The following is a 144,179-nucleotide window of genomic DNA, read 5'->3' on the forward strand; positions in this document are numbered from 1 at the left end:
GAGAACAACCATCTGTTTGACGATCTCCAGGGGCTATCTAGTGCAAGTCCAGTTTAAAGATGAAGAACTGTAAGAAGAGAGAGCAGGGACTTTGAAGTGTCCGGCAAGTGATGGCACCTTGAGAGCAGATTGAGGAGAAATATAGGTTACCGTCTGGCCACATGTACTGTATTTCTAGTTAAGATGCAATAACTACTTCAAAATGTGTATCTATATATAAAAATTAGCATATGCATTTTTTGTGCAAATCCCCTCCCCTCCAACATTTCCCTTGTGAAAATAGGAAAGTCCTGTTGCATCTCCTCCATTTCTCTTTTTTATTAATATTTTTATTGATTTTTCAAATAATTTCAAAAATTCATATAGCATACTTTCTTATCTTATACAATGTTTTGGACTTCCATCAACTGCATCTGAAGATTTTCCAGTCTTTATCACTTAATCTACATTTCATTATTTTCAGTATTACATTTAGTACTCCTTCACTAATAATTCTTATCATAGTTTTCTCCGCAATTTCGCATAATCCTCCTTCCAAAACTTCTTGCAAGCCAACTAGTGTAATCTGTTGATTACAATTGCTTTTCAGATAATTCATATATTTACTCTAGTCCTCTGAGAATCTTTGATCCCGCAGGTTTCGAATCCTTCCTGTCATCTTATCCAATTCTGCATAGTCCATTAATTTTGTCTGCCATTCTTCTTTCGTTGGTAGTTCTTCTTGTTTCAATTTCTGTGCCAACAATACTCTTACTGCTGTTGTTGCATGTAAAAACAATTTATTGTCCGGTCTATTAATGTCCTCACTTACAATGCCAAGTAAAAATGAAATGTATAGTTCAACATCTTTTTCATCTCATTATATATCATTTCCCAAAAGCTTTTCACTTTCTTACATTCCCACCACATGTGATAAAAATATCCTTCTTTTTCTTTCTTTATCCATTTCTTTGCTGAAAAGAAGGACATCTTATTTCATCCCCTCCAACATTTCCCTGCTGAAAACAGGAACATCCAAAGGTAAAGCAAGACTGCTCCTATAACTTTGGGATTGTCCCTGGGAAATCGGGACACTTGGAGGGTCTGAAATCCTTTGCAAGGATGCATTTCCTCTTTCCTATCAATCTTTTCTAGCAAAGTGGCTTAAATATATTTATATAAATATATAAATCATTCAAATGGGGGGACACGGCTGAAGCAGTGACCTATTTAAAGTTAGCTGATGTATCAGAGAGGCAAGGTTTAAAGGTAAAGGTAAAGGTACCCCTGCCCATACGGGCCAGTCTTGACAGACTCTGGGGTTGTGCGCCCATCTCACTTAAGAGGCCAGGGGCCAGCGCTGTCCGGAGACACTTCCGGGTCACGTGGCCAGCGTGACATCGCTGCTCTGGCAAGCCAGAGCCGCACACGGAAACGCCGTTTACCTTCCCGCTGGTAAGCGGTCCCTATTTATCTACTTGCACCCGGAGGTGCTTTCGAACTGCTAGGTTGACAGGCGCTAGGACCGAGCAGCGGGAGCGCACCCCGCCGCAGGGATTCGAACCGCCGACCTTTCGATCGGCAAGTCCTAGGCGCTGAGGCTTTAACCCACAGCGCCACCTGCGTCCCTGGAGGCAAGGTTTAAACCAGTCCATTTATCATTGCCATCTATAATATCAAACTGGCTTGGTTACTTGTACATTACATGCACTAATTTGGTATAACCAGTGCCTGGCCGTTGGGTCATCTATCCATCCTGGTGTGCTTCATGTCTGCACAGCAACTGGGGGCAACAGTACAGCTAAGCACAAGATCCAAGGTGGAATGTTGACATAAGGATTGCCTTGCTGGCTCAGACCAAGGTCCAGCATTCCATTTCCAACTAGTGGCCAACCTGATGCAGGAGATTTCCTATGCCAAGTTGTACCACACCTTATTTTCTTGATTTACAAAGTTTATGTAGCACGTTTTAGCCACACTTCCACAACAGTCTACATAAAAAAAAAAAAGAATAAGGAATGCATATTACAAATATAGTTTAATAAGAAGAAGAGGAGTTTGGATTTGATATCCCGCCTTTCACTCCCCTTCAGGAGTCTCAAAGCGGCTAACAATCTCCTTTCCCTTCCTCCCCCACAGCAAACACTCTGTGAGGTGAGTGGGGCTGAGAGACTTCAGAGAAGTGTGACTGGCCCAAGGTCACCCAGCAGCTGCATGTGGAGGAGCGGAGACGCGAACCCGGTTCCCCAGATTACGTGACTACCGCTCTTAACCACTACACCACCAAAAAAAGAATATTTTTATTTATTTATTTATATGCTGCTCATCTGACTGGCTTGTCCCAGCCACTCTGGGCAGCTCCCAACAGAATATTAAAAACACAATAAAACATCAAACATTAGAAACTTCCCTATATAGGGCTGCCTTCAGATATTAACTGCCCCCCCCAAAAAAAAGCTTATTAAAACCACAGCAGCTGGAAAGCAATGTAAGCTTTAAAAGCATTTTTGCCTGATGCCAAAAATAAAATAAGATAAATAGCAGTGCCAGAAGTGTTCTGAACCACAGGCCCAAGGGAGTTCTCATAGGAGTGGTTGGGTGCAGGGATATCAAAGAAGGGTGCCAAAAACATCAGCATGGCCAATTCTAGTGCTTTATTAAGAAGGTGCAGACTTGCAGCAAAGCAGCCTTTGCAAACACACAACAACACTGCACCAAGAAGATGGCTTGTCCACACCCAAGCAAACATGAAAATATACTTTATACAGAAAACAGCATATGTCATTTCACCTGCCTAGGTGAGGGCATAGGTGGCAAATACCCAAATCTTACAGATAGTTCCCATTTCTGGGCTCAGAGCCCAGCACCCCCACCTCAGATAAGGATAACACCAAAGCAAGCCAATTAGCTTAGTACATCAAAGAAAGTGAATATAAACATCTGCGAGCTCATTGCTGCAAAAACTAACAGTTAATTGTGGGGTTATCTTGACTACCAAGATGGTTGTTAGCAAAGCTTCTGAAACAGTTCACCTTTCGCTCAGCACAAGTAGTGAGTATTCCTTGAGAGGGAATTCCATAGAGTTCCTTCTCCAGGGAATTCTGGGGAGCACAACGACCACAAAGAAGGCTCTCTCTCCTGTTCACCACTTGCCAGACTTCTGAGGGCAGTGACATTCATAGGGCAGTCTCCAAACATGACCTCAATACATGGACATTCTTTTGGTCCACCAGGCTTTAAGAGAAGCAGCAGCACCATTAAGTTTCTTGTGTGTGGCTCTCTCTCCAACACTTTCAGCCTGGTTGTTAAAGCATGAGTCTTTCCTATCAGCCACGCCATTGGCACCTTTCACTTTTATTTCCTATTCTATCCTTACAATAGGGACACAGGTGGCGCTGTGGGTTAAAGCCTCAGCGCCTAGGACTTGCTGATCGAAAGGTCGGCGGTTCGAATCCCTGCTGCGGGGTGCGCTCCCGCTGCTCGGTCCCAGCGCCTGCCAACCTAGCAGTTCGAAAGCACCTCCGGGTGCAAGTAGATAAATAGGGACCGCTTACCAGCGGGAAGGTAAACGGCGTTTCCGTGTGCAGCTCTGGCTCGCCAGAGCAGCGATGTCACACTGGCCATGTGACCCGGAAGTGTCTCCGGACAGCGCTGGCCCCTGGCCTCTTAAGTGAGATGGGCGCACAACCCCAAAGTCTGTCAAGACTGGCCCGTACGGGCAGGGGTACCTTTACCTTTACCTTATCCTTACAATACCTAACATGCATTTGTCTATTTTAACTGCTGTTGCACATATCTGATACTTTCATAGAGCTATCAACCATTACCCAAAGATCTCTTTCCATTATTTACCAGCACTTCAGATCCCCATTTATACAGTATGTAGATTGGGGGGGGGGGGGCTTGTTTAAGTGCACATCACTTAATATTGTTAGGCGTTGGAGAGGGGCTATTTGCAGAGACTCTTAAAATTCCAGGTTTCAGCAAGTGTTGGAATCTAAGCAAGGAGTAAAATTCCTGCAATAGCCAGGGCTAGCTTCCTTGTGAGGTTATGGGCCATTAAGGTAACAAAGGAAGTGGCTTGGCGCCAGAGAACAAATAGGTGGACCCCACTCCCTCAACTTGCTGGTGGTTAGAAAGACAAAGGCCAGAATGGGGAGTATGAGTTATGTGATCTAGAAGGTAGCAGCTGGAAGCAGCTGCCTGGGAAGCCAGAGACACAGAGTGATGCTTGATTTCTGTTAGAATCCAATATTGCAGTTATGAGAGAAGCAATACCCTTGGGCATAGCTGTCAACTTCCAGATTTGAAAATAAGGGATCAGCAGCCTCACCTGTCTGGAATAGCAGTGGGAAGCAGTGGGAAACGGTGCTGGAGTAAGGGAATTTCCCACAAAAAAGGGAAGGTTGACAGCTATGCCCTTGGGGTGCTTATGCTGTGAACCCCTCCATTGTCGGTTCAGGTTGTATATATGTGTAGCTAGCCTTATATCACAAAGACACCAGTCTCTGCTGTCCCTCATTCCAAAGGAAACAGTAACCCTGGGCAAGCACTTGGAACCCCTGGAAACTAGCACTGCTCAGAGATTGGGGTGGTGTGGCACAACATGTATTTGTACTGAACATTATTTGCCGTCTTGTTGCCCATTCACCTTGTTTGCGTAGATCACGCTGAAGTTCTTTTCAGTCTGCTTGAATTTTCACCCAGATGAATAATTGGGTGTAGTCTCAAACCTGGCTAACTCACGGCTAATCTGTGATTCCAAATAATTTATGAATAAGCTAAGAATCACCAGTACCAGATCCACTGTTTGCTTCCTTCCACGATGAGAACTGCATGCTTACTCCTATCCTCTGTTTCCCTTTATTTAACCAGTAATAGATCCATATGAGGCCCCACACGCTTATCCCATGATGTTTACTCAGGAAGACCCTTTGTGGAGAGAGAGACTGTTAAAAAATTTTTTTAGAAATCCAAAATATAGTACCTTTCAGATCACCCCCATTTATTTGTGGACACAAGGCATTCTAAAAAGTTGGTGCGGCAAATCAGCACCGTGTGTGTGTGTGTGTGTGTGTGTGTGTGTGTTATAGAGGGAAATAAGACAATTGTCATTGTTCAGAACCAGCTAAATAATGCATTTTCGATGACTGAAAACAAAGCTATGTATAATATTGCACTCTTATAGTGCAATCCTATGTGTGCTTACTCCAAAATAAGTCCTACTTTAAATGTGTATAGGTTTGCCATTTTAGACTCCTTGTGTGACCTGATTTGGGAGAGCTCTTACTACCTGCTTTCTTATGCAATGCTCTTTGGAAGTGGACCACATATTAACGTCAAGTTGACGTTTTTCGCAATCACCGTTTTTCAGAAAAATTGCGGCTGGCTTCAGGAAGGGCATTCTACAGGTTGCTGTATGCCATATGCTCTCGTCCAGAAGATATAGAAAACATTGGACCTTTTTTGCGGGGGAGGGGGTTGGAGCTGGAATAACATCCCACCCCCCTTTATATAGGGCAATCCCCTCTCTTCTCCCTAATCTATGCTGCGCTGGGCCTCTCTAGAGGACTCTTCTCTCTTCACAACCGGCTCCTGCCGCGTCGTCCCGCTGTCACTTAACGTCGTTTCTCCGCCATTCGCCCCCTTAGCCAGGATGCGAGAGACGGAGGAAGAAACTCCCTGTCAAACTTCAGCAATAGGCTCGGGGGTTGCTGTCAGCTGCTTGTGCTTGAAGGGAACTGGGGTGGGGGGAGAGGAAATATCCCCCTTTCGTACCCCCGAACATATTGGACGCTCCTGTCAGGACACTGAGGGAAAATTGGGGGAAGAGTTTTGACAGGATGGGAAGGACCGCGCTGGCTTCCACAACCTGCGCTTCCGCCGCCGCCACCTTCCCCACATCAACCAGCCCGCCCGGCTAAGCAGGCAGCCTCGCCTCCCTCCCTCTCCGGCCGGCTCCAGCCCCAGTCCCGGCCGGGCTGCCATTGGCTTAGCGGCCCCATCCGGGCACTTGGCGCATCGCTGCTGCTCAGCCCGAGCGCTCCCAATATGGCGGAGGTGAGCGGGGAAAGCGGGTAGGGGCGCTGGGGTCCGGCGGGCTCCTGGCGGGGCTCCGCTGGCGGGGCTCCCCCTCCGGCCCCCTGGGCGGCCCCGTGACTCCCTTACGGGGGTCGCCGGCCCGCCTCGGGGGCTTCGGGGGCCGCCGGGCTGCTGCTGGAGCCGCCTGCCCCGGCGGAGCGCAGCCTGCGCGAGTAGGCCGCGGCTAGCTGCCGTCCGTCTCCCGATGGCTGTCTGCGGAGCTGCCCGGCCGGTCTCCACCCACAGTCCCGCGGCTGGGCGCGGAGGTGGAGGGCGCTCGGGCCAAGCCCTTGCTCCGCGGGGCTCCCGAGGAGGGCCAAGGCCGCGGGATGGAGGGGGTCTGGTGGGGCTGAGCGAGTTTTGTGGGGTGTGAGTGTTTTTCCGACGGGCGGTCCGGCTGCCTTCGCCGCTGCTTTCCGGACAGCCCCTGTCAGCGCCCGGGCGGGCCCGGCCGAGGTGGGGACGCGGGTGTCTCGGGGCCCTCGGGATCGCGACAGTGGGTCGGTGGGGAGGGGGAAAGCGAAAGGGGCTTGGAGGGCTAGAGGCGACGCTCGAAGGGCAGGGCGGAGAAGCTACGGCGAAAGGGATGGGCGGCCGGACGAGGGATGGAGGCTCCGGAGTTGCGGGTGGGGAAAGGGAGGAAGGGATGCTGAGAGACAAAAAGGGAAGGCGAAGTTGGGGGGGGGCGCGGAGAGAAGTGTGTGCGAGAAACTTGAAATGTGTTCCATTAACAACAAACCCACCCACCCCTTTTCGCCTCCTTTTCCCTTTCCAGCTCCTCTCTAACCACTTCTTTCTCCCGTTGCTTGTTTCCAGGCTTCCTTTGGGAGTTCGAGCCCAGGTTTGTCCTGTTCAGTTCCTTCTTCTGTGATTCCGGCAGTGGGAAGCTTTTGGGTACGGTTAAGGGCCAGGTTACAGGCGCATCTGTCAAAAGATGCTTTGTGTATTTTCTCTGTTTACAGTGATTCCCCCACCCCACCCCACCTCCTCCATCTTTCCTATTTTGTTTCTTGGTTTTTTCATGTTAAAAGTCACTTGTTTGGTTCTAGAAGGGCCGAGCCCTGTAGAGCTGTTCTCTCTTGTACAATCTGTAGTGACGGGTTGCAAAGCTGTTGTGGGTGTTGTAAAAGCCAGGCATTTAACTTTCTAAATAAAATCTATGGTACATGCGAGGCAACTTGCCTTAAAATGTAAGTCAGTAAAATCCCTAATGCTAGTTGTTTGCTGCTTTCGGGAGTCACTCCTTCAGCAATCCTCAAACCATTTTCTGCTTTGCTAAATGTATGCTTGTGCAGAAGTGTGTCCCCCTGAATTGAGAAGAACTTTCTTATTGAGAAATGAACTTAAAGTTGCAGCCTTGAAATCTGAGATCTTCAGAATTGAATAATGTTGATTTAAATGGAAGTTAATTATTCTTTTATTTTTAAAAAAGTTACCCTGGCTCTTGGTGGCTCACAACAGTAAGAACAGCAAAGTACAGCCAAGCCAAAGTACATCAGACAGAATTCATTTTTAAAAATAAGAAATGCAAGTTATTCCTAAGTAAGATTGTGCCCACATGAAAGTTGCTTATAAATCTCATTGAACTTAATGAAACTTTGTTCTAGCCATGGCTAGAATTAGGCTGTGAATGTAGGTAGGATCCTTTTTATGTAGGATGTAGGCTTGGTCTTATTGCTTTAATTGCTTTTGTAGTCATTATTGTTGCTGTGTATGTAGAACTTACATAACTTCAATGAATAGAAGCAGATGTGGAACTATTTGTCAATGAAATTGAAGTGTAGTGAATGTTAATCTTAATTTGTCTTCTAATGAAATCAAATGCAAAATCCTGTATCCTACATATTTTCAAAAGTTGCCAAATTACCTAAACCTATTAATAGAGTAATTGAGAAAGATTACTTAGTTTATGTAAGAAAGCTTAAGTGAATTGAGTATAGGATTCTGTTATTAAATATGCAGCCTTCTTTGGAGCATCTCCTTTAACTCTATATACAAAATAAAACAAGCTACAAGAGTACTCAACAAACAGACTCATGCAAAGGGGCTCCTTTATCCCCATGCAGCCTCCCTGTGCTCTCCATAGCTGCTCTGCATGGTTGGGGAACCCTTTAACAGGTTTTTGTTACTTTAGATTAAATAAGTATATTTTATACTTATAAATAAGTATATTTTTCAGTATATTTTAGCATCAAAGAGAGGAAACTTTATTAAAAAAAATGAAATTGGAAGATCTGTGTGAAGTTTTTATTTACATTTATTGTCTGAGAACAAGCTTATAGCATTTCTCTATTTCATCAACTTCAGGTAAATTAGATTTAATTGAAGTATCATCTGTATGCATTTAAATTGTCCTGATTCAGATACTTCACAGTTACTTGGAAATGTGCAGTTGGTCCAAAGATCTTGGGTTTCTTTAAATCAAGAAGATCTTCTGATATCCAAGCTTATGCAGTCCAAGGAAGTGGGCATTCACCACTCAGATATGTTACCATTAATTTGCAACACAAGTTATACTGTCTTGGTGTGTTTATAACAAGCATGTTGCATATCTGGGGCTGTTTTACACAGCTTTTTAATAGTATAACTTCTCTTGCTAGTTTAAAATTACTTGTCAACGCTTAATGTTGACTTGTTTAGATGGTGTTTCCCTTTCCTCCAAACTGTTTTTAACCATATTTTCAAGTGAGTCAGCTTCTAATCAGCGACATTTTTTCCTGTTCAGTAGGTGTTTGTCTACTGACACTACATTTCTGAAATCTGGGATCCAATTTTTTTTATGTTTCCTACAAATCAAGAACTGTGCTTACATTTGAGCTCATACATGCATAGTTAATATTCATGCAAATAATTAACATACAATACTTGCAACAAAGGCTGTAATTAAGTGTCACTAGGACTTTTCTTCCAGAGCAGTCTCTTCACTTGCCTGGTAGAGCTATTCTAGAATAAGAGGCATGAGGCTCATTCTCTTTTTGATTTAATTGCAGTCCATACAAGTGTGTGTACAACTTGTGCATAATAAAAATGGATGTTGATGCTTCTTTGTTTGGAACATTAACTTTGGAACTTAAATGAATTTTTACCATTGCTTTTTAGTGTTGATATCATTTTGTGTGTTCCTAAAGTGATTTAAATTGTCTTTTATAGTTGGCTCTTTGTCTTCTGAGGATCATGACTTTGACCCTACAGCTGAAATGTTGGTACATGACTATGATGATGAAAGAACTCTTGAAGAGGAGGAAATGATGGATGAGGGCAAAAATTTCGGTTCTGAGATTGAAGACTTAGAAAAGGTAAGGAATTCTTCCCTTAGGCATGCTGGATCTTTAGTATAACTTTGGTCAAATTGTGCATTCATTCTTAAACACCAAAGAAATTCTGGGGAGAATTTTTGTAGAATACCACTGATCTGACTCAATCAGTTAAAAAAATTATGGGAACAAATACTTAAAGAACAGCAGCAGAAAAACTTAACTATTGATATGACAACAATGCAAGATGATAGAAAACCACTCCCGCACAGCATCCCCTTAAGCTCTGTCACCTTAAATACCAATTCTAGATTCAGAAAATATCATATTTTTTTAAAAAAAGCAAATTTGTTTACTATGCAGCCATCAGTACTGCCAGCACCATAAGGAGATCAAAGGGTAGTATAGCTGTACAGCTGTACCTTGGATTCGGGACGCCTTGGTACTCAGATGTTTTGGCTTCCGAACGCCGCAAACCTGAAAGTGAGTGTTCTAGTTTGCGAACTTTATTCGGAACCCGAAAGTCCGACAGGGCTTCTGCGGCTTCCAATTGGCTGCAGGAGGTTCCTGCAGCCAATCAGAAGCCTTGCTTTGGTTTCTGAAAGTTTTGGAAGGTATGACCGTACTGTGTACAAGGCTCTTCAGGAGCTATTGCAGAACCATATGATAGGATGCCCAAGTGATAGAATGTTTGTCCGTTGCAGGTAAAGTGACAGCACAGGATCAGATTGCAAATGTCATCTCTGTTAATTTATATTGCATATTTAAATCTCTCTTCTATTTTATTTATTTGTAAAATTTATATCCTGTCCTGCCTCATAAAATGATCGCAGGACAGGTCATAGCAATCAAAAATCTAAAATTTAGAACCTAGTTTTTTATATAACATCTTTCAATACAAGGCCAATCCTGAGAATTCAAAAAGCTTGAAGGAAGAGGAATGTTTTTACTTGGGCTGAAAACTTAACTTAGGAAAAGAGTATTTAAATTAGATTTCCTTATATCTTGGATTTGGATAATGTTTTTTGTAGTTGTTAAAACCATTTTGTTTGTTTTTGTATATTTAAAAATACATTGTTGTTTTTACAAATGGCAATGCATCTTTTTTTCCTTTGAAAAAAAACCCAGGAAGGAAGCATGCCCTTAGAAGACTTATTGGCATTCTATGGCTATGAACCGACAATTCCAGTTATAGCAAGTTCCAGTGCAGATAGTTCCCCAAGTGAACTTGCAGATGAACTGCCAGACATGACTTTGGATAAAGTAAGTCGTAAACATATTTCTTTGTTACAATGTGAGGCAGGAGATTAATGGGTTCTATGGTTACCATGAAATCCCCTCATTGCACTGAACATTGAGGCCCAAATGTTCTGCATTTATGCAAAAATCTTTGAAATCTGACAACAATTTTCCTTTAACTTGTAGATAATTAGTTTCAATTCAACACATGCTTTCCTGGAAGTAATTTTTTGTGATGAAAAATGGTTAGGATTGGGCTATAAGTTGAATAACTGAGTTGTATTCAATGGTGCCACTCACTTGAGAGTAAATACTTCCAGTAGCAAAAATGGGAAGCAATTTTCCCTCTTTCCACTACAGCCCCTCACCCTTATGACGGGCAATGATTTCATAATAACTGAAAATTGCCTGCCTTACCATCAGCTAAATAACAGTGTTGGATATAACTCATGTAATTCAAAATGAAAGAAAATGAGATATTTATAATGTTAAAGACATTTTTAAAAAGTAAATAGAAAAAGTAAAAGTGATTTCAAATAAATAGTATGCATTACATCTACATATACCTCCCTTATCAAATGTTACTTTGTAGTTTCTTTTGAACACCCTTTTCTTTCAATTGGTCACATTGTCAGTATTGAGTTGCTAGCGACAGGTTGTAATTTTTCATATATACAAAGCTCAGGTGCTTTATGTAATTACTGAAACCTAAAACGACTGGATGTTTTAATTGTTTCCCTTTATCTCTTGCATTTTCTTAACTCTGACTCTAACTGAGTCTGATATAAGCAGTAAATGAAATTATAATGCAAAGGCCCCTCTTCTCCAGGCTTCCACATAAGGAATATTATGAATTTCAGGATACAGTTACTTCTTCCAGAGTGGAATGATACTAATGATTGACTCTTCTGATTACAGGAGGAAATAGCCAAAGACCTATTGTCAGGAGATGATGAAGAAACACAGTCTTCTGCTGATGATTTGACACCATCGGTTACTTCACATGAAACTACAGACTTTTTCCCTCGGCCTTTAAGATGTAGGGAAAATAATATTAATATGTTGTGTTTCAGAAGATTGTGTCAGAAGTAGAAGTATTAGGACTGTGAGATTGATTCGGTCATGCATTTTGCTCTCTAACTGAAGGAACACATTCTGTCTCAGCTTGTTGCACTCAATTATTTCAAATGCAGCCAAGGCAGGATAGGCTTTTGGTCTACACATGGTCCATTTTGTACAAGTAAATCACATGGTTGTGAGACAAAAGTGTGAAATTTAATGTTGCAGCAGTGCAAAAGTACTAACCACACCACCTAGTAGACTTTCAACAAACTGCATAACTTTAATTTATCTAAAAAATGGGTGCCATGGCAGAGTTGGTGAACAAGTGTACATCTGTGACCATGCTAAAATTTCAGGAAGAATAATTCTTAGTATGTTAGGAATAATCACAAATCCTTTTTGACACGTATGCTCTAGAGGAGGGATATTGGTAACCAAAATTCATAAAACTATCCTGAAACTCTTTATTCATCTGTTTTGAACTTGCAAAACTCCAGATAGTGAAAGAAACTATAGTGTGGAAATTACTGAAGATCATTTAATAGGGTCATTTTACATATGTCTCCCCCTCTCTTATTATTCTTTTGTGGTGCCTTGCTGGAGAAAAAATTGACACAGGAATTTGTTGCAGTTCCTTTTATCAGCCACTTACTGTGCATTCTAACTTATCTAAATAAATACTTCTTCGTGTGCAAATTGGGAGCAGCAGGCACAGAAAACATTAGAGCAATCCAATTTTCAGTTAATCACTGGCATACTTTGTATTGGTTTAAATTGAAATGTGGTGATATTTCTAATAAACCTATGTAAACAAAGCACTGTACATAAAGCAGTGTAAAATGCAGGGCCCTGCCCTCCGCTTTACAATTTAAGTAAGACGAGAAACACAATGAAAGAGAGCAATCGGAAATGTAATTTTGGTTTACAGAGTTTTGTAGAGGCTGGTGTACATGCATTTGGTAATTGATCATCTGAAAGCGCTGATGTTCTCAGCCTTCTGAATCATGGTTCTGGACTTAGGCTTCATTCCTGTATCCCAGCTTTGACTACCCTGTGGCTGTCTGAATGTTGCTGGATGTTACCTCTCATCAACCCTAACTACTGGCCCTGCTGACTGGAAGACCACACTGGCTAGCTTTCCTAGACATGTTTAACCTGGGAGTAAATTCTACATTACTCAGTAGGACTAACACCAGAGTAGACATTGGGTGGTATTCAGTGCTAATCCTTCTCATAGTATACCCGTTGAAGTGAATGGACAGGACTAATTTAAGTCCATTCATTTCAGTGAGTCTACTTTGAGTAGGACTTTGTTTAATACAATCCAGAAGATTACCCTGTCAGACTGATGCCTACCCTTTTTGTGCAGCGGACTGTAACTGATAATTTTGCTGTCTAGTGCTCAAAACAAAACTATAAAAAACTCTTCTCAGAACTACTTATGTTGCAGTATGTGAAATTCAAGTTGTTAAATATGCCTGAATTAAGATTTATTCGTTTTCCATTATAAAAAGCAAATACTACATGTGATGGTGATAAAGAATCTGATGGTGAAGATGTGGAAGTGGATGCGGGGAATTCATCTGAAGATTTGCGGAAGGTAACCCTTAGAATGACCCACACTAGTAGATTTAAACATACTTAAATAACTAAACTGAGCCACATATCTTGGATACATAAAGACTGTGAAATTAAAATATATGAAATATGCATTTCCCTGGACTTACATTTGATGCCGCTTTGGGGCATCCTGGGCAGTGTTCTGCTTGTCTGTGTAAGCTTTTAGCTACCCTCCCAGTAGCAGGCCCTGTGAAGGCTCCTGCAGAAGTCAAGGGGATTGGCAGCTCTCAAAAGAAATATTTTTGCTTCCCCTTTGTATTCTTAGAAGTGAGAAAGTTGGATGTTGTGCAAGGAGAGAAGATGGTGTTCAGATAATCACCATTTAGGTTACAATTGTTTTTTATGAGAGCTATATGTGAATAAATGTATAATTAAATACTTTGAAAAAATGTTTCTTCAGGAAATAATGATTGGTGCACAGTACCAAGCGGAAATTCCACCTTATTTGGGCAAGAGCAGCAGCGATGATGAAAAGGGTGAGTTCCCATTATTTTTCTTGATTAATGATTATATTGTTCAAACTTGTACACTGCCTTGTGACTGTTGTATCAAGATTTGAAAATTGCATTTTGGAAAGTTGTAGTTGCAATACTCTCAGGGTAGAATGTCAAAGGGCCATGGCAGTGCAGGGAATGGAGTAATGCATTTGGATCCTGGACATCCAGTTTCTAAAGTATCACTCATCCATGGAGCTCACCAGCTGTGTTTTACTATCTCAGCCTTATCTCTAATTCACAGGGTTGTTTTGAGTCTTACTGGTGTGTTATGAAGCACTTTTGTTTTCTGAAAAGCAGTACAGAAGCGGTTGCAATCATCTCATTATAAATTCTTAGATACATGAAAGCTAGACTCAAGGCTGCCTTCCATAAACTTGTAAACATAGGGCAAAGAATTCAAAAATATTTGTAGAACACAGGAAAACTTCCCATGGGAAAAAACCACTTTGAATGTAACAGCTAGCACATCCTTTACTGCCAGCCGACACTGAAGATTGTATTTGTAACAATACAGTATTTGTAACAGCATTTAGGTCGGGCAAAGATATGTGGAAGATGGCTAACACAGATTTTCTGGGCTGTTGATTTAGTAACATAGGATGAGGTGCTAGCATTTTGGCACCAGTGCAGTTCTGCCATGCAGCAACAGTTCCTTGTTAGTCCCAACAACGGGGAGAGAGGGTTGTTGGCAGCCTTGCGGCATGGCATCTTTTTTGAATGGGTACTAGGAAAACATCAAGTGAGAGTAGTCCTTGTTACCTAAAGGTAGTCTGGTGGAATTTTTGAGGCATCCCTCCCCTTGAAGTGACAGTTCATTTTCCTGTCTTGCTTAAATAAGCAGACTTGTATGTTGCACCTGCTCTTCTGGCCTGATTTAATTGCTGAATAGCTTGTGCGTCTTGCGTGTCGGATGTGTATGTGAGTGGTGTGCCTCCATGCTCAGCTTGCTTCAAGTGTTTCCTGTGTGTGTTTAAAGGTCTTGTGGTTTATTTCCCCTCAGGGTGTGTGGCCACTAGTCTTCTGCCTGTCATCGTACCCCTGCCCCCCCCCCGCCATTTGCTACATCATGTTCTGTCAGGCTTCTCCAATAAGGAGAAGATTAGTAGCACATTAATGAAAGTTGTGTTCCTCTCCGATTCAGTACCACGTAGGGTATGTGGTACACGTCTTCCCAATAGGAGGCATCTCGGGGTGCTCCCTAATGTTTTGTGGGTTTCAGGCTTATTGGGACTATGTTTTTTTAAAAAATGTATTTTATTTTATTAAAGATTTCTTGGTTTACAGAAGTATGTGCAATGCAATGCCTCTTTTTTCAAGTTACATTTTCTACAGATCAGTTTCATTTGTTGAGACGTTAGTGTTACATTAGGAAGAAAAGGGGGGAAGAGGTGGAGGGGGCCATGGTGTGGGGGGGTCGGGTGGCGATTTTTTTTTACTACTACTACTACTACTACTACTACTACAGTGGTACCTCGGGTTACAGACGCTTCAGGTCACAGACTCTGCTAACCCAGAAATAGTACCTCGGGTTAAGAACTTCGCTTCAGGGTGAGAACAGAAATCATGCTCCGGCGGCGCTGCAGCAGCAGCAGGCCCCATTAGGTAAAGTGGTGCTTCAGGTTAAGAACAGTTTCAGGATAAGAATGGACCTCCAGAACGAATTAAGTTCTTAACCCGAGGTACCACTGTACTAATACTAATAATAATTTATTATTTATACCCCACCCATCTGGCTGGATTTCCCCAGCCACTCTGGACGGCTTCCAACAGAATATTAAAATACAATAACCTATTAAACATTAAAAGTTTCCCTAAACAGGGCTGCCTTCAGATGTCTTCTAAAAGTCTGGTAGTTGTTTTTCTCTGTGACATCTGGTGGGAGGGCATTCCATTTAATGTATGTGTGGGGTTTTGTGTCAGCATTGCTTGTGCAGGTTTTCTTTGCTATTCGCTTGTGTTCCTTTGGTGGTGAGTGAGGTTGGGGTTGGCCCAGGGTGTGGTTGTTTGTTTGTGATTGGCTGCGGTGAAATTTGTTTTCATGTGTGAGTTTGGGATGTGTGTTTTTGGATCAGGTTAGCCATATTCATTCATATGCTGTTGGTGGATTCTTCTTGTTGTCTTGTTGGCCTGTGTGTGTGATAAAGGGGAGCCATACCGGGGTGAAGGCTTCTTGGGATTATGTTGATTAAAGCTATGGCCTTGAATTGTGCCCGGAAAGCAATGAATCATCAGAGCTTCTGTTCAGAATTAGATTTTATCTTCATAAAACTAAGTGCTAAGCTTAAGTGAGATTAGTAAACACAGTTTTATAAAGAGTACACAATATTCCTTTTATGTGAAACCTGAGAAGTTTTTTCAATAACCGAAAGTGGTTGAACGGAAATATTTATTATTTTTTTTAAATTTTGATTTATAGTTAAAATCTTTAAAGTGTGGCTTAAATGTTACATTTAAACAAATTCAAACTTTAACTTTGACATTGTTTTTACTCGACTGCGTGTAAATGCATCTTAAATATGATTGCTCAGTCTTAATGCTGATGTATATTATTCAGATGTTAAGGAAAAAGGCATAGAAACCACTTAGGTAAGAACTCAACACAGCACTATAGCAATCATTTCATTAGTACAAACATTTCAACTTGTGAGACAGAATGATCACCCCTTTCCTCTCTATGCATGCTGTTTTGGGGGTTCTCCTGGCACACACCCCAAGGCAATTTAGCAGGGGTACCTGGGAGGAGGAGAGGGGGGAAATCACTGTCCATGTGTGGGCTTACACTAGTGGGAGTAATTAGTTAAATCTGGCCTTTAATATTCTAATTTTAGCATGCCTGAAGTTCTGCATGTGTTTCTTGGTGAGAGTCACCTGAAAAAGTTAATTGCAACTTTTGATTATTAGGTTTGACAAGTATTATACCCATTTCATTTGCCCCATTTGACATTTTGTGGAGGATGATTACTCACCAATAGTTTTAAAGGATGTTTGCTTTTCATTAGCTCTCTTTTACACGATCTGTCTAATGGCTAAGTCTCTTACATCTTTATTTTTGTGGCCAATATGCTCTTATTTTCACAATATTTTGCTTGTATGTTACTGAAGAGTATTTCCTATCATTTGTGTTCCAATGGTTTTTCTTCACAGCATATAAAAATGAAGACCAGCTACTTTGGCAGCCTGATATGATTTCAGAAAATAAAGTTAGAGAGTACCTTTTTGAGACCTCTTTAAGAACTGGAAATGAAAAAACGATTGGCAGAATTCCTGAGGGAATGCATACAAGGGATAATGAACAGGTATGTTTCTTACCTGAACATATATTGCCTGCCTAGGGCTTTTCTCTGCTTATGTTACAAGAAAAGACCACTCAAATATTTTTGCTTTCATTTGATTTGAACCTACATTTTGATACATTTATATTAATAAACAATTGTAAGAATGGCTTATTTTCATCACACTTAAATTTATGCTATGACATGTCAGAATATTTCAAAAAGTTTTTATAAACGAAATATCCTTACCCTCTTCCCCTCCCCCCAAGGATCCTTATTCTTGGGTGATGAAAATCTTACTGTCATTTAAAAATAAATAGGTTTTGAAAGGGGCTCAGAGTAAATTTATCAAAAGCTCAAACTGGTTTGTTTCCGTAATGTATTGTCATAATTTGAATTCAGATCCATCCCTATATACACAGCAAATCTGTGGTGGCAGGTACAGCCAGTCAGGGCTCCCCAGCACTCCTCCTCTCCAAGTGCTTTGAGGCAACGGTCCTTCATACTTTTATGTGTGTTTACTGTTTTCCATATCTTAAAATCCCTAGTTTGAGCTTTTAGGAAACTTCTTCAGATGTAACCAGCAGCAACCACCATTCTTTATGGCTTTGTAATTCTCACAAGGCACAATATCTTTGGACACTGGGTTGTCTCCAATGTAGTTACGAGTTGTGTAGAGGTACACTTGTTGGCAAAATGTTTTGTGCCAGCAGGACATTGTTGTGCAAGATAACATACAAACATGTTGCTGGTAACTTCGTTGCACAGTAGATTGGGAAATCTGTTGCACAAGTGAGTTTCCGCTAGCCTAACTATTGCATTGGATTCCTCTTGCACAATTTTCAAACACACCTGTCTGCCAGTGCAAGAGCCCTTGTTCTGGCAGAGAGAAACCACTGGACACAGCCCTGTTCTGGTGTTCATATAATCTTTATATTAATGATAAATATTTTGAGTAATTGCACTATAATAAAGTAAACAATTTTTGGCTGGCGTGGGAGTATAACCATTCTACTGTATACTTTTGACTTCTTTTAACAATAAATATTTTAATCTCACCTAGGCACTCTATGAACTTTTCAAATGTAACCACAACGTAAAAGAAGCAATTGAGAGATATTGCTCCAATGGAAAGGCATCTCAAGGTAAGAAATCTCTGCAAAGAGTTTGAGGCTACAAACCTTTACTCACTTAAGTGGGAGTAAGTCCATTGAACTCTGTGGAGCTTACTTCAGAGTAAACAAGCATAGGATTGTGCTATAAGAATGGTTTAAATTGTTTTAAGTTGAAAAGTGTAGAAATGAGTTGAGGTGGCAAGTCATCTACTCCAGTTCCTCAACAGTTTGTAACAGTAGAACAGGGGCGGAGCTCGGGCTCCCGCCCACAACCACTCCCCTCTCTTCCAGGGAGGAGAGTCTTTGGAAGACCATTCTTGGGCAGCAGAGGAGTGAAGCATACAGACATGACTTAACTCCTTGTGGCATTCTTGAAATTTTCTGTGGCCAGGTTGTTCTGATTCTATCTTCAATGAGTTAACAGAGTCAGGCACCTTGCTCCTTTATTTCCATCCTGTATCCTCAACTCTCCAAAACAGCTTTTCAGTAAGTGTGAAAGGAAGAATTGGCAAAAATTGCCTTCTCCTTTTCATACAGCAGGAGCATCCTGTGAGTGGAATATGACTCGTAGGAGCTCTAGGTCTTAAGCTCTATTTTTCAGGTAATGCAAATTAGCATTATTATTATTTGACTTGAGCTTGGACTAAAATAGCCATAAATATGATTGTCATTGGTTGCACAAAAGTAGTACAATAGAGCTAATAGCTGAGCACCCCATAAGAATGAGTATGTTGAACTTTTTTTAAAAAAGAAGAAGCAAAAACTGTGTAGTCCGGAATAAGCTTGCTTCCCATGAACCCAAATGAAGTAACATATGTAGTTCTGCATCTATGGTCTTCTTATTGCTAGGTGTGAGCTTTCCACTTGTGGATTGCTATTACCGGGTGGGTGAAGTTTTCTTTGCTGTCCAAGTGCTGGAGGGTGGAATGGCTATTAATTTGAACAGACCGTCAATCTTAATTGTCCTTTCTGTCCTTAAGAGATGACAGCCTGGACAGAAGAAGAATGTAGAAACTTTGAACATGCACTTCTGATTTATGGAAAAGATTTTCATCTCATACAAAAAAATAAGGTATGTTGATATACAAATAAATGAAACAAATGGTGCTTGAGTTTTTAAAATTGGAGACGTAGAGACAGCATATTGTTACCGACTGGCCATTGGCATGTTAAATGTATTACAAACGTTGTAAATCTGTTAATGTAGTAAATGAGTCAGCCTCTATGTATGAAGCAGTCTGTTGTGGAATGTCATTACTGTGAATGTTTATACTTTTAAAAAAAGCAAACAAACTTGATGCTGTATTCATTTACTCTACTGCTATTGCATTATCTTCTACAAGAACTAAATTATTGTTTGTGGTGAAAGAAGGAAAAATATCTAGTTTACTACAGCTGTTCTGCATCACTAGTAACTACTTCTGCTTTTGTTCTGAAATCAGAAAGTTGATATTTGTTGATGACCAAGTTAGATGCATTTGACAAAGTGGGCTCTGGCTCATAAATGCTTATTCCACAACAAATTTGTTAATGCACAATAACAACTCTTTGTTGATATTTTCTATGGACTCATGGATGACATAACATTATAAAAGCAGCAAGTAAAATATGAGACATAATGAGATAACATTCTAACCCTCAGGTGGATTGTGGCCCTTCTTTACCACAGAAGCATTGTTGGGTCTGATGGACTCAGCAATTTATTAGCTAGCTAAGAGCCATTTCCTGGGTTTCCTGATTTGCTGGGTTCTGTGTCTTGGTCATGGCTAGATTTTTGAAATTGTGTATCCTCTTTTTCTCTATTCAATTGATCCCTCATTTCCTCTCCAGGGTTGCTGGCCCATTACTGTTAATGGAGGGACCAATTCATTCATATTCTTATCCCAGCAGCTGGCTGGAAGATGTCTCAGTGGTGCACAAAGTCAACTTAGTGCCACTACCTTTTTTGTTCCCCAGATAGCATCTGCCAATCTGGAAACAGGAGAAGGCAGGCCACATGGAGCAATAAGACAGTCTCTTCATCCAAATGGGAAGGATGCTTGTCTACCAAGCTCAGAGTTGTGTTTACAGACATGTTCCTTTTTCTAAATCTATTCCTGCCATTTCTCCATCCCAAGACTCAGGAGAGGAAGGTTTTCAGAAAGTGTGTCATAACTTTTTCCTTTATCCAAGATTCCAGGTGCTTTCAGTGGTTTTTAATAAGAAACCTTTGTGACAGGGAAGGGGAACCTGTGGCTCTCCATATGTTGATGAACTGTAACTCCCATCATTCCTGGCAATTGGCTATCCTATCAGAGGGTGATGGGAGTTAAAGTTCAACATGATCTGGAGGGCCACATGTGACATCCTTCTCTGAAGAAGGCATGGCCGGAAAACTACATATGACTTGATTTTTTTTACCAGAAAAGCTTTTATGGAACTAGAGCAGAATCTGGACGATTCAGACCTCTAGTTGCAGGGGCGTACTTTCTTGTTTCTGTAGCAATGAACCAGCCTATGAATTCTGCACCCAGTCAAAATGAGCCAGAATTTGGCATCCTTATCCTCCCTGTTCCCTCTCAGCATGCTAATAGCCAACCACAAGTTTTTTGTATTATGTAGTAAGTATCTTCTTACTACATCATACAAGCAAGTCTCTCCAATTTAAGAATCCTTAGAATATTGTTGGCTTTCACAATGTGAATTTGGGCACGATTCTATGATTCAACACTATGAGTCCCTCAGGATTATATTAATTTATTGGGGGAGTCAGGTCCTTCTTTGCCAGCTCTTTCAGAAGGAAGTTGGCATTTCCATGTACGGATTTATGATGGATATCAATATCAAGACTTGAATGTGCCAATTCTTTTTAGGTGAGAACAAGAACAGTTGCTGAATGTGTAGCATTTTACTACATGTGGAAGAAATCTGAACGATACGATTACTTTGCACAGCAAACTAGATTTGGAAAAAAGAGATACAACCACCATCCTGGAGTCACGTAAGTTCAAAGACCTTGAAAGGCTTTATTTTTGTGTTTTGTGATTTTCTCGTCTAGAACATCACATCCATGTTATAATATTGCATTGATGCTGTTCTGAAGATGCATATCCTCTGATTATAGTCAGTTAAATTACTTGCCTTAAGATGATCATTGTCGTTCCAGGGACTATATGGACCGGTTGGTAGATGAAGCAGAAGCTCTTGGTGGAGCTGTACATTCTTCAGCCATAACGTCAAACAGCAGATCGGAGCCCACGCCTGACCAACAGCTAAGCATTCTGAGCTCTATCACTGCCAATGATTTGACAGGTAAATTAAAGGGTGCACGGATGATGTCTTGGAATAGCTTATTGCTGCTGTATGTCAGGATAATGGTGACATTTTGGCTAATATTGCTTTTCTTTCTTCTAGCACTGACCAACAGTGTAGCCACAGTCTGCCACTCTACAGATGTGAACTGCTTAGATGATGCCTTCCCACCTCTGGACAGCTTGCCTCGGACAGCAGTTAATCATGTGCCTGTTGTAACAGAAGATTTGCTTAACTTGCCTAGTAATGGTGAAAGTGATTGTTTTAATTTATTTGAGACTGGATTTTATCACTCCGAGTTAAACCCAATGAACATGTGCAACGAGGAGTCTGAAAGGCCTGCCAAGAGACTAAAAATGGGAATTGCAGTCCCAGAATCATATATGAATGATGTTTCTGTGAATAACTTGGGTGTTGATTTTGAGAATCACACGCATCACATTACCAGTGCCAAAATGGCAGTCTCAGTGGCTGACTTTAGCAGTCTATCTGCAAACGAGACAAATGGCTTTATTAGTGCTCATGCATTACACCAGCACACTGCCCTCCACTCAGAATGAATTTTATCAGCAAACTGAAGAGACAGTGGACACTGTTGGTGGTTTATGGTAAACTTGATGGGAACGATCAGGTTTGCTTAGTCTTTCACTGGAAGTTTGAACTATGTGACATCAGTGATGTCTTTATGTACAGAACTATATCTTGATTTATCAAGAGTATTTTCACTTTTTTCCAATCCATAAATGTGGAAACTTCATACGACGTTTAGCAGAGTTTGGGGACTAAGAGAACTCTGTGGTGCAGCTTTAAGCTCTGCTTCCTCTTTCTTTTTTAAACCTGTAAACAGAGACTGATGTCTCTAAACCAGCACAGAAATTCTGAACTGATTGGAGTGGCTTTTTTAGTCTAAGTTGCTTCTGCCGTAATGGATGCAGTGGAAAAGCGATTGTTTACAGGTACCAGTCCTGATCCCTGTTCAATGTAGCATTAAAATTAATGAAAAGCAGGGAAAGGTTTCTTTAATTTAAACTGCACAAACATACAATGATATTTTTAAGCGGAACCTTCTCTCATACTAAACCAGAGCACTTCAGTTTACAGAACAACAGGTTCATCTTGATGGATACTAGCACAAAGGACTGTAGGAGCACTGTCTAAAAAACGTGTTTGGATGCTCTTACCAAATTATAGGCCATGGCTACCTTACACAGAAACAATTACACAGATTTCTGTATGTAAACCTATTGGCTGAAATGATACAGTATACTGTTGGGGTGGGGTGGGGAAGTTGTCCACACTTCTGAGGAGTGTAATGTGAAAACATCAAATGTTATGTAATTTTTCTTAAGGCCACTGAGAGGTGAGGGTACAGCTTAGGATTTCCCACTAATGGTTTACATCTTAGGACTTGCCTTAAGTTCAGAGCACTGCAGTTCAATGTGTTAAACTTATGAGGGACTCTAGATTCATAGATGATACACAACTTTGAAGCATCTTCAAGCATGGATGTATATTTTTTTTTCTTGGATTGCATTTCATGTTCTGGAGAGGAATCTTTGTTATAGCTGTTTTATGTTTATTGCTTAACCTTTCATTCTAGCTTTGCCTGTCATTTATAATATTAATCAAAAGGTGTTAGCTATGTGTCCCGAACGACACAAAAATGTTGAATTTTCCAACAATACAATTGACATGCAGTAAAACATGTCTATTTTTGCACTGGCCACTATGTATATTTAATTTCCTTTTTAAAATATTGCATTTTTTTTAAAAGAAAAGAGTAAACTTTTCAGTGTTGGTAGTAATGATTTCATGGTTGCACTGCATAAATAGAGAAAGCAGATGCCTTAGTTAATACTTCAAAGGGAGGGTATTTATTCTACATACTGTGAACTGCATTGACATCCTGAGTTTGAGATGCAGCAAAGTGCTGTGTGTTCTTCATGGCATTGTAACAAAGATGGCTTCAAAGAGTTAATATAGCACATGTAACATTTTAGCAAATTAATTTAGCACAGTGGACAAAGTTGCTGTTGGTGATCTGTTCTGAAATATACATCTAAAAGCTGTCATTCTAATAAGTACACAGTCAATAATGGGGTAGCCTTGGCCCTGTGTTGTATTCTGACGCTTTTAGCCAAATTGTCGGCTTCTTGTTGCTGTGATTTGTGCTGAACTCTGTATCTTTGTTCATTTTTGTTTTTGAATCGACTCATCACAGATAATTTTGTAAAGTAACTGGCCATATTCTTTTTGTGTTACACATTCAAGTTTATGGGTTTACAGTGGCTGGTCTGTATAAAAATCATTACACCATGTCTGAATGCTTATACCAGTTGCACTTAAATGACAACACCCATTCTCATTAGCTGATGCAGTACTACGTTCAGTTTATCTATGCATTGCTGGGGTCTTAATGAAGACCGAGAGTCTAGTTTCTCGTCTAAAGTTTTGATTGTCAGCAAGTTGAATGGACACTTTAGTTATTTAATAAAGACTTTTGACCAAAATTCTGAAATGGTATGAAAGAACAATGAATTCCAGCTAGTTTTAATAGATTTTAATTGCTAATCTAATTTAGCCTGTTGGCTGGCTAGCTGGTAATGTTTACTTTTAATTCCTTGTTAAAATGAGGCAATAATTTGCAAGATTATGTAAATATGTACATTCTGCATATCTTTTTAGATATCTATTTCAATATTTTCTGACTACTTCTGTGTATAGTAACATTTTGTGCATGCTTGATGTGACATTCATAAATTTGTACCACTATGACTTTATTCATGTAAAATAGCTATTTATTGAATTTTTCTTTTAAAAGCTGGACTTAACCTGTTTTTCTCTGTGTTAAACATTTTAAATGGAGAACTTGTTACCGTTTATTAAAAGAATTGCGTTTGAGGGAGAGCATGAAGATGGCAGAATTGCAACCATATGAAGAAATCTACATTGCCTTGATTCAATGTGGGTAAAGCACAATTCTTCTAACAAACTGTGATGACTTCATTGTTCATTGCTGAATATATTATCTCTTCTCTCCTTTTTCATAAAAACAAACCAAAAATCCATCATGGGCAATTGCAGTTTGGTAGATGTATCATTTAACTACAGGGATTCTGAAAAGGATAGCTGATTCACATAGAAGTGTAACTGGTGCTGTGATTAGAGCAATACTTTTACTTTTGTTAATTCATTTCATCTTCTCATTGTTAGATTTTTAAATGCTTATTTTTTCCCTCTTGTTATGGTCAAACGGCTGACTTTACTTGAAGGCTGTACAATACTGTCTGAAGTATACTAAATTGTGTACGATTGGGTTGATATGTGCAGTTTCCTTATAAAACCAAGTCAAAACCATATGTTAATTTCAGATCCAGTAGTGTATTAGAAATACAGTTTAATTTTAACCAAAGTCTTTAGTGGGTATTTCAAGTTTGAATGTAAACTAGTGGATAAACTGACCAATAGAAGACTGTTTGCCCAGTGTTAAAAGCACATTGTCTATAAATGAGAAACTGAATTTACATAGTATCATGGTTATGATTTGTCCATGTGAGCGGGAAAACTTCTCAGTAGTTTTTTTTTTTTTTGCTAACAGTTAAGGTCTGCAGTCCTTCCTGAAGCAACCAGTAATTCCAGTCATTCCTAGATTCAGGTTGGAATCCCCTGTGCATAGCAAAATAAATTAGTGACAATCGCAACCAGTTTTAGTATTGGATGCCCAAGAGGAAGTTGCTATTGTTGCATTGGTTTTAATATTTGTACATAAACACTGATTTTTTTGAACATTATTTTGTATTTGTTGTACTTTAATACCTGGTGTACAGTTCCAGAAATAAATGTCTGGAAACCCTTTTTCTTTTGTGACAGTTTTCATGCCTCTGCAACATTTGTCACTTTAGTATATTTGAACACACAGGGTTATTTTAAAAGGAGTTTTCAGATGTTCAGATTCTAATCCATAAAGAACCAGATTTATATTTTCAGACAAGACTACATTCTGATTGCATAGAGAGGTCTCTCTCCCATTAATTCTAAAATTTGGGGCCATCCAATGAATCTGAAAGTTGGAAGATTTAGGATGGATAGAATAAAGTGCACAGCACCTAGTTACACTATGGAATTAGTTTTTGTAAAATGCAGCAATGGCTCCCAACATGACTGGCTTTAAAAAAATCATACAAGTTCATGGAGGAGAAGGCCATCAATGTCTATGTTCCATTAGAGGCAGCATGCATCTGTATAAAAGTTTTTGGGAATCGCAAGCCTGGAAAGTACAAAGTATGGGTGCCAATCCACTGGGAAATTCTCTAGTGCAGGCCCTGGCTCAACTGCATAACTTGTTCATGTCAACTAGTACTTATGCAGGAACGTCTTCCCATGTCTGTGTGGATCCAGAGTTGCAGGCAGTGCGATTCCGCCAAATGGATGTCTCTGTAGGTAGAAGCAAAATAGTTTATCATCAGTGACACGGTGCTGAGAGGGCAGGTTCAAAGAGGCTTATTGTAACAACTTCTCAGTGGATTGGTGACTTCAGGGAGGTACTTGTGAAGTCCACTTTCAGGAAGTGGTTTGAATCCACAGGGGTTCTTGAAAGTGGAATGTTCTTGTTCTCCAGACACCCTTTTGAAGCCACACTCCCAGCGCCAATCAGCTGACTGCCCATCTTCAAAGGGAGGTTGTAATTGCCGTTAAGCTGGCCAGCCTGTACATTGATCCCCTTCAAACCGTGATAACTCATCAGTCACCTGAAGTCATTATAATGTCAGGTGGCTTACAGGTAGGTCGGGGGTCAACAACCTTTTTCAGCCGTGGGTTAGTCCACTGTCCCTCAGACCATATGGTGGGCCAGACGATATTTGGGGGAGTGGGGGGAATGAACGAATTCCTATGCCCCACAAATAACCCAGAGATGCATTTTAAATAAAAGGACACATTCTACTCATGTAAAAACAGGCTGATTCCCGGATCGTCCGTGGGCCGGATTTAGAAGGCAATCTGACCCCCGGGCCTTAGGTTGCCTACTCCTGAGGTAGGTGGTGCCCCACAGTGGGGTGGGGTACTTAAAAATCCAGTCTGCAGGTCAGATCCAGTTCCCCACCACTGATTTAAAGCAATCAAACTTACAAAGTATACTATGTTTATTGATATAAAGGAACAGGAGCAAATCCTAAGATACAATAGTAAGAAAATATATAGGCTGAAGAACACTGATGGTTGCAGGCACTGTTTTAACACTGCATAAACCACTAATTTTGCACTAATTTTTCTTTTCTTAAAAAGCTCAGCCAAAAGGATGCACCAAACCCCTCACTGCCACCAAGTATGCATTCAGTAAAAAATACCTCAGGAGACCAAAACTGGTCAATCAGTGGCTCCTCAGGCTCAATTGATAATTGTGTAATAGTTTGAGAAAAGCTCTTCTCCTGGTCCAATGTCTTGGAGAGCAATCAGAACGACACATCTCAGGGGCCTGCAGATTGCATGGTGGAGGAATTTCAGATACTATTATGCACATGCACTTATACATGCATAACACACACCAGTTTTTCTTTCTTTAGGTTCCAATTAAGGTTTAAATATGTGACCTATTTGACAATAATGAGCTAGTCAAATTATCAAACTTAATCCAATCTGTGAGATTGTAACAAGTATTTGATTAAACTTCTCACCTCTGTATCTCATGACAGTAGTTTATGTTTGGAAGATACTGTTTAAATTCTATAGGAAAATCTTCAGGTACGTCAAATTCCTGATAGCATACATTGGCTGCTTTATCTGATGGAAAAATAAGAGGAAAAATATTGAAAAAGATGAGATGCACTAATATTGGTGCAACTCTCAGTTGATGTATCTTTTGGATTTATTTACATAAGTCATCACTCGCATTATTTATCATAACAGAAATCCTGTTCAGATGCTCTAAATACTGTATTATATGGAGATGTAACATTTCCCTCTATGTAAAAGATAGGTCCCAGCATTCACCCAAACTGCAGATTAGAAGCAACACTGGTAGCTTGATAGCAGTAAGCCAGAAGTTAATCTCCCATAAAGTTGTATCCCTGGAGAACTCAACATGATGGTCTTTAAGGTGCCCGAATCTAGTCTATGAAAAATTCTGTCTCCTACTTACCAGGTGAGCAATTGTTAACATATTGCCCCACTGCCAGTGGATTCTGCAGACCAGTTGTAAGCCAAAATACATCACTCATTTTCAAAGGACCAATCTGATCTCTCTTGCTGCATGACCTGCAAAAAACTTACAGCGTTAACTAAAAACCCCATTTTGACAGCTTCTTGAGCAATCATATCTTTTCAAAGCAAACATGTGTGCATTCACCCCACAAATTAAATTCATTTGCTAAGACTATGCTACTCATTACCTACATCCTATTCAGCACCCGTAAGTAGCAAATACAATTTGATCCTCTACAGAACTTGAGACACAGCAAATCAAACGCTGCCCATTCAGCTGAATACACAGCATATATGTTCCACTTCAGATTAAGGAATGGTTGTCAAGCATCTGCCAGACTTTCATACATAGCTGATGGGCTGCATTTAACTTGGTGGGTCTTGCGCATCCGAGCTATGTGCCTTCATTTTTGGTAATGAAGAAGGTTTTCGCTCATGTCTAAGGAAGGGCTGTGATGGCAAGGAAGTTACTTTGCAGCAGATATTTGCAGATGCAAAGAATACCTGCCAGATATTTAATATTTAAACAACCAAGAACTTGTGCTTATCCAGACCACCATTCCATTTGGTTGCAGCAGAGACTGAAATGGGGCAGCAAGGCCCACTCTTATCAGTTCTGCTGAGAAACCAGCATCATTTGACTCCTTTTCTTCCTGGACTGCAATAAGATGTAAATTAAGAGTTTATGTCCAATTTTGCTTGTTTTCCTCCTCCCTCCTTATCCCCTTTTCCTTTTGTGTCTTGTCTTTTAAATTGCAAGCTTGAGGGCAGGACTATCTTGTTTGTTTTTCAAACCACTCTAGGAGCCTTTCCAGGGTAAACATGCTATAAATATATAGTAATGTGTGAATTTCTGGCACAAGCATCACACCTATATTACCTGTGTAAATCAGTGGAGTCCTTTCCAAAGCACAAAACGTACCATAGATGAGACCAGCACATCAACAATTGACACATTATATTGTTAGTGAGTATACAGAGAAGGAAGTGATTCTCACATCTGCAAGCACTGGATACAAATCAACATCAGCCACAAAAAGCAGTGCACAACCCACTACTTTGCCATTACTTTGTTGTAGTTCAAATTTGTGCAGACCTGGAGCTTCTGCTTTTCTGTTAGCTTCCAAATTGTAAGTAAATATTGAGTCACGGAACAGTGGGATATTCTACAGTAATAGTAGTACGGTGGTACCTCGCAAGACGAATGCCTCGTAAGACGAAAAACTCGCAAGACGAAAGAGTTTTTCGTTTTTTGAGTTGCTTCGCAAGACGAATTTCCCTATGGGCTTGCTTCGCAAGATGAAAACGTTCAATGCATTCCTATGGGAATGATTTTCAATGCATTCCTATGTGAATCCGTGCTTCGCAAGACGAAAAATTCGCAAGACGAAAAAACTCGCAGAACGAATTAATTTCGTCTTGCGAGGTACCACTGTACAGGTTTTGTCAAATATGGTTTTATGGACCCATCTTATTGGCAGATGGTCTCCCACCTTCAAGGTTAACTTCTTTCAAATGTTAACAAAAGTCATAGGGAAATAAGACAACCACTTGTACATTCCCAATATCAAAGCTGTGCAACTGCAAAAAAAGGTTATGTTCTACAGCCAGAAAATAAACTCACCCCCAAATCTGTGGCTAACATTTTATTCCATATAAAAACCTGAAACAGACAACTTCCAGGTTCTTTGGTTTTACTTAAAAACACTATTAGAGAAGTACAAAGGGTGAAACCTTGGGGCTGACATTTTTCTATTAAGGACCTACCTGTATATAACTTTTGATATTCCCTTGTCATTCCCATCAATAAGCACTCCATCTATACATCTAAATATAAATGGATTGCCAATGGACTGGAAAAATATGGGCTCATACTTTTCATAGACTGTGCCTGTGTGAGACAAAAGTGGCTATTTTAGATTCCAGCTAATCACAATCAACAAGATGGGCAGTCTCAAGTAACGCACTGAGTGGATCTAACCATTTTCTCACATACAAAAGACTGCAAATCACAAAACTCCTTCAGCCTGATTTAAAAATCAGGATTTCTGGGGAAATATGACAGTGGGTGGGTATAGAATCAGTACCATTAAAAAAAAAAGAAGACGACAAAACTTCAGTATCCAGGATGGCAAAATCTTGCTTTCTCCCCCCACATGAACCAAATATACTTCTCTTTGCATCTGCTGGCCTGGGTTTAGATATCTGCAAGAAGGGGGGCCACTAGGGGGCGCATTGGAAGATGGCCGACAATACCATCTCTCCGACCCACACGGGGTAATTAAGAGGCTGTTATGGGAGTAGGCAGCCTCCCTTGTTGCCCCAAGGAAAAGGGGAACACTGCCCTTGCCTGCTGTGCCCATAAATCACCCCCTAATTCGAAAGAAGGGGGTGAGGGCCCTAGGCAGAATGCCCCCGTGTGGACCTCGGCTCTCCTAGACGCTGTCTCTGATCGCGCACTAGCTCAGCAATTTGGAATAATTAATTACAAAAGAAGCAAATGCACATATTTCAAGTGAAGAAGGGGAGTGAAGTCTGCTGATTTAAGTGACCTCTGCGAAAGAAGACGATGGGTTGGAGAAACAGGAATATTTTACGATGAAGATACACCAAAGGCTGGGTATGTTGACAACGGGACTGAATGGGGGGGGGAACCTTTTTTACTTTCCTTTTATGTGATTTACAAGAACTCCTCCTCATTAGAGTCGTCAGTTGAACTGACCCAAGCAGGATGATTAAGGTCTGTGTGGAGATAAACTTTAACCAAAAGTATGCTTTATGAAGATCGAGAAGCAATAAGAGCTTTTGGAATGGCGCAGCAATTAATTCGGAGTCGCCATCTTGCCAAAGGATTTATACCCGGGAGGAAGAACGGATTTGTTTTCAGACTGCATTCCTGGTGAATCTCCTCAGAGGTTTTGAGAAAGGAGGCAGATTGGTGAATATTAATGACGCTAAGACTGTTTTGATGTATGGAAGTGATGTTACATGGAAAACGTCTGGCTACTGGATAAAAAAAATATATATCCACACAGGATTACAAACTGTCTAACCAGCTTGTGGAGACTATCAGAGGTCACAAAGAGAAAGGAAAAATATATGAAAACAACAACAAGAGATGTGCAAAAACAAGAAGAAAGGACTGGATAGTGCTGTGAACATCATAAGGTTAGATTTGTGGACATTAAAAAAAACAGTAAGAAGCAAGAAGTTGATTGGATCCCCTTCAGAACTTGAAATATGGGTACCCCCAACAAAAATTTAAAATTTGGCTGTGTAATTTGGAATTTATGTAATTTGGTTTGATTTGATGTGATTGGTCGGTTAAAAAAAATTATTCTTAAAAAAAATAGATATCTGCAAGAAAGACCCTTCCTGTGGTCCCAACAACAGGTGTGGTCCATTGTGGCAGTTGACATTGGCTAGGACTCTGTGTGTGCAGGATTTCACCTGCGGAGCTTCTTACCTCTGGATGCATGGATCTCTCTTTTCTTGTAAGTTTAAAACACCCCCCCCCCATTTCATTCTTTCAGGCATTTTGGAAAGAAATGTACTGGTATAGGGGAATATTAATGGGTTTTTAAAATCTTATGCTTTGGGTTAGGGTTTTGTGTTTGATTTATTTATTTTGAACCTTCCTGGGATCCAGCAGGATGAAGGGTGGTCTAAAACCCTAGGAAATACATTTATGGTTAAATAGCAATTTGAAACCAGATTCATACAGCACAAGTTTAAGAGTAACTACTACATTGCTCTCTCTCACACACCTGAAAGAGCATCTCCACTCCCATCGTTCAGCCCGGACACTGAGGTCCAGCTCCGAGGGCCTTCTGGCGGTTCCCTCACTGTGAGAAGTGAGGTTACAGGGAACCGGGCAGAGGATCTTCTCGGTAGTGGAACCTGCCCTGTGGAACGCCCTCCCATCAGATGTCAAAGAAATAAACACCTACCTCACATTTAGAAGACATCTGAAGGCAGCCCTGTTTAGGGAAGTTTTTAATAACTGATGTTTAAATGTACTTTTAATCGTTGTCGGAAGCTGCCCAGAGTGGCTGGGGAAACCCAGCCAGATGGGCGGGGTATAAATATTACTACTACTACTGCTGCTGCTGCTGCTGCTACTTTTAGGGCATGATATCTGGGGGCAAATGAGTCTGTTCTGACAGGCCTCTTGAGCTTTAAATGGGTTCAGAAGGGCAGAACAAAAGTGTAACTTTTTCTAGCATGGAGGTGCTGAATGTCCCTTGCTGAATCATCCTGGCATGCGGCTATAAATGACAGAGTGGCCTTGTCATAAAAAAGGTGACAACTTTACACAGACTGAAACTAAACTGCTAGAAACAGGCACCAGGGGGCCTTAAAGAGGAACAGGGCTGCTGTACCTTTGATAGTTGTGTAAAAGAGGGAATTTCAACTGTCCTCTTTTCCATCTGACCAACCCAACAGTTCTGAATAAAAGTTTCAAAGCTGTCTGGCTCGGGTTTGCCAGATTGCCTCATGGTTTAAATGGTTTCTTCTCAATCACAGAACATAGAAACCCTCTTCTAAGGATTCCTAGTGATCAGCCACAGCTCGGTGACAGAATGCATGTCGCATGCAAAAGCTCCTGGAATCAATAATCCGTGAGAGCCCTCTGCTGAGACCCTGGGGAATTGCAGTCAGTCAGTGGCTCATCCATAAGTATGGTCTGTTAAACCATTATGCAAAGAAAGCTGGCTTCAGTTGTGGTTTGTCTGAACTAAGACTAAGCCAGCCACTCCACGTTTTGCTTCCTCAACGAAGGAAAGGAGGCACAAACGAGGAATACCTGGCCAGCATGCAGCTTGTGCAGGATGTTTTAACAAACAATACTTTTATGGTTCAGCGCGACATGAAAACACAGTCAATTATGATAACACTGATTAAGACGGGCTAATGATCTGACCCAGCAAAAAATGAAATCATATGTTTATGTATTTGTAAATACATTCTTTCCATACCAGGATACATAGATACAACTGCTCCTTTGGGAACAAAACCTTTCGTTACAAAGACTCCTGTTCCAGCAGAAATAAGTGAGCTGTGCCTTCGAGTAACGCTGAATCCTAAAGTGTGATGGAGAACGTCTTCTGGATTGAAGATGATTTGATTCTGACGGCTGTCATCAATTGTTTGGCTTCTCTCAGGCTGAGCTTTCTGCAGGTCCAGGTATTTAGATTTAACGTTTGGAAGAAAGCTAAGAAGAAATGTTTGTCTCCTCAAGTCATTTACAAATAAAGCTGTGAAAGTTTTCAGGAGTGTCTGAAGTACATCTTCATCAGAAACCGTTTTGTCTTTAGAGCCTTCTGGTACAAACCGCAGAGTTCTGCAACAGTCCAATAAACAACATTTGAGACATTTTGGAATGTTGTAAATGAGAGTTTGGAAACTGTAGCAAACACTACTTGCTTGCTTTTCAAACTGTTTCAAACCACTTACAGTTCTGTTGAAAACCATGGCCATCTTTTATATTTAAAAGTCGTGGATATTTTTGATTAAATGTGCTAAACATGAAGATTGCTCTATATTTCTAGATTGGCTGTACATTCACTGATTTCTCTGTGTCCCCAAGAGGCTGATTGTCTGGCATGGCTCACTGTTCCTGGTTGCCTTGGAAGTAGTTTAAGGAAGTAGCAGTAGAGAATCAGTCCTACTGACAGCACAACTGAAATGGGAAAGGAAAGGAAGCGCTAACTGTCTAGCTAATTCTTATGTATAAGACTCTACTGAGGAATGGACAATGGAGATGATAAAGTACAGGTGTTTTTCCACACTACATGAAACTGATTCTTCTAATGAGAAGAATCTGCAGATTCTTTTTCTTTTAAGCAAAAGGTGAAATCTCTCCTAAATTAAGACAACCGAAATAACAGAATAATAAATGTTCCTTGCATGAATACAAGGCTGTGATTCATTAGAAGAGCTGCACTGAGATCATTAAACCACAAGTATTCAGCTTGCGATTTTATTAGTTCCACCAGAGAGCCAAGAATCAATTTAATCCTTTATTCATTCCATGCATCTGCTTATTATTACAGAAATTAGAGAGGGGGAAAAGACCAATTACACCTAATCCACACTGTACCCAAAGAAAAATAGCTCCCTATATGATATATTCACAAATATTTCACTTCTAGTTTTAATTGCTTATTTCCCTTGAGAAACTAGTTCATAGCCTCTTTGAATGGGATGTCTTCATCCATCATATATGCGGGGTCTTGAGGGGCACAACAAAATTCCTATTGGGTAAATTGTCTGGGGGTTTTTTTAAAGAAAGTTTAAATGAGAACATTTAGCTCTGGTGGTGGAGAGAGAAATACATTGAAAAATGAAGTTTTATAGAAAAAACAGTTAATCCAGCTATTTAATTATCAGCCCATCACATTATATTATTTAAAATGTAGTAAAGCTGTTGTTTCAACTGCTCACAAAGCATGACAGAAACCTTCCGTCTGCAAATGTCAGAAGAATTTTTTGCTAGGTTTTGGCTCCCTGTTTCTTCTTCTGCATTATACAACATTGCAGAATGAAATTACCGTATTTTTCTGTGTATAAGACTAGGTTTTCCCCCTAAAAAATAATGTCCAAAATTTGGGGGCGTCTTATACACAGATAGATCTCCCCCCCATTTTCTTAAATTGGAGTCCCCCAAAATAGGGGGTGTCTTATACATGGGGATGTCTTATAGACAGAAAAATATGCTATGTCACAGAAATGTTCATTTTAAGGTTGCCAAATGACCAGAAATTCTGCCTGGTCTGCTGTCCAGACAGAATGAATGATTTTAGAGTGTTGTTTGTACTGTACTTTTGTACTGTTTTATTTTTGTTAGCCGCCCTGAGCCCGGCTTTGGCTGGGGAGGGTGGGATATAAATAAATAAATACAATTTATTATTATTATTATTAACTTCTGCAGACATTCACAAGTGAAGCTTTTCATGGTTCAGAGATAATAATCATTGCTGCAGCACATAAGGCAGAAAAGGTACTGAAAGCAACATATGCAAGATTACCCACAGAACACAAGAGACCTCAGCACTACCCAATCCAAACGGCAGTCAGCATGGAGCTTCTATGCTTCTATAACTGCTGCTAAACTGATGTAGTTCTAGTGGCTTTCAAGGTGGTGGCCATGATAATATGCTCCAACTGGGCTGATTTACCAAGGGACAGTCTCTTTTACCCCATAGTAAATGTCTCTAGCAAGGGACGTGGGTGGCGCTGTGAGTTAAACCACAGGGCCTAGGACTTGCCAATCAGAAGGTCGGTGGTTTGAATCCCCGTGACGGGGTGAGCTCCTGTTGCTCGGTCCCAGCTCCTGGCCACCTAGCAGTTCGAAAGCACGTCAAAGTGCAAGTAGATAAATAGGTATTGCTCTGGCGGGAAGGTAAACGGCATTTCCGTGCGCTGCTCTGGTTCTCCAGAAGCGGCTTAGTCATGCTGGCCACATGACCCGGAAGCTGTATGCCGGCTCCCTCGGCCAGTAAAGCGAGATGAGCACCGCAACCCCAGAGTCGGTCACGACTGGACCTAATGGTCAGGGGTCCCTTTACCTTTAAAGGTCTCTGGTAAAGCAGTTACTACATATGGCCTTTGGAGGATGCCTTTTAAAAAAATTATGTGTACATATGTCCAATCGAGTTCATTTTTGAACTATTCTGTAGAAGTCAAACCTCTGAACAGTCAGGACGCCATCTTAACCCTAGCACACATGCACAAGAAGGCTAATTCAAAATGTCAACACACTGCTTCACTTGCACCAACACCACACCACCCAACAGGAAATGCTGTGGAAGGTGTATGCAGGCATCCCTGGGCAGCCCCCACCGCTGATGCCTGCCCTCATGCCTCATGGGAAGTATGATTTATTATTACTTCTACAAGTAGTAGTAGTACTCCAAGCAACATTAGGTGCCTAGGTCAAGCCACCATTATAACTGAACCACAAATCCTCCAAACGTAGTCCCATCCTGGGAAATTTAGACGCCCGTTTGACCAAGCTGCCTAGCGCCGGTGCAAACCCCAGAAGAACAATCCCACATAGCCTAAAGCATAGCTGTCAACGTTTCCCTTTTTTAAAAGGGAAATTCCCTTATTCCGAATAGGATTCCTCGCAAGAAAAGGGAAAAGTTGACAGCTATGGAGGAGCTGCTTGCGGGTCAATGGGGAAGGGTAACCGCTTCTTAAGGCAGCTCAGAGGATTTCCGCAGGCATGCCAGCAGCAGTCCCCACAGTGGCCATTGCCGCCAGGGATCCGCGTTGCTTTGGCCATTGCCCCGGCTGCGGAAGAACCCTGCACGCGCGCCCTCGCATCCTCACGTGCAAGAGTTCGCCCCGGGTTCGCCAATGCGAACGCCGCCTTGTACTCCACGTGAAAGGCTGGTTTCCCGGCAACACCGCCGAACTTCTGGCTTTACTTTTACTTTTTTGCCACAAGTGGCAGAGAGACCTCTCGGTCGCCTCCTTCTCCCGCTCTGCCCTGAATGGAGACCCGGCAGGACGGAGGGCAAGAGAGGAAGAGCCCCGGCGGCGCCGCCGCCTTCACCTGCGCTTGTGGCCGAGGTTGAGCGCGATCCAGGGCACGAAGCGGTACTTGTAGGCCTCCCAGCGCCTCCGCAGAGCCCTCAGCATGGCGGGGGGGGGGTCCCTTTCCCCGGGGAAGAGCCAGGCTCCGTTTCTTGCTCGGCCGCAGGAAGGGCGGCGGAAAGGCGAGGGAGGGCGCCTGCTGCGTGGCCGCCGCCGCCGCTGCAGCTCCTCCTCCCCGAGGTCAAGCGGCGCAGCTCCCTCCAATCGTCGCCGCAGCCGAAAGTATAAGGAGCCTGCCTTCACACGCGTGTCTCCTGACCCGCCTCGCAGCACATCTGCCAGCGGATTATAACCCCACCGGATTCTCCGCGTGCCCTTGCTCCGTTTGTTTCCTGCAACGGATGGGCCAAAGTAAATTCGGGCGTCAGGAGGAGTTTGCCTGTAATAGCTGCGCAAGCAGCCGCCGAAAACCTTATGAAGCACGGGCATGGAAGCAGCAGCAGCAGCAGCAAACAACCAACCATTCAGACGACACTCATTGAAGAGAGTTTTGAATCCGCGGAGAGAAACCTGCCTGTGGAACCAAATGTACCCCGGGCGCAGTTTCGCAGGGGGACGTTTTAGGGAGACGGAGTTTACTTCCGCTTTAGGCGCTCAGTCAGCCTCCTAATGCGCCTTGTTCCATTCGCTTCCAAGGTGGGGATTTCAGGACAGTTCAGAAGGGCTCCCCTTTTCCTATTGGTCGCAGATTGGGGCAGCACCCTTGGGAGAGTAAGACCCACTGGACTTGTTATTCTCAAGCAAATGTGCACATGGCTCGGGCTGCAGCCAGCACAGTGGGTTTTTGGGAAGTTTTAAAAGCCACGCGGGAACAGCATGTATACACCACATAGCTGTCAGCCTTCCCTCTTTTTGCGGGAAATTCCCTAATTCCAGCGCTGCTTCCCGCTGCTATCCCGGATTGTTAGATATCCCGTAGACAGGTGATATCCCCAGGACAGGTGAGGCTGCTGGTCCCTTATTTTCAAATCTGAAAGTTGACAGCTATGATAACACCACGGATGGGGGAACTTGCGCCCCCCCCCATGTTTTTGGATTCCAGCTTCAGCCCCAGCCAGCAGCATCTCCCAGGTCCTGATCCAATTCGCCAACCCCTGCACCACTTCCCCTTGTGTGGCTGCTGAAAGATGGGCGTTTAATTGATATCTAAGGAGCTTCAGATGCCATTAACCATGGGATCCTCCTCAGCCTACTGAGATGGGTATTGGGGACACAGTTTTACAGTGGTTCTGGCCCTAACTCCAGGTTTGGTTTCAGTTTTCTTTTTCAGCCTGCCAGTTGTCCCTGGTGTGTGTGCACATGCTGGAAAGTACTCTCTTGTCATCCACAAGAAGCCTTTCGGAGCAGTCATTAGATTTGGGGGAAGCTGTCAGTAATCTGCTAATACCCAGCTCTTTTTCCTGTAACATCTGAATGAGGAGAGGCTGTGCAGCCCTGATGATGGGCTGGATTTGGACCAAAAAACCTGAGTCCAAATTATGGCAAGGGAGAAGTGCTGTGAGTGAGCAGTCCCAAAGTCTGGATTATTCCTGCTTTGGACAGGATCATACTCCTCCTAAAGGTCTGTAGGCTGATAAGACAGCTGTGTGTTTCTGGACCAGGATGGCTTGGCCACTGTTCTCCATGTGCTGGTAACTGCTAGAATGGATTACTGCAATGCCCTCTGTGAGGTTGACCCAGCAGCTGTAGCTAGTGCAAACTATAGTTGTTTCAACAGCTCCCTGGGGCAGAATACCACCATATTATGCTGCTGTTAAAAGAATTAACACTGGCTGCCAATTAGGTACTAGTTCTAAGTGTTTGTACTGGTTTACAAAGCCCTATACAGATTGGGACCAGGACACCTAAAATAATCTCATACCTTATATACCCATCCAATCACTGCACTCTGCAGGATAGGACCTGCAGACACCATCTCCCTAGGAGGTCCATTCCATACCTTGTACAAATCAGGTTTTTATTGTAGCAGCACCTACCATTTGAAATAGTCTATTTGCTTATCAGGTGAACAGTTGTTGATGCTTGTTGGGCCATCTTTTTTCAACAAGCCTTTTCAATGGATTGTTTAATCTTGTTTTTTAAGTACTCATTACAAGAAAAACTTTGTTCCAATACACACAATGATGTATTATGTATAAATGATGTTATATTTCATATGATGGGAGTGCCCATCAGGTTTTGCCACATCACCCTCCATGAATTCAAAAGAACACTCTGCAGTCCTCAGTGCACTATTCATGATCCTATGTGCTGGGTATTCCCTAGGCAGGTATATCTAAGGAGCCCACTACTGTGTGTTGAGTGGCAAAAAGAGATAGCATGCCACTCAGTCTAGTGGAGGATCTAGCTCTTAACTGGTTTATGTTCTCTTCTGAAGTCTGCCTAGTGAGTCTTTTAAAAGCATTTTAAATAGATTGTTAAGCAGCTGTAAGCAATGTTCCAGTAGTTCTACTGTATAACAATTCACCAGATCCCAATTCTGTGTCCCAGAATGTTTAATCTGGCAGCATAGCAATGACTGTGGGTACAAATAGCTGTTGTGGAACCCTAATTCAATGAACAAGAGATATTATAAAAATTATGCTTAGTAAATTGTGCCCTTAAGGTTTACACAGACAATGAGTATAATGAAGGAGAATCAGAACTGAGCAAGATAGCTCCCTTGAGCTTGCCTATTGTGAAGTGTTCATGCTGCCAAGAAATAGAGTAGAAAGGGATTAAAAGACTTATTTACAGGCATTTTTCAAACTATATAAACAGCTGCGAAAAGCTGGCTCTAAAACCTTGTGTTTGATTGCTGACTATATTGTAAGGAAAATACATGTGTACATGAATGCCAATGTATTTGTTAAACTCAGTTCATTACCATAAAGGAGGGCAGCTTTTGTCCAAAATCTTTTATTTACTATAAAGACAAAACCACCAAAATAGGTACAAATTATACTATAAAATTGGTTCAAAGGGGTAAAAACTTTAATTAAAATATCTTGATATATTTAAAATAACAAAGGATATAATGAAGCCAAATTTTCTTAACCTAGAGATCTTTAAAATTTACTTGCACAGTAAGGTGCTAATAGAAGTTAGCCCTTAAGCCCTGGAAGTCTTAGGAAATCAGTCACATAGCAAATATAATTTCAATGTGAAAGTGAACTTTGGTAGAAGAAAATCTATAGGACACCTGAGGTAGTAGAAACTGGAATAAACAGCAGTAGACGTTATTTACAACTTAGGTACCAAATAACATTAAGAACACAAAAATAATTACACAATACAATTTTCAGTCCAGCTTTGATCCAAATAAAATAAGATTACATCACATCTGCATTAAAAAAAACCCACAATTACCAGCAAGCTGAGGGAAATGCAAACAAACTCAGACAATGCTTTTAGACACCTAGAGGCAGTCTGAATTTGATATGTGGTAGACATGGTGATCTAGAAAGGTAATACTGATTAGCTGAGGTTCATCAGTTTATACAATTGACAATTTTGTCAGAAACTGCATTAATCTGACAACTGATCTTCCAGTACACGAATTGGCAAGAGCGCATCCTTTAAAGCTTGCACAGAAGAGACTTGGAAACAATCTGATCAGACTAAATTCTAAACTGTCAAGAAACAGAAGTCAAATACAAATACAGAGCTACCAAACTTCACATTTCGATTTTTTTAACTCTTCAAAGCCTGTCAATCTTCAAAAAGCAAAGGAAGGTAATGTTTTAAGAAAAATGCACATCCACATTTAATGACATTGCTTTTATTTAACGCTAGCATGATCACTGCTGTAAACCTCACTTGTTTTGTTTCCAATCAGCGAGTCGTACATTATCAATAATGTACAGTACTATAGCTTATTTAGTTTGTCCTGAGTCTTTGAGCATAACCAATTTCTGGTCAATAATTCAACTGGCTTCTGAAGAGTTAAAACTTGAACAGTTATTAAAACAAACTGATTATAAACACAACCAGTATTTTATTTCAAAAAGACTGACCAAAAGCAAAAGAATAGCTGCCATTTTCCTTCAGTAATCCATTCATCAAAATCTAAAAGCCTGCCCTTAAAAACCATCATGAAACAATTAAAAATCTTTGCTAAAAAGTAGTTTTGCACTCTTGTTGAAGAATTTTCTCACATTATATTTGTGGGTTATCTTTTTCAAGTCCAAGCACATTTTTTTTCCTGAAAAACTCTTAGTTTTTTTTAAAAAAAGAGCTTAACTGATTTTCTTTTCCTTTTTAAAATATTGCCAAATTACCGTACATATTTATCAATTGCAACTGTAAACAGATGATGCATGGTAGAAGGAAAACAGCAGGCAAATCCAACAATGGTGGACATGAACACAGTGGTAAATTGAGAGTAAGACTGGATTTTAATATTTGGCTCCCATCAAAGGTTGACTTAGAATGGAAGCTGGGTAGTGGCAGGCTTGACATAAAACTTTTCTACACAGCTTTACCATGAGAATTATTACATGAAAGAAAGGCCCCATAACAGTTCATTTGACCCTTGGTTACAAATTCTGTTATCGAAAGTAATTGTGCATTTCCCCCTCCCAAAGCTTCCCACTTAAAATACTGACTCAATGGCAGTATTTTATTCCAGATTTCAAACCAATCTGTATCACAGTCTTTTATAACAGGTTATCCAGCAATATTTAGCTTGAACCAAGTTCTAGCTACTATGGGCGTGTTTTTAAAAAATCACTTATTCCCTGAAGGATAAAATGAAAGCACAGAACTGTAACTTCCAAGGGGAAGTTACAAGGCTAGCAGTAAATGCACATTGAACCCAAATTGCCATGGTCAGTGACTTTTAGGAAGGCAAAATGTGGATTCAAAACTATCAACTGTTTTTTTCCCCTCCACTTAAAGAACATGGAAAATATAATGCACAGACACTGTACCTTCTTAATGATGAGTAATGAAAACAACCTAAATTGGGTTGTAGAGCCCATAACTGCTGATGTTTGCATGGTGTGAAATGGAAATGGGATTGCAGTTTTTAAATAACTCCTGAGCCCCTCAGCTGCTAGTATTGCTGAAAAAGTGCTCCAAAATAATAAAAAAATTAAAACCACTTCTTCCACTAAATAATCATGCAGATTTAAAAGAGGAATTGCTTTTTTGTTCACGAAGAGCCAGATCTTTGAGAAAGGCACAGTTTACATATTTCTGCAGTCTGTGAAATGTTGCATACTGAGCTTAGGTAAAGATCTCGATTTGTCAGTCACATACTTAAGTACAGGTCCTCTACTGACCTCAAGTCCTCAAAAATGTATAGTTAAGGCCAGCAGAACAGTTAATACATACTGCCATGCAAAACTGCACAGGAAGACCAGCACTGTTCTATATTCAGTAGCATCATGTTCAGTGTATCCCCACTTTTACATAACAAACTACCACGTAGTGCGGAAGACAGGGTGTTTCAGCAACTCCCTTGCTGGGGGTCTGTCCTGAGGTTGAAGCTCCAAACACCGAAGCGCCACATCCCTTAAGCCTGGAGAGAGATGCGGTGGGATTGATGGAGCTGTGGTTGCACTGGCAATCTACAATCAGAAGAGCAAACACAGGTTATGTTCAGGATTCCTTCTCGTAGGATACCCCTGGATGCAGACTAGAGCAAAACCTCTGCAAGACACTCAACTACAGGACATCTTGCTTACATTGCATGTAGTCTGGTTAGCATTGCTTACCATGTATTGTCTTTATCTTTTGCACATTTTGTATTTCCCACCCATAGAACTTTGGGATTGGAGTTATTCTCCCAAATGTGTCTGTGTGTGCGTGTGTTTTGTAACTGCTTGCTATCTTATTGCACACAGACACAATATCAAAACATAACGGTGGCCGAAGAAGCAAAAAATAAAATTTAAAAAGTGTGCCACTTAGCACAGAATTTGTTACAATATCTGATCTGCAGGATTCCTAGAAAAAAAGAGTTGTCTTGTTCAATCAGGGCATTTGCCTTTTCAAATTGGTATAGTTGTGCAGTAATACTAAACCAACTGATGTAAACAACTAGCAAAAACAAGATTCGCCTCTGTAGTTCACCTAGCTTACATTTAAGAGTTCTGCCAATATTCACTGCCCCTGAAGACTTTACTCAAATCTCTAAATTTTCTTTAATTTCTATAACACGTCTATCTAGCTTCTTCATCCTTGTACATCATTTCAATGAATGGTCTTTCCAAAGACTGAAGTTGCCATTGAACAGTGTACGGTATTATTCAGCTATGGATGACAGCAATAGGATCACTGGGTAAATCATGCACAGCAGGGTTTAGTAAGTTCTTGCTGAAGTCCCAATCACTGTCTATTTCTGATCCCTTATTTGCAACTCTAAGTACAGTGGTGCCCCGCAAGACGAACGCCTCGCAAGACGGAAAACCCGCTAGACGAAAGGGTTTTCCGTTTTGGAGGCGCTTCGCAAAACGAATTTCCCTATGGGCTTCCTTCGCAAGACGAAAGCCCATAGGGAAATCTCCGGGACAGCGGGGAAGCGCAGCGCGTCTTCCCCACTGTCCTCGGACCTCCTCCGAAGGCTGGCGGTGGGTCGGAGAGACCTCCTCCCCCCGCCAGGCTTCGGAAGGCTCCTCCGAAGGCTGGCGATGGGGCGGAGAGCCCTTCTCCCCCCGCCAGGCTTCGGAAGGCTCCTCCGAAGGCTGGCGATGGGGCGGAGAGCCCTCCCCCCCCCCCCGCCAGGCTTCGGAAGGCTCCTCCGAAGGCTGGCGGTGGGGCGGAGAGACCTTCTCCCCCCACCAGGCTTCGGAAGGCTCCTCCGAAGGCTGGCGATGGGGCGGAGAGCCCTTCTCCCCCCGCCAGGCTTCGGAAGGCTCCTCCGAAGGCTGCCGATGGGGCGGAGAGCCCTCCTCCCCCCGCCAGGCTTCGGCTGTTCTGAATGTTGGCGTGCGGAGGAAAAACCCTCCTCCCACCACAAGCCCTGGGAACAGAGGAGAAGCGCTGTGCGCCTTCCCCTCTGTTCCCGTATCTGTGCTGAAGGCTTGCGGTGGGGAGAAAAGCCCTTCTCCGCACTGCCAGCCTGGCAAGCGGTCTCCATAGGAACGCATTAATTGATTTTTAATGCATTCCTATGGGAAACCGTGCTTCGCAAGACGAAAAACTCGCAAGAAGAAAAAACTTGCGGAACGAATTAATTTCGTCTTGCGAGGCACCACTGTACAGTAATAAAACCCAGTCCTAAACCTATGAAAAACAGAATCCTGAAAAATGTGCCCCTCAAGACATTCCTTTGGGAGGACCATGCTAATGAATATACTGTACTTATATGATATTCTTAATTAGGGCAAATTTCATAAGATGCACATATTAGAGAACTGTGGGTACTTTTCAAACTAGGATATTTTCAAAATAGAATACATGGTCCTTTTAAAAGAACTTAAACATTTTTGGCAGCTCTAAATTTGTTTCAATGTTGTCTGTATGGTATAAATTCCCAGTGGAATTGCTTCCACCTACAGGCTTTTGTAGATAATTCTCTTACTTATCGCCTTACCTTAAATATCAAAGCAAGATGATTGGAATGTTTCTCTGCGTTCCAGGGGGGTTTAGCACAAGCCATTTCTATAATGGCACAACCAATGCTCCACACATCACAGCTCCTACCATACTGCTGGCCTCTTAACACCTGAAGAAGAAGAAAGACAAGTTTAATTTCTATAAATCTTCTAGCAGCAGTATAGAAAGTATTTTAAGAATCTTCCAGGGTTAATAAAATGATAGTTTCAGCAGACACCTCTGTGTGGGATTATGGCAGGACTGACAACTTATTTATTTGATTTCTATACTGCGCTTCATCCAAGAAGCAAAGGGAGGTTTACAATATAAAAACAAAATACATACAATAACAACAGCAAAAAAACACAATCATGCACACACAGTTTAAAAGGCCATAAATTTTTTAATTAGTCAAAGGCAGGCACAGGCATCCTTGGCCCTCCAGATGTTTTGGGACTACAACTCCCATCACCCCTAGCTAACAGGATCAGTGGTCAGGGATGATGGGAACTGTAGTCCCAAAACATCTGGAGGGCCGAGTTTGCCTATGCCTGGTCAGAGGTCTGGGAGAAGAGGAATGTTTTTGCCTGGTGCCTGAAGATATGTAACAAAGGCGCCAGGCCCTGAGGAGAGCATTCTACAAGCATGGAGCCACCATAGAAAAGGCTTGTTCTCGTGTTGCCAACCCTCAACCACAGGGTCTGGGTCAGTTGATATGGGAAGAGGTGGTCCTTGAGCTATTGCAGTCCTGAGCCGTTTAACGCTTTATAGGTCAAAACCAGCACTTTGATTTGGGCTTGGGAACTAATTGGCAGCCAGTGCAGCTGGGTCATGACTGGTGCTATATGCTTAAATCGTCTTGCCCTGGTGAGCAACCTGGCCGCTGAATTCTACACTAGCAAAGTTTCTGAACCATCTTCAGAGGCAGCCCCATGTATTGTGGTAATCTAACCTAATCTAACCTGTTCTGCACAACATCCAGGTAGAAATATAACTAGATACAGTGACAAAGAGCAATAACTAAGAGCAGTAACTAGATACAGAGCCAAGGAGCAATTTTCCATGTTTCAGACCATTGGCTCGAATTTGCTACATTCTTGTTCAAGGGGGAAGGAAAAGGGGATGTGGGCTGGAGTGTTTCTGGGGTTGCTGCTGGCAGCAAACTCTTTTCTTAGTTTAAACTCACTACTTCAGAGATCCTGTCCTACTCAAGAGGTTCAAAATAGGGTGGTGGCAGACACAGAGATAGCATGGTTTGGTGCAGGCAACCTTGATCAAGTTGGCTTGATTCGAATAACCATAGTTCTTGTTACAGTCACATGTTTGCCAATCCAAGTATTGGAACAAGGGAGTGTATAATCTCTTAAAAGGCAAGTAGGGCAAAACTACACTGCTTTCTCCTGTCTGCATTACACAGGATGCCTCTTTAGGTATTGTAGTTGAGCAAGCACGTAGACCAGTGATGGGGAGTACTGAATACGCCAGCCAGAGCAGCGAGTTCAACATTTGGGAGGGCCACAGATTCCCCTCTTCTGTCTTAAGATAATAATCAAGCAGTTAATCTTTTCCCAAAGTTGCCCCACTGAATTCTTACCTCGGGTGCCATAAATGCAATGGTCCCCAACAACTGTCCTTGAAACTCTCCAGCGCCAGTTCCTTTAGATGCCAACCTAGCTGCAGCTCCAAAATCCGCAATTCTTAACCTATGGCCTGTGCTGTCAATTAACAAGTTGGCACCTGTGAACGTAATAAGAAATTAATTTAGTTGCTGCTGTGGGTGGGTCTCTGTGAGGGAGACAGACAGGCTTGGGTGCACAAACATGGTAGAAACAAAAATTACTATCAGTCAGAATACAGTGGTGCCCCGCAAGACGAAATTAATTCGTTCCGCAAGTCTTTTCGTCTTGCGAGTTTTTCGTCTTGCGAAGCACGGTTTCCCATAGGAATGCATTAAAAATCAATTAATGCGTTCCTATGGAAACCGAACCGCCTTCAGACCAGGTCTGGGGACAGTCTGTCCCCCGACCTCTTCTGAAGGCTGGCGGGGGCGAAAGTCTTTGCTTCCCCCCCCCCACCTGCCTTCCCGGGACAGTCCCGGGGGCTTTTAAAATGCTGGCGGGCGGCAGCGAAGCCTTCGCTGTCCCTGGGCGAAAAGTCCTTCGCTGTCCCTGGGCGATCTTAAAATGCTGCCGGGCGGCAGCGCTGCCGCCCGCCAGCATTTTAAAATCACCCCGGAACAGCGGAGGAATTCTCAGCTGTCCCGGGGCGATTTAAAAGCCCCCGGGAAGGCAGGCAGGGGGGAGCAAAGACTTTTGCCCCCCGCCCGCCTTCGGAAGAGGTCCAGGACCTCTTCCCAAGGCGGGCGGGGGGCAAAAGTCTTTGCTCCCCCCGCCTGCCTTCAAAAGCCGTCAGGGATAGCGGGAAGCGCTTCCCTGCTATCCCGGACCGCTTTTAAAATGCTGGCGGTGGGGAGCAAAGCCTTTCGCCCCCGCCGGCCTTCCTGGACCTCTTCTGAAGTCCGGAGGGGGGGAAAAGGCTTTGCTCCCCACCGCCAGCATTTTAAAAAAGGTCCCCGAGATTTCCCTATGGGCTTTCGTCTTGCGATGCAAGCCCATAGGGAAAATCGTCTAGCGAAGCGTCGCAAAAACCGAAAAACCCTTTCGTCTTGCGGGTTTTTCGTCTTGCGAGGCATTCGTCTTGCGGGGCACCACTGTACCAAAGATTTGGGTATTTTCCTTCAGTGTACACAAATAGCCTCCATTCAAAATGAGACAATGCCATATAACCAAAAACTGCAGCCTTTCTCCAAAAGTGACTTTCTCCCACCAAATATTGAAAAAAACACCTGAAAGATTTCTCCCCCTGTAAACCAAACTCTGTTTTTTGTCTTGCAATACTGCTATAGCAAGTTACATTTGGGTGTGGGTTTGGGTGTTCACCAAAATGCATTTTTTTATCCTGCTTGCAAACAGTTTAGACATAAGTGAGAACAAAAACCACTGAGTAGATCATATCATCACCACCACCACCACCATTTCTTCTATTGATGTTTAATGTCTTCAGAACACAAAGAATATAAAGACAAATCTTATGCTTGAAGAACCTAAAGGAGGACAGCAACCCCCAAATACAATTTTTTAAAAATAAAACCCTTCAGGTACCCATTCCCCCAACTAGACATGTTAGCATTACATGTGTTCAATCATAAATCGATTCTATCTTGTTATTGCATTAATCTCTGGATTTTTAACAGAAAAATCTGCACAGAAATTTATATATCTTACAATACTGTATCTTTAAAAGTGCTTTTTAATAATTAAGGCATGGCTTTTGAGAGTTGAGAACTGCATCACAAACTCTGGAGAAGTGCAAAATCCAAAGGTAACAGAATTCTTGGCGCTCTTGAAGGAAAGTGATTTTCTAGATCAGTTTTCCATTTCTATTGGGGTTTACACCCACTTTGGCACAGAAACTGCTTTGGTTACCCTGCATGATGACTTATGTCAGGAGAGAGACAGGATGAATGTGTCCTTGTTCATTCTCCTTAGCCTCTCAGTGGCTTTTGGTACTATCAGCTATGGTATCCTTCTGTCTTCAGGTGCTCTTGGAGGAAACTGATTTTCTAGATCAGTTTTCCATTTCAATCAGGGTTTAGGCCCATCTGGGCACAGAAACTGCTTTGGTCACCCTGTATGATGACCTTTGCCAGGACAGGGAAAATGTGTCCTCCTTAATTCTCAACTGCTCAATGGCTTTCGATGCCATCAATCCAGACCTGCGACCATCGTTCTTCATGTGCCTCTCCCACGAGAAGTCAGGAGGGTGGCAACACAAGAACAGGTCTTTTCTGCAGTGGTTCCCTGTTTGAGGAATGCTCTCCCCAGGGAGGCTTGCCTGATGCCTTCATTATATGCCTTTAGGCATCAGGTGAAAATGTTCCTCTCCATTGGCTGAGTAACATCCTATTTCCTTGTTAGTGAGGTATTGGTTTGTTTTGTTTCTGTTCCTGTTTTTTCTCTCTTTATATTTTGTTGGAAGCTGCTCAGAGTGGCTGGGGTAACCCAGTCAGGTGAGCAGGGTATAAGAAATAAATTATTACGCTAGATTATTATTATGTGTTATGCATTTTTATATTGTGAACTGCAGGGTGGTATACAAATTTAATAAACAATTTATTTATTAATAAATAAACAATTACAGGTTATAATAACTATAGTAGCACTATTCTTACCTTTGACATCTCTGTGAATTATCTGATTCTCATGAAGGTAAGCAAGGCCACGAAGCAACTGTTCTGTGTAGTTTGCAATCACAGAATCTTTGAAGGCTCCATATTTACTTAACAAATGAGCAACAGATCCCCCTGGAAGATGAGAGTTAACATTTTAGTCACTAGTACACTGCTCATGAAAACAATCTGGATTTTACTGCCATTGAAATAGTTTCAAAATTGGGTATACCAGTGCAGACAAGTGAAATACTTTTAAGCTCAACTTTCTGAATTTACTTTTGGGGTCTTGGTCGTTTAGAGTTTCCTTTATCAGAAAGAGTGGCACGTATACGAAACATAGTATTGTATCATTTACATCCCACAATTTGGGGAAAGTTAATTTCAATTTAGAGAGATGGCAAAAGGGACCGACTTACAAATCTAGAGGCAGGTGGAGAGAGATGAATGCAGTTTGGGGGCACACTTACCTGCCATCCATTCTATAAAGAGATTGTAATTGCTCTTCTCACACGTAGCACCCATCATTCGAATTATATTAGGGTGATTTAGATGACCCATCATTCTTATCTCTTCCCGCAGAGCTTCTACCACCTCTTCCTGCTCAGATGATGTATTCCTGACATATGTCACCTGCATCACACAAAGCCAGGTCAAATTTTGCTTCAACCATAGAGAATCGTATTGACATTGTTGTATCTGAAGCTGCACACGATGTTGAGCACCTTCAAGAAAGAGGTTCAACATAGGACAGGCTATCTGATTCTACCCACTATATAAAACTTCTGTTTCTGTTCTCTTGCTTTCTTCTTTCCTTTAAGCAACCATAGGCAGCCACTTCACATGTGGTGATAAATGGATTTTGGAGAAATGTATAAACTATGACATGGGAAGTGCAGTAAGAAAGATAAACACTCTTGCTGAACATGTATGTTTCCCACCTTCCTAAAGATTCTTCCCATGCAAAAGGGAGGGAGGGACTTAGTGTGTGGAGCTGCCTAGAATAAAAGCAGTTTTCATTATCACTTCCTCCAATAGTCCAAGTCCTTTCCTATCTTAAGGCATTAAGTTGGGCAGAATTTGTGTAAAAGAAACCAGTGTCAAAATTTTCAGAACTAACATAACCGAGGACAAATCTTTCTAGACCTCTGCACTACCTTGATTTTCTTTTCCGAATATTAAGTTAATGCTGACAAAACTTTCACATCACAACACAGGAACATTTACCTGTTTCACTGCCATTAACGTCCCAGTTCCAACATCCTGAGCTTGATAACATGAAGAAAAGGCACCAAGGCCAATTTGTTGACCTTTAAGCCATTCTATATCTTCCCTGTAATGGTGCTTTGCTTTGGTATGCCCAGGCAGCGTCTCTGGTGTCTGCAAATTAAACAAATAGCTGTCTATGATCCCATTAACACCCAATGTTATCCAAGAAAAGGATAATTAAAAAAAACACATCCTAATAATTTCAAAACACAACGATTGGACCCAAGTTTCTTCAGGACCATGGGGTGCACAAATTCAGTACCTGTATATAGGGTTTTGTTCAAATTCTAAAAACTAACCAGTCCTAATGTTTGACTTTTGAACTACTCGCTTAATAAAGTCTTACATTTGGAAATATCGCCATGAGATATTTCTTACTGCAAAGACAAAAAAGTAACACAAAAAAACAAATGGAGGGAGTAGGATAGTCTAAGAAACCTCTAGAGAACCAATTAAGAAACAATACTCTCCCAATAACAGATAATGAATAAAATTGCAAACTATGTACCAGCAAGTAGATGATCTCTGTATAGTTTAGAATTGCTATTACATGTATGTTTGTTTTTTATTTCTTCAACATTTGTAGTGTTTGGTATGCATCACAGGGGGTGGGGTCCCTTGATAAAACATTTGTACCTTGCTGACTGGTGGAGGTTATTGTGGAAGGCTAGAGGACACACCAGTTGGGAAGCAAGACAATTAACTTTATTGCCCCTCACCAAAAAGAACAGAACAGAAAAAGAAATCTTCTCAACTCCAAGTGTCACCTAAATCTAATGACTAAACCATGTACTGTAAGTGACAGTATCTACACAGAGATAACCAAATTAGCACAGAGTAAATACTGAATTCCTGTCTTAAAGCAATCTAATTCTACAGAGTGCAAAGGGGGTAGGAATGCAGACCTCAAGGCCTGGCATGCCTGCATTTCACCTCTGGGCAAGATAATGCCCATCAGACAGATTTCAGTCTTACTTCTATTTTGCATTTTGTATATTCAGTTGTGATTCCATGCATGATCAATTTGAGCTCAAAGAGCACTCTTCCTTTCATTGCTACTCTAATTTCTTCTTTCAGCTTACTACAACCCCCCCATTCATTTAGGCTTGATGGTATCAGTAAACCCCACCCACCACATGCAAACAACATGCTATTCCTTATACCTATTTTCCCCAGTTCTAATATATAAACAAATGAAGTGATGTGCCTTAGAGCTTGGTATGTAGCTTCAATTAACTATTTTTATGGACAGGACACAGAACCCAGTTATAGTTGAAGTACAAAGTATGCCTATTTTTTCGCCACGTACGTTAGCTGAAGGAAATAGTGACATGCATAGCCACCAAAATATGGTTTGAGTCTTCCTTGAACCATTATGGCTTCATTTCAAAAGTGTTGCTCAGCTGATGGCAAAGCTTCTGTCAGTGGAATGGGAAAGGAAGTCATTTTCAGCTGCCTACCCCCCCCCCCACGTAGCCCCGTACATCTGGTTGACAGGCCCCCCAGCTTCTGGAGCAGGTTCAGTGGGCAATGGCTGAAAATGGCTTCCCTCCCCCATCAGATGAATGGCATGGTTTGGAAGCAACCCACTGGGTCTTAAAGGGCAAAACTGTTTTTCCTTTGGTTTTCCAAATCAAACACAAATGCATTGTACAATGGTAAATATACATAGACTAAGAAAATACAAAAGCCAGTGTACTCACATCCTGCTGAATGATTATGATATCTTCACCATTTTCAACCTGCAATTGAGGAACTACTGGAAGGGCATCCTGAGAGGCTGACATTGCCATGGCAATAGCTAAAGCTTCCTCTTCTTCAGCTTCCATCTTTTCCTTGCATTTCTGATTATGGTTCACATCATCTTTGTATGTGTTGTCGTTTTCCGCGCGCTCAGGAGACAGAACCGCCACTTCAGATTTGAACGTGACTGTTCCATCACTCGCTGGCATCGAAGCCTCAAGTAAGTCCTCCATACTGGAATTGAGTTCTGTATTAATATCCAGCTGGCTACGTTTTTCTTCCACAGGGGTGAAAACAGTCTCTTCACTTGGTATGACTGCACTATTATTGCTACTACTATTGCTATCACACTGTGATATATCATTTAAATTAAGCGTCATGCTGTTTTTGGAGGCTTCCCCCGGCTTGTTCATTTCACATGGAGTAGGTCGAGATGGCTTTGGCCGGTGTATATGACTGAATGGCAAAGGCCGGGCCTGTGTAAAGACAGGAGACAGTTTTTCTGATTCTTTATGTTCAGCACAGTTTCTTTGAATCTGGAGAGAAAGCTTCCGTTGTGTTTGAGGAGAAGCAGAGGGCATTTTGCAGGGAACAAATCCCTGAGGTCTGAGTTTAGAAACATCAGCGCCCGCGGGTACGGATGGTGTAGTGGGGGACGACAAAGTTGGGAATACGGATTGGGAATGACAGGATGAGAGAGAAGAGTTCAAGCACTGACCATGGGGTCTGCCTTTTGTTTGAACGGCTGGTTTTGGTTGCTCCATTGTTCCTGAAGAAACAGAAAGTCCCAGAGACATACCAGCCACCATATCAGAAATGTCCTCTGGACCGGCACTTGGTTTTTTGTCACCCACACCTTTCCCACTTTTCCCTGATAACTGAATTGTGTTATTTGGAGTATTGCTCTCTGTGGACTCTGGAGAGTTATCAGGAACTGGTGGCTGTGCAAATTCGCGCCTGCATTCGCCGGAATGCATCTCTTCCATACCGAGCTGGATGGCTTCTGCAATTTCCATTTCATCTGCTATAGCCATCAACCGCCGGCGCATCCTTGTGTAATGTGTTGAGCTCGTCATACTCAACATTTCTAACAGTTTAACAAACACATGCGGTACTCTTGCAACCATTCTGGCAGCACTTAAAAATACCCTCCGTGACAATTTGCCAACCATTGAGTGGGAGTTGTCAATTGACTGCAGAGCAAAGTTCAACAGTGAGAGCAGCTTTTTGTACCTAAAAGTAAACACAAAGCAGAGTTAATGTCTCTGCAGCAGAAAAATAAAGCGTACCAAGCATTTAAAGCAGCAAGTGAACTATGGTATAGTTAACAAAAAGTGTTTTTTATGTAAAAGAAATATTTTCTAAATTCAATATTTTCTAATGTAGTACCTGTCTACGACAGTGTCTGCCTGTAAAATATCCCCACTGACAATGTGGGGATAAAATTCACCAGGAAACTCCAACAGCAGTCTATCTATAAGACAAAGGCGCCCAAGCAGTGCTTGCCAATTGTTTGGTTCAGGCTGTGTTCCAAGGATGCAATTTAAGACAAAATCAATACCACCAATGCCAATGGACCCTACAAAAGAAAAAGAATTAAACAGAATTAAAGATATATCACCAAAATATATTGTTTTATGTGAAGTTATGTGAAGCTCTTCCCCTTTTCAGCCAAGTCACTTTTTGGGGGGTGTTACAACCTGTTACAATTTTTCAGACTACTCATGAATTTCACCAGTGCTGATTGCTTTTGGTGGCCACTCAAGTGAATTCATATTAGAAGAACCAGTCCCCCCCTTTTAATGCTGTAAGCAAAGTTCCCAAAATAAATGACATTGGAAAGGTTTGTCCTTCATTCACATTTCCATCCCATCTGTTTGAAGTTCACAGCACAAGCTCACATGTCACATGAATGTTTTAAAGGTTACAAAAATCATTACAAGCATAGTCACAGTTCTATCTATGTGCATTCATTGAAGACTGGAAAGTACTATTTTGCATTCACCACCGTGTTCAAGTAGCTCTCAAATTCTGCCAATTCAGGTGCCACAGAATCAATACTTTAGTAATGAAATATTGAAGTTTACTTCTATTAAATGAAGTTTAGTAATGATGAACTTGGGTCCATTCCTTTAAATGGGTCTATTCAAAGTATAACTTACATATAACCCTAGGTCTGCAATCCAACACAATTACTGTGATGTCTTTATCCTTGGTCTTCCAGTTTCTCAATTTTAAACCTCTTCTGCTCTGAATTTTCCTACTTGTATACTGTATTTCAACCAACATTTTAGCAACATCACACTACTATTTCATTATCTCCAATGATTAGCCATTCTTCGTATTAGATTCAAAATCATTAAATCATTTTACAGTCTTCTAGTTCCTTATTTTTCTACTGTACTTTCCACCCAAGATCAATTTATTTGTTACACCTTCTCTCTAATACATTAAAGTTAATGCTTGTACCTTCTCTTCTAATGAAACAATGTGTAGGAATTCTTCCTTTAAAAACTCAGCTGGCTTAATCTCTCCACCGCCCCCCTAAAATTCCCTTACTATTCAATTTTGATCTTCAATTTCTCTCCACTTACTCTCTCTTTTCTTTTAATTTCCCCGTTGTACCTATTTTATTTTATTTACAACTTTACACCTTCTCTTTTCTTTTGGTTTTGCTCTTAATTTAGAATGCAAACCTGTGAAGTTGGGTATGTTATTGCTTTTAGTGTATGACCTAGTACACAGTAGATACTTTATGCAGAACAACGGCAATCAAGATGATTTGAGTGGGATGCTCACAAAGCCATGAAGATGCAGGATCAAAATTAAAAGATCTTGTGTTCATTTGATGGACCCTTTGGGGGTGGGGAGAAATTAGCTCCACAATCAAATGGGCTTAATTAATGGTGGTCTGGCGACTGCTAGTACATAAGATTATTTTTGAATTTTCCAACTTAATTAAGTATTGGACTCCACCATGCTGGAACTTAGTTTTCTTTAGAACAACTGATCATATGTTATTATTAGATTTTTTTTTATATAATTTTTTTTAGATTTACTCCTCCTCCTTCAAATTTCATCTCAAAGCTCCTTATCTACGGTAGGAAGTCTTTGGTTAATCTTTCAGCCCTTATGAACAACTGTATAAAGTATGTGTGACAGTGTTTGCTCACATTCATCCATAGTTACTATTGCCCCAAGAAGCCCACTGAGTAAAGGAAGAGGCAAGCATCTTTTTTTCCTTATGGTACTCTGTAAAGTACTAGGTATACTGATGGTACTATACAAATAAGTATACAATGAAGTTTTACCAGAGTTAAGTATTTCTCTACCAACCGCCAGTTCTCCAGCTTGGCCCTTGCACATCTCAAGGAGTGTTGAAACTGAAAGTTGGCTTGTGCGGCTATAAAAAACAAAAAAACAAAAACCAATGTCTTTATCACATGAATTCTGTATGTATAGCTCTATGTTTTTGTTTTATTTTTACAACAGGCAGAGAACCTATCATGTAAGGTCTTTATCAAGGATATTTCTGAAAACAGCATGGTCAAAATTAGGAGCAATTTTCATAATTCATAAATACCCATTTCAACATGCTTCCATTAATATATACTTTAAATAAAGTAAAACAAGGTTGTTCTTCAACAGGTGACACCAAAGTAAGGATTCCCCATTGTTCTCCCATGGATTGGTTGGATGGCAGTGCCATCCCAAATCTGGGATTAAGGCTATTTATTCATCCTTGGTTTAAGGTGGTATCTGTTTAAACTCAGTCTAAACTGTCCAGCTTTCCCTCAGCTAGCTGTGGGAGTTCTGATACAGACCCTCAATACTGAAGGTCTGGTAAACGATTAAATGGATACTTTAGTGGTGCTGTCTCAAGTTTCTGTTGGCTCTATCATCTTCAACTTCCAAAACTGTTGCTCTAGATTAGATGCCAGAGTTTTCCCTTTGTCCATGCTGACACAATTTTGGTCCAGATCAGTGATGGTCAAACTTGGCCCTCCAGCTGTTTTGGGACTACAGTTTCCATCATCCCTGACCACTGGTCCTGTTAGCTAGGGATGATGGGAGTTGTAGTCCCAAAACACCTGGAGGGCCAAGTTTGGCCATCACTGGTCTAGGGCATCAGTTTTGGAATTCATACAATTTCTTGAAGTTTCTATAGGACTTATATTTGTAGTACTATGTGATCTAGTTTGTATGCTAAGTCAGTGGAAACTTTTTTGCTTTCTTAACAGACTGCTCTGACTTAGGCAAAACCAACCATTTCAAGGCAGCTAGTGCTCACGGCTGGCTTAGTGAGAACTCAGTTATTTGGTGAGCATCTGATGGTCGCTTAGACCCACAGAGGCAAAAAACAATTGAAAGGCAACCTGTTATCCAAGAGAGCCCACACACACACACACTCTTTCTCTCTCTCTCTGAGTACTTTAGAAGTTGGAAAGATAAAAGAGAATAGATTTTGCCTGTACATGTGCAGACCCGTATGTGGGACAGTACACAGATCTTTTATGATGTGCTGTGCATCCACTGTGCAACATTATGACACATCTGATAATGAACACAACCAACTATGACAAGAAAATTATAGCCTAAATTTTTGAAAAAATCTGAGCATTTACACTTTCCAGAAAATATTTATGGAAAAATGAAATCCAATGTATCAATTTAAGAGTAACATTCTCCAGCTATAATATACCTAGATAATATTCAAAGAGCTGCTGGTGAGTATTTTTTACGGTACAGTGGTACCTCAGATTAAGTACTTAATTCGTTCCGGAGGTCCGTAGTTAACCTGAAACTGTTCTTAAGCTGAAGCACCACTTTATCTAATGGGGCCTCCTGCTGCCACTGCACCGCCAGAGCATGATTTCTGTTCTCATCCTGAAGCAAAGTTCTTAACCTGAAGCACTATTTCTGGGTTAATGGAGTATGTAACCTGAAGCGTATGTAACCTGAGGTACCACTGTATGACCAATTTTACATTCCAGGCCAAAATAACTTCAAATACAGACCATAAATAAACAAACAGTCAAAAATTTGTTTTGTCCTTAATCTTTTATGAAGTTTTTAAAAATGCAGATTTGTAAAAAGTTTGAATAGACCAAACACTATACCTGTTAGCATCTGCACATTTCACCAATATAGTTTCCACAACTGGCTTCAGAAGTTGTTGCAATTTTGCCCTCTCTGCCAGACTATGACAGGGTGTATATACCAGCATGGCTCTTAATGTTTTCTAGAAAAAGCAGGGAGGGAGTGTTTTAAAAAGCAAAAAAAACACACAAAAAACCTTATACAGACACTTCATATGTTCTAAAAGAATAACAAGAATTAGTCAATGGATACAAAAATGCACTCTAAACTTTGCTGCAACACACTAATCAATTGCAGGATACAATTTTGTAGACAAGAGGCAAATTTTGTAAGAAAGCAAAACAAATCCATGTTTTCCTACAAATTTATTAGCCTTCCAGATGCCAGAGACTCTGCTTTACGTGTTTTATTTAGTACAGTATAAAGAAAGCAGTCCAGTGTGTTAGGCCAGATAGAAACGGATAATAAAGGATGACCACACTATGTATCTTCCTCATAATATAAAGTCCTTTTTGATGATATTCCAAAGAAAACTGATAAGCTCTATTTAGCAGAAGCAACCTATCACCTCTGCTGAAAGCCAGACTCTTGTTACTCTGGGCTTTCTATAATTTTTTTTGTGTGATCTGCTTCCTACTGGCTTAACCAAGAACTGAATACTACTAGAAGTGGGCGAAGTAGCTTTTATCTTACACTTGTATATGAAACCTGGAATGGAAGCTTCAGTAATCTACACTGGGTGTCCTAATTTGAGACACTGCATTTTTCAAACATGTATTTCTCCATGCATGCCGAAGCATAGATATCCATGCATGGATTTTATCTGAACATTCACACCCTGGCCTTTCAACGGAACCATTTGGCAATGGGTCTCAATAACGGGTTGTTGTTTTTATTTTGATTATATATATATTGTGATTTTTTATGTTGATCTTTTCTGTGAACCGCCCTGAGACCTCCATGTATAGGGAGGTATATAAATTCTAATAACAAGAATAATAAAAACTGTACTAATGCCACAAGACGCTTCGGATACTGCATGGGATCGTTCCATCTGGCAAGCTGAAATACTTGCATGGATGGAACAATTGCCATAGTGCTGTGTTGAATTCTTCCCTAGATAAGCCCCAGTTCATACATTCACTGGGAGCAGATGTGATGGAACAGCTTAAGTTCCTTCCTTTCACCATACACATAAGCTCCTGTGAGAATCAAAAAATTCCATGCATATACAGGTTTGTACCAGGAAACTGTTTACATGATTTACCTCCCTTTAAAAAACACAGGAGGAAAGAAAACACAGAGGTTGTTTGTGCTATTCAAGCTCTAAATTCCAGTGAATGTATGAAATGGGTAGCTATAATTATAGTAAATGGGACCACAGCCATTAATTTCTTTTGAGTGTACCAAAAAACCAACGATTTGGGAGTCATTCTGCTGTCATCACAAATTCTACATCTTTGGCAACAGCATAAATAGTGGTTTCCATCTCTAAACTGTAACAATGATCTTGAAATTTCAATATTCGTAAAGAAGCTACTTACTAAAGCAGCAACGTAGACTTTGTAGACGGGATCGGCACACACCATGGAAAGGACACTACAGCAGGACTCCACATCTCCTGAGATACTGGTTTGTGATGACCCAATAGCTGCTCCTAGAGTTCCAGCACTTGTGGTGCTTCCACCACTGCTTCCAGAATTTCCAGTGCTTTCACCGTTAGCCAATAATAGAGCACCACTAACATCATGGGAGAGACGTCTAAGGGCCATCTCACGTACATTCCAGTTTCGAGAAAACAAGCAGCCAACTAATTCCATTCCAAATACCTAAAAGGCAGACATGAAAACACTTAAAAGTACATGTATGATGATCTCAAGTATTCATACTGAAAAATGCAATCCCATCTGAATTTGGGGTAGCACAGGGAAGAATGTGTTGAATTCTTCAAGGCTGCTACCATCAGAGCAGCTGCAAAACAAGTGAGATGTAATGAAGTGTCAGATAACTTCTCCATTCATTACTGTTTATTTTTGTTTGGAAGCATTCATATACCACCATCTCATAAAATATCAAGCTGGTGTACATTAATATGCACACAATAAATATGGTAATCTTTTTTCAAAGTCAGGGAACTAACACCGAAAAAGTCCTCTCCTATCACAGAATGCAAACCTGACACCTGCACATACAAGTGTGCAGGGAATATAACACAACTTAACCAGTAGCGGTGCGATCCTGTTTGTGCTATTTGATATAAAACAGAATCAAGGAACACAAAAATACCCAGCAGCTAGTTTAATTAATGTTTCCTTTAGAAATTTAATATACCTGTATCCATGGCTCAGCTAAGTCTTTATAGGCAGAAGGGATTTGCTGGACCCCATAATGAGTAAGGTTAAAATTACTATCTTGACTCCTCCTCGGTGAGACGGCTGTAGGCTGCTGAGTTTGCTGCTGGACAACACGAAGAACAGAAGGAGATTCTACAGGGCTTGGCAACTCATGGCTGTAAGGGGGGGAAACAGTCTCCATGAGTGGATGTTTGCAAGCTTGCAGATATTTTAATATTTGTACTCATCAATGGAAGATCTAGTATATCCAAGTACAACACATCCTTACCTATAGAAATCATGAGATCTCCACTTAGATCTACAAAGAGGGCATATAAGAGGCTCTCTGTTTCTTCTACACTCCTCTGCCCCTAAAAAAATTAACAATAACAAAAATAAATAATACTGATGTTAGTATGAGAAGGACATTTTAGAAAATATAAAGCTATTGAGTTTTTGGAAACATCTACAGAGCTTACATGTATGGAAAACTAGTCACATGGAAAACTGTATATTCAGTTCTGTAGCAAATGTGGCATTTGCTATTTTTTCTACAAGTTTAATGTATTGTGTGAATTATACCAGCTCTATATACCTGTCCACTTAATATATATATATATCTGTACCTCCAATCCTGTGGTTGAGACAAGATACTAAAGACCTATTACTTCTGGATTTTGGACATTTTATAAGTTTCTGGGCTAATATCACAATATTGCCCAGTTCTTTGAAACTGATTGATCAGCTCAGTTAAAACTACAGGTTAATAATTTTCTTATTTATAATTATTTTCTTCTCTTTCATTCATAGTAAGGGAGGTTTTTTTTAAGACACAAAAGCTACCAAGATGCTTTTCTCTATCATGCTTTATATAGGAACGCGGGTGGCACTGTGGTCTAAACCACTGAGCCTAGGGCTTGCTAATCAGAAAGTCAGTGGTTTGAGTCCCTGCGATGAGGTGAGTTCCCATTGTTCAGTCCCAGCTCCTGCCCACCTAGCACTTTGAAAGCACGTCAAAGTGCAAGTAGATAAATAGGTACCGCTCCAGTGGGAAGGTAAATGGCATTTCCGTGCGCTGCTCTGGTTTGCCAGGAGCGGCTTAGTCATGCTGGAGCAGCTTAGTCCCTCAGCCTATAGAGCAAGAAGAACGCCGCAACCCCAGAGTCATCTGCAACTGGACTTAACTGTCAGGGGTACCTTTACCTTTTTATCATCCTTTATACTTAAACTCTGAGGAATACTACCTCACATTTATATGAGGGAAAGTACTTCACTTAGATTCCTCCTCTAACATCCCAGTTTACGCATAATCTCATTCCTTAATATCAAATGTCCCTTTTGATATTCATTATTTGAAGCAGAAGTACTGACATCTGTGATGCAGGCATATATTTACTATCACAAACGACTTACATATTGACATGCAGTGGTGGTGAAGTTTATTTCTGCAGCCATCTTCGCAGACAGTCAAGCTCTCTTCATCCAACATGCCTAGCAAACAAATGGGGCACATCTGTTCTTCTTCATCCTTGATACTATTTTTAAAAGAACATGTACCAATATTTAAAGAGTAATCCTTTTAATTTACATTACTATACCTCTTTCCAGGGCAAGAAATGGTCCCAATATATATTTATTGGGGTGCATTCCATCATGTTGCAAGTGACTAGTTGACCTTTCAGTGCAACTGTTTGCAGTAAATTCCAGTGCTTGCTCACATATTACCTTTACCACACAGGTAACTGAGCAAAATCGCCTCTACATTGTGCATGATGTAATGTTTCATATATTTCTTTTCAGTAATGTATGTTGCAAGAGTAACTGTATGTTACAATAGTAACATGGAAAAGTCGACAAACTGCAGCCAGCAAAATGAGCTGGACGGAAAGCGTCCCCTTCCTCTCCTACAGCAGTTGCCCCAACATGCAGCCACAATTATCATGAGAGTTTGCTGAATCAAGGGTGTGTGTGGTCAGGGGGATTTGGAGGAAGTGGGGGTCATGGAAAGACTGGTTGGAAGTACCTCGGGTGCCTCAACATAGATTCCCATCATCTCCCTCTTCCCCCTCAACCTCCTACACCACAACCCACTCCATTCAGCCTGGCCTGTGACCCTTAGGATAAGATTTTCGGGGTCGGTTGCGGACTGCTGGGGAGAGGGTTGGCAAGAAAGTCACCTTTTGCCTAAAGCTTCATCCATGGATGAATCTCTATCTTGAAGCCATACTTTGCAGTGTATCAAAATGAAAACTATTACCTATGGTTATATAGCTAGTCCTAGAACAGATACATCATTCTGTAGGAAATGTTGATAAAGAGGCTCTGAATATTAATAGCTTTGATCTCAGAAACAGGCTCATCTTACAGCTCAGGGCTTTTAGTGTTGTGGCACTTGCCCTTTGGAATGTACCTTCAATTATCATCAGGCAGGCTCTTATAGTACTGGCACCTACTTAAAACTTACCTGTTCACCCATGCTTTTTCCCAGGGGGTGATCCAGCTATGCTCATGTACTATATTAATCTACTGATTTCTTTTCATGTATTCCTGTATTTTTTATCAATGTGATTTTATTGTGTATTATGTTGGTCAAAGCCATTTTTTTAAAAAAAAATATTGTTGCTGGTATAGAAAGTTTTGCCAATGAACAAACAAATAAACAAAAACTATTAATTCCATATTTGGCTACTGTAGTGGTGCCAGAATAGCATTCTTGTGGTTTCTTCCCACAGTACTCTGGCAATATCTAGATGGAATAATCACACAAGCGGGGCAAATGACATTGTTTTCCCATCTAGAAGTTAATGGCGTGGCGTGTGAAGAAGTTACCGGAAAGCACTTGCTATGTGTGATGGGACAATGAGCTACTTGTGCGTAAAAGGGTTGGTCCCTCAGAGTTTGCTCAGCGTAGCAAAGCTCTGCCTTGAGCGGAGCCCTTTGACATGGCTCCGTCAGTCGCTGGTAGAATCCGACAGTGGGCGCCTGCGGAAACGCTTCCAGCATAAAAGCTGCTTAACGGAAACACGTCTCCTGGATTCCCTGCGTGACAGTTTCCGGCGAGGGGTGGGGGTTCCTAAAGGGGGCCTTGATACCTCTTCGCTGTTCTCACTGGAAGTGTCCCAGAGCCTCTCCTCCGATTCCCTTCCCCTTGGAGCTCCTGCTCCCCCCCTACTGGTTCCCTCTTCTGCTGCAGAGTCTCTCCTATTCTCCTGGAGCCCTTCCGCCACCTGTTCTTCCGATGGCAATTTCCTGACACTATGGTTCTATGGTAATATTAAGAACTGGTACCATGTTAAGACTGAATTAGTGGCTAATTCAAGTGTCTTGTTTTTTGGTCAGTGCCAATAATGAAGTCACCCAACACTTGTCAGATATTCCTAGAAAAACTAAATATGGAATAAATTCCTTTAAGTCCAGTTCAACAGTCTCAAACCTTTAAAGAACTCTCTACATAAGCAAAATGATTACCTAGTTTAAAAGTATCACCTTTCTCCCCCTCTGTAATACAGATAATGGAAATATGCCTATTCCATTTCTGACGTACACAGAATTTGTTTTCTCTATAAGCCATCTGTTACGAAAAGCTCAAAATCTGGGCACTATGTGGAGGAATAAAATTTCAGCTCATGACTGATAAGTAGAACATGATTTATCAATAAAGAATATTGCTCTCCAAATGATTGGCACAAATGGAGGTTGTATAGTTTTCTGTGGATTTTTATGGGTACATAATCATCCGGGGTAACAAATAACACATATAACTTAAAAACAGTATGTATACTCTATGACACTACTTTAAAAATAATACTGCTAATAAGTTGTCAAAATGTAAGAACAGAATTCTACAGAACATATTTTCTAAAGAACTACCCAATGTATGCACCAGGGGAGGCTAATTTGTAGCCCACCACTACTCCCATCAACTAATGGTCAGAGATGATGGGGTGGTAATTTTGCAACATCTGGCAGGCCACAGGCTAGCCACTCTTGTTATACATCAAGGTGACCCAACAGTTAAGAAAAGATTTGCAGCTGAATAATTTACCAAGACTAGTTGCATTTCAAGCCCAAGTACTATGGACCTAGTAAGACCAGGAAGACAGGTTAACATTAGTTTAGTTACTACATACACATATGGCCAAAAAGGAATTTGATATATGTATGCCAAAGGTGGGGAACCTCTTTGGCCCAATTGGCCAGATTGTTATCTGTCCCCATCCCATGGGCCAACTTTGATAGGCAATGCCAGATGATTTGACAGGATGGATTGTCCTAAGCACCTGCCAGAGTCTCTTGCGCATAGCTTTCCAAGCACTCCGGTTGTCAGGTGGTTGGGAAATGCAGCAGAAGGAGCCTTGCCAGCTCTATGCTGGCAAAGAGGCTTTCTGCAATGTCTGGCTGCACAATAAAGAGTTCCACAGGGGAAAGGTGCCATGGTTTGGGGTCAAATTTATGACATTTTAGGCCACATCTGGCCAGGGAGCTGGATGCTTCACACTCCTCATATATTTAGAAAATTCACTGCATTTCATCATCCGCAGTAAATATTTCTACTATTGCCAGATTTACTAAAATAGGAATGGGGAAACTTTTTCTCCCAGGGACTGCATTCCCTTCTGGAGGCTACATGTCAATGGAAGGCAGGGTCAGAGGCAAAAGTGAGCAGACCAATTGATGTAAGTGTTCCTTGTGTACAGTAGGCTAACTTTTACACACACTTGTAGACCCTGCTCTGTCCTCCAGGAGGAGTTATTAGAATTCAAGGTAACATTCCACCAAAGTAAAAACACTCAAGGAGGGTGCAAATCACAGCTGATGTAACCAGGGTAAAGTCCCAGGGGTCAAATGGAGAGCCTCAGATTTCCACACCCTTGCATTAGATGAATCACTCTCACACAAAATCACTTTGTGATTTCTACATAAAACAGCTACCCTTTCCAAGGCAAACATCTCTTGATTCTTTCAAACCCAACACTTCTGATAGGATCCATGCTTTAGCCCCTTGCTCCTCACACCCAACTGAAGCTACTTCCCTGCTTCAAGTTTGCATTAAGATCTTGGGGGCAGGGATTTGCTTTCTTTAAAAACTAATGGTACTCAGTGAAGTGTCATGTACGGTGATGGTGAGGGGGGAGGGGACAGTAGCCACAAAAGCCTAGCACCCAAGTTAAGAGGTGAATATATTCATATTTGAGCTGGAGATGTTCTAATACCAAAAAAAAAAAAAAGCAAAATGAAAATTCCCATTGCTTGAGAAACCTTTTCCAACAAATTGTCCCAAAATGAATGGTTAGGCACAAAAAATAAAGGCTTTGCTATGAAGGAGCAAAGAATTCACAGTAACAGAGTGCATGTGTTTTGGCACAGTATTAGATGTGAATCCCTAGCATGAATGGAAAGCCAATTCTACTTGTGCAAGGTGTCCTCCATTTCCAGTGTCCCCTTGGACTGTGCCACATCTCTTGCAGTTCTGGATGTTCTCCCGAGCCTTGGGAGCATCTTCTGAGGACTGTAATGGCCTACAGTGAGGGGGTGGAGGGGCTGCACCATGAACAGAGTTCTGTTTGTGCTTCTTTAGATCCAAAGTTCGATTTCAAAGAACTTCTAAATATTCTCTTTTCTCCTGAGAGTAAATTTCTAGCTTGTAGCTTGATTAAAATCTGGTAAGGTTACTGGGGCCAGGTGAAACCAGATTCATTCCACAAATTGATAATCTCTTGTCCAATTAATTATTCTGATGCTACACAAAATTTTAGAATAAAGTTTCACTTTCCAGAGGTGAAAGATCCTCTTCAAGATCCCACTAGGCTTCAGAAGTCACTGGTGGATTCATAAAGCACCTAATATATACTAGGCTCTTAACAAAAAATAATCTTGCAACCAAAGGGCAACAAACAAACTTCCATTTCAAAATGTGCTTTTTGGCAGACTTGGCTAGCCAACGCAAAAAATATTGTTCCCAAACATTCAAACAATAAATACCAGAACTTTTGTAACTTAGATCACGCTATATAAAGAACAAGGAGTCTTTTGCAATGGTTTTGTTGCAACAGACTAACACAGCTACCCTTCTGGAATTGTATAAAATTCATGTGACAAATTAAAGCAACACTTTCCCTGTGAAAAGGGGAAGACTTTGAAGAACACTATTTATTTTCTTTAGAAGAATTACTAACCTGTTTTCTGAACTAGATGTAGACGTACTAGATGATGACAATGTATGAGAATTTGACATGCGTGAGACAAACTTCTGGATGGTGTTACGAGATGGGGCTTTGATCCTTGAGCTACGCCTACTGTGATATTTCTGGAACAAACTTTCAACCTAACATTAGAAGAAAACATTAACAGTAGCTATTATGCTGTTAATTCCTGGAAGCTGATGTCCAATTTAAAATAAAGTTTTAATTGCAATCAGACTATGATGGAATAATACATTGTCAAATCACAGTAATATCAGAACAAACAAAAAAAAATCCTACTCTACCACCAAGAAGGGATGGCTGGATCCATCTTATAAACAATTAAAATCACACCTCATGTTCAAAAATTAAAACCACTTCATTTAAGGTATGTGGACATAGATCCTGAATTTTGACCAGATCCTTACTGGATGCATTTTCATAACCAGCAAAGTCATAACAATTTAACATTAGCTAACAGCACTTCTGCATCTATCTACATTGCTAAGTAGAAGCAGAGAAGGAACAGAAGAAATTGCAGGAAGATATTGATATCCTATTCTCTTTATGTGCTTTACTTCCACGCCTCTACTTTTAAGGTGGAGCACATGTGATTGATGTTTTAAGAAACTCTGCGATCGCTATCCACCATGGTTGCAAGATGCATCACAACTGACATCAGCTAAGTCAAGAAACCATGTTAAGAATTGTTAAACATCATTACTGATGAAGTTAAGGTAAGAAGGAAAGGGCTGTGGAGAAGGAACATGGTATTCCACTTCCCACTGCTAGTAGTCCACTCTATTAAGCAAGCACTAACCTCCAGCTATTAAAGTAGAGGCCTATTGGTGGAGAATTTTTCAGTAAACAACTTATTTGATGTTGCTGTAGTATCGTTGGCTATTAACAGAGATCTCAGAAACATAGTAACTCTAGCAAAAATTAAACAGCACTACAGTGTGATTTCTGAATAGTAAATTTTAGCAGCTTTAATGTATTTGCAGTAACCATTGTATATTCATGATAGAAGAGACAGGATAACACTACCTCAAAGTTCTTCAAGGTTTTTCGCCAGAGCATTGGATCTGAAGATTCAAGTTGAAACACACGAAGCATAACAAATAGGAGATGAATGCAAAATGTTCCACGCCCACAGCTGCAGGTCTGAAAACCAAGATTTTAGTGTGCTTATTACGACTGTTTTCTTTCAAAAGACACAAGTTACTATAATAAATAAGGAGTTATTAGGATTATACTTCTGTATTTAGAAAATACAAATCTGTTTAGAAAAACAAATCTGTTATAAGCATGGTTTATTTCTGACAGCTATCCTTCCATGGGCTGATGGATGATTTATGGCAGAGCAAACAATCTATGTTGTTCTCAGATATAACCAACCTGAAGCTAATACAACTATTTATGCTTAGCTGGTGTTTCTTCTAATGCTTACTCATTACAGGTAGAAATTAACACACACTAGAAAACAGTACTACAGTGTGCTATTGAACATACAATAGTAATTACAACTTCTTCTCAAACTTCTAATCTTCTCAAATTAGTGTACTTTATAATTAAAAATAAAACCAGGTCTATGCAATTCATACCTGAGGACCAATGAATACCCTATATTTATTGTCTGGGCTGTCTCCTCCTATCAAGAAAGAATTCGGTCCTATCTGCTGTAAGAGGTACAATCTGGCCCTCATGACCTTGTTGACCCGCCGATTTGTTTCCTCAGGACTATATGGTGAGAAGCCATCTGGAGATGGAGCTCTTCGTGGTGGTGTTATTCGTCCACTCTGAAACTTATAACAAATTTATTTCAATTAGCTTTCAATAATGTTGCCAAAGGAATTCAACTTCCACTCTCCCAATATAGAAATGTTTTACAATGCCCACTGTGTCTGTCATATCTATTAAGTTGTAAAGGAAGAACGTGTGATCTACTGGTTGCCCACCGTATTTTGATAGTACAGAAATGATACTATCACTTCCAAACAATTGCATAAAATAAAAATTTCTATGCTGGTATTCTCAGACGTTATTCAAATTATGGCTACTACTTTTTAAACCCATGCCATCCCCTTCATGTTCAGAATGAAGACACCTGTAGAGGCTTACATTAAGTTTCTTTTTAAAAGAATATTAAATGTAGTAGCAGCAATAGACACAAGGTAGCAGGTAAAACAGTCAATGACACAGAAACGTAACTAAAGGAGTCAGATCAAAACATCCATTGCTCCAAAATCTGCTGGAACAAAATGGACTTCAATAATGCACTACAGTATCAGGGATGAAGCCTGAGTTTCTTGGGCAGGAAATTCCAGCATCTATGTAGTTGCTGCCAACTAAACCTAAGCTGGTGCCAAGACCTGGAAGCAGGATCTCCCCTGCTTACCAAAATGGATAGACAGGAGTAGACATACTTGAAATATCATGGCCATAGGCCATACCCAGTCACATAAGAGAAGGGGTTGGCAAGTTTTTTCAGCAGGGGGCCGGGTCCACTGTCCCTCAGACCTTGTTGGGGGCCAGACTATATTTTTTTTGGGGGGGGAATGAATGAGGGGTGGTGAGCCAACCACGGCTCCTGTGTCTTGCGAGCGGCAGGGGGCGGCAGCAGGATAAGCAGCACGTGAAAGGGCTCCGGAGAGGGGCTGGCACCAACAAAGCCCAGCCCCCTTCCTCCTCTAGGCAGGACAGGGAGAAGCCAGGAGGAGGGAGGGAGGAGGCGCCGCCGCTGTGGGGGGGGGGGATGGAGCAGCCCGAATGATCAGAATCAGATCCATGCGGCAATTCCCGGACCGTCCACGGGCCAGATCCAGAAGGCAATTGGGCTGGATCCGACCCCCGGGCCTTAGTTTGCCAACCCATGCATAAGAGATTTTAACTTACAGGCACAGGAGATAACCTTTTCCTTCTTACACCTGGTGATTCCGATTTAACCGCCCTAGATGAGGATGAAGAGGAACCGCTAGGAGAAGGGCTCCGCCTCCCCTTCTGAGTAGGTGAAGTAGCACTTGTTTGTCCCTCAGAAACAGGCTCCGTTGCTGCTTTGTTTGCTTCACAGCCATCACCTTTTATCGGTATTGGTTTTACTACCTTTTCAAGAAAGATATGAAGTGATTTATGGTTACCTAAAGGTCTTCTTAAAAGAAAAGAAAAGATTCACAGTGAAGTTCTGGGTATACAAATATTTACTGGATTCACACCAAAACCTGTCAGTTTATTCTCAGTGCTTATGAGATTCTATTTCAAGTCAAAAGAACGTGTGCTCCAGGCAGATGATGTTCACCTGGCAAAATGAAAACCTGCCAGATCCAATATGGGGGATTGGTAGTCTTGGTAACCAAGGTCTGAATACCTGGAAAGAAATATACTGTAACCATCACTACTGGGTAAACAAACAACTTTTTTTTTTTTTTAAGGACTCCAAAGTGCCTCAAAGCTTGAAAAAGCTTTTCTTTTGCAACTGCGTGCAAAGTGATATCACACAGTTTTGGAAAAGAAGTTTGCCATATAGTTAGGGGTGAGTTGCAGTATGAGAAATGTAAGTCCAAACCCTTCTTGGCTGTTTACTAATAAAACAGTTCTTTATATAACTGCCATATTTATCAAACCATATTTTTGTGGAATGTCTGTTAAAAGTGGTGGGTATCTCTCTTCTTCCACTGCACAGCCCACTTTCCTATTCCTTTCTGCACATTATAAAACTTGCAGGTAAGGCCTCACCTTTGCTCTTCTCATTGTGTACTGCCTGACCAGGATGTTAGTATACAAAATATTTTAAAAAAATAGTTCCGCCACCTTTGCCAGATCCTTATTTTTTATGCTTGCTGGCTATGAATATGAATATGTGTTTTTTCCCCTCCAAGAGAGTAAATTTAAAATGCTAACGATAGAGGGCAGTGTTGTAGTTATTTTGAGCAATACAAATGTAAGTTGGGAGTTGACTTCCACAATATGCAGTAGACTTGTACATTGTTAGGAATTTAAAGCTTCGCAATCAGCAATTCACAGAAATTAATCAAGAGGAATTACAAGACAAGAGATACCCAGATGTTAACACTAAGGTTCTGCGGTGCAAGAATCAGCAATCAGGCTTTTTAAAAGCATAAACGCCAGTGCCTTTTTCTGGAGCATTACTTACCACAGGGCCTCTCCTACTCCTCCTTTCAAGCCATTCATGCTTCCAAGCAGGCATACATGTTGCCTTGAGTTTCTCCCTGATCATGCGCTCTTCTGGGCGGTCATCCATTTTCTGCAGCCCCCTGAGGGTTTCTTTATTCTCCATGTCACGACTACAGTAAAGAAAAAGCAGAGACCACAAATGTGATTGTCAATAAACACAGTGGCATGCTTAACCCTTGAACCACCATATTTTACTCCCCCTGTAATTGCTAAATGGTTGATTTCAGCAACAGATGAAAACCTCTCAAACTGATAATGCAGACATTCTGCTACCCCATTATTTGGAATGCATCTACTCCAAATACAAAACATCAAGCATGAAAGAAAAGCTGTTTTAGTAGACCTTAAAATAAGAAAAAAGAATTCCCTCAAGCTACTGACCTACCATAGCCTGATAATAAACACATGGTTCTTAAGACATGGGGCTGCAATCACAGGAAGTTTCTGAACAATCTTTGACATGAATTGTGCATGTGATTTTAAGTTATTTTAAACTGTTTTTAACACTCTGCTTTCATTGCTGTAACCTGCCCTGGGACTTTAGGATGGTGGGTGGGTAAGATTAACAGAAGCAACAAGACCATGATTAAAAATGGTGACTCTAATTAAACCCACTCCTAAGCTAATAACAATCTTCCTGCGCATCTGAAAATAGAATTCTCTTGCCACTCAAAAAGTATAAACTACTTAAAATGAACTAGTTAATGTACTTAAGTATCACTCTGAACATTTAAATGGCTGAATGCAAATTAGTATTTTTTTCAAAGGCCAGTTGCTCCTCTGCCAAATATAGAATCAATTTATATTCCATGTTTGTCCATACTACTATTATAAACTACCATAGTCATGATGAAAGTCACTGTTTGTATAGACTACATCAGTTGAAGTTTAAAAACCCCATAATCAACCACAGCAGCAATCATTGTCAGCATCCATCATCACTGATGCTCTGTAGTCTTGAGATTAATGAATGCACAAAAAACAGCCTCAAATGCACCTACCCATTTATATACAAATTTTAGTTTATACATGAACACACACACACACCTTACTAAATGGCAAAAGCAAATCATGAGCGACATTCTTGTTACTGTTTCACAACTCTGGACAGCTTGCCATTTTTAACTGTGAGCAACCAGTTGGGGTACAGCAATATATATTAAAATATTAAATGCTGCAATGTTCCCCGACCACCCAAGAAGTTCAAGAATGATTCTGTATTTGCTTGAACCTTCTGTTACATTCCCCCCCCCCAACTCCATGTGTGCTCTTATATATAGATATTAGATAGATGGATAGATGCATACACACTATTAATCAGAGGGGAAAGAAGGACAAAGACAAAGATGTTTCTTCTTTTCATTCTCCATCTTCACCATTTACTTTATACTAAGGAGATATAGGTATGGAAGCTAGCTTCCCCATATATATATATATATATATACATATATGGCTAGATCAGTAACTGCAGGGGGAAAACAGATGTGCATTCAAATATGCACCTGAATATGGATGTCTCCTATGACAGCGGCACTGCTTTCAGTGGGATGTGCATCTAGAATGCCTCCAGAATGTGGATGCAAATCCTCATCCACATTCTGGATGTGCATCCAAAGGAACATTCCATTGAAACCAATGGTGCTGAGACAGCATCAATATCCACACTTGTCCGAGATAAACAAATGTTACATATTGGTTCACAGGTGCTGCAACCGGGGTTCAAAATTAGCAGGAAGCCAGGCACACTTTGCACCTGAAGATTCTCTATTTGCGAGCAGCTCAAAAAGTCTGGGTGCCCTTTTTTTGCACCTGGCTGACACTCAAGGATTACTGAAATGTATGTACTTTGAAGCCTCAAAGTATATGTTAAGGATAGACAATATGCTAAGGAGTTTAACAATAAAGAGTGTTTTGAAAACTGAAGTATTGTACCAATATTTTTATTGTAAACACCAAATTAAACATGCATTAACAAATTCTGTTTAAAATGTGATATTAACAATGTGTCACTTATGTGAATTGTGTATTAGTTCATGCTTATGAAAATAATAAAAGTGTTGCCGACACCCCCACCCCAAATAGCGACTAGATATTCTGTTTTGGTGCCCACAACCCCCAGGTCCCAGGAGCCATTTGGTTCCTAGATTTTCTAACACTGGCTACAACATAACTTCCTCCTCTTTCCTCTGCATCCCCTTTACGCCACTCGATTCTTTTCAGGCTGAAGGCTCAAAAAGAAAATCATATCCACAAAATTTGCTTCTGGAATCTTTTAAAAAAAATATATTTCCCTGTATCTCTCATTCTAATATATAAAGGAATCCATTCCTTCCTTGACCTGGGTACTCAGTGCATCTACACATAATAGACACATTTTACTATTGGGGGAAGAATTGCTGAAATATTAGGATTAGCATCAATATAACTAGAAAGAATATGCTATATATTCTTCCACTGCAAACTAAAATAAAATTACAGCTGTATTTCTATGAGATCTGATACACTACACCATGAAAATCCTTTGCAAAAAGGATACTAAGGCAGCCAAAGACTCAACCACATTCTTCCGTGTGTTCTCATGTCCACTGTTGACTTCTCAGCCGATATAAAAAAGTACTTGGACAAGCATTTATTAACAATGTACTCTAGCAGTGAAAGCTTCACAATCTTTACTTGTTCTCTCTCTCTCTCTCTCTCTCTCAAAAAAGGCCAACAGAAACTAGCTTCTTCTCATGTGACAGTAAATCCAATCTGCTCTTGTTTACACAAAATATAACAGTTATTTAAATGGAGGTGGGAATTACCGGCTGAAAAGAGTTCTCTCTCAGATAAAGATAATAAAAATTATTTTTACAGCTTGTCTATCTGAAACCAAGAATGACCTTCAATGTTGCAGATTCAAAATGCTCAGATTCAAATTGCATGTTCATCCAAGTATGCAAGCGGTCAATTTCTGAATATCTGAACTTCAGCGCCCAAACAAAGGCAGCAGACAGAAAGCAACATCACTACTGGATACAAGTGAGAACACAGCTTCAAGGTCTTTAAGTTTCATTTGGCAATGTAACATCTTTCATGTTATTCACATTTGTCTACGATCTTGTTGCAAAACGGAGTTATGTTAAATAAATAAAGTGCCAAGCACATAATAATAGTTGTTGTTGTTACTGTTCAGTCGTTTAGTCATGTCCGATTCTTCGTGACCCCATGGACCAGAGCACGCCAGGCACACCTGTCTTCCACTGCCTTCCAGAGTTTCATCAAATTCATGTTGGTAGTCTCAAGAACACTGTCCCACCATCTCGTCCTCTGTCATCCCCTTCTCCTTGTGCCCTCCATCTTTCCCAAGATCAGGGTCTTTTCCAGGGAGTCTTCTCTTCTCATGAGGTGGCCAAAGTATTGGAGCCTCAGCTTCATGATCTGTCCTTCCAGCGAGCACTCAGGGCTGATTTTCTTAAGAATGGATAGGTTTGATCTTCTTGCAGTCCATGGGACTCTCAAGAGTCTCCTCCAGCACCACAATTCAAAAGCATCAATTCTTCGGCAATCAGCCTTTTTTATGGTCCAGCTCTCACTTCCATACATCACTACACGGAAAACCATAGGTTTAACTATACGGATTTTTGTTAGCAAGGTGATGTCTCTGCTTTTTAAAATGCTGTCTAGGTTTGTCATCGCTTTTCTCCCAAGAAGCAGGCATCTTTTAATTTTGTGCCTGCTGTCACCATCTGCAGTGATCATGGAGCCCAAGAAGGTAAAATCTGTCACTTCCTCCATTTCTTCCCCTTCTATTTGCCTGGAAAATCTGTCACAGCCTCCATTACTTCCCCTTCTATTTACCAGGATGTGATGGGACCAGTGGCCATGACCTTAGTTTTTTTGATGTTGAGCTTCAGACCATATTTTGCCCTATCCTCTTTCACCCTCATTAAGAGGTTTTTAAATTCCTCCTCACTTTCTGCCATCAAAGTTGTGTCATCTGCATATCTGAGGTTGTTGATATTTCTTCCAGCAATCTTAATTCCAGAATTAAGAATTAACCACATTATAGATAGGTAAGCAATTGAACCCAGGCAAAGCCCAGACCTGATGGAATTGACGTAAATAGAAAATCCTATCTAGTCTTGTCCCTATTTGCAGGAGACAAAGCTTTTAGCTGGGATGTGGCCCACTCGGCTGGCTCTGCCCCTTCTTGTCTGCCATGCCCAGGTTCCCATATGTGTACTCTGAGGAAGAGAGGAATAAACAAGAAGGAAAGAAAGGAAACGAGCAGTTTGGGCATGAAAATTATGCTGTGGGCCAAAGAACAGGCTGCAGTAAGGGAGTGGCCAAGCCTTAAGGGGCAAGCTGACTGGTTGCCTGGGGGAGCTAAGCAGGAAAGCAGTGAAGGGTGGAATGGGTGGGAGAAAAGATAGGAAAATTATATTGTGGACCAAGGGATGGATATCACTGGGGGACAAACTGGCTGCTCGCTGGCAGAGGCCTGATGGGAGCACTGAAGGTGAAAGGAATGGGCAGAAAAGGAACAGAAAAATGGGAAAGCAAATTGGGTGGCATCTGGGAAAAAAATGTTTTGGAAACAGGAGCAAGTGCAAGCCAAACTTCACCTAATTTGCTGTTCCTTGCAGACACCATACTGTTAGAGCAAGCAATAGTATGTTCAGTGATGCTTTTCCCTAAAGCGTGGTTTTCACTTAGTCCACGTAGTAAAGGGAGGGAGGAGCCTTGCAGCTATCCTGACTGCCATCTCCTGTGTGTGACTAGTGAGAGGAAGCGGGGCAGAAAGGAAGCAATCCTGTTACCACTCCCCACTTTTGGCTCTTGCTACTACACTTCGGATCAGATGCAGCTCCTGGCTGACTTAGTCGGTGGGTCCATGGCCTTTCATAGGATTTCTATATTTCTATATTTTCTTTCTATATTTCTATAGGATTTCTATATTTAGATACATACACCTGTTCAGGAAGTTTTTAAACAAAACCTAGACAAGTAAGCAACTTTGTCTTGTAAGCTGTACGATGCAAGTATTTAATGGATCTATAGTAAAAAAAATTAAAAAGCAGCTTCATCCCCATAATATTTTGTTTCAGTTTAAAAGAGCCATGCTGTTTAATTGTGTTTTATTCACTATGTGCTAAGTAAAAATACTCATTCAGATGAACTAGTCAGATAAATAGTTCCAGATTCTTAACAAAGGGGAAGACAGAAAATAGTCACATGAGCAAAACTTTTAGTATTTAATAAATAGACATGGGCTGTGCTCACACAGCTTTAAAAATAAAAGGAACAGAAGTATAGTAAACCTACAAAGTATGTGGGAGTTATGTTCCAGGGATCACGCCTAAAGCAAAATTCATGTATAGCCAAAACATATTGGGTTCAAAGCCAGGTGGAATTGTCAAAGTCTTTTTCCCCAGGTGTCCACCCTCTTTCTTATTTTTTCGGGGGTGGGGGGGAATTGCCACGTGCATAAAGCTGAATGTGCAAAAGTTAAATGAACGTAAGTTGCAGGCTTACTGTACACCACTCATAGAAAATACCTTTTAATCAAATATTTGGAGCAAAAGGATCCTCAAACATTTAAACATATATATTTAAACAATGTACAGCAAATTATATAGCTGTTAACAGAAGAATCCAAGTTCCCAGCAGAAAAGCACCTAGCAAAGGAACTGAGGAAATACATTATTTTGGCTCAGAGAAAAAAAAAAGTATTTTGAGAGAGCTATGCATTTGCCTCTGTCAGAAATCCACCTAAGGAGAGGGACTGAAAATTCCTGGAAGTTCCAAACCTCAGTGCACTGTTGAGAAGGCCCCATCACAGATTATCTTCTACCAGCTAGTTTCAAATGTGCTTAGCAGTTAACGTGAGAAAGAGTAAATTGTGCATCAAAAGATTTGAATCTATTTAACTTGTAAAGTTCAGTTCCTATTGCCCAATTGCTATTGCCTGTTTTAGTTAATATTTGCAATGTTTCACCCACATTCAAACTACATGTGTGTCTTCAGCATTTTGCTGATAATGTACTCCTAGACTCTGTGGATTACCTCACTCAGCAGTTCAATTCAGATATTAAACAGCATGAAGGATAAAATCGAACCCTGAGAAACCGCACATTGAAGGCTGCATGGGGCCTAACAGCACTCCCCAAGCACCACTCTCTGGAATTGATAATACAAGTAGAACCGGAACCACTGCAAAGCAGTGGCACCCACCCCTAACTTGGACAGCAACTCCAGGAGAAGATCATGGTCGATAGCATTGAAAGCTGTTGAGAATTAATGAGGAAAATTAACAAGGATACATTTCCCCCGTTTCTCTCAACAGATGCCATCAGGTGACCAGTTGACCAAAGCAGCGTCTGTGCTAAACCTGGTCCTAAACCCCAAATGAAATGGATCTATAAAATCAGTTTCCTCCAAGAGCACCTGGAAATTTTAACTATTTCTTTAATGGGAGATTTGTTTTATGCTGGCATATGTTGTTTATGTTGGTAGACAGACCACATATAATGGATGTGATTCAACTTCTGTGCAGTATTAATCATATGATGTCAATAATAGAAGCATGTGTTTTAAATAATTTCTTCTTTAAAAACCTATTTAGTTTACTGAAAACACTTGCATTTGACTGAGGACAATATGATAATGTCCACTAATAATTTTAAAGTACAGGCAATACAAGTTGCAATATGTAGAGAAGGCATTGCTTCTGCCATCAGCAAGAAAACTAAGGATCCAGGAAGAACATCAAAACCAGAAAGAACCCTTGGCTGCAACAGCAAGCTGCTCTTGAACTGCAGAAGCAAAAGGAACCACACCAATTCCCAGACACACAAACAGGGGTTTTAAAACTGCAGACACTGTCAACAGATGACACATGAGTGTACAGAGAGTTCTATTTGCTACGTAAAGGGGGAGGGTCTTCATTTAGCTTGGGTATCCAAGCACACATCCAACTGGGACGACCTGGAGATCTCTGGGTGCCAGGTTGGTGGCTGACATCTCTATCTGGCTGAACAACAACGGGCCCAGGACAGAATCCTGTGGCCATGTGCAGCACTCCACTTGTCATTTTTTTCCAGGATTCTTAGGAACCCTCAGTGAGCACTGTTTGGGTTCAGTAAGTCAACCAACTACAAATCCACCTAACAGTTATCTCATCCAGCCCACATTTTACCAGCTTCTCCACAATAATATAATGGGGGACTCTGTCACAAGTCTTGGGAAAGGGGCTTGAATGTGTAGTTATTATGCAACTCCAGACATTCTTGGTATAAACTGATTACCTGGTTTTAGGCTCAGGTTTCAGCACAGACTTGGTTGCCAAGATGGAATAACTTTGCCAAGGGAAGGACAGTGGGCACACTACACTACCCTGATCATTTTCCTAGAACACTTGGCAATCTGATGCCATTGATCATAGTATCCTACTAGATAGGGCATCTGGACTGAGGAGACTCCTTGGGTAGCCAATTCCAGAGGTCCATTTGAGAGATTACAGTTTGGATCCATGACATTTACGCTATGGAGTTCCACAGAGTTTAATCTCATATCCTGTGCTCTTTAGCACATACATGAAATCTAACTGAGATTGCATGGAAATCTGCAGTAGAGTGTTATCGGCATGCTGATGACACTCAGCTCTACTCCTTCTCATCATATTAGGGTTGGGCAGTTCAAGTACTCAATCAAGCACATGAGATGTTCAATGAACACTAGTAAACTGAAGATAAATGCAGAAAAGATCATGGTATTTTTGGGCGGCAAGTTAATTTCCCCAGGGAGGTGCTGTTGAACCTGTTCTGGACAGGACTCCCCTTCCCCAGGAGAACAAGGTTGCAGTTTAAGGGAGCTAAAGTGTCACCTATTACATGCTGCACCTTCTATCAGCTGTGAGGTCCTCCTAAGACAGAGATAGCCTAGTCAGTGTCATTCATGTCCTGAAAACCTTCAGATTAAACAACGAAAATGTGTTATATGTAGGAGGGGTTCTTGAAAACTTAATTTAGCCCACAATGCAGAAAACTGAGCTTGGCTATAAAGAACAGCTCTCACAACTGTGCTTACTACTGGTCCATTTCCAGGCAGAATTCAAAGGGTTGCTGATCACTTTAAATGCCTTTGGACTTGAATATAAATTCATTCATAATTAGTTTATGAATTGCCTTTCATAAAGTGCCAATCACACAATAAAAACAAAAATAGGTTTTAACACGATACAAAACACTGAAGACCGACACCTAAATAAATAAAGCTGGAAAACACTGTGAAAACAATATATATATATAGTGTAGTTTCTGGAAACCACTAATAGTGGGCACATGTCATATCTCAGCAGAAACAATGTTATGCAAATCAGGGGTAGCCACACTGAAGCCCTGCTCCAATGTGCAATGGACTGGGTTTCATGTTTTAGGAACTTCCAAAAAGAAAAACCTACTGCGTATGTAAGGAGTAAGGCAGTCTCAAGCAACCAAAGTCTGGTAATTCCAGCAAACATTCGTTCCAATGATATTTTGGGCATTTATGCATATATTCTTCCTTGTGTCATCTATTCATTCACAGTCAGTGGCCCAATCTATCTTTAATGGAGATGGCCATAAGTAGGAATAATGTGTAAGAGGCAAAAACAGAATAGAGAAGATATGCAGGTCTCTGAAAGCAGTCAGTTGGCAATTTTTATTAATCAGAGCCCTATTATTCATTTGCAATCCAAATGGTAATTAATCCAGTATGCAATCATTGCTTGTTCATATTCAGGGACAAAATAAAATATTCATCCATTTTATTATTTTAGAATGATTCAGTGTAACCCACTGTATAATCATCTATTGCAAACAAACTTTATGCAAACTGTAAATACAAATTTTCTATAATATGTACACTCAAAGAGAATTTAATTTAATAAGACTACTGCACTCACAAACAGCTAGAGTAACTGTAGAAGGAAATTGTGCCTCTTCAGCCTAAGGAGAATTTGACATTTAAAGAATGCAAAAGGCCACAAACACTAGCTTCTTTTGGATACACATTTCTGCAGACTAATAAGGTTTCATTATTTATTTGCCACTTGCAGCTTGGAACAGAGGAGCCAGATTGTTAACACTATAATGCAGTCTATAAAATATGGTGGACTGAAACCAAAGAAAGTTGATGTTTTTATTGACACTTTTTATTGACGTTTTTATTGTCCTCCTTGTAATTTTGCATGCTGGATTTTTAGGGAACTGTGGTCTATAAATATTTTAATAAGTAACGTAAATAAATAGGTGGATGAAAAAGGTAACTGTTAGGTGGATTTGTAGCTGGTTGACTGACTGAACCCAAGTGCTCACTAATTGTGCCTCATCATCCTGAAAAAAGTGACATGTGGGGTTATTGTTCAATGTCTTTATAAACTACTTGGATGAAGGAATGGAGGGGATGTTCATCAAATTTGCAGATGACACCAAACTGGGAACGGTAGCTAACGCTGCAGGATACAGAACTGGGATTCAGGATTACATTAACAGATTGGAGAACTGGGTCCAAACAAACAAAATAAGTTTAAAAGGGGTAAATGTAAGGTTACACAATTATGCACAGATTAACCAGCTGCACCAGTGTAACATGTGAGACACCTGGATTACTAGTAGTACATGTGAAAAGGATCTAGGGGTCTTGGTTAACCACAAGCTTAACATGAGTATGATGCAGCGACAAGAAAAGAGAGCTAATGCTATTCTAGGCTGCATCAAGAGAAGTATAGTTTCCCGATCAAGAAAGTAATAGTAGCACTGTCTTCTACCTTGGTCAGACCATACCTGAAGTACTGTGTCCAGTTCTGGGTGTCACAATTTAAGAAGGATATGGACAAGCTGGAATGTGTGCAGAAGAGGGTGACCAAGATGATCAAGGGTCTGGAAACTAAGCCTTAAGAGCAATGCTTGATGGAATTGGGTATGGTTAGCCTGGGAAGGAGGAGACTGAGAGGAGAGATGATAGGCATCTTCAAATATCTCAAGGGCTGTCACATGGAAGACGAAGCAGGCTTGTTCTCTCCTGCTCTGGAGGGTAGGGCCCAAACCAATGGCTTTAAGTTACAAGAAAGAAGATTCCGACTAAACATCAGGAAGAACATTATGAAAGTAAGAGCTGTTCGACAGTGGAACAGACTCCCTTGGGAGGCTATGGACTCTCCTTCCTTGGATGTTTTTAAGTAGAGGCTAGATGGTCATGTATGCTTTAGCTGAGATTCCTGCATTGCAAGGAGTTGGACTAGATGACCTTTGGGATCCCTTCCAACTCTACACTTCTGTGATTCTAAGTTCTTGGAATATATAGAAGCTTCTATTCCCAAAATAATGCTGTCAGACAAAATTATTCACACACAACCAGTTCAATGAACTACTTTAAAATTTTATATTATAAGTCAAGCCTGTTAGATTTTTAATTTTGCAATGCTGAGTGTGTCAACATGCAATATAAGGCCAGGAAAAAGCATATGCAGACTACTGAAGCCCTTAAGCCACCTTGCAAAGTTGTTAATCTAAATGCAAGTAATTATAATAGTGATGTTATGTTAGAGATTTTTCACACATGCCTGGAACTCCAAAGTTACACTTCCCATAGCAATAGTTCAGTCAACCTGCATAATTATATTTTCTAATAATGCATGTGTCATGGAGGAATTACAGCTAACATAACATTCAGTAATACAAGTGGGGCCCCATTATGGCAGCTGTGGGAACTTCCTGGTTTGAGCATACATGTAGAAATCACTACTACAAATAGTGCATCAAGCATCCCACATTTCAATTCTTGGGTTTAATCAAAGCTAATACAAGAATCCAGTATTTTAGTGACAGACAATTCCAGTGCACAAGAGCTAAGTCCTGGTTCCCTAGTATTTTCAAACACAGAAACAGCTTTGACATCCGTCTTTGAACAATGCAACAGCTCCCTGTTTATGCTGTCTATCTATGGAATTATTTGAATGATATTGTTTGCCCCATTTTAACTCTTAACTTTCCCCTAAGCAGGCAAGTGAATTTACTCTTTATAACAGTTTCAAGTGGCAAATCTTGGTGTAGTTTAAACTTCCCTTCCTTTCATCTTTCTAACCATGTGGTTTCTTCAGCAGCTCACTATCTACATCTAAAATATCAAAGCAAAAAGCACAACACACTTTGAGACAAAGCACCTACCATTTCAAGTATGTTTGAAGAAGTCCCTTTTGTTCCTCAAAGCTTTTATTCTAAACACTTTCCAATGTAGTAATGAGAATACGTTGCTGAAGTTCAACAACCCTGCAGTGCACTTTACTGGTAATATTGTGGGTCAGATGTGAAAAGCTCAGGCTGGTTTGGATTCCCAGTCAAACATCACACATATGTGCCAAACATCACGTATACTGGTCAGCTTGCATCAAAGGTGACTCTACTCAGTTTGCCCCTCAAACCTCCTCCATGACTAAATGAAGCATCCAATTGGATCCAGAACCTTCCATGACCCACTGACTTGCATGCAGTCTGGTTGCACTTCAAAATGTTTTTAAAAACTAAGAAAGTGCCCATGAAGTCCTAAATTAGAGCAGGGACCTTTGCTTTTTTCAGAACTCTCCCCCTAAGCATCTGGCTCAGATAACCTACATATCAGGGATACACTGCAACATTTTATTGTAATCCTACACTCCCTAGCTTAATTTCAGGGCATTTTTGGCACTCCCAAGTTGCTTTATGAATGTAGGCCATGTGGGATGAACTCCTATTTCTTTTCAACAGCCTCCAAGAACATTCAGTTAGACAGAGAAGTCAGGATGCATTTATTTCTTCTTTAACCCAATTTAAGTCCTCCTATTTAATTTCTTTTTTTCAAAAGAAAGTGAAGCTGTGTACAAAGAACACAGAAGAGTATATCCTCTAAAAGCTGTCCTTAAGATTAGCTATTTGGAAGATATAGCATTTTACAAAATAGCATTTAATACACCATATATGAAGTCCTAAATATTTACAAGTACTTGTGACAATAACAGTCAGGTTCCCAGTTTTGTACAACACAGTTAAAAGTGTCTTCTTGCAATTTACAGAAAGCATTCAACAAACAAAAGTTTGGTCAATTATTTTTAAATTAATGAAGCAGCTTCCCCTAATCTGGATTCAGTGTATTATAATTAATTTTCCAGCACATATGCTAATCCACTGTTCTTCTGAGTTCGGTAAGTCAGATATAGGGATTATCCTATTCTATTCTCACAACCACCCTGTAAATTGGTCAAGACTCTGACAAACACATTCTCTCTCTCTCTCTGAGTTATACAGGGAGCTCCATGGCTAAGCAGGATTTAAGCAAAGCCTTCCCATCCAAGTACAACACTATTCTATACCATCACAATGGCTCTCTAGAAACAGTTTTCCCATTTATATCCCAGGATAGCACACAATTATAGCCAATTTTCTTATGAGGGGTTTCATCTAATAAGTATTATACTGTACATACTTTTGTAATCCTTCGTGAAACTCAAATTCAAACAAAATGAAATTGACACTGGTTGGCTGTAGAAGAGCATTTTCCTAAATAACAAATTGCTTAGGAAATTAACATCTCTTGCATTCTGTTCTTTCTGTTCACTTTTTTGTTTCAAGGATCACAAATCACAATACTTTCAAGATAAGGACTGCCAGTTATGTATGCTAATGTGTTACTTGAAAAGAGGGTTTGGGGGCATTTCACCCTGATCAAGTCATAACACCCCTACTATTGTGAACTGGCAATCTGCAAAGCCATAATTTAAAACCAATCCCCCCAAAACATGACAAACCAAGTCTGATACCTTGATTCATTATAGTGTTGCCGAGATGCTTGCAGGTATGCAGGTATCCACTTGCAAGTATAACCTATGCCAATTATAACTGGTTTTAATCTGTAAAAAAACTAGGTTCTCTGCTAGCTGGAACTAACAATGCTTCTCTTTCAGGAAAGCAGCATGCCATGAAGATTGAAGGCCAGCTCAAAATCCTATATTTTGATGCCAGTTACCCTTTTGTTTCTAATCTTCACTTTTAGAGAAAGGTTATGGAACAGATGGTCACTCTAATTTCAGATACCCCAGAAGCTATTGGTTACCTGGAATCCTGCCAGTCTGGCTTTTGCCTTTTTTGGCACCATTTATGTCTATGACCTTTGGCTACAGATTGATAGGCTAAATTGTTCACTATTTATCTTTTTATATCTTCCAAGGGCTTTTGAAACTCCTTAACATAAAGTATTGGCAATTCCCTCTTTTGCAGATAACTGACAATAGCATGACATGCAAGCCACACGTCTATTTACTCTCACAGGAAATGTAAGCATGGTTATGCCGATGGTATAACTCACTTAGTTTGCAGTGTTTTGATAAAAAAATGTACTTTCATGTACCGTTCCTGATCAAAGCTCTCTTAATATTTAGTAGTGTTATACTATTTGGGTTCTGTGCATCATATCTACCAGTATTTGCTCAAAGAAAACTTTTATTTTTCATATCCTAATTGCTGTAGATTTTCTGCATGGAGTATTACACCAGGCTAGGATATTGATAGTGAAAATATGAAAGAAAAATCAGATAGCCAAGTTGAGGAGATATCATTTTCCATGGAATTAAAGCTTGAAAGCAAAATCATAGCCTCTCACTGACCTAACCCCCCCCCCCCATGGCTACTGAAATCTGGATATGTCAGTGTTGGTTTCCAAAGCTAGTTCCTAGATTTAAGATCATATCCTGATTAATATTTGCAGTTCTACAGGAGCCTTACATGATGATGTTCATTACTACCTCACAATTAGTGCAGCATTTCTATATTTTAAAATGGATTATTTCAAATACTAAAATTCTCATTTCCAGGCACCATTATCTGCAGCCCACAAATACAAAAGGAGTTACAAAGGTCACATTTTCAGATGGTACACATTCATGTCTTTCTCTCTCACACCCACCCACACCCACCGTGTGTTAAGGCTATATGGGCAAACCACCATGCCATTCATGACCAGAGCATAACCAAGATAAAGAACCCCAACAATAATGTAACTAGTAGAGAGAGGAAATATTTCAAAGTTGTTGCATATATTTGATTTAAGTTTTGAATGAGGCATGATCGCCAAACCTGGAAGTGAGCCGAGAATGTCACTAAACATGGCACTAAAAGGGTGGGGCGGCGTGGTACGGGGCAGGGTGCACTTATATGCATTCCACCAACACGCAGGGTTGGGTGGGAACTGAACACAAAATGGTCATTGACAGCACACATCTAGCTTTTCTGTTCTTGCACAGTACAAACACAACTATTCCATTGCACCAAACAGCAACTACACTGTCAACATATGTTGACCATACAGAATGCTGGTATGTTTCAGCAGCACTGTCTCTCTCAGGTTCTGCACCCTAACAAGTTGAATGTGAAGGGAAGATGTACATTTACACACATATCAATTGCTCACATTATCAAACTGTGTCATAGTCCTAATACATGGTTCATAGTGTAGAAGACCAGACCAGAGACATAAATAGTAACATAAGCGTTATAAACAACAAAAGAGGTATGTTTGGACACACTCAATACAGAAATTAATGTGTGATATCAAATTCCATGAAAAATTCATCATCCATGAAAGCCTTTCAGTCATAATTATAACACTGGAGTAGAAAGTCTAGAGGAAGCAAGAAAGCAGCAACATTTTGATAGAAACAGGAAAACAAGCAACCAAGGTCAGCTGATTATAGCTTATTTCAGTGCATTGTCTTCATTTTGAACTACTGTAACACAATCTACAATTTACTACAGATATTTACAGCTGTTGCTTGAATATGAAGTAACACAGGTCCTGCTACAGGAGAAACTGATTTAATAGCCCAAGAACTAAAGTGTTCTTGCATATGAATTCTGAACAAATCTAAAAATAAAAAATGCAGACACAGCATGCAACCTAGATAACGCATGGAAGAGCTGCCAACAGCAGTTAAAATCAAGGTATAAGCTAGGCATTCATCTGGAAGGTACTTTAATAATTTTTGATAATTGTGTACTAATGTCACAATAGAAGTACTCTTTATTTCTGAAATGTCTGTTGTATAGCTCTTTTTATCTTTTAAGAAAGGTAACTAAGCCTTTAAAATTATCTTGTGCCACTTCACAAATGGCAGAAAAAGTTAAAAATTGGGAGGAAGAGAAAGGGAATGAAAAAGTAGTAGCTGAGTCATTTATATTTTATTCACCCTGTCTCAAAAAATAAATAAACCCAAAAGCACCCATGAATTCATCATTTAATATTTTTAATTCTCCAGGATCTATGGCTCGTTTTTCATTTGTTTTTAACAATTTAAAGCAGATTTTGGGAAAGTGAACTTCTCTATAGGAGTATGCTCAAGGATGAGCTCTTCTACAGCAATTTACATTTGCTAAAGACCTCATGCAGCACTCTACACAGTTTCCCTAATGAAAACACCAGTGTGTCCATTCCCCCCCAGCTGTAGTCAATAAACATGTCCTGAATGTATGTATGCACATATAGACCAATAGATGATGGATTTCCCAGCAATAACATGCAGTTTGGTCCTCACATGGCAATAGCATCTTCTTCTGTTTATGTTTGGCTATCTAAACCATTTGGCCCAAGCTATTTATAAGCTATAGCCAGTCCATTAAATATGGCCAAAACAGTGATCAGCTATTAATTATGAGATAACCACCACAATGATACAGCTTCATTACAGCAGAGTTACATCTTACACAGTTGTTAATTCTACAGTCAGCACAGAAGACATAAATTGTGTACAGTAAGACCACAACTTATCCACATTTAACTTGTGTACATTCAGCTTTATGCCCTTGGCAAAAATAAAGGAAAACGAAAAGGATGGGGACATCTGGGGGGGGGGGATACTTTGACTATACACAATTTGTGTGTATAAAAGTGTGATTCCCAGAATGCAATCCCTGCATAAATTGAGGGTTTACACTACAGTCTAATCAAAATCCCCTGAATTGCCCCTATACACTCCCCTTCAGAAAGATCTGTAGTCAGGGTGGGGGCCCTGGGCTCTGAGCAGTCTTCAACTCCCTTTTCTGGCTGCCAGGCACCACCACTTGCTTAAGTGGTAGCTGTGCTCTACCCCCCCCCCCGTCAGAGTGGCTAACAACTCTCTTTCTAGTTTACCATACTGTCAAATATCAGTTCCATCCCTGCTTTGATTCAATTCTACAGCAAAAGATATCCTCAAATTATTCAACCTCCTATGCTTTAGGGTTCAAATAGCAATGGGTTCTCACCCATGGAAGTGAGTTCTAAGCAGCTGGAATTTTTCTTATTTACACCAAGTTTTTCCCAGCCTTCAAAGAAGCCAGCAGCAGTAGAGAATAGCTGTTTATGAATGGCAGTAGGCTTAATCATTACAGAAAGTCTATTTAAAAGAAAAATGGATGTGCAGATACTCAGCAACCATGATTGTTATAGATAGAAACTCCACAAAAGTGTTCATAATATGTATATATTTATTTAATATACTATGCAAAAGATTCATTAGGACAGAGTAAGAAAGTCAAAGTTTAGCACCCACTCTTTATTAAGAAAGCTTGACAGTTGTCCCCTTCTGGCTAAAGTCAGGGTTCCCTACTTTCTTCGAGACATGACCTGTATGTAGCATTGATCACACAGTGACAGAGTGAAACAGGCAAGAAGTTCCTTTGCTCCCCCTCTTCTCCTGTTCCGCATGATGCATGGCTTGGAATTTGTCCTTCTACAGAAAGTTTAGCCAGACCTTAATCTGACGTAGATAATGAGCATACATAGCCAGCGGAAAAGTGTAACTTGTCTAGGGATCATATGAGTTAATTATACTCACACTTCCAAGACTTTGGACCTTTTACAGCTAGGCCAAAAGTTACATATGTGGAAGCTCACCTGGGCTGAGCTTAACTGCAGGCATCTGGAGAATATATTTCGGAAGGTTAACCACTTGACCAATAAAGAGTTGTTGTTTTCCTACGATTTTTAAAATTATAATCAGTTCTTTGAACAAGTGGCGTAACTCCTACATATAATATGAAGGCCACAGGAAAAAGAAAACCAAGAACCATAGTTAGAATGTCAGACTTTTTCACCTATTGCAATTTGCAAATATTTGATGAAAGAACATCTGGACCATAATAACCAAGGATGCACATTTCCACCTCTAAGTGAGTTTGTGCAGGAATAAATTAAATGCAACAAATGTTTTAACTCTTAATATTAGAATGAATGCAGTGTTGGGGGACATTTCTACTAGTTTTATATTGACTGGATTTGTGTATGAGTGTTTTTAAAGAAATGGCGAGGGCAATTTGATGCAGTCTGATCCACTATGGCCACTGCTGCACCAGGACTACTGCTGGGATCATGTAGTTATTATCTTATGCTCCAACTGGCAGCAAAATTAGAAGCACAACAGCTGCTGTAGAAACAAGCACTAATAAGGCAGCCAATAGCCAATTGCAGTGTCCATGGCAACTCCATATCACCCACCAATCACCCACGCAGCTGCCACAGCTGCATTGGCCATACATGTAAAGCAACAGTCAACATGTAGCAATAGCACTGTTAGGACATCACCTTACCCAGTAAACACTTATCACCACACACAAGCAGGCAGATAGTACAGGGATTGTTTGGTCATCTCTTCCTAGTTACTATAGCACTGCAGAAATAAAGGCAGCAATTGACACCTAGAAATACAAACCCCACAGTTCATAAACATCATCTCAGGTCCACGGGTTTGTATTTATTATTACACTTAAATTATTCATATATTAATTATTAATAATTTTAATGTTCTGTTTTTTATCCCGCCCTGTTTTAATCAATGTACAAGCATAGTATTAGCAACATTTATGTTGCTCTTTTGAGTGTTCAAAGCTCTTTGCTTACCTTATTTTACCTAATAAATTTACAAAGCCTCTGTAAAAGAAGGCCAAGCATCATTTCTCCAGATGGTGTGGGGAGAGGGGGAGTATAAATGTTAAATATTTATTTATTTATTTTTAAACATTTTTTAGAAATTACCTGTGATTAAAAAAGTGGATTAACACATAAACGGTTTTCTCTCTCTCCAAATGATCTTGAATTATTAACCCAAAGTTTTAATGCATCATACTGGTAAATCAAAGAATCTGTTTTAAGGGCTGAAATTTATGCTCCATTGTAGAGACTATCAAAGTACTTTGCCACAAAGGGCACCATCAAATGTAAGAGCTGTTTCCTATTTGTTAATCTAATTTTATGTAGCAAGTGTGGCTTGGCAACAAAACTGTGGCACCAGTTATAGGGAAGTGATCACTGTGTGAAGGTTTTAAGCACAGTCCCCTGCCACATGAAGAATATGTGGAAGACTTATCAAAAAGTCATTTTATACACACACAGATGATAGATAGATGATAGATAGAATATATGAAAGAGATGTTTTATTTTCAAAGAGACACATAACATGATACTTGCAATCTGTTCCAATACTATCTCAGTTCCCAGAACTTTGTTCTTTTACTTCAGTGTTCTCCATCCTGGAGTCTCCAGGTGTCCTACTTCCCTTTCTGCAGCCATCCAGCATGTATCCAGGGAGCTAGGGCAGATGGGGCTGCTGCCTTGCATTTGTAAATATAATAAATATGACTAATAAGGAAGGAACTGTGTGCACGTTTAACCAAATAATTACTGCCAGCACCACAGAAATCTTGGTACTAGTGTTTGAAAAATAGAGACAATTGAAAATGGGGACCAAATCCTGTATTAGCAGTGAAATAAATGCACAAGCTGGACAACTAGTAGTATGCGAGGGAGGTGGGAGAATCTTACAAAAACTAGGCAAGGCTGACATCGCCTGACATTTTAAGGATCTGGACTCAAATTCAATATGCACTTGCAAATTTTATTTCCCAACAAGTATTATGGTAAGATGCTAATTTACAAAGCTCAAATTCTGAGACTTTAATATAGAATATTTAGCCGAAGAGGTATATTGCAAAAGTGATGTTTATCAGCTGTACAACTATGGAGTGCCACAGCAGCACATTAAACATCAGAATTGTAACAGGAACCTTTGTATGAGTTAATACTTTATTATTCCTTTTGGTGCTACACTGTATCTTTGTACTTTTGTCCTTCCAGGCTGTGACACTTCATGGTTTAAATTTTTGTTTTCCCTCTTTTTATTATGTTTGTCCTTTTGTAACAAATCTGTTGATATCAAAAGCGAGCTAACAACTTGTAAATCATAATTCTGCTCTTCCAAGCAGTACTTCAGTGTGCCAACTCTATGCAAATTGTAACTGGCATTTTTAAAAATGCAGATAACTTATAGTATTTGGCATGACCCAATCTCCTCTGCTTGGAAAAAAATGGAAATTATCACCCAGTATAACTAGTACTGCAGAACTCCCTTATTTTCCCTTAGGGAACTAACCCCCCCCCCCCCACTTTCATCACTGGTTACCTGTAAACATTCTTTGGAGGTCAGACACAATGGTATCATTCACATGTACTGTAACTCTAAACACAGTTTAGCATTACAAGGCTGAGTTTCACCAAGCCTCAAGTTCATACACTAATTCTTATTACAAGCTCTGAGGAGGAATTCATAAGCTTTTGTTTCCATTTGAGCTTAACTACAAGCTTATCTTCAATCTATGATTGACTTTAAGCGAAGCAAGCCAACTTCAAACCAAGGGTAATGAAGTTGGTTTGCTTCAACAAACTATTAATATTAACCACAGTTTAGAGTTTGGACACAACACTGATTGTGGTTCAACCATAATGGGTACCGTACTTCTTATTTCCTTACGCCTATACTGGAGGAGGGGGCAGGACAAGTGCATGAACATAAAGCTCGCTGCAGCTCATCTTCAAACTCTATGACAAGGATTAACATTACATGCAAATGAAGACAGCAAAAGCTTCACTCACTGTACTCAGTGTATGATTAGCAACAAGTCCGAATGGATCGCTGACTGCATGGATTATTGGGCCCAAATTATTTAGTAGCAAGATACTGCAACACAGAATTATGTTTCAAAATTGTTATAAGGGGGGCTTATGCACTGCATGCAAGGGCCAGTGATGGGGAACCTATGAGCCTCCAGATGCTGATAGACTATAACCTCCATCATCCTTGACCACTAGCCACAATGGTTGGGGTTGATGGGATGTGGAGTCAAACGTCATTCCTGCATTGCAGGGGGTTGGACTAGATGACCCCGAGGTCCCTTCCAATTCTATTATTCTATGATTTGGAGGGTCACAGGTTACCCACCCTGGCACAAACTGTTTCAAGTGTGAACCAGCAGAATGATGAATACTAAGTGTCTGAATATGTTGCAGTTTCCGAAGGTGTAGCTGCACTGGTCTGTTGCAGAAAAAAAAAGGAATCTCACATAATTTTAAAGACTAACACATTTATTATGGCAGGCAAAGTACCCTCTGTGCACTACAGCACAGGTGGTGTTGCAGCAAGCTGAGAGAATCCAGTTTTATGCCAGTTAAAAAAATTAAAATGTGATGTTCCTTCAAGTGAGATGTGTCGTGGTTGGGACATTTAAAGTTTTCTTACTTTAAGCAACTGATACATTGTTATTGAACAACACAGACACGGAGTATTGATTGTAGCCATTCACATCATTTTTTGCCTCCTGTGAAATAAAAGGCTTCATTTCTTAAACTCACTTGAAGATCCCTTCATTTGGAGTAGAGCCACAGGCAGAAATTGAAACATCTGTTTCTTACCAAGCAACAGCTCAATATTTATACTGACAAATAATTAGGCTTACTATGATTGGGGTGGCTGCCTTCTTCCAGCATGTGTCATGCTTACCAAAGAACAGCACTGTGCAATGTAAAGCAAATTGGGGGGTGGGATTGGACAAAATTGGGAAATCCTTCCTTCTTTGAGCATATAACCAGTTCAAGCAAATTTACATTAATGGTCATCATTTACTTTCCTTTCACCTATTAACCTACTATAAAAATATGAATGTTGAAAGCTGTTAATGTCCCTTTGCAACTAGTGAAATATGGAACTGTAAACCTGATGTGAGATGCACAAGTTGGTAGAATTGTTTCTTGACAAGCAACTGGGTACAATTTTTATTCTTCTTGACCGTACCTTTATGATATTAAAGGTAACACTTCCTATTTAAGATAGAAGACTGTAGAAAGGAAGGGGTGGGGTGGGACCAATGCCTGGGCACAGGGTATGAAAGATAAGCAAGGAGGCGTGTGCATGTATCACACAAACAAATTAGGCATTACACTTTGTCTTCATCTAAGCCTCTTCCTTTTTCTTTTCTCAATGTGCAGCCTATTTAGATGTGACATTTCAAGACATTTCCCTGCCTTCACATCCATTGGCAAAGGACTTAAAAGCAGTTGTCCAAAGCTCAGAATGAGATGGAAGACTCCTCTCCCCATGAGGAAAAAGCAGTGGTAAACAGAAACAATTTTTGGTATTTTGTAGGTGATTGTATATTCACTATGATTTTAAAATATTATTTCATCCAATATGCTTAGCAGTCACAAAAATCATGTAAGTTATCAGGCTTATGTTTGAGCAGCTCCACCATTCAAGCCATAAAGCTCTGCAAGCCATCCACCATGAAGTCAATGATCTGTTCAGATGTGCACTAATGCTATGGTCTTAATCAGTTCACACAAGCAAGTATTACCTTTTATACATACAGAATCTTATTCAAGACAGAGAAGTTGAACACCACATCATATTTTATTTGCATGCTTACAAAAGTAAAAGGTGTGCATCCAGTTCTAAGAAACCATTTCCATAAATGCTTAGAAGACTGATTCATTGTTATCTATGCTGGAAAAAAAGTAACTCACAAATTGGCCCTCTGTTCTTGGACATGTGGGATAAGACTGATTATTCTGTTTCAGAAAAATAATATGCCCTAATATATATGAATACCCTTTTCGTACCAGGGAAAAGGAAACATGGTTTCCTATTGCATCCATCCAGACTGAGAAAAAAGAATAAAAGATACTCATATGTCATTTCATAGTTCAGTATTGTAGATCCAGTTTTGCAGAACTCCCTCCTAAATGAGACAACACTGGCTTTAAAAGAACAACAACCAATATGGATTTTGGGAGAGAGCTTAAAATGCATTAGCTTCCATAGCATAATACATACTTAAAAGCATAGAAAAGATTTTCAAATTACAAACTAGCTCAGATATTTAAAGACTGCATATTGGCTATGAGTCCTAGAAGACTGGCCCCCTGCCTTTTAGGCCTTTCCCCACCTGGACTGGGAGGGTGACGCCCTGGCTGGCTGACTGACTGACTGACTCCAGCTACAACAGCGGAGGCTGCTGAACAATGCTGGGGTATTGTTTAGGGGTTTTTTGTTGGGCATTGGGTGGGTGTGTTGTTGCTGTTGACTTCTGTATCTCTATTTTGGATCTTATGATTTATGTGGAAATTTTGTTGTTTACTTTTTGATTCTTGATTGATTGTTTATGACTACTTTTGTTATGTTTGTAGTTACATAATATTATATGTTGCAAGCCACTTTGAGCATAGCTTTAACTTTGAAAAGGCAGTATATAAATAAAATGATTGAGATGGTCTCCTGATATTCTGGTCCATGCTTCAGACCATAGGCTGAACGCACACTTCTGTGCAACCCTGTGTGGTTGTGGTCTAAATCACTGATCTGACTAGTTGCAAATCAGTGCTTCTTATAACTTGTTCTCTTTTTGCTGCACACTAAAGACAGAATGCTAGAATGTTTCAACAATTTTTTCAACCAAAGATATGTTAACAGACAGCATTTCCCCAAACACTATAAATATTTCCCTAATTTCACAATGGCTTTATTTAGCTTTTCCTTTGCTTCACACTAGTTATTTCAACCTAATGGAACATCCATTGATAACAGCTTTACCCTGTGACATCTCAGCACAAATTTTCTCCAGCATATGCTGCTCCTCAATAATAAATGCAACTACTAATTTGCACCCAATCAAGAAGGTAGAAGTGGTAGCACAACTAGCTTTCCGCACAATAAAAAGTATGTCCCAGATGCATTTTTGTCTTTGCAAGAAACTTCTTGATCTCCTTCTTCTTAACCTCCTTGGTGTTGCATTTCCTTCTGAAGCAAAAGATGGTGAATAGGAGAGAAATACATAGGACGAAAGGATGCTTCCACATGGGGGCTTGATACTGCAAGCAGAATACTGGCAACAGAGTTATTTTTAATTTATTGGTATTTCAATGGAAAGGGTAGACTCAAATTCAATGAGGAAGAAATACAGGCTGGCAATCTGGTGGAAAAGACATCACATGGATGCTACAAAAAGCAGGCATGCACAAGAAGAACTGATTCTATAATAATCAACCACCGGGAAGTACGTGAAGATAGCCTTGCTGCTTTCGGAACAAATCCTTGTGATCTGTGGACGCAAGGAGCTCTTGATGACAAACTCCCACAATTCCTTAAAAATCCTTAAAATATAGTGGCCTCAAGTTAAAAATAGATTGCCTCCAGAATACAAGGTCACTTCCCACCTCTGTCAAGCATTTATTTATTTGCAAGACTGACTGAGCGAGAGCCAAGGATGGGGAACCGATGGTTCTAAAAATGTTGGTGGAATGGACCATAACTCCCATCATTCCTGACCATTTCCATGCTGGCTGGGGCTGATGAGAGCTGGAAGTCAAATGACATTTGGAGGCAGCGTCTGAAACTCAGATATATAATCTAATTGCCAAATGGCACCTTAAACCTAGGCTGCAGTTGCCACAATGCAATGTCTAGCCACTGTTCCCCCCACGCACACCGATGCAATTATTATTATTAGTATTAGTAGTACTCATTCCATTTCTATGCTGCTTTATATTTCAAAAAACAAATCTCAAAGTGTTCTACAACACATTAAAACATCAAATAAAACAATCCAGGATAAAGCTAATTTAAGCTTCAAGGAAAATATTTCAGATCCTTCTCTAAGTGCCATTTTGCTTTCCTCAGTCACCAACCTGGCATCCCAAGATCGCCACATGGTTGCAATTGGACCTGCGCTAGTCGCAAAATGTGCCTGGCGTCTGGCTAATTTTGAACATTGTTTGGAGGGTCACTCAATCCCACTTTAAGTAAAGGATAGCTTCAAATATAGATAGATGATTATAGTAATCTAGGCGTGAGGCTATGAAGCAACGAATTCGAAGTTTCTAGGCATAATCCAGGAAAAAAAGCTTTTAAATCAAACCAAGATGGGCATATAGTTCAACACACTTAAAATATTAGAGCAGCCCAGCTGGATAAGAACAGGGATCCAATTAATCTAGCACCCTGTTTTAAACAATAAACAGCCAAACACTTCCAGGAATCCCAGAAGCAGGGCATGAAAGCAACAACCTTCCATTATTTTTTGTTGTCCAACAATTATTCTCATGCTTCTGATATCTAGAGCAGACTTGGTCCATGGAGCATCTGAATACCACTTGCTCAAGTGAAAGCCATTGTATTTATGTCTTAGCTGACCACACATTTGGTTGACCACCATGAGAATAGTGAGCAAAATTAGTTAGGTCTTTAGTCAGATCGACCAGGGCTATTCTTTTGTCCTTATGTTATTACCTGAAGGGAAACCAACTGAATTCATTCTCTGCTCCAGTGAGGATCAAGTCTCTGACCAGTTACCTTGGATAAGCCCATAATTATTTATTTTAATATATTTCATATACTACATACTTATTGTGTCTTCCCCTCCAAGAAACTCAAGACACTGTACATTGTTCTCTCCTGTCCTTTTATTCTCACAACAACCCTATGAGGTAGTTTAGGCTGATAAGATAGTTACTGGCCCAAGATCAGCAGGTGAACCTCCTGGCTGAATGGGGGTTTGAACCCTAGTCTCCCAGGTCCTAGTTCAACACTAACCATTACACCATACTAACTCTCTCACTACAGAAGTCATAAAATTCTAAACACACCCAGGACTCCATTGTCTCCTCAGGGCTGGAAGAAAAGACATGAGGTATCTTCATATTTGTCCTTAAATGTAAGTTAAGATATCCACCTTTTTAACATTTTGAATTAACAAAACAAAACCCAACCACAACTGGTTGTAAATCTTAACTGAATCAATAGGGCATATAAATTCAAATCCGCTAGGAAAGTTGTCCTGAGAGTCACACAAGGGCCAATGTCAAAGGAATGTTTACACATCTCAGAATTGTATCCAAGCAATTGTGCTCAAAAACACAAGTACCAACAATTTTTTTTATTTATGTAATTTATATCCCGCCATTCATTCGCAAGTAATGGGGGGGGGGGGGTTTCACAACAATAAAAATACACAATGAAGTTAAACAAAAACCTGAAGACAAGCATGACAGCATACAAACCATGTCATCTGTTCTTTCCTAAAGCTATGGCTATGTAACTCACTCTTCACTCCCCAAAGGCCTGAAGCTAAGAGGAAGGCTTTCAGCTGTCACCAAAAACTATATGTGGGAAAATAATTGTGTGGAATACAAGTACACTTTTTGAAGCAACCCTCAGCTGCATTATCATTTGGTATGATTGATATCATCAAAATAATTAAAATGTTAGTCTCCCCATTACTGCTTATCCAAGGAAGTTTCTGCATAGGTAGAAACAGTCTCATAATCACAATGATTATGAGTCAAGTATCAGGGCTATATGAAGGACAAGCTACTCTGGAAGTAGCCTGACTGTGTTCCCTTAAAATATATTCTATTTATCCTCTCCATCCTAAAGTTCTGAAAAAATGTTACACACATCTGTAGCAATTACTGTCAGTTCACCACCCTGATTGGCTGTCTTCCCCATGATGTAATCTATGCTCCCTGAATGATTTCCCCTGAAGATCCTGTTTTTAATTAATAAAGCAATGATTGAATATACAATAATATTCATGCAGTGTTTTCATGCAGTATTTTTTAAAAGGCAAGTAGCCAATTTGTTTGAAAGGTTGAAACATGCAAAAGGGTCAAGAGAGTTTTGATTCACTAGTATATGCATCAGCCACTACAGCCATGAACCGCAGAGGAAACTAAGCAGAGGAAAAGTATCTGAATCAAGGCAACATCAATTCTGTACACTCAGAATTGCTTTCTATCATTTTTCAAAAATCCCAGAGAATAGGTGAGGAGCCAGAAGCAAAAAATGCAGTGATTAGCAGATGATTCAGACTTTGAAAGAATGGCAATCTGGGCTGCAATGAATAAAAAAAGGAAGTACAGGTACAAACACAAAGTTCTGTATGCAGGCAAAAAGTTACCAAATGCAAAGTTATAGAATGAGGGATACCTGGCTTTGCAGCAGTACATATGAAAATTATCTCGGGGTTGCAATTTATCACAAGCTGAGCATGACTCAGCAATTGCAAAAAAGGCTAATGTAATTTTGGGCTGCATTAATAGAATCATAGCTTCCTAGCCACTACTAGTAATAGCTTCAGTTTATTCTGTCCTAGTCGGACTTCATCAACAGTCCTTTATCCAGTTCTGGAAGCTGCATGCAAATTATCAGGGATAAGTGGTGTTACAGCCATCTGGAGATGCTCTAGCTCTGAATTTCCTGCATCAAGCAAGAGCTTACACTAGATGGCCTACAAAGTCCCCTCCAATTGATCAGATGTACCAATAAGTGTGGGGTTAAATAATTTATTTACATCACGTTTCAGGTATCATTTCCAAACAAACATTCATACTAACTGGCAGAACAGTTAAAATTTATTTGTTTTAAACTAATTACAACAGGCTGTAACCAATGCTCTACATGCATTGTTATGTGGGCACAACTGCACTTCCATTTCTTATTCACCCCATGAACACCCCCAAAATGGTGGTGGCCCCCCCAACCCTCCAAAGCCAAATCTGAACTCCTACCTTTGTATTGTTGCTATTTGTATACCTGCTATTGTATACCTACTCTTGTATTGTTGCTATTTGTATACAGTTGTACCTCAGAAATTGAACAGAATCCATTCCGGAAGTCAGTCTGACTTCCAAAATGTTCGGAAACCAAGGCATGGCTTCCAATTGGCTACAAGAGGTTCCTGCAGCCAATTGGTAGCCGTGGAACCCGCGTCGGTCATTCGGGTTCCAAAGAACGTTCGCAAACTGGAACACTCCCAGGTTTGTGGTGTTCAGGAACCAAAACGTTTAACTCTCAAGGCATTCAACTTCCGAGGTATGACTGTACCTGCAGCAATCAGCATAAATACAGCTTAATTTTGCAGCTGGTGTTCCATAATACAGAAGGATGTTATGTATTTTGTACTTTATCCATCTTAGTGCAACTTTTATCCCTTCTGTTCACAATAGATGAGCTAAAATACAATCTATGATAGAAAACAACTATACATTAATTTACTGTACAACTATCACCAGACGTTAAGCTGCATAATGGCTTCCTAGGGATACTTAAAAGCATATGTTGCCAATATGTTACACTCTAACCAAAGCTTTAACAAGTTTGTCAATGATGCAAGTTTGTGTTTATAGGGAGATACAAACCTGACAGTAGAGATAAGCAAAATGTAGCCTTTTATCAGTAATTCAGAAATCAATCTCAGAACAAGGCGTGACAATAGAAGGTCTTCCCACCATTTGTTTAACAAGGTACGATGTGACCCAGGATCTGATCTCTCAAACCACTTTGAATCACATACATAGCTTTATAAGACAAGCTAATAAGCTGCTGCTTCTCCAAATAATTTTGATAGGACTAGTAGAACATTTAATACTGCATAAATAAATACACAGCAATTACAAAACAAACATATAGAAAATGGACATTGATGCACAGAGAAGCATTAGCTGGATTACAGATTTTAGTTGGATTACAGATGTGAATTAGTAGATAAGACTACAACTGAAATTATTCTGTATAAATGACTAATAATAATTTGGAATTCTAGATTTTATATGGAACAACCCAGGTAAAGTGTATTTGTGCTCATGGCATTATAGGATAGAAATGATGACAAAGAAATTATGAAAACACATACACATACACACCACACCACACACAAACTACTCAAATAAAATTACAGTACAGTATTTTACTGGAGCTCTGCAGATTCACTTCAAAAGCTTGCAGTTGATAAAACATATAGCACCACACCCAGCAGTGCATTTCTCATTTTGGCTAAATGAACTACCTATATTTTGAATTCCCAGTTCTCCCATGGAAAGTGCTCTCAACTGGGAAGGATTAATCAGTCCTATTAAGTGGGGTTTATGCAATGGCCACACATTTGAAAAACTTCATCTTACTGTTTCATGGACTCTACAAAGTGAAGTTACCAGTTATACATTACTGTACATATTTGCTAACAGCAAAACAAAAACAAAAAACATTTCTCCCATTTTAGCTGCTTCTTAAGGCAAGGTGAGCTACTTCAGCTCCCACAGCCATATTCAATATATATTTGCAAATCTAGATGGCACCATTTCTCATTTTGTTTTGTTCTAAACTATCAAAAAATTCTAAAATACTGTAACAGGATAACTTGCAACTATCCCATAGTTTTCACATTGCAGAATTGTTGCAATGTACAATATTTTGGCAGAATTTTTTCTTTGTGGGGAAAAAATACTACATAGATGTGAAATGTACAAGGGCTTTGGAGGAAGCACACGGTCTGCTTATTGGGCTGAAAGGAATCTCAGCCGGCCTGCTTAAAAATATTAGCAATAAAGTATTAACAAGTTCACGTAGGAATTGTACTTTGTACTACACTCCCCCTTTGTACGAGACATTTCAGTAGAATTACGATAAACTGCTTACAGGATTGAAGCCTACAGCTTCTCTGTGCAAAGGTAAGCTGTACTGTATTAATGTATTTTCAGAGATAAAATGCTGGAGCTACTTGATTTCACCCACTTTTTAAAATTAAAAAGCCTGTTTCCTTAATGGTTATTTTAATGTCTTATCCGTCAACATGAACTAATCAAGGATATTGCCTCTTCTTCCAGAAAGGCAATATTAAATTAGACATTTAATAAGTAAAAAAGCTACAGCTAAAAAAATTTCTAGATATAGGAATGAGGTTAAGCATACTATAGGCTAATTAACAAGTATTGATCTCACTGCACTGTAGAAACACAACGAAGCACCTGGTATTTAATATTAATATTATATTGCTATATAATGGACCCTATCAAACCTGTGAAAACCATTACAACAAATGTTCTTGGAACCTCTTCTATAACTACTAAAGGATTTATAAATTTAAGTGAATTTCACATGTGTGTGTGAAAGTGTAACGAGGATATCCAGTAAGATTCTCCCATATATGGAGCAGTAAGTCAACATTTCAACATTGATGATTTCGCCCAATGCAGCAAGTGCTTAAATAAATGAAAAAAGAACCTGAGAATCCTATTTGAAAGATACATTTTTGCCAATGCTTTACCTGTCATTATTCCTCTGTTGCAACCATGTATTGCTGTATTGCAAGATACAGAATAGCACAATACAAAATGTTCATTTCCCAGAAACATTTCATTCATGTTTCAGCACTAAGCCTCCTCAACTAGCTTATGTGCACTGGGAAGGTTTTTCACTGACTACAAATCATTTCCTCTGTTTGGGTTTTGTTTTTTTTGCAAGTTGCATATAATCAATATGAGTATGTCTGCCACTGTTGATTAATCAGTGGACCATTACTAGAGCTATTGTTTACTAGAATGTTGGTGTCTGTTTAATTAACAAGACTTTAAGAGCCACAATGGATAGTTGTTAGTATCAAAGCTAAAACAGTCCCTGACCATCAGTTAAGCCTCCAGGGAGCAATTTATTACTGTCACACAGGTCTACATTTAGTTGTACAGTAATTTTAAAAATAGCATTGATACTAGCACTAATGCTGCAAACCTAAGCAAGCTTACTAAAGTTGGTCCTACTAAAATTAGTCTGTTTTGGTTCAGAGGAAATGCATTTATGATCAGACTGCAAGTCCTCATTTAAGAGCAGTCAGGTCTGCTGTTCTCAGATTAAGCTCTTTTCCAGTGTGCACTGATAGCAAGATCTGCACCACCAACCCACAGCACAAAGTTTCTGAGGGCAAACAGACCAAATGTGCCAATCCAAAGCAGCAAGGCTACACGGTTTAAAACAGCAACAGGAAATCTGAATGGTTTCAGCTATGAATTAAAAGGCACTCCAACCATCTTGTGCTTTTTACTTTAATAGCCACAGTTGTAACCTGCGCTTCTCTCTCTAGAATAAGAACAGGGTACATTTTGCAAGGTCAACGCTTGAAACAAAACATGGCACACAATCTCCTACAACGTGAGCCACCTGACATCGCACTGCAAGTTTCTTAGCACAAATAGGGAATAAGGCATGCATGTCTATACATTGCATTCTCTCTCAAGAAGACCCACATAAATAAACAGTTCCGCATTTTCAAGCTGCAATGAGGTGGAACAAGGCACCGGGGGCGGGAGAGAGAAACGCTATCGTGGTTCTTAAATATCAAGAATGGCAACTCCAGGGGATTGCAAACTGCGACCAGGTTGCTAAATGATATGCATGTCAACGAAGCCGAAATACTGTTTAAATAGAAACGCACGTTAAAGCAGCTTCCCCCCACAACTCCGGATCCTCCTGCCCACAGCGAAAAGAACTGCCTGCAGAATTAGCGGGTTTAACCGCATTGCAACTGAATGGCTGATACATCCGGTCCTGGGTCCTCCTCCTCTTCCACCACCACCAGCAGCAGGACAAATTCAAACTTCAAAGCCTCTCTGCAGTCGCTGGGCAAATATCAAGCAGCCTTTAGCCCCGCAGCGCCCACACATTCCCAGCACTTGCAACACCAACGATCTCGAGCGAAAAACCGGGGGGGGGGGAGGCGCGCGGGGGTACCTACGAAGAAATGCAACCGAGGTAGCGAGGGAGGAAAAAGCCACGGTGCCAAAACAATGCTTTCCCCGGGAAAGAAGCGGCGCTGCACGCCGGCCGTGCAGCCGAGAGCGACCCCTGGCAAGTTTTCCAGGCGAAGCCCAAGCTCACCGTGCAGCTTGCACGAGTTTTAAGTTACCGCAGGCAAGGCGGCTCAGCGCGAGCGCTTGCAAAGGCGCCCGGGCATTGCACGCCTCCTTCCCGTGCAGCACCTGCCCGCCGAGCGGGGTCCCCACAGGCCCAGCCCAATGCCCGGGGGTCTCTCCCGCCGTTCCCAAGTGTCACCGCCCTGCCCTGCCCCGACCGAAACCAGACCCCCACACTCACCCTGTTCCGCCCGGAGGGGGCGGCGGCTCCACGGTCGTCTTCTCGGCGGCGCCAGCTCCCGCAGCTTGGCTCGCGGCGTCCGGCAGCGGCGCGTCGGGGAAGCCGGCGAGGAGGAAGCCGCGGCTGGGGGAGGACGCGGGGCTGCCGGGGGTCGAGCGCGGCTGCGCGGCCGACGGGGAAGAAGCGGCGGCGGAGGCGGCTCCCGAGAGGCAGAGGGGCAGCTCCGGGCACTCGGCAGGCTCCGGCAGCCCGTCCAGCTCCACGCTCCGCACTTTGCGCAGCTGCTTCCGCCTCCAGTCCGAGCGAGGCTCCCGAATGCCGCCGCCGCCGCCGCCGCCCGGGTCTCTCGTCAGGAGCGCGCCGCCGCCTCCAGCGCTCCCAGCCCCGCCGCTCCTCACAGACTTCGGGCTCCGGGCGGCCGGGACGGAGCAGGAAGGGGAAGCGGAGGCGGCGGCGGCGGCTTCCTTACTCGACGATAATCCGACCGAGGAGGAGATGCGACTCGCAGCCGCCACAGCAGCGGCAGCCGCCGCAGCAGCCGCCGACCCTCCTCCTCCTCCTGCTGCCGCCGCCATTTTCTCTGGCGGCTCGCATCACATCCCACACACCACTCGCACTCCCGTCAGCCAGTCGCACCGGGCTCTCTGAGGCGCGCGCGGGCGGGCGGGGAGGGAGGGGAGAGGAGAGGAGAGAGAGCGAGGGAGAATGGCCCGGCCCGGCGGCCGCTGGCACGCAAGCGGCGCGGGCTGCGCAGGCTGCGTAGCGCCGCGAGGAGCGCAGGCTGGGCGGGCCCAGGTTGAGGGGGCGGGAAGAACGGAGAGAGGAAGGAGGCGATAGGTAGGCGGCAGGGAGCGGAGAGGCGCGCCTCGCGGCCGGGCCTGCCCCTCTCTCTCAACGCCGCCTCAGGCCGGCCAGGTACTGGCTTGGCTGTGGGAGCTCCGTGTCGGGGAAAAAAAGCGCTCCTCCTCCGCCTCCTCGTCCTTTTCCCACAGCCAGGCTGGCTCTGTCAGCCGCCCTGCTTTAAAACATTAGGGAAGAGGGTGCTGACTCCTGCAATCCCATTAATATATATATAGAGAGAGATGGACAGAGAGAGAATTGTATATTGTATGTGTATTATATATGTTGGTATCACTCAAACGACGAGCAGTATTAGCTCTCTCTCTCATATCTCCTAAATATCAACATCCAGGCTGGTGGTACCTTGTTTGTTTGTCTGTCTGTCTCTTTTGAAATAATCTTTCCATTTCCAAATGCGGAATTCCCCCCCTGCACGTGAGAAGCGGCACCTCCCATTCCATCACCTCCGGGCTCTTGCCACTCTATTCTGCTGCATGTGTTGCATTTGGCCTCACACCCTTTTCCTTTTATGGAAGTCAAGTACCACCCTAGTTAGATGCATCTAACTTCAGAGCATGTAGTTTTGCTTTTCTCTTTCTTAACCACTCTTAACCACTCTTGAGGCTTGTTTATTTGTTTTGTTTTGACAAGCGAGTGGTGTATAAGTTTCATGAAATAAAAATCATTCTCACAATACTTATTCAAGGTTTGGACAATTTTGTATCTCTCTCACCCCCCCCCCCGCTATTTTTTTTAAAAAAGTTTTTGTTTCACAGTGGTCTTTTTTTGCTCTGGATCTCTATCCATATAGCTTGACCTTATTGGGTGGTAGATATGCAGCATCATGACAGAAAAGGAGTAAGACCCTTACTTGGGAGTAAACTCCACTGACATGAACACAAATTTACTGAGCAGATACGTATAGGTATTTTCAGAGGGGTAGCCTTGTTAGTCTTTTGCAGCAAAAACAACAAAGAATCTTGTGGCACCTTAAGGACTAATAAATGTTTCATGGCATAAGCTTTTGTGGACTCAAGCCCACTTCATCATATACATAAATGCCAACTAAGGTTTTACTTCATGCATCTGACAACATGGGCTTGAGACCATTCATGCCTTTAGAGTAAGGTTACCAGATTTTTTTTCAGTGAATCCAGGGACACTTTTCAATTTCAATGCATTTTGTATGGGGATTAATTTGTAAATCCAGGGACTTTCCCCGGGAAATGGGGACGTCTGGTAACCTTACATTAGACTAACATAAAGGATTATACTGCAAGGCTGCAGTCCTGTGTACATTTACTTGGGGGTAAGTTCCTTGCATTCAAATAGAACTGAATTCTGAGTAAACATGCTAAACAAATGAGTCATTGTTATTCCTAATGACATGAAAGGCCCTTCGATTTTACCAAGGGTAAAAATCTCAAATATCTTCCAACAATTTTGTAATTTCTCAGCCACCATACATCAAAGGACACACACTCCTTTTAATTATTAGATTTGCATCCTTGAACTTTGCTGAGCCCACTGTCATTGACAAGTCCTGCACAAACCCATGAATAGGCAGAGTGGCATCCTGACATTGCAACTCAGCAATCATGTAATGCAACATTAGAGTGTTACGCATGCCAATCCCATTCTTAGTTTCTCTGGAATGTCATTTGATAGTCTCCTCTGCCCTTTTCTCCCATCTGCTCAGAGAAACAGTGATGAGGTGTGTGTCATTTGTCCTTAGCCTTACTGTTTGGAAAAACAAGGGACCAACCCATCTGCCTGCCGCAGTCGTTCACATATTTAATTAGTGAAAAAGTTGCTCCCATGATTACTAAGCATTCATGCTGATTTGTTACACCAGGTTTGTAGGGAGGTTATACAATGGTAACTGTTCCATGAGCATTCATTCTGATTTGTTTGCAGGAGGTTATGTGACACTATCAAGCAATATCGTACACTTTCCAGTACATTTCCCAGACACTGTAAAAAAAACCTGATATGTTAGAAAAAATGGCTTCTTGCATTATAGTGCCAAATCCACTTTAAGTGTGCAACCACAATTTGCCAGGATATGATTGAATTTCTTATTTTAGACAGCTAAAGTAAGTGTAATATTTTGCAGGTAAAAAAATGTGTAAACTGGAATCTTGAGGAATATATTCAACTGAGTATCTTCCACCAAAACCTCAAATATAAAAAACTTGAAAAATAGCTTTGCTGAAATGTATAACTTCCATTTACTGTATCTGTCTTTGAAAAATATTGATTTTGACTCTGATCAGAAATTACTCTAAAGTAATTTATCTTCCATGCAGTATAAAGCACACTTTAAAGCTTAAGAATTTAGCTGACCATATGGAAGCGGGGGGGGGGGGGATTAAAAACTGATTGTTACAGGAAAATAATGGAAATCTTTTTGTACAGAAGAAACAGATTTTATCTTTAAAAAATCATTGAATCAATATAGCTACTTTATATTGTATATACTTTATATCATTATTATATCTACTTGTGTTAATACTGGTTAATTGTTGTTTGAAAAACATATTTTTTAATGGAAATAAGGACAGAACATTACTTTATGATGGGGCCCCCAACCGTTTTGGGCCAGGGACATATCTGGAAACCTAACACACTGTTGTGAGTATCACAAAATACCCATTTCACAAACCTAATACACTATTGTAAATATCATAATGACCTCTCCCCACATTAAATGGGGGACGCCCTTCGTGTGGTCGTGTGCAGCCCCCTGGACCCTATGTGGCACCATTAGCACAGGCTTGGCTTCACCTTCCCCAGGTGCGATACCTGGAGATCTCCGCCTACCTCAGCCAGTTGCCCACCTGGGATCAGGCCATGTAGGGGGAGGGATCACCTGCCCACACAATAGGGGGAGACCCATCTCACAAAGCAAAACTGGTGATGCTCAGAACCCAGTGGCGTAGCGTGGGGGTGCAGGGGGGGCCGGCCGCACTGGGCGCAACATCGGGGGGGCGCTCGCACTCGCAGCTCTCTGCCCCTACCGGGTTAGGGGGCGCAAATTACTTGCCTTGCCCCGGGTGCTGACAACCCACGCTACGCCACTGTCAGAACTCCCCCCATAAAAACTCTACACACACCAAAAGAAATAAAAACAGACCCCCACAATGGCAACCACAACTAAACAATAACAAAAACCTCATTTTTTAAGAAAAGCAAGGCCCTTGGCAGGCATCAATGGGGTGTTCACAACAAACTTAGGGGCTGCTGCCAAAAATGGAATATATCCAACTGAGTGTGTTTCTGCAATAATGGCATGTAGTAACTTACTTTGATGTCATTGTGCCATACATTTCTCTATTCCTGAGAATAGCAGCTAATGTGGAGCTGAGACAAGGAACCACATAAGATAACAATATCAATATATGGGGTAAATTTTACTGCATGTTATAGAGGGAGGGAAAATGACACATATTTGATGACAGCTCTGTGTTTCTTAAGTTGTATTAATATAAATGTAACTTCCCCTTGCAAGCATTTGTGCTTAAAATTCCAGCCCGTAGTTAAGCATCTTCAGCTCTAGTAAAATAACTATCTGCCTTACCTCAATCTTTTCCCATTTTTAAAGGAATGTGTCTTTAAAAATCACCACTGGTTCTGCATGATTTAACATGATAATCTACATTTAAGAATTTACGATATCTCGCTCCAGAATTTTAATGTAATTATTACCATTTTGTCAAAATGAAAATAGAATGAAAATGAAAGGGTTAGATACATTTTTCATGCCCTGCTATTTAGCTTGCAGTTTTAAGCAGATGTAAATGATGGTAGGATTAACAGAGTTTTATAACTTATGGAAATCTGCCTTGGAATGATTTGGCATAAAGGCTACAGTTCTATTATATATATATGTTTAAAAAATACCGCATGGCACCATGGCATCAACAAAGCCTTCCCATTCTTTCCCCAATACCTTGTGGGGAGGGTCCCTAAAAGATGGTGGCTATGCTGTTAATTGTCTTCTTAATGTTCCTGCCATTGTGCTCCAGTAGATCTCTGCCAAACCTTTTATTCAACTGGTTCTACCACTGCAAAAGCTGACTGGCTGCTGAGACTGAGGTGCTGTTTGGGAAACACATACCAGCTTTTTCGTCTTTGATGATCACTTGTAGCCATGTAAGATTGTCTTCCATGAACACGGTATTAACAATGAGTCCATAAGTGACTGTGGAAGCCAATTCTGGATCCACACGTCCTTCCACAGTGGGGACATAGGTCTCCAGGTGGGAGATCATGGTGAAGGTTTGCCAAACATGCCTTCCTCTTAGCATGTTTCTCCCTTTCAGCATGAGCTTGAGCATCTTCAAAGCCCATGACATCTTTGGTAAAGGCTGTTTTCCAGTTGGAGTGCTTGCAGGCCAGTGTTTTCCAATTGTTGGTGTTTACCCTACTTTTTTTAGATTTGCTTTGACAGAGTCTTTAAACCTCTTTTGTTGACCACCAGCCACTGGCAGAGGAAGAGGAGTGCAGGGGGAGTGCACCACTCCTGGCAGTGCGATCCCGGTAGGGTGCCATCGCAGCTGCCCCCTGCAGATAGCATGCCCTGCCCCCAGAGCATACGCCATGCCCCTGCAGGCAGTGCACCACGCCCCAGGACACGCCCCCCACAGGCGACAGCCCCACCCCCGCCTGCTCTCCTCTCCCCGGTGCCGGAGCATGAAGCTCCGCCACTGCCACCAGCATTACTCTTTCCATTTTAAAGTTTGGAATAGAGTAGTTACTTTGGAAGATGATAATCAGGCATCTGACAACATGACCAGTCCAATGAAGTTGATGTTGAAGAATCATTGCTTCAACACTGACAAATCATTTGCTTCTTCCAGTACACTGAAATTAGTTTGCCAGTCTTACCAAGTGAGATGTAGAATTTTTTTGAGACACCATTGATGGAATTTTTCAAGGAGCTGGGGATGGCGTTTATAAGTGGTCCATGTTTCACAAGTGTAGAGCAAGGTTGGTAGTACAGTAGCTTTGTAAACAGGCATTTTGGTTTCCCAGTGAATGTTCCGGTCCTCACACACTCTGCACTGCTATCAGGAGAAAGCTGCACTCAAAGAGCTCAGGCAGTGCTGGGTTTCCATAATTGTCAGCCATTGTGGAAAGATAACTGCACAGGTAGGAGAAGTGATTGACAGTTTCCAATATTACACCATTGAGTTGGGTTTGTGGTGTTGCAGAGGGGTTGTTTTCTGCCTGTTGGTGTAGCACTTTGGTTTTATGGATGTTGAGCGAAAGGCCAAGCTTTTCATAAGCTTCTGCATAGATACTTAGGATGGTTTGGAGGTCATCCTCTGAATGTGCACACACTACGTTATCATCAGCATACCGAAGCTTTATAACGGAAGTTATGGTAACCTTACTCTTTGCTTTCAGCACACATTTATTGAAAGGCAGAGAGACTGGAAAGAGCAACACAGAACTCCACCAACTGGAAGTGGGATGATTAACATTTATGAACCATAGATATTCAGGAAGGAAACCTTCAGACAGCACATTTCCATCCTAGCAGATGAAGTTACTAGCCTGGTAGATAGCTACCTCTGCAATCCTCCTTCCTGGGCCCCATAGTGTTACTCATATGGTCTTACAGTATTACCTCAGCAGTCAGAAACCATGGCATCCAAAAAATGTGCCCTGATGTCCTCTCTCCTTGGTCCTTTTACATATGGGGCAGGATTCTTGTAGATTCAAGTTTGCTGCACCAATTGTTGGGTGTTTCTGGAGGTCTGCTTGCCTTTCGCCAACACCATGTCATCTTGCACATCACAAAAAAAACTTTTACGGACCTAAACATTGTGTTACTCTGGGACCGATTCCACAATGTGCAGAGAATTCATTCATTCTCAATGCCCTTAGTGTATTCCTAAACAATGTAGTCACAGGGGGCTCTCGGTTTCTTGATCTCCAGCTGGTTGTTTTAAACTTCAAATATAGTACCTTGGTGTAACATGAAACTTTAAACAGTTTCCAGCGTGTAACTTCCCTCTGAATTACAAGTGGCGACAACCAGGGCTGTTTGGGTAACATAAGACTCTCGCCGGCACCCTAAGCTTGGTGTCATGCAACATTTGGAATGTAGTGGCAGTTGTGGAGAGAAAGTTATATTCAGGAGCACACTGAGATTACAGTACAACATACATTTACTTAGTATTAAGTCCATCGGTTTCAACAAAGCCTACTGCCCTACTGTCTTACTATGAAGTAGGATGAGACATGCTGTATCTACCCAGGAAATTCTGAAGGAGTCCTGCAGTAGATGGCCACATCAAATGGAAGCCCTGGTGGTAACGCCCAGCTAAAAACTAGAATTCTTTTTAAGAAGAGGAAAGGGAAGTAAATCCTCACTCAAACCATTTTCCAACTCTCTTAAAAATGTTGGCTTGTCCTCAGCCTAGATGGCACTAATCATGGTCACTGTTTCAGTATTTCCAATTTATACAATTGTTTACGTAATAGTTGGCAGGGGCTGGTGGGAGTTGTAGTTCAACAATATTTCGAGGTTTGCCAAGGCTGATCTTGAAGTATAGTTTTTGCTGACCAACATGGCAGATATGGATCAGCAAGAGATGTTATTAGCCTCTGGATGTGGGGATGCTTAGGGAAGTGGGAGAGGAGAGGTGGAGAGATGCTTGATTGTCTTCCAGGATGCTTCCCCTTCTTTGCTACTATTGCAACCCCTTGGCAACGTCCTACATATATGCATACTAAGCAGAGAATGACAGCAGCACCAAATGATACTGAATGGGTGAAGCAACCATCATGCATCCAAATACCAAAGGCAGAACTTTTTTTTTAACCTGACATCACCTCAAGCACAATAATTCTCAGTGCAGGCAGTTCACATGTTTCACCTGCAAGGCATCAAGGGATACGGCATTGAGAAAAGCAAATGCACTTGTGAACCACCCCTACAGTGAGATCTCTGTAGTGCTTGCAATCTAAATAATAACAGGCTACAATCCCAGCAACAGCGCTTTAAGGAAGAAGGACTAAAACAGTCCTCAGAAAAAAAATGTTCTTCCTCTTCTCTGTTCCTCCAGCTGCTCCCTTTTGATCCTGCTGCTGACACTGGCAAGAACAGCCCAGGGAACAAACAACCACCAATAGCAGCTGCAGCATCCACAGGACAACAAGGCAGGGAAAGCACAGACACCCAAGCAGCAGTAAACATAGAAATTAGGCCAAGTCTCAGTGGTGAGCCGCACTATGGTTGTAGGCTAAAAACCAGCTGCATAGTGCAGCAGACCTCAGTGCATATCACACACAGGACATGAAAAAGCTTCTAATATTGTTTCCAGTCAAGTGACAGTTCTGCAACATTCCCCAGGCAGGGTTTTGTAAAATCAGTTAACCTTGTTTGCAAAATGTTATTTTATTTACTTACTAGATTTCTTACCCTGCTATTCACCAAATATCCCAGGTCAGGGTTACCACAATATAATTTGCAGTTCTAAATCAAATAAATAAGTTAATTTTTTTTTAAAAAAAAACAACCTTCTCCCAATCAGTATGAACATTAATATACATTAGGTTACATACATTCTGCACTTAATGTGCCACTCAGTATTCTCAACAACTCTCACAATCAAATCTGGCATCCTAATTCCATACTAAAGAACTCTGCTTGATGAATTCTGGCATTCATTGGGCTAGAATCGCAGTCCTTCGGGCCCTAAGCAGAAACAAGCCTTTGTATGAAACTCACTGATGCTATTTCTACACCTAACCTGTCCCGCATGATTGTTGTAAGGCTAAAAAACCCCCAACTGTTTTGAGTTATTTGGGACAACAGCAGGGTGAAAATGAAACAGATACGGTAAATACATTTATAGCTCTAAAAATGTGTAGAATGCTAAGAAAGTTGAATGTCTTTCATCCTAGCTTTCTGACTGTTCTTCATCCTAAACTTCTGATTGGCTTGAGAATCCTATATAAAATCTCGGTCTCAGGCTAGTTCTCATTTTGGGGTGGTTGTTTCTGTACTTGTTTGCTTTCTGCTCCAACTTTTGCCTGACGCATCTACCTTAACGCTAGAGCCTATCCCCTTGCTGTGCAAAATTAGCAGCCTTTTCAGACACTGATTCCACTTTGCTACCTGACTATGGTAATCACTTCATCCTTTGAAAATACCGGTAAACCTGCCAGATTGTCCCAAATGGAATTCTGGCTTTGGACCCAAACTTGGGGCCGCCTCTATTCATAAATGCTATCCAGAATGACAGCATGATTTCTCTCCTAAAACTATTGAATATGTACTAAGTACTAAGGCCCACAAAACTGTCAAGGAGAATAAGTAAACCCAGCAGCAACATTAGTGCCTGCTCCATCATGCACCGTTTTCACGCCAAGACTATGTCAGTTCCCTCTTGCTCCATTGCATTAGTAGTTCAAACAGCTACCTGCAGAGATTACGGAAATGGAACCAGCAGGCTTTTTGAACAGATAAAGGCTAGAGGCAACAGCCAGAATCTTTACTGGCTGCAAGGCCAAGGCTGTCATTGCCTTTCCCCCAAATAAGGACGCCATTTAAACAGCTCTTGGTTATTTAATAGGGACATCATTTATAGTGAAGCTATTCCAACGCCAGCTCATTGCTTGCTCAACTGTCTACATGTTTGGATTTTGTCTTTACCAATTGACCTCTCTTTCATATTCCAAATCTTTAGTTAGATTGTACATGCTGCAGAATTAGAGCAGGGACAAATTATTATTCACCCTATTTTTTCATTTGGGGGTGCACTTTGGCAAGCAAAAAGTGGAAACTCACCCCATGGAGACTTCTTGGTGAGTCCAGTCAAAGGGGGACAAGGACTATGAGACCACAGGTGAGCTTGATCCAGGAAAAGGGTCAAGTGGTCAAGGCAGCGCTGAGCTGGACTTGAAGGAGGGAACTGAGAGGTCTGTCAGGTGACACCCCACCCCCCTATTTCCAAACCTCCCCACAGAGCATGGAGAGCTGCCTGCTTCGGCTCCTTTCTTGCCTCTGGCTAACCATAAATAAATAGCTGACCACCCTAAGTAAGAGCATGTATTTGCGAATTGCTACTGTCCCAAGCTTGCAAGGGAGCACCCTCTACCCCAGCAACAAACTTGCTAACTAGAAAGTACATATGCAACTGATGGTGGGTGCAGTTGCATATCCAGATGGGAATTTGCAAATCCAGTTCCCATTGAATTTGCTTATTGTGTCTATTTGAAGCAGGTGGGCTGTGCATGTCCACCCAGGCCACTAGTCACATTCAACACCTTGATGTGTGTATCTAAGTAGAAGGGTTGATGCCTTCACCTTTAGCAATGAAAGCTGATCACGAACCCGTGAGAATGAATTAGTTTCCTAATGTGACACATTCACACCACAATGTGCTTGTTACATACCTTATGCGCTTGCTTTGGTCTTGACAATTCCAACCCTTTACCAATCTATGGGGAGCATTCCAAGAGTCATATCTTGGTTACTTCTCTGGAGCAAACACAACAAAAGCAGTCTGTAGGTTAAACTGTAAGCTTCTACCAAAGAGATTCATCTTAAATATTTAGAAGGTCACAAGTCTGAATTCCATTGATGTCTTGCATTCAACTCTTCATGCGGAGTCCAGGAAAGTGATTTAAATATTTGCCCGTAGAGACTGAAATTCGCCACACAAGTGCATGTTGGCACTTGGCATTTCGGAACAAAGCAACTCTTCTCATTGTTCCCATGGGACAAGTGTTCTACCTGATCCTCTTCAGTTAAAGATAGCTTTCCTTCATTTTAGCATTTTGGATGTCAGCCTGTGTACACATGGCATTTTATTATTCTAGAAGCATGACTTGAGTACTTGGGTTTTTTTCTACATAGCCCACAGGCTGTCCAGATCTATTGCATATTTCTTTTGTCCCCGGAAAACACTTATTAAGAAATTCATTTCATTCTGAAAATGAAATCTCGTTGCAGATTGATTCTGCAGGTTATCCTGTAGGCTGTCCATCTGAAAGTGAATGAAAACAGATGTAGGTGGTCTTGGCACAGAGGGATGTATCCAAATCTGCCTGATGATGCTGTGGGTAGGTGTATACCAAGATCACAATCACTACTTCCTTCTTCACTCACCTGGGGCATGTGCAGGGGAGAAAAAAGCATGGATAACCTAATTAAGGGGAGGATTTTCAAATGCATATTGAGTAATCACACCAGTCCTGGTGGGTGTCAGGACTTAGAATCTATCTAGATTGACAGCAGCATGTTTATGATGAGCATTAATTATTCCAGACTAAGGGGAGAAAACTACATTTTTGTGCTACAAACTGGTTAGTGTGTATGTGGACTCAGTGTGATGAAGTGGCTAGAGCACTGGTTTTAATTTGGAAAGACCTGGCTTCAAATTCCAGCTTGGCCATTGAGCTTTCTGGATGAACTGGGACCAGTCATTCTCTCTCATCCTAGCCTGCCTGCCTGCCAGTGCTTATTGTCTTAATGAAAGAAGCAGTCTTGACTGTGCAACAATTGTGGACCTGAATACTTTTCCCATTCTACTATACATTCCTTAGGATGTAAGTACCATTTTTGCTGTCACTTTCTGATACTTAATCCTCCCTGGATTGACACATTTGTGTCCAAAATAGATTGTCTTTCCAAAGACCTTTGCCTTTAGTGATCATTACAAAATAGTTCCCACAAGACATCCACTGGCACTGACCTTGTTTGTGATGTCATTGAAATTTCCTCAGATTTTTCCTTTCATAATACCGCTATCCCAGAATACATTTGGCCGGGCCAAGGCTTTAGGCATGCCCAGTAGGATTTTTGACAAGCTGACCACAAAGTGATTTTGAAAATCCCATTTCAAAGCTGACATGGTGTGAGGAATGTGTTCTTGGCAACAAAATATGTAATGCTTGGGTAGATGAATATGCCTTTATTAATTTGGAAACATTGGTGGAGAGCTGCTGAATGGGAAACACAGGGTGGAATTAAACACATGAAATGATAACGTTCTGTCAGCATGCCAGATGGAACAATCCCCCTTCTCCCTCATGTGCTGTTCTGAGGGTTTTCTGCACCCCTTGAGATGATGGGCGGGGGCTGAATGAGGGGAAGAGAGAGGGTGGAAACCCCATGGTGCAAACAAAAGTCCTTGCACAGCATTTCCACTGACAGGACTCATTAGGTGAACCCTGTCCACTTGCTCTAAGTACCTCTAGGTGTGGTGGAATTAGTTGTGCAATTCTTTGGATACTGATCTAAATATTGTTTCCGATACTAACTGTCCGAAATTGCTTGTCAACCAAGTTCAAATAGTAATGGAAGAGGATGTATTGACTGAAATTTTCATTGCTATTTCAGAGTTAAGATTGGGTTGCTTCTTAGGCCCAAACTACAGGCTATGTAGAGATTGCAGAGGGGCAGATTGTGGAAGGTTATATGCAGTCAAATGTAACTGTGCATAATTGTTAGTAAAAAGGGGGGCGTTAAGGACCACAGAACTGTATATTTCTAGAGAAGGCACGGCTAGATTACACCCATCACCTTCGGGGAGGTAGGAAATATTGTCTGTTCCCTATTCCCCTTTCTCTCCCTCTTCTTCTCTTCTTCCTTTTGAACCATGTAAGCTGAGCGGGCATCTGAGGCTGGAGTCCCAAATTCAAACCACATGTTTGAGACTAAATTCTGAATTTTGTCAGCAGGAATACCTTGCCTGTTTTGTTTCTGCTGTAGCATTGAATGATACATAAGTGAGATCTTTGATTACTGTAAGTAAAACATTTAAATTTACTCAAGGTTGTGGTCTATTTACTCTGAGAGGGATAGAAGCTGGGGAGCACAATTTTAAGTGCTTAATACTTGGATATTTAAAGGTCTAACAACCTATATTTCCCACACTGCAAATGCTGCATAGATCTGTGTTGAACTCTGCTGAGGGCTGTTTTGGCTAAAGAATCAGTAAAGCACCATGTTTGTTTGTTTGTTTGTTTAATACAGGCAGTAGCCATTTTTTCTTTGTAGTTCCCCACACATGTGGGACTTCGGGAATAATTGGTATTCACTAGTTATTTCTCAACAGAGATGAATGCTAATATGATGGCTAAAGATCATGCTGTTTTCCTCCAATTAAATGTTCCAGGAAGACATGGATTTGAAACTAAGGGAGAGCCATGTTAATCAACATATGTATATTTACGTTACACTTTGATAAAGAGTGCCCTGAGTTGCTGATTTTGCTATTTTGTGATGCAATATGGTTTCTATAATTTGGTGCTGGATGATTGTGTGTTTGCACAACCTCTTCACATAGCAATAATTAACAGTTATGAACTATAGTAGATGATTACTGTTGTATTTTAAATTACTGCCAATTATCTGTAGAAGGGGGGCGGGGAATCTGGAAAAATGCTTCCTGTGAGACTGCAGACCAATATAGAATACCTGTATAGAATGGTTTGCAGTGGTTCCAGTCCTACTTGAATGGTTATCTCCAGAAATTGATGCTTGGGGAGTGCTCCTCAGATCCTTGGAGCCTTCAATGTGGGGTTCCTCAGGGTTCCATTTTATCCCCTATAGTTTTTAATTTATTATTATGCACCACTGTTTTGTGCAAGGCAATCAAAGTGTCTTATGTTAATATGGGAAAATTACACATCCCCCCAGAGAGCTCAGAGCAACACAGAAAGGCTATTCCTAGTATATATTCAGAACAACTCTTTTGGGTGGTGGTATCTCAGCCTAGTTTGTTGCCTCTAACCAGGAGCATCTGACACCTACCCTCGTCGGTGTTAGGCACTCATACTTTTTTTAACAGTAAGTTGTATCTAATCTTATTCATACGTAGAGCAGACCTATTGAAATTAATGGACAAGACCAACTTAAGTCCATTGATTTTAGAACTTAGATATAACTCGATATGTTGTAGTATTTTAGTTTTATCACTTGCTGCCCACTTTTACTACAGCTGCTTTATTTCTTAACTTTATCATTTTACTGCTGTATACACTGTTCTTTTAAACTCGTGTAGTTTTATGGTTTGTAATTGGTTATATGTGACTTTATGACTGTTTTAGTTTGAAAGGAGGGATGTAATATTTTAAATATGCCACAAAATGAAATATGTTAATTGACCCAATCAGTTTTCAAGAACATTAAACAATACCAATACAGTCGTACCTTGGAAGCCTTGGCACTCAAATGTTTTGGCTTCTGAACGCTGCAAACCCGGAGTGAGTGTTCCAGTTTGCAAATGTTCATTTGGAACCCGAAAGTCCAGCTTCCACAGCTTCTGATTGGCTGCAGGAGCTTCCTGCAGCCAATCAGAAGCCGCACCTTGGTTTCTGAATGTTTTGGAAGTCGAATGGACTTCCGGAATGGATTCTGTTCCGCTTCCAAGGTACAACTGTATTATGTAATAATCTCAAAAATATTAAAATATTACCACAACCCCAATATCTTGTGAAAAGTCTTTTCTTGTAAAAAGGTGATGTGGACACTGGGTGAGGGGCAAGTAGGGAGAAGTAGGATTGAAGTTTTATTAGTGCTTTGCTGGAGCTGGCAAAATAGTTATGTATAGAAATGGAATGAAAGAGAGCTGTCATTGTGATAACCCACAGTCACTATAAAGGCTATGTAGGGCATAGCTAATGTGAATGCCAGGCTTATATACGTTCTGGTTAATAACATTAATTGAAAAGTCTTCTAAAGACTTTTTTTGACTTTTTGTCTGCAGAACTAATGCTTGGGCATTTGTGTTTTACTGGATGTTCAAAACAAAGGTCAAGCATTGGGCTGTGATCTATATTTCTGGAAAAAAAATGTAAAGGAGTGTGGCCTAAATAATAATCATCATTTCATTTTCTTCATACAAAGCACCAGCCTGACAACTTCTTATAATAAAGCTTCTTATAATAAAGCTTATAATATAGCTATAAAGCTATAATAAAGCCCCCCCCCATTTCTTGCATTGTTTTAAATTATATGGGAAAGGTAAATAAAGGCATGTAGCTATACAGAAACACAATTTCTTTGCCATCAGTGCATAGTCAGGCTTATAACAAGTGGAGCTGCCAACTGATGAGGAAAAAAGCCCGCCCTGGTATGCTCTTATGTTTGATAAGCAGAAGTCAGCATGGGAAGCTTTTCACAACAGAGAAAGGAGCATTACCACCTGTGCCGGCTGAAATTAAAGGCAAAGGAGTAGAATCCAGTGAGGGGAAATGTTGTCAACTCTAAACATAAGTCTGCAATTATTCAGAAATGCCCATTTGCTGCTCAGAAATCGGCATCCATTTTGCAACTTGGTGACCCATATACAGAGTAGATTGAATGTATTGAAACACTACTTCCAGTCCTAGAAGTAAGAGCCGTTATAAGTGATGGGTGCAGGGTTTTCAGATTATCTTCTTAAAGTTCATGATATTTGAAACATATTTTCAACAAAATATCAACAAAATATCAAACATATTTTCAACAAAACAAAAACCCTAGCTGAAATTGGCAGTGGATGCATAAGATGAGTATGGCAGTGATAAGAACCTTCTGTGGGGATTACTGGGAGCTTGCTTTCTGTGAACAGTCAAGAGAATTTGCATGATGTGGGTGCAGCTCAAAGCGTTTTTTATTTTAAAAAGCCATTTCTATGTTCCTTGGCTCACAGGACTGGCTGGGAACCAAGATGGCTGCAGGCATACATGAAAACTGCCAAGGCTATGATGCCTACAAAAAGCAGTGCCAGAGGTGTGGCGGTTTTTATGGGATTATGTTTAGTGTGCATTACATTTTTAATTAGTTTAACGTTTGAATTTAGCATACACCCGTATGACCAGTGCTAGAGGCCATGTGATCTGATCTAGGCACCCTCAAAGGTCCACAATGGGCTCATAAACTGACCAGGTAGGACTCCATCTGAAGTAGACAGATGGGGACATACCTGGTCGATTTATGTAACTGTGTCGCACCATGAGAGTCTGTGAATAGGTTTGTACTGGTGATGGGTTGCCTTCATCCTCCTTTGAAACAGGCCCTGCATCATGAGCAAGAACTGCCTCCCATTTGCACTATCAATGTACCCTCAATTTGTCCCAGCGTCTGGAGCTATCCAGACTAAAAACAGAAACCTAGGACAATGTTTGTGCCTGCCTCATGCGGTGAGTATGAGAGCAACATATGGGAGCATCGCCCATAGCAGTGAAGTACTCCTAAACTCTAGACCACCCCTGCCTTCCTAGCTTTGCCATTGTGTGCCCCTAGACTGTAACAGCCCTAAACAGGTTCCTAACTGGACTGAGAGTTTTGCTGTAATGCATTACTGTGTGCTCCTTGGCTCTGGCTCCCAGCTAAGTTCTTTAGCTGCTGGTTCCTGGGTCCAATCTACAAGCTACCTACAGCTCAGCCCTGACACCCAGCCAGCTCCCTTCTTCATCAAACAATCCCTGCTATCTTTCAGTTATATTCCAGTTTTCTTCCATCACGGAGCCAGCTTAGCCTTCCAACCATATCTTAGGACCCAAGATTAAACTCAAATTTCAAGAAGTCGATTCAGGTCAAGTAATTAATTTCTGGCTTGTGCATTCTGTTTTGCTGGAGGGAGTATGAGCTGCTGCTGAATATAATTTAGGAAACGGTGGGATTTAATAGCAGATGTGCCCAAGCCAAATCACACACGTAAACACACACAAATCATCGACAAGGCGTATTATGCTACACATTCTGCAAGCACATCATTTGATGCTGATTCTTCAGTGATTGCAAAGGAAGCAATAGCAGCAACTCCGTGGAACTGTAGCCTACATTAAACAGAAGGGTCGTGCAATTTGTGCTGGAGACAGCACTCTATCAGATTCAATCAGATCTCCAGACAATAGCCTGCCTCAGGGTCTCCAGCAGGCCAGGATGTTAAAAACACAGCCCACTGCTTTGGGAGACAGAGGGGGATGAAGAAGATAGCAAATAAAAGAACAGAGGAGGTAAAATGTCACGAAAGAAGAGTTTTGCAACACAAAGAAGGTAAGCAGGCCCAATCCTGATCTTCGATAAGAATACAAACTTGGTTACTGAGCGTTTGCGTCACTTGCTGCTTAGCGTATTTTCGGTACGTGTAGTGACTTGTATAAGCATATCACAGATTCACATCAATTGCTAGTAAACAATTAACAGCATAGCCGAGAAAAGGTTGAAAAATGGTCCAAGAATACCTCTCATTGTTTATTCACCTTCCATAGCTTTCAAGGGAAAACAGGTCGGCTTGTTTTCTGCAAAGCGAACAAAGGGATTTGGAGCATGCTAGTGAAAAAGCCAATGAATTTGCCACTGAGATCTCACGGCATTGAGCAGAATTGTACAAGTACAGATTAGGTAAATGTGGCAAACTTGCCACTTTAAACTATTCCATGTTGTCATAATCATCAGGTAAACAATCTTGGAAATAGATACCTCTGCCTGCTTCTGGCCACAAAAATGCTACATTATTTTTGCTGGGTCATCTATGCCTTGCAAAATACAAGGTTCATCCAGGAAGAGTTCACTCATGCCTCTACACATGTTCCACTTATGCATGCACTAGGCAGCAGGAATGCATCTACGGATCCTGCCCAAGCCACACACCTTGAGTGTGCCTCCTCTGATGTGTGCATGCAGATGCCTGTGCATAAGTGATTCCCCACATGTACTAGAACTCATGTGGAGGAGCCCCATGTGTGTGTGGTCTCTTCACACTGGTGCCAAATGGCTGGCTTCCAGGTGGAGGCATGTTTGACCCTTGTGTTGACTTGCAGGGGTTCAGCCTAGAGGCCATGATGTGAATGCCCTTGGTACAATGCAGTAGAAAGTGGGGTAACCTGAGAATTGCCCTGCTCATTCGAACATGTTATCTAGCATAGTATTTCAACACTGATTGTGAAAACCCTCACTAAAGTTCAGAAATGAGGCAAGGCGAGCAATATTAATTCCCAATAGGTTGTATACGTCAGAGCAGAAACAATAGTAGGATGTGAACATGGAGGCTTGCATTTCTGGTCATCAGCAAATTAACAGCACAATCCTAATTGTGCCTAGTGAGGTAGAAAGTCTGTAAAACCCATTTTCAATGAGGCCAGTGTCACTACGTAAGAGTGTGGCCTGACCACAAAACTGGTAAGATCCAGTTTATGAGGAACGTAAGGCTGACTGAGAAACAACTTCAGCCAAGGTGCAAGGAGGGCTGTGCACCTACAGCAAAAAAATATTGGATTGAATAAGTGCTTTCAATGACTATTGTTGGATGAAGTGCTAGGGTGGCAGAAGGTGGTTAGCTGGAGGATGAAAGAGCCAGGGTTATGTCTTTTTTCCTTTTTCCTTTTTTAAGGATGTGTGCTAGTAGAAATGATCTCAAAGCCACTTTGGGACTCTGTCTGTTAATGCATTACTGAATAAAGTCTGATTAATTGGGGATTTGATGTGAGCCTCCAAACTGAACCCCCAAAGGGAATTTTCTCCCACGGTACTGAGAGGTAAGTCCTGCTAAAATAAATGGGGCTTCATCCTGGGCAAGCCTGGTTAGGACTGCATTCTTTAATTCACTGACTCCACCTTTAAGCCATTTATTTAGTGGTCACCACAACAATAATACGGCATCGTGGAAGAACCATTCCCTTCAATGTTTCACCATGCCTTCTATCCATGCTACTCATGATAACAGCATTGCGTGACTAGAACGAGAAGGAATGCGTTTCTTAAGTGTGTCAGCATATGCTATTCCCTCCGTGCGCTCCAGAAACCAACATTGCATCCCTTGGTGTACAGTATATACATGAATAATACAGGCACCTGTTCAGCTTGGCAGAACTGTCGTTTTCCATTTCCTCCTTCCAATGCATTAGCACTCCTCAGACATGCTTATAAAGTTTGCAGTTTAAGGGTTAGCACAGATGTGATGTGGTAGACTTGTGACAAGATCTTCCAGCTCCCCCCCCCAAAAAAAATCCTCTTCAAAGCAGCTAGGAGTCCAGTCTTGATCAATGCAGCATTGATAGAGAATATGCCATTTGATCCTTCCGCCATATTGTTTCCCCAGTCTAAATAGAAGCTGCTGTTTGCCACACCAGGGCAGCAGGAATACAGGCACTAAACTGGTAGTGTGCTTTCTGTAGTTTGGACAGAGGACTTTCCAACCCAGTGATAGAACCTGGCACCTGCTGCATGGAAAGCATCTGTCTTGCCACTGAGCTATAGGCTTTCTCTTATTTGATCTTACTAGAAGGCGTGGCAGGAAGGAGTGGTGCCACCAACTGGAAAGAGCAGGGCTTCCCAGTACATTTCCAAGCACAATTCAAAGTGTTGGTGCTGACCTTTGAAGCCCTAAACGGCCTCGGTCCAGTATACCTGAAGGAGCGTCTCCACCTCCATCGTTCTGCCCAGACACTGAGGTCCAGTGCCGAGGGCCTTCTGGCGGTTCCCTCGCTGCGAGAGGCCAAGTTACAGAGAACCAGGCAGAGGGCCTTCTTGGTAGTGGCGCCCGCCCTGTGGAGCGCCCTCCCACCAGATGTCAAAGAGAAAAATAACTACCAAACTTTTAGAAGACATCTAAAGGTAGCCCTGTTTAGGGAAGCTTTTAATGTTTAATAGGTTATTGTATTTTAGTGTTTTGTTGGAAGCTGCCCAGAGTGGCTGGGGGGACACAGCCAGATGGGTGGGGTATAAATAATAAATTATTATTATTATTATTATTATTATTATTATTATTATTATTAATGTTATCCCATCATTCACAGTGGAGTTGCTGTTGGCAAGCCAGGAGAAGAGGTGCAAGGAAGCTTGAAGAGATCCAAGTCCAGAGATCCCCACAAATTTTTCTGTCACCTTCCTGACAGACCCGGTGGCACAAGGTTGCCAGTCCTGAGGACCCCCGAGACAAATACCAAAGATTAAGTGGCAGGTCACTGAAGGAAATGACTGGCTAGGACTTTTCCTTATTTTGCACTCCCTCTCCACCCACATACCATCGTTCCAGGGCTGTTTTCCCTAGGAATGGGTGGATCACTTTTCATCCTCTAACCTTTCCATTTTCCCAATCTTAAATTTGGTTCTCCACATTTCTGCAGCAATTGCAATGTATTTAATTTCTAAAAGAAACCTCGTGGAAACCAGTCAGCGGTTGAGTGTACGTTTCTCCTTATCAATAAAGTTTTGTATGCAGTTTTGACTAATATAAACAGTTCCCCAAGCATCCCCCCTCCTATATAAATGCATTTCTGGATTTTCTTTTTCTCTAATGTGTGTATTTTTGTACATATTGTTCGGTTGGAAAACTGCATTGCAAAATTCAAAGAAGTTAACGTTTTGAAGAACAGCTGGGTTTCAGCCCTAGGTCACTTTCATTACTGGCCCTCCTTGACATCCACCTTGAGTGTTTTTGCCTAGCTGGAATATGCCCCTTGGAAGCTGCCTATGAAGGTTTGGAAGTTGCCCATGGGGGTGCCAAATGGGATGAGCAGCATCAACCTGTGTAAACAACAGCTACTATGAAGGATAATAAAAGTAACAGCAACATATGCTCCTGAAATACACTGCTTCTTGGTATTTATTCCTGAGTATAGCCAAGAGGATGTCATTAAACTTCGTGGTGGTTCTTGCCCTTCCCCCTCATCTCACAGTAAAATCTCTGCCACTGAGGACAGTGTTAGAGCCTACGCTCATAAAGTTGATATAATTCTCATAACAGAACTCAGGGCACTGAGTCATAAACAGAGTTATGGATATCTCATTGCTCACTACTTTCTGTGGAAAAAGCCCTCTTAACTTTTTTTTAAAAAAGTATTTCTTTCTGGGGAATATGCCCTTTGTGACCCCAAAAACTGGGCTCACAGCCCAAGCCAGAGGCGATCGGCCTGCCTCAAAATTCACAAGTGCTCAGCTGAAAACTTAGAGCAGCGTCTTTAAAGGATTGCATGTCTGTGCGTGTGGAACGGTAGTCACAGAAGCTCTTGTGCCACATCAGCACAGCATGGCAAGCAAAGGGTGACCTAGATTTACTATGCCAATTAACCCCACAACCTGCCTATTGAACGGCAGTTGCTTGTCATATGATCTCCGTATCATAGTTTCGTGTCATTTGCACAGTTGCAATGACTTTCTTGTGATCTAGGATGTGATCCAGGACTAAAAACTAAATATAGGGTGCTGATTTATTTCAGGCCAAAGCTTTTGCCCATCAAGCCCATTATTGTCTATTCTCATTGGCAACAGCTTTCTACTGTCTTCGGGAGAAGTCTTGCCACCACCTGCTTCCAAAATCGCTTTTAATAAAGATGCCAATCATTGAACCTGGGACCTTTGGTGCGCAGAATAGATGCGCTGCCTCTGAGCTTCAATACATGTTTTCCCTGCCCCCATGTCTATGTCTATTTGACTGCTTTCCTTCATGTCACTCAAAAGAGACCATCAAAGTCACTTTGCATATTAATAGGGATGACTAGTGTTCCTCCCACACAGATTTTAAAAACAGTCACAGCGCTGGATGTAATCACATTACTGTGATTTTTTTTTAAAAAAATCATTGTTTCCCACAATTTCAAATTTTCAGGATGATCTGAAGCTTGCCTGCATCTTATCTATCAGAACATGTGGAATTCCATTTGGAGTCACCTTGTCATAATGTTTGCTGGGCGAGCTAGACAAGTTGCCCAGCCATAACATTGAAGAGGAATATCCACATGATTTGTACATAGCCACAGATTCAATGCATTAGAACAAAAACGTTCCCGCTTTGTACCAATGAACTCATTTTCATTCATCTAATGCATCTGTAGGGAACACTATGCATAATATTGCTGACAAAAATAATAAACCCCCTTTGGTAACTGTGATGCCCTGTGTGTTGCTATCCTTGATGCAGAGTTCTGTGCAACTCTAAAGCTCACATACATTTTTACCATGGTGCCTCAGGTTAAGTACTTAATTTGTTCTGGAGGTCTGTTCTTAACCTGAAACTGTTCTTAACCTGAAGCACCACTTTAGCTAATGGGGCCTCCTGCTGCTGCCGCGCCACTGGAGCACGATTTCTGTTCTTATCCTGAAGCAAAGTTCTTAACCTGAAGCACTATTTCTGGGTTAGCCGAGTGTGTAACCTGAAGCGTATGTAACCCGAGGTACCACTGTACTTGGTCTCATACATGAGCATTTTCTCTACTGATTCTCCACGCCAATGTGCAAATATAAGAGTACCAAAAACAATTGACAGGGGCTTTTTTTTTAATCAGTGAGGCAGAAATGCTGCAATGATCCACCCAAAGCCTTTTGAAATATAGTTAACATAAATGCCTGTCCTCTGCATTTATTATACAACGCAAATTGGAAAATGAATAAATCCAGAAACCAATAAGGCAGCATGTCATTTTTGCAGCTCTAATTTGCCCTTTATGAAATTTATTTCAAGCTAATCCTTGTGGCATATGAAATTAATCACTCTGCTTCAGCTTTTCAAATCTTCCTTGTCCGTGCTGCTACAGTAAGTAATATAAGAAGCTGATTGTTAATTCAGGCTGTCACATGTGTATCTTTTTAAAAAAAACCAAAAAACCCCTCTACATTCATAAGCATAAAAAGGAAGTTTAGCCTCTTTAAAAAGAGCATAACTTATTTCAGAGACTAGATTAATGGTGAAGAGAGCCAATGCTGTTCCAAGTTCATATTCTGCTACCAAATATAGAAAAGAAGGAAACCTTTGAAATCAAAGTACAGCTAAGAATAATTGTCAGTTTTAAAAAAAAGTTGAGTCACATGGAGAGAAAGAAATACTCAAGCTGAATATATCGACTTGTTTGCTTGCTTGCCAATTCACATACATATAGTCAGCGGATATTTTTTCCTTCACGACTTACTCTACTTGGGAGCTTCTCAAAACACATCAGCATTGATGACAGTAAAAATAATATCTGAGAGCCATTGTTCCCCAAACTTCTGACAGATGAGGCAACATTTTTCTTCTAAATTATATTTGGAGACGCAGCTAAATATTCTTCTCCAGAAAGTTTACTTTTTGTGAGTATAAGAATATGGGGTTAGTATGACAGGAAGACCCCCTGGCCAGGTTTCTCAGTGAATCACTAGGCCTGCCTCTTCATTAGGGTTGAGCTGAAAGGACCCTCCCTCCCATCTCATTTGCTGGTAGTCAAATGTGTTGGGTACAAGCAACCTTGCATGCCTCCACTCAGTGCGGGGCAGCATTGAGACAAACAGATAGCCAGGAAAGTCTTTGGAACCCCATTCAGTTTAGTACAAGGAGCTGAAACTAGGAAAGGGGAATGGTTGGATATTGGAGACCATGCTGCGTGTCATGCCTGGAATATCTTAAAAGATACACAGGGCTGTGAACAGCAGCTTTGTGTTCTACTATTCTAGCCTTTACCAACCTAGTGCCAATCAGCTCCAGTCATGCTTTGCAGAGGTTGGTGGTATGTTCCCCCCGCCACTGCTCTGAGGCATGTCTGTGGTGGTCAGACCTTTGTTAAGAAGCAGAGGGATGGTTGTAATAGTCTAATTACCTTGTTCTGTGCTTTGCTTTTTATTATTTTGTTTCCCTTCATTGACTATTCTTTGTAAGTCTCTTTGATGTGCTTCTCTAAAGCAATTAATCAACTTAGTAAATAACAATGATTTCTACTTCCTTGATAATGGAGTGGCTTATAACTAGCAATATTCATCTCCCCCCCCCCGCCACAATTTTTTGCAGAATCTTTTGCTCAACAATACCTGGTGTACCTGCCTAGCTCATAAACTTCTTGCTCCACTTCCTCACTTATCAAACTCACTACCCACCCTAATATCACTTATTCCAGTTCCCCCATATCACTCAGGGAAAGTAATGCAATATTCCCTACTTCTGAATGCACCCAAATGGCTGTAAAAAGGTAAAGGTAAGGACCCCTGGGCGGTTAAGTCCAGTCAAAGGTGACTATGGGGTTGCAGCGCTCATCTCGCTTTCAGGCCGAAGGAGCTGGCATTTGTCCACAGACAGTTTCCAGGTCCTGTGGCCAGCAGGACTAAACTGCTTCTGGTGCAACGGAACACAGTGACGGAAACCAGAGCGCACGGAAATGCCGTTTGCCTTCCTGCCACAGCAGTACCTATTTATCTACTTGCACTGGTGTGCTTTTGAACTGCTAGGTTGGCAAGAGCTGGGGCAGAGCAACGGTAGCTCACTGAGTCGCGAGGATTCGAATCGGCAAGCCCAGGAGGCCCAGTGGTTTAGACCACAGCGCCACCCGCAAATGGCTGTATCACTCAACCTGCTTGCTTTGGCTTCCTATCACCTGTTCACCAAGCAGCAAACCCTTATTCACTCCCACATAATGTATTTAAATGGTCCCACATAGTGGTTCCTATGCGGGCATATGCAAAGTGCATTGCAGCTTGATCACCAACAGCAAGACGTGTCACATTAAAGTGCTTTTCATCGGTGTGCTGTAAGGAAGCTCTCGTTTCTAGTATGCTGCCAATTATCTTTTTGAAGTGCCCCCAGCATATCCCCAGAAATCCTGAGGAAGTGTTTCCATTCAAGCATTGGTGAACGGCTCTAACAGTAATGAGAGACCGCCATATTGGCTCCCTTTCTGGGTTGCGCTCATACACTTGGCAGGATGAGGTGTTGATGGCAGGTGTTGGATTTGCTATAAATGGACAATTTATAAACAGAGCTGACAACTGGGAAAACAGAGCAGTGGGGAATGCTAGCATTCCAGACGCCGGTGGTTGATTTCCTATCAGATGGCCCTCAGCATGGAATTATTGATAGCTACTGTTCTGAAAGCGAGCCAGTTGGCTTATGAATAAATGAATTCCACCTCAATTCATGGTAGACTAAGGGCTGGATATTTCCAACAGGGCTATCAGCTTCATAGGCCTTGCGGGTTCTTGCAGATGGGACTTTATTATAGAATAGGTGCTGTCCATGCACACAAGTGTTTTGCAATGTCCACACAACGGCATCACCTTCACCATGCTGACTCGCAGTTTTTCTTCCTTTCATCCTGGTTTACCCATCCCATGGAAAAACTGCAAGTAGAAATAACCCTTCACATTATGTTAGCGCATTTTTTAGATTGGTGGTGTGTCACATGTGTGATGACATTTTGGTGGGCGGCCCTGTTTCTGCTTGTTTTGCGCCTGAGCGCAACCTAGCCTTTTTGAGCCTTTTGTTTACATTGGCTCAAATGACACGCACATGCCTATTTATAACGATTGCTGCTTACGGAAGGCATGTATGAATTCCAGCTACTCGGTTAGGAAGAGTTGTTCTCTCAAGATTTCAACACAGTACATGTGTGTGGGAGAGCTACTCCTCAGAGACTAAGAACATAAGAAAAGCCTTGTTAGATTGGGCCAAAATCCCAGTTGGACCATTCTCACCAGAGGTATTGAGTTGCACCCAACACTGGAGGAGGGCTGTCATACGTCTGTGATGTCACACATGTGGAGGAGGCCAATAGGAGGAGGAGGCCAAGTGTAGAGCTCAGCCACATGGCATGGTGTTGCTCTTGGCTCCAGACTCACTTGCCTCGCTGCGGCTGGCTCTGCAGAGGAAATGAACTTGGCGGAGGAGGTGGACAGGGCTGAGGCATGATGATCACTCTGCCCCAAAGGCTGGACCAGGAGGCATGGTGGAAGTGGTGACCCACTGGGAGACAATGCAGCGGCAGGGCTGGGAAGGGAAGGGGAGCCATCTCCAGGAGAATTTGAAACACCCTTGGAATGCTCCGGGCAATTTTGGCTGCCCCATTGCAAGAAAGGTTGTGGGCGAGTGGTGGAAGGGCCATGCTCAGCCTCCACTGCCCCCTCAAGATTGGGGGGTGGGACACTCATCCCCATCCCAACAGACTTGGGTGTGAAGATGTCTCAGCCCTATAGAGTTGGCATCTCTGGCACTCTCACAACTTAAAAGGGAGAAATGGCTGGAAGTCTGGCAATTACGAAGTTCAGCTTGCATCCCCAAAGACCTTACTTTGCCTGAAAATCACTCAAAGAAATATATCCAAGACATTTCCTACTTGTTCATAATCCAAATAGGGCAATGCATTTATTAGGATCAAGCAAATACCACAAAAAAGGAAGAAAACTTTCAAGTTCTTCTGGTCCTTTAATCAAGCACATAAATGTTAAAAAAAAATGGGGTGGAGAGAAAAAGCTAGCACATTGTTAAAACCACAAGATCTGAAATGGACTTAATAATAATAATAATAATAATAATAATACCTTTATTGTCATTGTACAACCTGTGCACAATAAAATTAAACGAGCCTCCCTCCCCCCTCCTCAATCTCTTATCGAACAACACACCACCTCGCAAGTCAATTTCGCTATGTTATTTTCCATTCAACAGCCTAACAGCCCACGGATAGAAGCTATTTTTTAGCCTATTGGTACGGCTGATTATACTTCTATATCTCCTGCCCAAGGGTAGAAGATTAAAGAGGTGATGGTTGGGGTGTGAGTCATCCCTGAGAATTTTTTTTGCTCTTCTAAGGCAACGATCCCTTGCAATGTTATCTAGTGGACTCAAGGGACAGCCCCCTGTAGAGATTTTCTGTCTGTGGCTGTCAGGCCAGCATACCACTCTGTGATAGAATATGAAAGGACACTTTCTATTGTGCTCCGGTAGAAGGAGTTCATCAGTTGTTGTTTAACATTATTCTTTCGCAAGACCCTGAGGAAATGGAGTCTCTGTTGGGCCTTTCTGACCACCTGGGTTATGTTGATTTTCCAGTTGAGGTCCTCACTAAGGTAGACTCCCAGGAATTTAAAGGAGGAGACTCTCTCCACACAGCCCCCCCCCCCCGATATACAAAGGGGCAGGTTCCCCTCTCTTCCTCCAGAAGTCCAACAACATCTCCTTTGTCTTACTAATATTTAGGTGTAAGTTATTCTCTAAGCACCATGTAGATGCTTTTGGAACCACTTGTTTTGCCGAATATCTTAGCCTGTTGAAGCTTTTGCAGAACTCAGAAGATGCTACTAGTCCTACTCAACCTACTGTAGATTTTGGACACACCCACCCCATCCATATGGACCAACACAACTACTTATAGCTGTTGAGTACCCATGCATAATTAGGGCACAGGCACAAGAGCAGTAAATGATACAGAGGCTTCCGTGGGCCACAACTTTTTGGCTACAAGGGCCATCGTTTGTCATGGCACCAGGCAAAGATCTGATCACTGCACAGTCCAGCTGATGTCCAATGCCCATGTCCCCAGCCCACCTGTGGGTAGTTGGCCTGATTGCAGGCCCACTCCTCCATGGACCAATCTGGCGGGTCCCTCAGGGCAACCTTGTGGTGTTGTCACCCCATAGCTACCCTCCTCCAAACTGTGGAACTGTGGGCCAAAGAAGCCTACTGTAGTTTTTGGATTTTTTTGAGCCATTTCTGTGCTACTTATTCATGAGATTATTTTTCTTCTAGGCTTAACAATGCTAGGCTATTGACGCTACTGCATTCCTACTGTGACATTCTCTTAATTTCCTTCAGGGCACTGCTCTGAAGTGTCATTTTTCTGTCTTCAGGCACAGCCCACCGACTGATGAGTCTTCTGCAAGAGCTTTAAGCGAAAGGAACAGGAGTCGAAGGGAAAAGACATTTGGGGTAGGCTTTGTTCCTTTCATCTCCTGTGCCACTTTTTTTAAAGCCATCTTTCAGGAAACCTGCTTTCCATACAATAACAGTTCAGTGTTTCTTGCAGCTGCTGCATCCTTCATTTTCTTCCTCCCAGAGTCCTGCAATATATTATTTATCTGTTTAACAAAATCAATTTCTAATCCGCTTTTCAGGGTGCATTGCCCTCACAGGGCGGTTGACAGAAATAAAAGATTATCAACACCAACTGATAAATGCAAAGAAATGCAATCTAAAAGCCAGCACAGCTAACTACAGCATAAAACTATTTTATGATAGTCAAATATTTGACAATCTTTTCCTAGAAAACTCATGCTGCTTATGAGCTCAGAATAGTTTCCTTCCTAACCTATTTTAACTGCTAAAGCCTGTATATGTCTACTCAAAGACCCCCCTTGAGTTCAATGATGGTTACTCCCAGGTATGTGGGTACAGGATTCCAGCTGCTGGTTGTGTTGAACAACAGTGGGAGCTTACTCTTGAGTAAACATGCACAAGCTTGCTGCGTATCCTCGTTTGTTTCTTGAAGCTTAAATTATGTAAGGCAAAAGGTTTTTTCCATAAAATCACGCACAGGAACCCACTTGGGAGAGAACCGGCTAAGTCTGACAGTGATTATAAGTGATTCTGACATTTCTGAGAGTATGAATAGGCAGCTCAAAATTAGGGTGGCTGCATATAAATAATTAAAGGAGGAGGAGTGTGTCTTCCTCACACTGGAGTGGGTCAAATGCAGAATGGCAAATGAAGGCACAGCAGCACACAGATCCTGCCCAGGCGCTCAGTGCATGTACTCAAGAGCCGATTTTAATACACAGGACTGATTGCAGCTGGGAGTCATCTATGAACAGGGCATTGTTTTCTATCTGGGTGGAAGTACTTCTGCCTTCTGCCTTTGCATAGCTCTAAACAAGTAAAAAGGTGCCAATCAATCCTGAACTAAACGGCTAATAATGTAAAGGTCCTATCACACGTTTCATGGAAGGTCAGTTCTGAGCAGGAAACCCTTTGTGTCAATTCAGTTGTTAATGATAACAATAATAATAATTGTTGTTGTTTGTTGCTGTTGGCCTCCATCTGTCTTGAGACACAATGGACTGCGCCTCTGGGGATGAAGTCAAACCACTGTGTTAGCAGCACCAAAGTGACCTCCCTGGGGTGCAAGCCTAGGCAGTGTGTCTGGAGGTCCTTGGCAGCCCAGATGACAAGACTCCACTCTTGGTCTCAATGATGTGGTCCAAAGGAAAGCAGAGCAATACATTCCGGCTGTAGGAGATGCTGGAAGGAGGTGAACGAAGCACCATTCAACTGTCTTGGTCACTCCACTCTGGATTGGTGTAGGGTTTACTCCTTAGCCTTTCCTTCTCCTGAAGATATCCTGCAAGGCAGTGGAGGTTTAAGACCAGAGTTTTCCTTCTCCTCAATGGGCTACCTTCACTGAGTGATGAAACCCACCCACCCCTCACTTCTCTCTACAAGAGCGGTTCTCAACCTGTGGGTCCCCAGATGTTGTTGGACTACAACGTCCATCATCCCTGAGCTTTGGACTTGCTAGCTAGGGGTGATGGGAGTTGTAATTCAACAACATCTGGGGACCCACAGGTTGAGAAAGGCTGCTCTACAACATGTGCAGAAACTGCCTTCTTGACCATTGAACCCACTATTGATCTTGTCTGCTCATTCCTCCAGAGCCTGTCTTTGCATGCAGAAGTTGTCCCTAGCTCACCGAAGGTTTGAGACCCATGGGCTACTCACACCATTACGAATAATGATGATGATGATAGTAACAGTGTATTGTTGTCATTATTATTAATGGATTTTTGGACCACCTTTTAGGCTGCATACCCTCCCGTAGCGGGTTACAACTTATCAATACATAAACATTCCAAAACCCCAAATAGCCATAAACAGAACAAGGAGGAACTTAAAATAACAGCAGCACACACAACGCTTCTCAAATATACTAACAATATAATCCAATGAATTCAGGGCTGCATATGTAGTTTTGTCTCCCTCCGCCACTTCCTCCTTTAGTTTACAGCAGCTGGCCTTGGACCTGGGATATAGTGAGATGGCTACCTTGAGCAATGGTCTCTTCCCACTAAGGAGCATTGCTTGTCCATTTTACTCATTATTGCAGATCAGAACAGCTTTCTTGCATCACTGACCTGTCTAGTGGAGGCTGATCCAATGGAGTGAATGGGACACGCCCCCCGCAACCTCAGTCTGCCTTCAGCCAGCCCTCACCTTTGTGACTCCTTCCCTTACAATCAACTCCTAGGGTGGCACTGACTGTCAGCTTCTTATTCCTCAGTTCCTTAGAACTCAACAGGGGGGAGGATGAAGGCAAGTACTTGGGTCTTTCTCTCACTGGCTCCACATATTATTGACCTTCCTGCCTTCTGCCCTATCAGTCTCAATTGGCACCTGCCGCTACTGAAGCCATCAAAGGACTGTGAAGCAGGTTGAGCAGATTGTCCAGAAATGATATGTCCTGTTTGTCACTTATACAGCAAGCTTAGGCTTCTAGTCACAAAATAATTCTTACTGACTTAGCATTATAAAGAAGGCATTAATCACCAAGCTGCACTGTGACTTTTTCAGACATTTTGTGTGTGTGTGTTGACAGGCATCATATCCCCCCCTTTCCCTCCTTTTTCTGGGCCTTATGAAGTTTGACCCAGAGGAATTAATTTTCAGGCTGTCACACAGGAAATAGATGTTCGCTGTCCATTATTGCCGAGTTGGAACTGAATATTTAATGCCTCAAACTGCACAGCTGAAACAGATTTTAACGAATGCCCCAGTTCACACAAGAAAGAATGAGATATTTCTCTGCGGATTCACAAGGAAGTGTCTATGAATGCTGGAGAGCGGCTCTTCCTTCAAGGGATGCTATTAAAACCCGTTTAACTCTGGCCAGGCGATTTGCACAATGGTGTCCATTATGAGGAATCTGGAGAAATGGCTCACAGCTCCTCCTTTTCCTTAGCACTTCCAGCTAACGCGTTTCTGAAACAATTTCAAGCAGAGAGTTGATAATGCTAAGGGATTTCTGCAAGTTAGGAGGGAAAGAACCAGCGTGCACACTCAGGACTCCCTGAAAAGGATAAAGGTAAAGGTAAAGGGACCCCTGACCATTAGGTCCAGTCGTGACCGACTCTGGGGTTGTGGCACTCATCTCGCTGTATTGGCCGAGGGAGCCAGCGTACAGCTTCCGGGTCATGTGGCCATCTTCCGGGTCATGTGGCGAACCAGAGCAACGCACGGAAACACTGTTTACCTTCCCGCCGGAGCGGTACCTATTTATCTACTTGCACCTTGATGTGCTTTCAAACTGCTAGGTTGGCAGGAGCAGGGACCGAGCAACGGGAGCTCACCCTGTCGCGGGGATTCGAACCGCCAACCTTCTGATCAGCAAGTCCTAGGCTCGTGGTTTAACCCACAGCGCCACCCGCGTCTGAAAAGGATATGCAGTGCCTATTTTCAGAGGGCTAGCTGTGTGTGAGTCCCTCAACAAAAGTGACAGAGTGTCTTGTGGCACTTTAAAGACTAACAAATCCATGCTGCCATAAGCTTTTAAAGACTTCCACCCACTTCAATAGATGCACACAGTCCTGAGTTGCAGGTATAATACATGGTTGTGGAGACAGGGCCACAGTCAGGTCAGAAGGAAACGAAAGTACAGTATAAAAGTACAGGCAGTGCTAATTAAAGCTCAAAGAAGTAGTACATAAATGATGATTTACTTACTATTTCCTCCCACTCTCTCTCCCTCCCTCCCTCTCTCTCTCTTTCTCTCTCTCTTCTTCCCCTCACTCCCCGCCTCCTACGCTCAGTTGGGATGCCATTTTAGGACACTTATTGTGCCTGTAATGTAGAAAGAGATGAACGAGAGGTCAGAATAAAGCACAGAGCATGCAGATTTGCCCTCAAATGTCACAAAGATAAGAACTGGAGAGAAATGCAGGGCATAGATCTTCTTAGTCACAGGATGAATTGCTATGATTAAGGATGGGTGGATCTGTCAATTTCGGTTTCTCGTTTGTCCAGTCTTATGTTCATTTCTCTGCATTTCCACATCAGTTTGCGATTTGTTTATTATTATAATTTTAAAAAGGTCCTTGTGCAAATTCACCAACATTTTTGTGTTAATTTCTCATAATAGGTTTGTATGCAATTTTGCCTAGTATACACATTTTTTTACAGAGCACTACTTCCTAATACAAGCCATTTTCCCACACTGTAACTCAGTATATGCATTTTCGGACACATTGCTTGGCTAGAGGACTGCACTGCAAAATTCAGAGAATTGTGAATTTGCAAAAGATGGCTGTCAGGGCAGGTGTCAGGAGCAGGTCAACAATAACTCACATGGTGTCAGTGAAGATAACTCTCTTTATTCAAAGGAACAAAACAGCCCAGGAGGCCAGGCCTACAGCAACTCTTCCCAGCAGATCTTGTCCCATTGAGGCAGCTGTGAGGACTGAAGGTCCCTGCCTTTCGACTGCTCCCTATGTCTCCTCCTCCCCTGGGTCCTTCCCAAGCAATCTGAGACTCTAACACCTTGTCTGTCTTTGCTTTGCCTTCTTCAAACCTCTTCTGCTTCTGGGAGACCAAGGGGAGGAGAGCCGGTCCCAGCAGGAGGGGCTTCTTAAGCAGCCTGCTTCATCTCTTCCTCTTGGCCCCCATTCCTCTCCAGCCCCCTTCAGTCTGGACTGCTCTCTACCACAGCTTCTTCCTGCTCACTAAGCCCTGCTAACTCTTCAGCCTCTGACACCTCCTCCTCTCAGTCTCCTCCCTCTCATCCCTCTGACCACTCATTGTCATCCCACCACCAATCCCCTGGCTTCAGTTGGGGTGTCCCTTGGGGTTTCCCCAACTGATGCCTCCTCCCACTACTCCTCTGCATCCAGCCAGTCCATGACAATGGCTATGCTTTGGTTCACAGATTGCTTTGGAAAGTATAATAATAATAATAATAATAATAATAATAATAATAATAATAATAATAATAATAATAATATATTTATACCCCGCCCATCTGGCTGGGTTTCCCCAGTCACTCTGGGTGGCTTCCAACAAAATATTAAAATACAATAGTCTATTAAACATTAAAAGCTTCCCTAAAAAGGGCTGCCTTCAGATGTCTTCTAAAAGTCTGGTAGTTGTTTTTCTCTTTGACATCTGGTGTGAGGGTGTTCCACAGGGCAGGTGCCACTACTGAGAAGGTCCTCTGCCTGGTTCCCTGTAGCTTTGCTTCTTGCAATGAGGGAACTGACAGAATGCCCTCAGCACTGGACCTTAGTGTCTGGGCAGAATGATGAGGGTGGAGATGCTCCTTCAGGTACACTGGGCCGAGGCCGTTTAGGGCTTTAAAGGTCAGCACCAACACTTTGAATTGTGCTCGGAAAAGTACTGGGAGCCAGTGTAGGTATTTCAAGACCAGTGTTATGTTGTCTCGGTGGCCGCTCCCAGTCACCAGTCTAGCTGTATGATGAAGTTACGTACATCTGCCTTTGAATATGAACTAAATTAAATTTCTCCCCCCCAGGCCCAGCTGTGATCCTGCAGTAGCCTGAAGGATCAGGATTCCAGATGCCAGATAAACCTTTGTGCATGCAGTGTATACATGAAGACCCTTCCCTACCTGACACAGGATTGCACTGTATGTGTGGATGTCAAGAGAGGAGGGTGCAATGTTGGGGAAGAGTTCTTGGGTGCAGTCTCCAGTCCTTGTGTCCAAATAGAAACTACAGGTGCTTCCAGATGATCAGCTTATCGAAGATTCAAGAACATTGGATAATGTTTATTGAATATATGGGTGAAAAATGTGTACATTTGAAAACGCTGGTAGCATTAATTCAACAGTGTAAATAAGTTTGAGGGATGCAATATTGGAATACTGAATGGTATGGATTATGTAAAATATACAGGGATGTATGGTACGCAAACTGAACCACGGAAGGAGAAGGGGAGTCATTGATTTAAGATTGTTTAAATGACTACTTTAAAATGTAAATTAGAAAATTAATAAAAATTATTACAAAAAAAGAAGATTTGTGTTGATTTGTTGCAGAGAGATTAGATTATGTTGACTGTTTAATGAGCATTTGTTCTGCTTTGTTTGCAGGGAAGTTAGATGACGTCGTATCAAAACAAGTATTATTTATTCCACACTTCCCAGTGCATTCTCCTGTAACTTTCCTTATTGCAGAAAGTCTAATCTGTTGTGGAAGTGGTTTAGTTGTGCAAGCCCTTCCAGTCAGTCAACAATAATTGCATAATCTGAATTTGCCAGTATGTGGTTGAATAACATCTCAAAATAGCAACAGTCTGGAAGCACCCTACAGCTGCAGCCACAAGGGAAACAGGACTTCCATTTAGTTTGGTGCAGTCTGTGCTCCATGCACTGTTCCACCACAAGCCTTGCTCAGACATTCTTTGGATTAGTGTGGGAAGAGCCCCACATCCAATGCCCTCAACCATTCTACATTGAGCAGTAGGGGTATTCTTCACATGTTTGGCTGACTCTGTCCAGAACCATCCCTTCCTTTGGGAGTCCTCCTGATAGCAGGGAATCAATCTTCACTTGTTCAGTTCAACACACAATGCATTATCCCTTCAGACCTTCCTCTACAACACACATGGGTTAGTGGTGGAACCTGACTGGAGTGTTGACTGCACACATTTCCTCTCCATGTGTGATGAGGAACATTTGAACAGGGCTATAGCCACATCAAAATCTGGATTAGCATAAATAAAAAGATAAAAATGGCAGGCCAGATAGAAAAAAAACAGCCAGTCAAGTGCCAAAGGGTCATGTGAATCTGCCCTGAAAGTCTACAATTTGTGATAATTACACTTTTTTTGGAAAGAGCAGCAAACATTCTTTTCAGAGAGGGATGAATATGACATTTCTCCCTCCCTCTTCATTCTCATCACTCTTATCAATACCTGAAAGTGGGAAAAATGCAATTGATAGTACCACGGCCAAGCATATTTTCTTTGGCAAGAAATCGCCACAATTTGGCCATCCTTCTCCGGAGATAACCACAGAGTTTTGCAATTCCCTGACCTCTCCCCCAGCTCTTCTGTGAGCAAAGAGGATTCGAATTAAACCTCGCAAACAATCCCTCTCTCTCTTTCTTTCTTTCTTGGCAAGATAATTTCTGTAGAAAAGAGACTGAATTTCTAGATATAATAAATGACTATTCATGAGAAATGTTATTCACAAAGCTGACTAGAGGAGAGATGGTCCTTAACTAAGGCTACTTTGGGGCTTTGTGGAGCCACCACAACACCCACAGCCCAGCTAATCGTGGTGGTCATAATAGAAGGGGGAACAGGATGATTGGGCCCGATACCTGTGCCAGCTCCAGGCTGATGCAACACTTGTGTCCAGATTGGGCCTAATGTCATCTCCTGAGGAAGGAAAGTATGTTTCTGAATATAAGCTGCAGGAGAACACAAGCAGGAAAGGAGGATTACATTCCTACTGGGCTTCCCATAGGCATCTGGTTGGCCAATAAGGGAACAGAATATTGGACTTACTGTGCCTCGGGCAAATGTCTCCAGCGCCGATTGCGTGGCAGGCTGCAGGGCGGGGGAGCACGTGCCCATACACATGCACACATGCTATGTCCGGTGCACTTCCGGGTTGGAGGGGCACCAGAAATAGCTTGTGTGCATGTGCACAGGCCTCCTCTGACCCAAATGTGCACCGGAAATAACACTTGCGCATGCGCAAATAATGCTTGCACATGCACACAAGCTATTTCCGGTGCTCCCCCGCCCCGGAAGTGGGGAGCTGCACAGTGCAGCACAGGTAAGAGCGGGCAGTGGCAGTGGGTGGTAGTTGCCGCCAGCCGGATAAACGAGTCCCTTGGGCCTTATCTGGCCTGCTGGCCTTAGTTTGGGGACCCCTGGGCTAGATATTATGATCCAGCTGGTTTATTCTTTAGTTCTTATATTTCTTAAATTTATTTGAAGTAGAGATTTCATATCCATGTATTTTCAATATTGTCAAATGCACACATACAAACAAACTCTAATTAGGCACATACATGGGCTAGGTAACTTCCTGCGAGTCTTCAAATATATTTTCTATGTCATATATTCCTCGAGGATAAATTTGTGAATTCAGTTGACTGCTTAGCTAGAGGGCCATGCAACTCAATTTTTTGGAGGTTTGGGGTGGGGACCTAAAACATAACGCAGCAAAAAAATGTAATCCAGGAATGAAATACTGTCAATGACCTAAATCTGTAAATGGCCCTTGTGACACATGGGATTTGATTGAACAAAACTAACACTGGTTTTTATTGCTATTTTATAGGTTACTAACTTGCATTCCTCATTTAAAATGAATTGAATTCTCTGATTGGTGGAAACATTATGCAGTAAAGGATCGAGCACTTGCAGAAAAAAGTAAATAAGTGTGGGAGGTCCGCCATAACACAAAATCCACAAACACAAAATCTAGCTTCAGGTGTGTTCATCTGGTACCAGCTTTCTGGGGACGTCAAAATTTGTGTAAACAGTCATTGCACCAACATGTAGTTCAAAATATATTTAAGCACTGTTGGTTAGGAGCATCAGGTATGCCATCTTGTTTTAAAGAACAGCTCATTATTAAGGGCTGAAATTAATGTTGGTGGAAATGATCTGTAAAATATTTGAATAGTTTTAATTCCAATCTGATTGTGAACAAGGCCTAAAAGGCATGGAGAGCTTGCTCTAGGAGATTGCTCTGATGCAGGGTGACACAACGTCACAACACATCAGCAGTTTTAAGGGGTGTATTTTTTTAAGGAAGCGAGGTCTTGGTTTTTTGCTGCTGACATCTTTCTATCCTCGTCATGTCAGATAACAGTCAGGAAGCAAAATGTGCAAATAGTTGGTGTTTGGTACCAAATGAAGCACTGGGTATCTGGATAGCTAAGATTCTCAGCCTGTGTTATCAAATGAAAAAATTCTTCATTGGTGTATAACTCATACAATCATTGGAATCAACGGCGTTGGCCTTTTAGCAATTACATTTTATCTAGGAGTGTACACTCAGGATTTAAGTATCCACCTGCAATGTAAAGTGTGAATGTGGCAAACAGGTGCTAACATGTGGCATTATACAGGTACAGCCAACAGAGTTCCAGAACTGGGTGGAACTCATGGATTGGGAAACCTGGCTTTATTTGTGTTTAGCTGAGAGCCAGTGTGGTGTAGTGGTTAAGAGCGGTAGACTTGTAATATGGTGAACCGGGTTTGCGTCTCCGCTCCTCCACATGCAGCTGCTGGGTGACCTTGGGCCAGGCACACTTCTCTGAAGTCTCTCAGCCCCACTCACCTCACAGAGTGTTTGTTGTGGGGGAGGAAGGGAAAGGAGAATGTTAGCCGCTTTGAGACTCCTTCGGGTAGTGATAAAGCGGGATATCAAATCCAAACTCCTCCTCCTCCTCCTCCTCCTCTTCTTCTTCTTCTTCTTCTTCTTCTTCTTCTTCTTCTTCTTCTTCTTCTTCTTCTTCAGCGTGTGAAATAGCCTAACCTGATTCAAGGGTTCTTGGAAAGAATGAGAAAATATAACGGGAGGAGGCTTTGCACTGAACCTTTGCTGTGGAGGTTCACTCAATTGCCAAGCGACTGAAGGTGTTTTGCCACAATAACCCAAACAGTGCATGGTGACTGAGCAGAGAAAGGTCCAAATTGCTCTGAAGCAACTTAATTCACATTGGGAAAGAAAGTGGCAAGAATGTGTGCCAATGCTTGCAACAGCGATGACAGATTTGCAAGGGCATCTTGACCAAGCTTATCCTTTAACTTGGATATTGTGTAATATAAATTTTGTCACTTTTGAGGGGTGTGAAAGGACCGATGCAATCCTCAAGGGTTTCTTGTTTCACAGAGGAGGCAAATGAAGAAAGAAAATGCAGCTGGCATGCAGCAAGTGAGAAACGAGAAGTGGTTATTGATATTTTTGTATTTAACAGGAAATGATGTCCCCCTCTATAGGAACAGTGCAATAACTATTATATATGTGATAATGGAATAGCCTTGCTGCAAGGAGCATACTGTTGTGGGGAGAAACCATTGCTTAAGGCTAGTATGGCTTGGCATGTAGAAGGTACCAGGCTCAATCTCTGGCAACCTCAGGAAAAAGGGCGTTAGCAGGCGATGAAAAAAGCCTTTGCCTGAGATGCTGCAGAGTAGACATAATTACCCTGTCAGAGTAGACAAAATGGGGATAGAAAGACAAACAGCAGGAACTGATATAAGACAGTTTCTTATGCTGCTATTACTCTTTTGAAGATAATTTGCAGCTTACATTTAAAAATAAAAATTCTATGGCATCTTATATCAGGAGTGAAGGAAGAAGAGGAAAAATTGCCTTTTATATTATTTTTGGAGTGGTGATTTTTTGTTGATGATGATTTACACTCCACATTTCTTACCAAGCTACACAGGGCAGCTTGCAAAGGTGCCCTATACTATACTATAGCCATGTTGTAGTGCTACAGAAGCATCTGTACCACTCTGCTCTTTTTTATAATTTTTAATAAAATTTCTGTTTTACATTTTAGAATATTCACTTAAACAACCTTAAAATATCAATGACCCCCTCCCTCTCTTTGCATGGTTCATTTTGCACAACATAAATCCCTGCATATTTTATATAAACTAAACCATTCGCTATTCCATTATTACATCCATCCAAATTTATTTACACTGTTGAATTTATCTCAATGCTGCCCACATTTTCAAATACAGTGGTACCTCGGATTAAGAACTTAATTCGTTCTGGAGGTCTGTTCTTAACCTGAAACTGTTCTTAACCTGAGGTACCACTTTAGCTAATGGAGCCTCCTGCTGCCACTGCGCCACCGCCACACGATTTCTGTTCTCATCCTGAAGCAAAGTTCTTAACCTGAGGTACTATTTCTGGGTTAGCGGAGTCTGTAACCTGAAGCGTGTGTAACCCGAGGTACCACTGTAAACACAATTTTCCTTCATACATTCAATAAACATTTTCCAGTCTTCTTTAAACTGATGTTCTTCTTGTTCTCTTATTCTATATGTTAGGTCCGCAAGCTGCGCATATTCCATCAGTTTAAGTTCCCAAACACCACTCTGCTCTTTTAAAGGAGTGAAGCATGTGTGTTCCAGCAGAGAAGCCCAGGGTCAGTTCCACCTTTTCAGTATTACCTTGCAAATGAGCCTAGAGAGCTCCCATGCTCCACATCCACCCCCTGGAAAAGCCACCATTGAGCAGAGGAGGCAATTTAGAGTGGAGAAGTGCGTGGTGTTCTGCCTGAAGCTTCTAAGCAGCCAGAAGCCTTTCCCCACCCCCCACCCCAGTGTGTGTGAGTGTAACTGACAAGAGCTTGCCCTACTTTCCTTGGAGACGAGTCACTCAAATGGTCCCCCCTTTGCACTTCCAGCACTGGGTCACAACAACAACAACATGGCATTGACACTTGTGGAAGAGTTGCATCACTCAGCATCACTGACTGCAGCCAAATTCAAGGCTGCTTTCAAAATCTCAGTGGCCCTAGTAGCTGCTGTAGGAATGGTGTTTCCCCAGGAACAAATGGCTGTTTTACGCATGGCCGAGAGCATGGATGTTATATCTGACTCCATTTCACACACGTACATGGAAGCAAACACACTTTTGAACATAGGAAGGATAAAGCTTTTCTTTGAAGGGTCATTTACACATGGGAAAAAATGAAATGTTCCTGTGGGCGTATGACGCAAGAGTTACCAGGGAATGAGAAACGGGAACAAATCACCATTGCTGGCTATCCTCTCCGCTCCTACAAAATTTGCTTCCAATTTTTTTCTCTCTGCCTGTAGCAAGAGACGGGGAAGTGAATTTTCTGATTGCGAAATGGTTCACGGTTTTATTTGGAAAAGCGTATTTTATGTCAACAGATGTTCATCTTGTACAATAAATCGCCCCACGGGACAACACAGTAAATATGTAATGCAATAAGATTCTTCATAGTCCTATGCTTATGTGTGCCTGCTGCTTACTGTAAAGGTTACTCTTATGCCCTTTTCTTTGCGCAACAAAAGCGAGCCGTAAAACTTGAAACCATTCTGGGAAATTGCTTGGATACACAAAGAGCATACAGGTCTATCTTTCACTTGGGTGCTCTTTTCTGAACCTCCCATAAAGGCTTTTTGTTAGCTTCCCAGAGGCTAAAGTACAGTGGAACTACAGTGCTACATCCTCCAGGCTTTCTATGCTGCTGTCCCCCCCTCCTTTTGCGCTCTCTCTCTCTCTCTCTCTCTCTCTCACACACACATACACACACAAAATTAATGGCATATAAATAAAATTTATTCAGAGGAGGCCCATTGAAATTAATGAACATGACTAAGTCAGGTCCATTAATTTCAGTGAATCTACTCTGAATAATACTTAATTGAATACCACTCTGTAATTGCAAATGCACAGTGCTTAAAACTTTAGATATTTCATAACTGTACGAAATCCCTGCATCATTTAAACCAGCTAGATAGAGCTGAAGGAAATGGTAGTCTGAAATGTCTGGAGGGCACCAGGTTGAGGTTGGCTCAACATCTGGCAGGCCACAGATTCCACACTGATGTACTAGATCACTTAGGACTTGTAAAGCCCAGAACAAATACTTTGACTTTAGTCTAAAAACAGGTTGGCAACCAATGCAAAATTGGCAGAATTGGAGTGATGTACTTGGATAGGCACCTGATGTTTTGGACCAATGGCACTTTCTGAGCTGTTTTTAAAGGCAGCACTTCAGTAGTCTAATTTAGGTAAAGGGACCCCTGATCATTAGGTCCAGTCGTGGCCGACTCTGGGGTTGCGGTGCTCATCTCACTTTATTGGCCGAGGGAGCCGGCGTACAGCTTCTGGGTCATGTGGCCAGCATGACTAAGCCTCTTCTGGCGAACCAGAGCAGCGCACGGAAACGCCGTTTACCTTCCCGCCGGAGCGGTACCTACTTATCTACTTGCATTTTGATGTGCTTTCGAACTGCTAGGTTGGCAGGAGCAGGGACCGAGCAACGGGAGCTCACCCCATCGTGGGGATTCGAACCGCTGACTTTCTGATCGGCAAGCCCTAGGCTCTGTGGTTTAGGTTACTAAAAGCATGTATTAACTGTAGCCAATGTAATCAAAATAGTCTTTCTTCCTAAGGTAACTTTTGTTAACTTTTCTTACACTTCCTCCAGCAAGACATTGAGGTTTTGTAATATGCAAATATATCCAAATTTAATTGTTAAAACTTGTGAATCAGTTAAAAATTCTTTAACTGGTTGACAGCCTTACTGGAATCCATAATTAGGACCTTTAGGTGCTCTCATCAATATCCGAATCTTTTTTCCCTCCTGGCTGCTGGAAGATAGATCCTTGTTTTTTTGTCTGAGGTCTGTTGCTACACTGAATGGCTTGTTTGCTCCCCACACCAATCTCTCCTTGTCTGCATTGTTTTGTTTTGCTAAGCTTTGCTGTTTCAGTTCCTGTGCAAGAACGACTGTGCAAAGCTTGTATGCACAGAAGGTCACTTTCAGGTCACACTGGCATCTTTGTGACTCTCTGCTATGTAGACATGTCTTATCCTGCCCTTTGCAGGATACATCACAAGGCATTTGGCAACAGAAAACGTGAAATGTACTAGGAAGAAATATTCCGACCTTTGCTTTAGATTTTGTTCTTATACGGGAGTAATCAATGTCCAAATGTGTATCTAGCACACCTGGAAAAGCACAGCTCACTGTGGGGCATTCAGACTGCTGAGTACAGAATGGGTTTAAGAGAATATATTGCTGCTATGAATTGATAAAAGTTAGCCAATTGACTTTAGAGGACAAAATCTAGCAGTAGTGGATTGATACATTTTGGGAGACCTTGGTTATTTACAAATTTACTCAGCAAGTGCAACAAGCAAGGGATTCCAATTTTTGAAAAGATACAGTGGTAGTTATGGACCCACAATGGGCATCCGCATTGTAGATATGTTGCCAAACAAAGGCTTAAGCAACAAGGACTAACAGCAGCCAAAGCAGTCATTGCTATCGCCTTAGAGGACTTAAACTAAAGGTCTTAGCTTAAATGTTTCATACCTTCAGGTCTGCCAGGTAGCTTTTATTTAAAAAATAATAGTATGGAACTATAGTTTTCATATACCTCCTGTATGAAAGTACTTCAAAATTCTGATCACAGTCCGAATACTGATGCATGCAGTGATCTCAATGTCAAGTCACACTTAAAGTGGATATCTACTGTGAGTATGTCTAACACTGACCATTATTCATCTTTCTCTTTTTTCTAAGTGTGATTTGGCTACATAACTTACGCATTCGTACTCTGCCCATAGCTTCTCTAACTATTTTACTCTCAGGGTATGGGTGAATGTTTGTATTTGGTTGTACAGTGCTTCACCCAAAAATAGCTGAAATTAAGAGGTTGAGGGTTTTTTGGGGGGGGTCATGAAGTGCACCCCTTTCTTTGCCTCAGGAAAATAATTAAAATAATTAATGCTGTACTGAATGTTCTATTACTGATTCTCCTGCTTATTATTTAAAATGTTCTTTGGCAAGATTGTTCCCAATAGCTGGGATGGGAGAGGCTTGCAAATGACAGTTAGTTTGCAGCCTGTTAGAGGACAGTGCCAATTTGAAAATTACATTTTCATCACTTAGGACAGTCTTTCCCCCAATACCTAGCAAGAATCCATCACGACTATTACAACTGCAACAACTGAATCACTCAGTTTTGGTCATTTCAAGTGATGAATATTAGAACTCTGAAAGCCATGGCGATCTCTGCTTCTTCGTTTTCTGGGAGCAGAATGTGGCCATAGGCAAAGGCACTGTAACCTTTCAACTCTGCTGATGTGTGTTTCATGTCTGTGCCCAAGGGAGATTCTCCCTTATGCAGGCAATCAATCCATTTGACATCTGGCAAGAGTGCTCAGGATTCCTGACCTTGGTGGGGCTGCTCTCCTTGGAAATGCGGACAGTCGCAGGCTACGACAGAGCGACAGAGCCATCCGATCACTATTTATCTGAAAGGACCTCTGTTGACTTGTGTAGCACTATCTCGCATGTCCTGATAAAGTGATTTCAGGTAAGATCCAGTGTCGGTGACAAGCAGCTGTTGTTGGCATCCATCCATCTGTCTCAAGAGACAATAGAGTGCACCTCTGGGGGTGAAGTCAAACCACTCCATTAGTGACCTCCCTGGGGCACCAGCTTGGGCAGTGTGTATGGAGGTCCTGGGCTGCCCACACGACAAGACCCCCCTCTGAGAGCCCATGTGGTTAAGAGCAGTAGACTCGTAATCTGGGGAATCAGGTTCGCGTCTCCGCTTCTCCACATGCAGCTGCTGCGTGACCTTGGGCCAGTCACACTTCTCTGAAGTCTCTCAGCCCCTCTCACCTCACAGAGTGTTTGTTGTGGGGGAGGAAGGGAAAGGAGAATGTTAGCCGCTTTGAGACTCCTTCGGGTAGTGATAAAGCGGGATATCAAATCCAAACTCTTCTTCTCAGCCTCACTGAAAAGTAGAGCAATGCATTTGACACCAGCTTGGCTGTGGGAGTTGCCGGAAGGATGTATACAAGATGCCATCCAACCATTTTAGGGACACCATTTTGGATTTGTGTAGGGTTTTCTCCTTAGACCTTTCTTCTCCCAAAGACATCCCAAAATGCAGCAGGCATGGATTTTTCTTTGGGGTTTACTCCGAAATCCGGTCTCATGAATTAGTATAGCCACAAGGCAGTAGAGGTTGGGCTCACCTGGCCTGCAGTTCCTCTTCACTGCCATAACACTATACCCAGGAATATTTTACCTAATGTGGGGCTCGAACCCATGACCGTGAGACTGAGAGTCTCATGCTCTACTGACTGAGCTGCCATGATCCTTGTATTGCAGAAGGAGGGCAGAGTCAATGCCAGCCCTACCATTAGGCAGAGAGAGGCAGCCACTCCAGGATTATGATTTGCCATGTCAGAAAATGGCAACATATAGTTATGGTTCTGAAATATTTTGGCCTCAGGTGGCAAAATAACTTGATAGGCCTTGGGTACTATGCACATTGATTGGGGAATTTGCTACTCTGCCTCAGGCAGCACAGTGCCTTGGGCCAGCCCTAACTGAGGCTGAGGTAGCCTTTGGCCACCCAGGAGTTTGTGAGATTTAAACCAGACACTTCCTTGTTCGCTACTTGCTATACAAAGGCCTTGCTGTTTATAGATTGTATATAGTGCAGATTGTATAGAGTGTAAATTGTATATGGTGACAATAGTCACTACCAGACAAACTGTATATTGAGCATTCATACAGACTTGTTTGCACAAAGCTTGTGGGGAGGTTATACAATGTTGGCTATTTAATGAATATTCATTTTGATTTGTTGGGGAGGCATTCAACAATCAAAATAGGTGTCATCCAATACCTTCCCTGTCACTTTCCTTGTCTCAAATAGTCTGATGCTGGTGGGCAGGACTTTTTTCAGCAGGAATTTGGGGAAACTCAGTTCCAGCACCTCTCAGGTGGGCGCCATTGCCATTCTAAGAGAATGAGGGAGGTCTTCATGGTGAATTCCGGCACCTCTTTTTCTAGAAAAATAATACTGTTGTGCAAGAGCTCCAGATCGGTTTTAA

The 144,179-nt window shown here is 41.5% G+C and overlaps 3 protein-coding genes across 6 annotated transcripts; 1 reads left to right on the forward strand and 2 right to left on the reverse strand.

The window, feature by feature from the left end:
* Window positions 1–5,946: 5,946 nt before the first annotated feature.
* MIER3 (MIER family member 3) lies at window positions 5,947–25,265 on the forward strand. Of its 3 annotated transcripts, none has more exons than XM_081929798.1 (13): window positions 5,947–6,039; window positions 6,877–6,901; window positions 9,211–9,356; window positions 10,443–10,577; window positions 11,472–11,592; window positions 13,130–13,215; window positions 13,636–13,711; window positions 16,877–17,028; window positions 18,068–18,149; window positions 19,100–19,191; window positions 20,972–21,099; window positions 21,265–21,410; window positions 21,513–25,265. In XM_081929798.1, exons 1-13 carry the CDS (start codon window positions 6,031–6,033, stop codon window positions 21,968–21,970), a joined length of 1,656 nt encoding a protein of 551 aa, XP_081785924.1. In that variant the 5' UTR covers window positions 5,947–6,030; the 3' UTR covers window positions 21,971–25,265. The 3 variants fall into 3 exon arrangements, with proteins under 3 accessions (XP_081785924.1, XP_081785925.1, XP_081785926.1); XM_081929799.1 differs by having other exon boundaries at window positions 5,952–6,039; window positions 6,877–6,954; XM_081929800.1 differs by lacking the exon at window positions 5,947–6,039 and adding an exon at window positions 6,444–6,516 and having other exon boundaries at window positions 6,877–6,954.
* On the reverse strand, window positions 25,143–36,656 carry SETD9 (SET domain containing 9). Its single transcript, XM_081929902.1, has 7 exons — window positions 36,172–36,656; window positions 32,588–32,952; window positions 29,376–29,499; window positions 27,547–27,662; window positions 27,083–27,188; window positions 26,756–26,883; window positions 25,143–25,844 (listed from the first exon to the last, which is right to left on the reverse strand). Exons 1-6 carry the CDS (start codon window positions 36,639–36,641, stop codon window positions 26,796–26,798), a joined length of 1,269 nt encoding a protein of 422 aa, XP_081786028.1. The 5' UTR covers window positions 36,642–36,656; the 3' UTR covers window positions 25,143–25,844; window positions 26,756–26,795.
* A 2,438-nt stretch (window positions 36,657–39,094) lies between these two features.
* On the reverse strand, window positions 39,095–100,691 carry MAP3K1 (mitogen-activated protein kinase kinase kinase 1). Of its 2 annotated transcripts, none has more exons than XM_081929552.1 (20): window positions 100,047–100,691; window positions 68,739–68,889; window positions 67,484–67,690; window positions 66,193–66,387; window positions 65,636–65,752; window positions 64,583–64,731; window positions 59,820–59,941; window positions 58,696–58,777; window positions 58,405–58,582; window positions 57,618–57,902; window positions 56,094–56,215; window positions 54,285–54,376; window positions 52,363–52,552; window positions 50,934–52,206; window positions 49,189–49,341; window positions 48,432–48,594; window positions 47,965–48,096; window positions 45,328–45,470; window positions 43,732–43,863; window positions 39,095–41,764 (listed from the first exon to the last, which is right to left on the reverse strand). In XM_081929552.1, the coding sequence occupies exons 1-20, from the start codon at window positions 100,619–100,621 to the stop codon at window positions 41,615–41,617; spliced, it is 4,611 nt and encodes a 1,536-aa protein (XP_081785678.1). In that variant the 5' UTR covers window positions 100,622–100,691; the 3' UTR covers window positions 39,095–41,614. The 2 variants fall into 2 exon arrangements, with proteins under 2 accessions (XP_081785678.1, XP_081785677.1); XM_081929551.1 differs by having other exon boundaries at window positions 66,193–66,393; window positions 100,047–100,689.
* Window positions 100,692–144,179: the final 43,488 nt, after the last annotated feature.

Source organism: Podarcis melisellensis (assembly GCF_964234715.1).
Source record: "Podarcis melisellensis genome assembly, chromosome: 11".
Lineage (NCBI taxonomy): Eukaryota > Metazoa > Chordata > Lepidosauria > Squamata > Lacertidae > Podarcis > Podarcis melisellensis.

Excerpts from the sequence above, each read along its gene's own strand:
- MIER3 (XM_081929798.1), top strand. Across the intron at positions 6,902-9,210 it reads CTTTGGGAGTTCGAGCCCAG|TTGGCTCTTTGTCTTCTGAG; the intron begins GTTTGTCCTGTT and ends TGTCTTTTATAG. Across the intron at positions 13,712-16,876 it reads CAGCAGCGATGATGAAAAGG|CATATAAAAATGAAGACCAG; the intron begins GTGAGTTCCCAT and ends TTTTCTTCACAG.
- MAP3K1 (XM_081929551.1), bottom strand. The coding sequence starts at position 100,621 with ATGGCGGCGGCAGCAGGAGGAGGAGGAGGGTCGGCGGCTGCTGCGGCG. Across the intron at positions 64,732-65,635 it reads AAACCTTGAAGAACTTTGAG|GTTGAAAGTTTGTTCCAGAA; the intron begins GTAGTGTTATCC and ends TTCTAATGTTAG. Across the intron at positions 54,377-56,093 it reads AAATGTGCAGATGCTAACAG|CCGCACAAGCCAACTTTCAG; the intron begins GTATAGTGTTTG and ends TGTTTTTTATAG.
- SETD9 (XM_081929902.1), bottom strand. The coding sequence starts at position 36,641 with ATGCCCGTGCTTCATAAGGTTTTCGGCGGCTGCTTGCGCAGCTATTAC. Across the intron at positions 29,500-32,587 it reads AGTTGTATCTATGTATCCTG|GCACAGTCTATGAAAAGTAT; the intron begins GTATGGAAAGAA and ends TGTCTCACACAG. Across the intron at positions 26,884-27,082 it reads TACTGTCATGAGATACAGAG|GCCCCTGAGATGTGTCGTTC; the intron begins GTGAGAAGTTTA and ends TGCAATCTGCAG.